This window comes from Pygocentrus nattereri, chromosome 1, assembly GCF_015220715.1.
Source record: "Pygocentrus nattereri isolate fPygNat1 chromosome 1, fPygNat1.pri, whole genome shotgun sequence".
NCBI lineage: Eukaryota > Metazoa > Chordata > Actinopteri > Characiformes > Serrasalmidae > Pygocentrus > Pygocentrus nattereri.
The window spans coordinates 12864213-12968460 of NC_051211.1; the positions used below are offsets into that span (position 1 = coordinate 12864213).

The 104248-nt window shown below is 38.9% G+C and overlaps 3 protein-coding genes and 1 long non-coding RNA gene across 10 annotated transcripts; 2 read left to right on the forward strand and 2 right to left on the reverse strand.

The window, feature by feature from the left end:
• Nucleotides 1–287: 287 nt before the first annotated feature.
• Nucleotides 288–4061, reverse strand: gh1 (growth hormone 1). Its single transcript, XM_017717373.1, has 5 exons — nucleotides 3956–4061; nucleotides 3069–3208; nucleotides 1660–1776; nucleotides 1225–1356; nucleotides 288–1111 (listed from the first exon to the last, which is right to left on the reverse strand). The coding sequence occupies exons 1-5, from the start codon at nucleotides 3963–3965 to the stop codon at nucleotides 908–910; spliced, it is 603 nt and encodes a 200-aa protein (XP_017572862.1). The 5' UTR covers nucleotides 3966–4061; the 3' UTR covers nucleotides 288–907.
• Nucleotides 4062–8700: 4639 nt separating this feature from the next.
• LOC108439143 (golgin subfamily A member 6-like protein 1) lies at nucleotides 8701–15401 on the forward strand. Of its 3 annotated transcripts, XM_017717383.2 has the most exons (7): nucleotides 8701–8798; nucleotides 9839–9846; nucleotides 9987–10137; nucleotides 11003–11154; nucleotides 12435–12483; nucleotides 12943–13206; nucleotides 14634–15401. In XM_017717383.2, the coding sequence occupies exons 4-7, from the start codon at nucleotides 11012–11014 to the stop codon at nucleotides 15036–15038; spliced, it is 861 nt and encodes a 286-aa protein (XP_017572872.1). In that variant the 5' UTR covers nucleotides 8701–8798; nucleotides 9839–9846; nucleotides 9987–10137; nucleotides 11003–11011; the 3' UTR covers nucleotides 15039–15401. The 3 variants fall into 3 exon arrangements, with proteins under 3 accessions (XP_017572872.1, XP_017572873.1, XP_017572874.1); XM_017717384.2 differs by lacking the exon at nucleotides 9839–9846; XM_017717385.1 differs by lacking the exons at nucleotides 9839–9846; nucleotides 9987–10137.
• Nucleotides 15402–26478: 11077 nt separating this feature from the next.
• On the reverse strand, nucleotides 26479–98597 carry scn4ab (sodium channel, voltage-gated, type IV, alpha, b). 5 transcript variants are annotated; one of them, XM_017717370.2, is made up of 28 exons: nucleotides 98289–98597; nucleotides 84385–84469; nucleotides 64412–64736; nucleotides 63268–63386; nucleotides 62021–62110; nucleotides 60651–60779; nucleotides 54561–54652; nucleotides 54061–54300; nucleotides 53377–53440; nucleotides 52254–52395; nucleotides 51728–51925; nucleotides 49713–49841; nucleotides 49338–49452; nucleotides 47534–47772; nucleotides 47233–47406; nucleotides 46786–46893; nucleotides 44732–45088; nucleotides 42758–43171; nucleotides 39934–40057; nucleotides 36747–36901; nucleotides 36384–36557; nucleotides 35296–35418; nucleotides 33946–34227; nucleotides 33767–33820; nucleotides 33326–33463; nucleotides 32503–32607; nucleotides 32017–32287; nucleotides 26479–31814 (listed from the first exon to the last, which is right to left on the reverse strand). In XM_017717370.2, exons 3-28 carry the CDS (start codon nucleotides 64679–64681, stop codon nucleotides 30568–30570), a joined length of 5553 nt encoding a protein of 1850 aa, XP_017572859.1. In that variant the 5' UTR covers nucleotides 64682–64736; nucleotides 84385–84469; nucleotides 98289–98597; the 3' UTR covers nucleotides 26479–30567. The 5 variants fall into 5 exon arrangements, with proteins under 5 accessions (XP_017572859.1, XP_017572858.1, XP_017572856.1 ...); XM_017717369.2 differs by lacking the exon at nucleotides 84385–84469; XM_017717367.2 differs by lacking the exons at nucleotides 84385–84469; nucleotides 98289–98597 and adding an exon at nucleotides 72785–72949.
• LOC108439135 lies at nucleotides 74562–95749 on the forward strand. The gene is made up of 4 exons (XR_001858744.2): nucleotides 74562–74592; nucleotides 90163–90295; nucleotides 94300–94383; nucleotides 95689–95749. It is a non-coding gene; the product is annotated as an uncharacterized LOC108439135 (long non-coding RNA).
• Nucleotides 98598–104248: the final 5651 nt, after the last annotated feature.

Genomic DNA, 104248 nt, shown 5'->3' on the forward strand with positions numbered 1-104248 from the left:
TCTTTTTGGGACCCCTTTAGTCTGAAATAAAGAGTTGTAAACCAGTCCAGGTGGAGAACCAACAAAATAGTCATATTAATCCACAAAAAGAGAATTGTGATAGGAACTGATTGATGAGGATTAAAATGGATTGAGGAAAAGCTACATTCCTTTCCTCACTAATATATGGTACCTATGGGTACCATGCAAAACTGTCAAACAGTTTGATGTTCTCTCTAGAATCTGAAACCCCACTAACCATGTATTTTGCTACAGACCCGAGTATAAAATTCACAAACAATCAAAGATCATACTGCAGAGAACAGCTTTATTTGAACAACAGCACAAAGCATTATACACAAGAATAGATGGAGATGACTAATAAGACAAATATAGGCTCTGATATGAAAATAAATTTGGAATATGTCTCACAATCATTTATCCAGGAGCTTATTCATCCATCCAGAAGTTAATATGATTGTTTCATTTTCATAACCGTCTTTTTGTCTTTACAATAATTAATAACTAATTTGACCAAAATGTACAAATTTAGGCCAGTAAAGATATCTCTTACTTCTACTTTTCGAAATAAAGCCATATTTATTGCATAGCACCACTTTGAAATATGTCCCACTTTCAGCTTCACAGCTGTGGAGACAAATACATGACATTCATCAATCTACTATACTTATGAATGGATGAATTCTCTTTGGCAAGCAGAATACAGATGTTTTGAGAAAGTGGCAAGTACATTTAGCCATGCCTGAACACAATGGTGGTTAACTGGCTTTTGCAGCTTGTCCAAGAGCCGATTTTGTGTTCCGTTTTGAAAGGATAAAGAGAGAATTTGACAACAGAAAACCTGTCCAAGATCAGCGCAAGAGGGCAAGCAGATCACAGGCTGTGGCTAATTGTGCTTTGCTGTCCCCTACAGGGTGCAGTTGGAATCAAGGGACCTCCTACAGTTGGCCACCCTCAGATAGGTCTCCACTTTGTGCATGTCTTTCTTGAAGCAGGCCAGCAGACGGAAGCTTTTTCTGAGGCTGCTATCACCCAAGGTCTGGTAGAAGTCTTCAAATGGTAGGGGCAGAGACTCATTGTCATCCATGTTGGGTTGGCCATCCAGACATCCCTATAGAGTTTATCATAGGGACAATCACAAAGAGTGGATATCTAAAGTTAACAGCAGGCTGTAGTCTTTTTTTCTGTGTGATCAGGGTTAGTAAGTTACAGCATTACACTGACCTTTATAAGCACACTAATGCCCACTTTCAGGTCAGCCAGCTTCTCTGTAATCTGGTTGGGGTTTCCGAGGATCCTGCTGGGGTACTCCCAAGACTCGATCAGGCGGTATGAGATGTGCAGCAATTTCAGCACCTTATAGAAAATGTGATATGTAAGGCTTGGATCAAAATCTGCATGTTTTTAACACAAATTAAGCCTAATCCTGGACTACAAATCATTACACTTGAAGATTATCCACTAAAAGGTAAATGTAGTACAAAACTAGCTGTAATCCCTGTCTGGGAAACCAACCCTATTTGTAATATTACACTATAAATATAAGGTTCCCACATGATCTGGAAATATCAGTAAAACTGCTAAATTTGCCCGTTAAGTCACTACCATTAATATCAGAAACTTTCTGTCCCAAAATAATAATGGCATATTGGAATTTACAGAGCTCTTCTGGGTCTCGTCCTTGCCAGTGGGGGCTTCAATGGAGTCAGAATTGCAGAAGGACAGGGGGAAAATCTTGCTCAGCTGTCTGCGTTCCTCAGGTAACAGACTTTCCTCCTTCAGAATGGCAACACAATAAGCAAAACAGTTGTCTTGTTAAGATGTACCTGATTAAAATGAACTTAACTGTGCTTCTTTGTGACAAGTGTGGGTTCTCTTATTGGTCCCATTTTTAAAGGAATTCTCTACCATTTTCAGTCTAATCTCTGTCTGTTGCATCCATTTTGTACCATGGATAATAATGTACTTGTACTTAAAAACAGAACAGAAAAAAGCATTTAAAAGGGAAAAAGGGGTACTCTGGGAAATGTAGTGTCTGTAGTGAGTTGGTGTGGCCCATTAAAATGCTATCATGCCCCACTTAAATCACAGTAAAAGGTCAACACGTAAACTTTAAGGTTTACTGTTTTAATCTAGATTGTTGGGCAAAACTACATGACACAAACAATTATTCACTACATTTCCCAGAAGGCCTCAGCATCGTTTCTTTGGGTGAGACTCTACCCCAGCTGTTCTCAAAGCAGAGATGCTGTAGGTGGACATACTGTACTTAGAGCACAGAGTTTCAAATTGTTGTATATACACAACAGTTTGGATGGGCCTGGTCAGGTTACAAGTTTTGTTGATTTTTTTAAGTGAAAATAAGTTAATACATCCTCTACAGAGAACACATATTTATTTTGTGATCTTACCATATTGGGGAAAACTATAAAGTGTGGTCTGTGCAGAAGCTATGCAACATTTAATACGTTTTAATTTACCCAATATTTAAACTTGGCAAATAAATAGAAATTGTGCTCTAAAATTAGCATAAAGATTTACATTTGTACCCCGTAGAGGATGCGATCACTTATTTTCACCTAGAAAATCAACAGAACATGTCATTTGACCTGGGGTATTCAGACTTTCACATATGACTTGTATGTTTAACAGCAGGTCAAATGCAGCGAGAGTAATGCTAATGCCAGCTTCATCACTTGTAGCCTACCAAAAATGCATATTAGAGCACTAAACCAAAGTCATTAGTTTAAGTAGCATCTTAGGAAGTCTAACTGAATTTAATACATCATTAATATTATATTGTATAACTTTTGATTTCTGGTTAGAATAGTCTTTTTGTTTTTAATGCAGACCATTCTATCATTATAGCTCACCAGCAAAGAGGATGGGCCATGCCGTAAAAAAACAAAAGGCAGTCTAGAAACTCCTGTAGTGGTAACAGATGTAGCGAACAGAGGTAAGGTTGAAAAATGATGAGTATTTCTTTAAACAAATAACTCAAATATAAGAGATCTACACTGCAGAGTTAAATAAGCGATTAATTAAATGATAGTTTAAAGGAATTTTACAAAATCGCTGATCATCTTCGCAGCCAGCTGATGAAGGTGTTGCACACGGATGACTGCGTTGTTGAAGAGCCGTTGATTCTCAGAGGTTGATCCCTGGCTAACGAACACACTTGCCACCACAACAGAGAGCAGCACCAATCCTTTAAAAATGAAAAAAGCATTTTTAACATACATACACTTTTAATGTAGGTTCCTGTCTTTAGACTGGAATCAGTAAAGATTCTTAGTTGGTCATTTACTCCAGTTTTACAACAATGAAAGTTAAATGCCTAAAAGTAAAAGTAAATAACGATAAAAGTAAAATGCTTATTTGAGTTGATTAGGATTAAACATGGGCAGGCTGTGTAAAGAAATATGCAGCGTAAAGAGTGACACTCTTGAAGATTTTATTTGACATTACTAATTTAATTATTTACATAGTGTTTGTTACAACAAAATCTAGCTCCAATTTTGATGGGTTCTTTCCAGTTGAAAATGCCAGCTGCTTTTCAAACTTAGTGAAAATGTTATGATAAATTAACCAATGGGACTGACCCAAAAAAACCTTTTACATTTGCTTACATTACAAGTTAAGAATGTTTTTTACTTATCCTGAAAAGTATAATTCTGGAGATACAAGTCATTTGACCAAAGATTTTCTAACTTTTATATTCAACTATATATCGGTCTTAAAGATGCAGTATAAATATTTGATGTATAAACCCACAAAAATGGACCTCTGGGAAAAAAAATGTAAGAAAAATGTTTAGTATGGCACTAAGTAGGTCTAACCTAAGTGGAATGAAGTCATTCACAAATCTTTATCATAGCAACAGTTCCCCTTATGATCAGCCTTTCTCACGTTGCTCTATTTGTAATGTAACACCTCCTAAAAGTAAAAGTCTTACCTTTAGCCATTTTGCCTTTAGCCAGATTTGCTCTCAGTCTCTCAGTTGAACGCTTGGGAGTGATTGTGTTTCATGCTCTGGTGTGCTGATATTTATATCTGAGCAGAGTTTGTTTAAATGCATCTGCATGAGAAACATAATACTCTCCACGCTACTGTCAGATTTAGTTATATGTATTCTTACATATATTTAATTGGTATATGCTAATGTGATTGGAGACATTTTGCGTACAACTGTTTCCAAAACCTGAGGAGAAATGACGCTGGCACTGGAAAAATGAACTTGACTATTTTTTCTCATACCAAACAGGCATGAACAAGACACAGTACAGCTGTACGTGCTCTGAAGAGTGCTCCAACATTGTATTGGCTGTGGTACATGTATATATACACTATATTGCCAAAAGTATTCGCTCGTCTGCCTACACACACGCACATATACCATAATCACATACTTTTGGCAATGAAGTGTAATATATAGTGTAATATATATATAAAACACTATGTTATCATAAGTATGTGTTTATGATTGATATATACCATATAATGGTGAATGGACCAAAATAAATGTCTGAAAGTGACTTAAAAAAATTCTGGTTCCATTGACTTACATACACACTTACATTGACTTACATACTTACATAGAAAGTCATGTTTTTTCCTTCAGACCAGCACAACACACACTAACACACCACCACCATGTCAGTGTTACTGCAGTGCTGAGAATGATCCACCACCCAAATAGTACTTGCTCTGTGAGGGACCATGGGGGTCTATGGCATTTTGGAAACAAGTGTTGTGCACTGATGAAGTAAAAATGAAACTCCCTGGCCGCAATCACCAAAAGGTATGTTTGGAGAAAAAATCGGAACGCAGTGTTAGCATGGGGGTGGATCTGTTTTATTTTTTGGGTCGTTGTGTTAACAGTAACTCAGAAATTAATACAGGTTTAGATGGAAGAAATGTCAGCAAATTCAACTTAATGTCAGCAAATTCTGGAAACAAATGTTACAAAGTCAGTCAAGAAACTGATGCTGAAAAGATCCAAATGATCTAAAACATGACCTCAAAATCCATGAACATCATTGAAAATATTAAACAAGAGGGCCCAATAATGTCTAGAAGAATAACTACAAGTGTTCTGCAAGTAAAAGAAGATGAAAATTCTTAAAGCAAGTCTAGAAAGACTTGTAGCTATTTCAGTTTTTTTAAATATATAAACTATAAACATTTAAAAATAAAAATATGGAAGAAAAGGTGTTACTATACTGGAAATGAAGGTTTGTAAAGATCCTTTTTTTTCCACATATTCAAACATCAACTCATGCTGTTCACTTAGAGACAACTCTATTCTGCTTGTCTAAATGTTTAGGTTTTACATAGTTTTCTACAGCATTTAAGGGTTTTAATGGCATTTGGTTAAGCCATTCCCCATTAGATAAAGCTTGAGTGTAACATCAAACACCTGAATTAAATCCTAAATGCCACATAAGTGTTTTCTTCAAAACTGCTATTTATTTCATCTTGCAGTCAAAGCTTTCATCAGTTTGCTCTCAAATAGAGGAACAGATCAACATTTAAAAAGTGTTTGTGTTTGAAATATTTGGATTTACAGTGAACATGTCTACACTTTCCAATGTGCACCTTGAACTGGTGTCACCACTTTATCAACGGTAATCTCAGTATATCAGATCATATGCATACGTGGCTCTGGTGGAACAAGAAGAGTTTCCTGTCTGGGTGTGATGGCAGTCCATGTGTAATATTCAGTATTGAGAGGCAGGTAAAATGTCAGCAAGGCATTATGGGATTAATGCCGCGCTGGGAAAAACAGAATTCGATCTGTTTACCTGATTCTATTACCGAACACTGTGTCCGTACTCTGAATGAGTCTCGTTTTAGAGGAAAATAAAAGCAGCAGGCATGTTTTATGGAACAATGATCTGAGGCCAGAAGGGAGTTTCATATGCATTATTGAACTGGGAACGGTCATTTCATTTCAAGCCATAAATGTCAAAACTCACTCAAAATATGACCAAAAAAAACACCTTTATGATAATGCTAACTTCTGCTAGTGTCCCTATTGGATTCAGATAATTTGTTAGCACTAGGCTAATCGCATTTGGCATTGACATTTTCTGTTGGGATATTTTTCTGACAATTTCAGCATGATATACACACACTGCTCAAAAAAATAAAGGGAACTCAAATAACACATCCTAGATCTGAATGAATGAAATATTCTCATTGAATACTTTGTTCTGTACAAAGTTGAATGTGCTGACAACAAAATCACACAAAAATCAATGGAAATCAAATTTATTAACCAATAGAGGCCTGGATTTGGAGTCACACACAAAATTAAAGTGGAAGAACACACTACAGACTGATCCAACTTTGATGTAATGTCCTTAAAACAAGTCAAAATGAGGCTCAGTATTGTGTGTGGCGTCCACATGCCTGTATGACCTGCCTACAACGCCTGGGCATGCTGCTGATGAGGTGGCGGATGGTCTCCTGAGGGATCTCCTCCCAGACCTGGACTAAAGCATCCGCCAACTCCTGGACAGTCTGTGGTGCAACGTGGCGTTGGTGGATGGAGCGAGACATGATGTCCCAGATGTGCTCAATCAGATTCAGGTCTGGGGAACGGGCGGGCCAGTCCATAGCTTCAATGCCTTCATCTTGCAGGGACTGCTGATACACTCCAGCCACATGAGGTCTAGGGTCTAGCATTGTCCTGCATTAGGAGGAACCCAGGGCCAACTGCACCAGCATATGGTCTCACAAGGGGTCTGAGGATGTCATCTCGGTGCCTAATGGCAGTCAGGCTACCTCTGGCGAGCACATGTAGGGCTGTGTGGCCCTCCAAAGAAATGCCACCCCACACCATTACTGACCCACTGCCAAACCGGTCATACTGAAGGATGTTGCAGGCAGCAGATCGCTCTACACGGCGTCTCCAGACTCTGTCACGTCTGTCACATGTGCTCAGTGTGAACCTGCTTTCATCTGTGAAGAGCACAGGGCGCCAGTGGCGAATTTGCCGATCCTGGTGTTCTCTGGAAAATGCCAAGCGTCCTACACGGTGTTGGGCTGTGAGCACAACCCCCATCTATGGACATCGGGCCCTCATACCATCCTCATGGAGTCGGTTTCTAACCGTTTGTGCAGACACATGCACATTTGTGGCCTGCTGGAGGTCATTTTGCTGTGCTCTGGCAGTGCTCCTCCTGTTCCTCCTTGCACAAAGGCAGAGGTAGCGGTCCTGCTGCTGGGTTGTTGCCATCCTATGGCCTCCTCCACGTCTCCTGGTGTACTGGCCTGTCTTCTGGTAGCGCCTCCAGCCTCTGGACACTACGCTGACAGACACAGCAAACCCTCTTGCCACAGCTCGCATTGATGTGCCATCCTGGATGAGCTGCACTACCTGAGCCACTTGTGTGAGTGTGAAAGCACCACCAACATTCAAAAGTGACCCAAACATCAGCCAGAAAGCATCGGTACTAAGAAGTGGTCTGTGGTCCCCACCTGCAGAACCACTCCTTTATTGAGTTTGTGTTGCTAATTGCCAATAATTTCCACCTGTTGTCTATTCCATTTGCACAAAAGCAGTGAAATTGATTGTCAATCAGTGTTGCTTCCTAAGTGGACAGTTTGATTTCACAGAAGATTGATTTACTTGGAGTTATATTGTGTTGTTTAAGTGTTCCCTTTATTTTTTTGAGCAGTATATATATATATATATATATATATATATATATATATATATATATATAAACTACAGCTCTATCAGGCCTTAATCCGAGACTATGAATTAGTACAGGTGATCTCTTCACCGTCAGACAGACTCTGACCAAGTACAGGCTCCGTGACCTCAGTCTGGCCATAGAAATGGGCAGATATTTTTAAAAAATCCGAGCTGCCCAGGCAGAGAAGACTGTGTGGTCACTGTCAGAGCGGTGAGGTCAAGCCAGAGCTGCACTTCTTCCTTCGATGCCAGAAATCCATATTAACACAAGAGGATTTTACTAAAGAATTAGAAAAAGATTGTCCCAGTTCTTGAATTTGTATTTTTAGCACACACTAAAAAATGACTAGTTTTCTTTGGTGAAAGACACACAACTTGCCTCGCTGCAAAAGCTGTGGCAGCATGTCACGGATTATTGTTATTTCACTGTGATTATTATAACTACAGTCAATAATTACATAATTGTTATTCATAAAACGTATGCTCATCTTGAAAGTTATCATGCTGTTAAGACAGGGTGGTTTGTCTGAGACAGAAGGAAACCCTGCTGCTCTCCCTCAGCCTGTCTGTCATGTTATGTACAGGACCCAAACAGAGAGTGTGACTCTCGACCAATGAGAAGCGCTGACAGCGTTGCTAGGATACGCCTGACAGCAGCGCGAGATTTGAAAATGGCGAACTCAAAGCGGAAACTCAGGCAAACTACAAACGTTACATCCAAAGGTGTAGTAATTTTGTGGTTGAACTAGCCCTACGTGGGGTTATACAGCCCCAGTTCACTGACTGTAACTTGTAAAGTGAAGAGATATTAGATGAAGCTGAAGTTATTATTATTCTTATTGCCCGATCCGTTAGATCAGAGCCGGTTTATGAGAAGCCTGGCCGCTTCCCGTTCCCACGTTATAACACGTTATAACTGAGCACCCAGGACGTGTCTTTAATTTTATAATCAGTACGCGGCGCGTCGATGACGTCTGTGAGAGCGAACAGCCAATGAGCTGCTCCGCTCACCAACCAATCAACACTCAGCAGCAGTAACGCGAGCGTCCTGCAGACCAAAGCCTGTTTGCTGTAGAAAAAAGGAAATATAACAGTAAGTTTTCTTTGCTTTTTAGTGAAATACATCCTTCTGCTTATTAAAATTACAAGAAAGTTCTGAGCAAGTGATTGAAAACTATTTTAATTACTCGCTGGTGGGCACCCTCTGGCATTTTTGCAGTCATGCTTTTGATATACTGGCGGAAATACGAAGGGCAAGGTTCCTCATAAACCTGCTCTGGTGTAAGACACGCATGTAACACATTTTCCTCTTCTAACTGGAGATAAGAAGCATCAAATACACACAACGGCAGTGTTGAAACAGTAAACTACTCTGTGTTGAGAAGAAAAAGCATAAACCTTTCACAAATTAGTTTTACACGAAAGCTCCATAGGAACCCGTTCATTTTGGACTGTCCCTTGAGCGCCCTCTACTGTCTGATCACGAGACCCCGCAGTGTGGGTCCCCAGTAGAACCTCTCTGGCCTGAACAGCACACTGAGCTCTTGGTGATGTTAATGTTCCATAATGAGAGCACCCCCTGGTGGTTAGGAGCTGTAAGTGACCGGCTTATAGATCTTACTGGAGGAAACAGCGGTGCTAATAGGGCTCATCTGTGGAAACAGACGCATCATTTTCACGGCGATGAGTACATTTACTCACATCTTCTGATTTAGGAAGGAATATTTCACCTCGCACACTTGCACTGCTGTAATGGTACAAATACAAGCTCCATACTTCACCACAAACTTTAAAAAGGTGTATTTTACTACATTTACAATACATTTTACAGTGTTTAATGACAACCACATCATGAAATACATTCACTTGGATATTAACCTTCTAAATGAACTGTATAAACCAAAAGAAATGTATAAACCACTTTAAATTACTTCAGCTTTAACTTAAAAATATAATTATGAAAAAATTAAGAAACATTCGATGGAATTGCCAATTACGAACTGAGCGGCTTAACCATGAAAAGGTGCTCAAATTAAAGCATTATTATTATTATTATTATTATTATAGTGATGAATACTGTTGTTTCCTGCGTTTTAATATTGATTTTTATTGTATTTTGTTATATTCCTGCAGGTGTTCATGTATGTTTTCATTTATTGTCTTCCTGTATTCGTATATATTTCCTTTAGTTTTATATTTGTAATAACAAATGTTACATTACAATATTGTAATATTACATTGAGTTATAGTATAATGCAATACATCCCATTAAATCATTCAGGCGCTAAAATGATGTAAGGTGGCAGTAGGCGCCTGCCCCCCCCCCCCCCCCACACACACACACACACACACACACACACACACACACACTGTGACGTCACATCTGAAGCCACGCTGCTTTAGCACGCCTACGCGGACGGACTGATCAGAAGGTGAGTTTATTAAGGATGATTTTATGGTCTAATAGTTCTTTTTGTGTTTCACTGAGAATTTAAGATCCTTTTATCGAAAAAATGCCCGAATTGAGCCTTTAGAGCAAAACGGTCACCGCGAGCTGATTGGCAGATTCGGGTTTCTCACGTGACCTGACAGGACAAATCAAAATCTCACAGAGGTTTCAATGAGAAACTAGTGCTGGGTTCTATAATCAGGCTCCAGTTTCTCAGTGAAACCTCTAGATGGCGCCAATCGCAACTGAATATTAATTAAGACCACATTTAAACGCTTCAGTAGTAATAATAATAATAATAATAATAATAATGAGGATAATGATGTAAATAATAATAATTGTATTTACACAGCGCCATTCATAGACCCAAGGATGCTGGAAAAAACTTTTGAAAAGGACCATTAAAAACCATTAGGATTGAAACCTAATGGTTTTGCTATCTGTTGGTTTAATAGTTTCCAGTCCATTTTTTCCCCATAGAATACCTTTAGATACCATTAGGAAGCCATTGAATGCATTTAGAATCAGCCCTTTGTCACCTATTAAGCCATTAGAACCCTTTACACTGTCATATGAACCCATTAAAAAGCCAGAGCACTCGATAAAACCACCAGGAACCAATAGAAACACTTTTAATGTGTTTTTTCAGTAGGGATAAAAATGTAAAAACAGATAAAACAGTAGTAAAATAACATACACAAAGAGTTGATGTGGTAATGTTGTAGGTCTGAATGTTAACAACTCGTGCTTTGTGAGTGATTTTTCTAAAGAAGTAGATCATTTCAAAAACTGCAGGTTTGGCTGGTCAACTGAGAGTCTCTCTCCTGTGAATTTGTGCCTTCTTGTAGACGACAGACATGGAGGCTGCGGTTGAAGTGAGTCTTATGTATCGCGACCTGATTCAGAATCAGATCCGATTCATAGAACACATGACTGGCAAGCTGCGTGCCATCAACTCCAAACAGGAGAAAATGGCTCAGGAGATCCAGGGGAGGTTTGTGTAAGTGTTTAACACACAAACTGCTCATAGTTTTACTTCCCATTCTGTTGGACTTGTCTAATTTGTTAAACAACGGTTTGATATTTCAGTCAAAAATGCTTGTTGTGCTCCTAAACTTAAAGGGCCCATATCCCACATTTCCACCTGTTACATTTGTGTGGGTTAATACATTAATACATGTTGCATGATTATTTACAAAGTCTAGGTTCTACAGGATGTTTCTGTTACTGTTTCTTTAAGACTGATATATGTAAATAAGTTCTGTTCTGATTGACTGTGATTGGCTGATCGTCTATGCTGTATTGTGCCTCACATTCCAGGCTGAATTACTACATATAACTAAAGTGTCAGGCTGAAAAAGCAGATATATGTAAATGTAGTGGTTCTGTGACATCACAAAAATAATGCATTCTAAATGGACCATTTTTGCTGCTTAGCTCCAGCGTTTACATTCTACACCAGGTTCTTTTATTTACAATAATGGAGTAAAATTTCCCACAATAAGCCACTGTAACTCTATGAGGATCAATGTCGTTTCAGTTCAGTCATGTCAGGATCTAATTCATTTGCTCAGATGTTTAAAGGGTTTATATCAGGGAAAATCGATCTTTCCTTACCTGTTAAAATGTAATCATGTAAAATTCACTTCACAGTCAAAACAGTCCAATTATGGAAATTAAGCTGCAATTATAGCCTGATTTGAATTTATTGATATCACAATAATCAGCACATTTACATATATCCACATATTCAGCCTAAAGCAGTTTAGCCCCACCCACTCACTCTGAAATTATAAGCAGTGTTTCAGCCTGGGCTGCTTTTAAATAAGACACAATTCTGCCAATCATCACAGAGCTCATTTACATACCTCAGTCTTAAATGCCTATATCAACAAATAAAAACGACCCGTTTAATGCTAAGAGATAAAGAGAGGTTGGAAGATGATCATGTTAAAATGAATTATGGCTGTTTTTGGTACATTAACCACTACAAAGCTTATAAGTGGACGTTAGAGCTGAAACAAAATGCAAGGAGTTTGTAGGATGTGGGTCCTTTAAGTGATGTGTTTTTTCATAATGGGCTGAACTGAAATACGCCTGAAGTAGTAACTCCAGACATTAATAACAGCACCATTTTCCACAAAGGTCTATTTATAACATTAAAGATAGAAAAATGACAGCCTCAGTTTGTGAAGAAATATCTTGGCATGACTGAACAGAAAGTAAAAGCAATCCTGTACAAATTCTGAAGAAAATGTTTGTGTCTGATTCATTTTACAGACTGAACCAAAATCTGACTGAGGAATCAGACGATGACGTCAAGATTAAGGTAAGTTTGATCGGTTTGTTAAAATCATAAAGTTTAACACCATTTTTACAGTGGAGGTAGTTATTATGATCGCAGTCTCAGTAGTGGGAGGCATAAAACTCATGGTTTTACTTAAACACATTAAATGAGTAAAGTTATTTGCTGGTACGTCCACAAATTCATCCATTTCAGCTGGTTACATGTGGTAAAATCCAGTCAAACTGTGGACAGTAAAGATGGGTGGATATTGAGTCTCTGCCCTGACAGAACCCTGAAATCTAGTAATCCTGTACGACTAAAAGACTACATGTAATATGATAATAACTCAGCTATACAGTTACAAGACATCTTCAAATTTTTGTTCGGTTAAGCTCAGAGATCATATCGACTTAATGAAATGTAATAGTTCATTTATAGACATTAACAGGTTTATGTTTGTTAATGCCGTTTAAACATGAAAGGTTCCTCTGTGTCTCCTAGAAAAGTGACTTTGAGAAAAGCAGTGAAGAAGAGAAGCTTCAGATGAAACAGATGGAGCAGAAAAACGAGGAAGTGAGAAGGACGGAGGAGATGGAAATCAGTAAGGCGGGCGGGATGGAGACAGTGAAGGAGCTGCGGTCATCATTGTCAGTACACGATGAGGAGAGAGCGAAGCTTCAGTATCTCCACCAGAAGTACAGAAGATTCCCCCAGAAGGCCTCCAATGCGGAGAAAGAGAGGGATGATGCTGACATGGAGAGAAAGGTAAGAGAGATCCACCAGTTTTACTAAAATTCAAGTGGTTAAGATGTAAACAGTCATTACTTGAGGACTTACTTGGGGCAGTCATGGGCTGGAGGTTAGGGAACCAGCCCTGTGACTGGAAGGTCGCTGGTTTGATCCTCTTGGCTGACAGTTCATGACTGAAGTGCCCTTGAGATAGGCACCTAACCCCCAACTATTTGCCGGGCGCCATGGATCGCTAGTGTGTATGTGTATGGGTGTTTCACTGCACGGAGGGGTTAAATGCGGAGGTGTAATTCCACAGTGTGCCGAACACAGTTGGCAAATGGTTCTAAATTCTAAGTCAGAACAGTTCAGCGTGGTGATGAATGGAACCAGATGTCTGTGTTTAGTGCCTCTAAAAGCTCCCTCACAGAAAGTTATTATATTAAATTGCAGCGTTATTTATATGCTGACTGATGTTTGAGAGATTGTGTCACAAACATTTTGAGAGGGACTTGTGAGGGCAGAGTGTTGTGAGGCAAAATTCTTTTTTCTTTTTTTTTTAGATTACCACTATTTTACCATCATCATGACGTATAAAACTCAGAAGAGTTGTGTGGTCATTTTGGATATAAAGTAAAATGGCTTATTTGGCAAACCCTGGTTCCTCTCACCACTGTAAAGAAATCTGATTTGGTTAGTTTCTCTCTGTTTGATGTGTCCGGTTTATCAGTTCTTCTGTACCCCATCCATCCTACTGACCACCAGATGACCACTGCTGACCAGGCACAATTTTGGTGGTGGACCATTTTAGGTTGAGTGGCCCAACACCCAAAAAATTTCCAAGTATGAGAAGCTCTGTGGTCATTGGTCATTGATGAAGGGCTACAGAACGTCTAATACAAACTGTGAATTGAAAAAGATTCCAAATATAAAGTGGTCAGTAACTATGTGTTACTTTATCTATATGCTGAAAGTTGTAATAGATGAAATCCACACCTCCTGACCACTAAAGTGACCTTGAATCATCTACTACCCTCCAACAAAGGGTCACACTTTCAAAAAAAATTCCCACTTTTCAAAAAACGTCCCATTTTGTCTGTATAAAGGGCTGCAATGTAATGATTGCCCTGTTGCCCTTGGCAACCATGTAGTGGCATGTGGTTTTTTTTTATACTAAAACCAAAATAATATTATACTATTACAGTTTGAATCCAGTATTTAGTTGAACAGAATGCTGTGTTTGGGTGATACATGTTTTATATATTGTTTTATGCTATATGAACATATTATAAATCTGTGTCATATAATTACATCATAGTAAACTTACTCCAAATAAGGACTTAAAAAAGGAGTTAAGAGTTGGAGTTAAGTCCTGAAACGTTGTAACTGGTCAGGCCACGCTGGTCAGGTGTGGAATTCAGCTTTTGCACAACTTGATTTGATTGAAACCATTTGAATTTCAGATGACAGCGCTGAGCTCCGGGAGAGAAGAAAAGCTTCTCCAAGAAATAGAGGAACTGAAGGAGAAGCTGAAGGTGGCCAACAAGGCACTGAAGGAGAGAGAGAAGAAGGAAAAGGAGAGAGAGAGTCACAGGCAGCGAGAAAGACAGAGAGAGGAGCAAAAGCTGAAGGAATTGGAAGAGGAGTTTCTGGAGAGAGAGATGAAGATGAAGATGGAATTTGCAGAGAGAGAGAAGGTGTGGGCGAAAGAGAGAGAAAGACTGCAAAAGAGAGAGCTGACAAACATTAAAAGGGAGAACTGGATGGAGGACAGAGTAAGAAGATTGCAGAAAGAGCTGGTGGAACTCAGAAGAAGATCTGGTCTGAGAAAGGATGAGGAGAAGCAGTTGAAGAAGAGGAGGAGCTGAGCAGCAGAGCTGTCCGTAGTTGGGTGTACAGATTTATGGACATGTTTAGAAGGTTTTGAAATGGAGCGGAGCTTCTGGACAAAGACAAACATTGTACACAAACTGTCTGAATGAAGAGCTATGCTGGAAGGATTAAAAGGATTGAGGGCCTCTTTCTCCAACTCCTATCGTTCTCCTACCTCCACTCCATCAGTCTCACCTTCAACTGACCTCATGTGAAGTGTCCGAGCTGCTTTCCAAGCTCCATCACATGAAGGTCTTCTTCAGAAGGATTAGCAAAGTTCTCCTATAATTACCACCTAAATGTTCGACACTGCTTCTCCCCCAAGTAACCACCAGGCCTCCTTCCAGCAAATAAAATCAGAAATAAATTTCAGAATAAATAAGCCTTCTTTGTATGGAAGCTCATTTCTACCAGACAGAAGAAAAAACACCTGCAGGTAGATTCACAACAATGAATTAGTTTCTTGTAATTTTGACATATTATCATTATATATTGAGAAAATAAGTTATTGTGTTGCAATATATGGGGGCAGTCATGGGCTGGAGGTTAGGGAACCAGCCCTGTGACTAGAAGGTTGCCGGTTTGATCCCCTTCGGCTGACAGTTCATGACTGAAGTGCCCTTGAGCAAGGCACCTGATCCCCAATTGCTCCCCGCGTGCCATGGATAGGGCTGCCCACTGCTCCAGGTAAGTGCGCTCACTGCCCCCTAGTGTGTGTGTTCACTAGTGTGTATGTATGTGGGTATTTCACTGCACAGTTGGGTTAAATGCAGAGGTCTAATTTCAGTGTGCAAATACACTGACAAATAGTTCTAAATTATATTAGATTTTATATATATATAATATGCCAAATTAATTTCTATAGGTTTATAATTCTGGTTGATTCCAGAAATGACATTTTCTAAAAAGCTACACCTACAAGCAGAAAAAATACTTACTTTCTCAAACTTTGGTAGCTCAGTACATCAATACTCCCCAGGTAATTTAATTATTCTGACATGCTAAATAGTTTCAGAGATGAAGTCAAAATCTACAATGAAAAAAATAATAAAATAAAAACAGACATTATTCCAATATAACTCAATTTTTTGACAATTACAAAATTTGAAAACATTTGAAAAACAGGCTTTTTTATTCTCTTTCCTGATGGGAACAGTCTTCTTTACTGTTGGTTTTGGCTGGAACCATTTTCACTTTCATCTAAAGTAGAATTTACACAGGAACAAAGCAGATTGAGGAGTTTATGATAATTTACAACTCCAAGACTGAAGATTTGCTGACATAAACATGTAAGCATGTAGAAATCGGGAATAAATCCACCTGGATCAGCATTAAGGTGGAGTATCTTTGTAAAAGTAATATATAGTGCAATAAATTAGCAGAATTCAAATTATTGGTTTGAAATATCAGTCAAACCTAAAGCATCTGTCTGATTTTATGTTGTCTAAAGCAATTTTCCGATGATAGTGATTTAATTCCAATGTGCATCCCTATTTTTAGGCCCATTATATCTCTGTTGATACTGTTTTCCCTACCGAAAGTATTACAATACTATGATATATTGATTATTTTCTTGTGCACCTAATGATAATGTCTCTGGTCCTGCACAGTTTAAATAGACAGATGCACAGAACTGTGCTAAAAACACCCTTTCATTCATTTAATATCCAATCAAAACTGCATTTAAGTACAAATTATTCAGGTTCCTGATGCTGAAAAGTAAATAACTTGTGCTTAAAGGCTGTACAGACTGGAAATTAAGTACATGAAGGTGGGGGTTTTGCTTTTGCTTTTTTTGTGCTGTGTACACCAAATGAATAGAAATTACTACATGCTACATAGTTTGTTGCTTTCCCTGCTCAAACATACATACTAAACCTGCTGAGTTGGAACAAGTGCTTCAGAGCAGGACAACCACCAAACTGCTGAACCAGAGACATTATCACTGCGGTGGGAGAAAAAATCAATATCAAAATATTAAACAAATTGTTTTTATACAATAGACACCAATTTTATTGTAAATTTTATTATTTTATTGATGATTTATTATAATTTTTAGGTCTGTTTACAATCTTACCTATAAGAACTTTGTGTAGGTCTGGCTTGGACCAAACTGCTGTATTATACAATAAAAAAAAGTTTACAGTCTGTGACTGTTTATATGGGTGAGTGTTTATATGGAACGCTAATGATGCTGAAATAGTTTTGAATCTAAAACAATATGTTTTCTTTGGGGACTATGTGCCTATTTTCCTCACAACACGTGTGTGTCCTTGGTGTCTGAAGTTGTATAAGTCTGTATATGTAGTAATTTAGGGGTTAAACTAGCGGCCCCCATCTGAAATTGCACAGCCCCGGTTTACTGACTAACTCGAGGAGGTGAAATATTAGAGGAAGCTGAATTTAGCTCCTTATTCTTTTTGTAAATATTCACTGATGCCTGCAATACATTCCAGAAATGTCAGGACGGGGCAGTTTAAGACCAGAAACGTTAAACGTTTAAACATTTTAACATTTGCTCATTGCGCAGTTGTTCACAAAGTGGTGAACCTCACCCCATCCTTGCTTGTGAACGACTGAGCCTTTCAGGGATGCTCCCTTTATACCCAATCATGACACTCACCTGTTTCCAGTTAACCTGTTCAGCTGTGGAATGTTCCAAACAGGAGTTTTTTGAGCATTCCTCAACTTTCCCAGTCTTTTGTTGCCCCTGTCCCAACTTCTTTGGAACGTGTTGCAGGCATCAAATTCAAAATGAGTGAATATTTGCAAAAAACAGTAAAGTTTATCTGTTTGAACATTAAATATTTTATCTTTGTAGAGTATTCAATTGAATACAGGTTGAAAAGGATTTGCAAATCATCATATTCTGTTTTTATTTATGTTTTACACAACGTCCAAACTTCATTGGAATTGGGGTTGTACATACAATATCATATATTGTATATCTTCTTTCTTCTTCTTCTTCTTCTTTCGGCTGCTCCCTTTAGGGGTCGCGACAGCGGATCATCTGCCTCCATCTTGCCCTATCCACTGCCTCCTCTACTTTTACACCAACCATCTCCATGTCCACCTTAACTACATCCATAAACCTTCTCTGAGGTCTACCTCTTCTCCTTCTACCCCGCAGCTCCATCTCCAACATTCTTTGACCAATATATCCACTATTCCTCCTCAACACATGTCCAAACCATCTCAACCTGGCCTCTCTGGCTTTATCTCCAAACTGGTCCACCTTCGCTGTCCCTCTGATCTGCTCATTTCTAATATTATATATTGTATATCAGAATGGAAAAAAATCTGCTTGCTTCTGAAATTAGATCAGATGGTGTCTTTAGTCCATAAACGTTTATTAAATGCTGTTAAATGGAAGGTAATGTAACACAGTGGTAAACATGCTTCGCTACCAGAGTTTTGGGACGTGTTACAGGCTTCAAACTTGGAATTAGTCTATATATACAAAAAAAACCCACAAAGTTTATAAGATGTTTTTGAATTGTTTTTTAATTTAATACAGTTCAAACAGAATTTACTTATCACTGCTTTCTGTTTTTGCTGGCATTCCACATTCTGTCCCAACAATTTTTGGATTGGGTTTGTAGGTTTTTTGAGTGCTTGTGAATTTTCATATACAGGTATATGAAATAATAAACAATAATGATTCAATAACAAATACCTGTACTTTTCTTAATGACAGCAGTCAGAGAGCAACAGGGATATAAGGAGAAGCTGTTTCAGGGAAAGGAGTGAGAGAACAGGTGCAGGGGAAAAAGTAAGAGGAGGGGTGGTACAGTGTGCAGGAATGAATGTAGAGGTGACATATGCAAGCAAAGTACATTGAAAGTATATTCATTCAATGTTAAGAATGTTGATTATTATACAGGGGGAGTCAAAAATCACAGGACATGGTTTTATTTTATTTTATTTTTTATTTTATTATCGACTTTTATCTCTGGGGTCATCTCAAACAAATTGTGTATGCTGAGAAAATCCGCAACAAACACCACCTTCAGCTTGTGACAGCACAAAAAATAAAATAAAACGGTGTCCTGTGACTTTTGACTCACCCTGTATGGGTGAAGCAGTAGATTTTAGAAATGTGCTTGATTTCATACTGATATCAGTGGACTGAATTACTGTCACTGCAACTATTTTAGTGTTTAAGTTTGAGAGAGGTCATTTCAGGTAGGTATTCAGAGAATGAAGAATGGCAAATAAATACTCATTCCAAAAGCTCACTGTAGATCAGACATAGAGGTCAAAGTTGGTATCAGAATGAGCAGTCTATCTAAAATACCTGGATGTTTGCACAAACCTGGAAGTTCTTAAGTTTTCTTGCATGTACTTAAAATCATCCACCACAAGAGGGCACCAAAAGCACTGCACTAAAAAAGATAATGCGCAGCCCTGATTTGTTCAGTGTTTTCTTCATCATAAATTCCAGAGCAAAGGATTGAAGTCCAAATAAAACATCGTATCTTGCTGTATGGGTAAGCATGTTTCTTTATATGTCTACACTTGAAATGGGTTGTTCAGTTTATTGCAGACACAGTAAAGTTGCTTGTGCACCCTCTGTAGATTTCATGCACACATATTAAGCTTCTTTTCCAAATTAGGCTTTGACTGACTCTTATAGACTTAATGTATACAGGATTTTATTTAATCAAAGTTCTGCCTGGACCTGTGTTCATTGTTTAGGAAACTTACAGTTTTGTAGTGTACGAGCTCTCACTTCTGATTTAGTTCAATTTGAGAAGTATTTTAGGACACGCTGCAATACTGTGGTGTAAGTATTCAGTGCCCATTAAATGTTATACAAATGTTGTAGATTGTTGTTGTTTCAGACGGCCTTAATTTGAACTTTTGTGCTCAGTACATCTCTGTTATACTTAGTGTTTGAATATATATATATATACTCACTTATTAGGTACCTATTCAATTGCTTGTTAACACAAATAGCTAATCAGCCAATCACATGGCCGCAACTCAATGCATTTAGGCATGTAGAGGTGGTCAAGACAACTTGCTGAAGTGCAAACCGAGCATCAGAATGGGGAAGAAAGGGGATTTTAGTGACTTTGAACGTGCCGTGGTTGTTGGTGCCAGATGGGCTGGTCTGAGTATTTCAGAAACTGCTGATCTACTGGGATTTTCACGCACAACCATCTCTAGAGTTTACAGAGAATGGCCTGAAAAAGAGAAAATATCCAGTGAGCGGTCAGTTGTGTGAACGAAAATGCCTTGTTGATGTGAGAGGTCAGAGGAGAATGGGCAGACTGGTTTGAGAAGATATAAAGGCAACAGTAACTCAAATAACCAACCAGAATCTCTTAGGAATGTTTCTAACACCTTGTTGAAAGTATGATACAAAGAATTAAGGCAGTTCTGAGGCAAAAGGGGGTCCAACCTTTTACTAGCAAGGTGTACCTAATAAAGTGGCTGCTGAGTGTATACATCTGTGGTGGACAGCAGAATAAATTATATGTATATGCATATGTAGGTTATGGTAGCAGCAGTGGAAGCAAGCAATGAGAGCAAAAATCTTGTTGAGATTTAATTTCATTTAAGTGAATTTTTCATTAAACATATTAACAGAAGAACTACATGAAGAAAACCTCTATCCAGCAACAGCAAGGAACAGTGTAATAAAAATCACAGCTGCAGAATTTTACCCGTGTGCCTTATAAATACAGTATGTATGTTAAATGTATTCTGTATATGTTAGTTTTGATGTCTTGTAACAGAATCTTTACTCAATACATTCAGGATAGTGTATTCCGTGGTCAGACTTTGGTGATCACTCATAATTACCTTGTACTAATTGGCATTGACCCTTCCATCATAGGGGACAAGTGGACCCAAACCATGCACGCAAAATGTCCCTTACAACATAACAGAACTACTGGACCCCCTCAACGTAGAAGTCAAGCATTCAGGCCTGTACGGTTATCTTGGTGCACGTCACACATGTACACATTTTTAGTCAGAGGAACAGCTGCTCCTCTGCTTTTCCTTGCACTAATGTATGAACATTACGGTCACTGAATGCATGCTTTTGACTACAACTGCCAGCCCTATTTACTGATGTTTTACCAATACATCTCAGTGCACTTGTTCCTACTGAAACATTAAGCAGTTGAGAAGTCTTTGTGACTGAGGCTTCTGCCATCCAAGCTCTAATAATGAATTTTCTTTGTCAATTTTATCAGCTCCACTCACCAAATAGGATGACTTTGTAGCGCTACCATTACAGGCTGTAGTCCATCTGTTTCTCTTTGTTAGCCCCCCTTTTATGTTGTTATGCAATGGTCAGATGACCACTACAGAGCAGGTATTATTCAGGGGGTGGCTCATTCTCAGCACTGCAGTGAGACTGACATGGTGGTGTGTTAATCTGTGTTGCGCTGGTACGGGTGGGTCAGACACAGCACTGCTGCTGACTAACATAGTATGCAGAGAAGCAGATGGTCTGCAGTCTATAATTGTAGAACTACAAAATGCACCTAGTTGGTAAGCAAAGCTGATAAAATGGACAATGAGTGTAGAAACAAGGTGCTGTACTTAATAATGTGACTGGTGTCTAATAACCCTAATAACGACATAATTACCTCTTATTTGGACCAAACCTAGTTACTTTAACCTGAAGGAAAGCTGGAGGAATGAAGGTGAAAGTAAATACTGTAGACTTTATTCTAAGAATGTTCAGAGTTTGTTTTGTAAGTGCAGTCATATCCAGACCTAACAGACCTGAGAGGAGAATCCAACAGAAATGTGGTTGGACTGTATTAGGGCCTCACAGATTTTGTGACCAATATTGATTTTAAGGTGCTTTACAAACAATGCTTTACTGACTAGTATGATAGCCAGTCGTCAGATATAATGTCAATTCTCAGTTGTCACATTTCTTAAACTCAACAGTGAAAACTTAGGCTAAGTAAATATTATAATGTAAGGTGAGGTCATTAATTGCAGTTTTGTTTCTGTTAACTACCACTTATTTTTCATTTTCTATTTGAATCATAGAGAAAGGTTTTTTGTATTGAAATATGCCTGTTAATATTATATCTATAAAACATAATTTCAAAACATTTAAAACACTTATTTCATAGTTAATACAGAAACAATGAAAACATGTCATCATGTCACTTGAAAGTTTTCCCCACAGTACCCTTTTTAGAACTTGCTTGCTTGTCATGATGTTACTTTTTGATTATAGTGGTTGGGTGTCTTAATTACTCATCAGCTCAGTGTCAGCGACTCTTGTTTCAGTTCTCTCATCGGCTCCCTCCATCATCTGGATCCCGAGCTTGACTGGAGCCAGAGTTCTGTGATCCTTCGTAGGGGGTAGGTGGGTGGGTTCAGCGGTGGGATTAAAATCTCAAACTCTATATTGAGATCATTTCAGGAGCAGCTTCCGATACACCATATCATCTCCCCATGACGTCTGTAAGAAAATGACATCTGCGGTGTCTTTCACATTCCCTCTGCCGCTCTCTGTCTGTTGCTGACGGCATATGTATTTCTCTTGTGAAGAGGCCCTGATTCATTTAGTTATTTTATGATTGAAAAGTAACTGTTTCTCTATGGACCATGTCTCAGTTTGAAAGGGCGGCAAGCTGTCTTGGGAGTGTCTCCATTATGTTGAATGCTGAGTGACCCATAGCCATGAGAGGCATGCAGGGTGTGTTTAAGCTAGGAAAGACTGGCATTCGCTGGCTCCTGTCCACTGTTTTAAACCTTCTTGGGGGTGGCATTGAGAGGTCCAGAAACATGTGATTGTACCCTTCAAGGAAGTCAAGAAGAATACCTGATCCATAACTTACTAGTGTATCACATCGCTGGGAGGAATCCTTCCACTCAAGGCAATCGCTTCACAATATCTCTAGCAAATAAGAGGACATCTAAGATGTGCGAGAATGTGATAGATATCAAAGAATTGAGGAATAGGCATCAAGAAAAGAGGACACTTTTACATCAGGAGAGACGCCGTAATATGTCCTGAATGGTCCAGCCTTGTGAACAGAGTCTACATTTATGCCCAGTCCTCTATGAAAAGGAAACTGTCTCTGTTTCCCTCTCTCTCTCTAAGGATCAGCGTAATGTATGGTATCCTTCTTGGATAAGACCACCATGGCTATTTTAAAGAGCTATCATGTAACTCTCTTTTTAACAGCTGAATCTGTTACTTCCGCTGGCACTGATGCCTTTGAAATAATAACGACATATTTTCATGCTGATGCCAAGATAAAGGTGGGGTAGGCACTCAAGGGGCTTGATTTATTTATTAATGATATTGCCATGTGTAAACTTTTTTTTAGTTGGTTCAAAGGCTACAGGAATGTAAAGGAAGGTAGTCCGCATTGTATGTGTAACGCACTTTTAATTCCTTCCGTATTCCCTTTACAGTCTAAAATTAGAAACCTGCTTGTTAAGTCAACTACTTGTAAACTCAGGACACTGTCAGCTGCAATGCTGGCTAAATTTTAATTTGTAACCTCTAGTATGTCCACCGTCATTTCCTTCAGGAGAGACACCTACATGTTGAAAGCATCCTCAGTATGTTTAGAATCTCCTCTTTGGACTCTCCAATGACCTTTAACCTACAGCAATCACAGGACCCTTGACCCTGCCTGGGTCAGATGGTGTCAGAGCAAGGCAGTTTTTGGTGTAACCGGAAGTGGCACTCTCCCTTTTCTGCTGACTTGAGATCAGTTCTGAAACAGCACTTGGAATAGGAAAGGCTGGTATTCAGGGAAGAGGAGTCAGGTTTTCATCAGCCTGAAAGGGTGCTCTGCAATGCTCTTCTCTTCTGGCCTCATTGAAACATCACCTTGTCCCTCATGCCTCTGTCCAACTCCAGTTTCAAAGTGAGCCGTGCTGCCTATCAAAAGCTGGAACGCACTGTCCCCTCTGCCCCATTGCACTTCCCTATCACGCCTCCACCACCTTTGCCGTCACAACACTTGTGTCCTCTCATGTTGCGGTTCCCAGGCAGCTGTGGTTTTGTTGGTTTGGATTATTTTCTTCTTGACAGGACAAGCTCTATCAGTGCTTCCTTAACTTATGTAAAGCCAAACACCCAATTAAGAGAATTACCTCTGAGGGGGTGGCGGGGGGGGTCCTGCCCACACACACAGAGTCATTTTTGCTCTCTTGGACTCCCAGCAACAGATGGCTGTGGCATCCCTGTGGATCAAACTCACAATTTCTTGAGAATAGTGCCAGTAAGAACAGTTATGTATTTTGAAGGATACTGTTCTCACAGATTCAGTATGGTGCAGAAGTTTGGATTTGCCATTTAAAAGTATGAAATCGAATGTTTTTAATATTATAAAACTAAATTGCAGATAATTTTATACAATTTAAAACACACTAGTCTTCAGGTTTTCTGGATGACTAAGAAGATATGAAACATATTTGATGTTTCTAGAATGATAAACAGTGCTATAGATGATTCTGAAATAACTAAGCTGCACAAAATCAAGAACATTATATTTCAAAAGTTACATTTCATCAGTAGTGGTCAGATCTTGAGGTAAAAACATACAGTATATACAGTATGTTTATGCCTAACATAACAAAATGTTTATATTGTACCTACAAATCAACTAAGCCCTTTTTTCTGGTTACACCTGGTGGAAAAACCTAAAACAAATCATGAAGACTAGCTATTGAAGTTTAAAAAGTAGGGTATCTGAGCTTATCATGCACCTGTTTGTAAACTTAGATCTTGTCCTGACTCAGCCATGGGACTATTTCAGTAGTTTCTGATTGGCAGTTTCAGCAGTCCCTTCAGTGCAGATCTTCAGTACCATTCCAGTCATGCAGATGTGTTGAATCATAGGACAGCTTTGTCAAAACCATAGAGTCTTTTTAACCTCAGTTGTGTATGTGGAACTAAAGCAGTAGTGTCCAGTTCCAATCCTGGAGGGTCCAGCACAGTTTAGTAATTTAGTAATTTAGTAATAGACACATCTGATTCACTTCATCTGTGAACTACCAGGTTTAATGGGTGTGTTTGACCAGAAGAATGCCAATACTTTGCTGGACACTGGCCTTCAAGGGCCAGAGTTGTGCACCCTGTTCTAGATTAATTACTGGTCTTCTGAAAACATTAAGAAATCCCCATGTCCTCGCGTAGGTCACATAAAATTCAACACAAAATCAGTAAACAACAGTTAAAGTATTCAGATACAAGAGATATTCCAATAGGAAGTTACAAATATTTATTTGGTGATCTAAAAGCTGAAGATGAAAGAGCAGTAATGGTTCTTAGTGTTTCTAACTAACTATCCTGTACCAAAGTATTGGAATGCAAATAAATAATTTTCTTTGGGCAAATACCTTAATAGTAAATAAATAACAGGTGTTTCTTCCTCCATGCATGTTGTGCAAATCCAAATCTGACCTGCCTGACTGACAGAGCACTGGAGTCTGTTTCACTCAGTTGTGGTCTTAAATAAATAACCACAGCAACATGAGAAGATAAGATTTACTACTCTGCCTACATCCTTCACCTACTCAGGCCTGCTCCACTCAGTTAAATTGTAGTCCAGGTGATATCAGCCAGCTTTGATTGCTTTCATGAGTTCATACTAAATTTGAACCCACATCGCACCATTAACAAGATAATAAAATGAAATGTTGGTAATTAAAACAGATGTGCAGGTGCAGTTGGCTACTACCTTTCATAGCATTGTGCAAAGGTGAGTAGAGTGGCTTAAATCCATACAAGTTAAAATAATGTTAATAGTGCTACAATGGAATAATGATTCTAGTGAAAGTACTTTTCCAAAAAACTAATTACACAGCAGTTAGTTGCCACAGTGCAGTCGCATTTTTTATCTAGTTGAGAAGCGTTCTATCTATCACAAGTGACTATCACAAGGACATTTTTGGAAATGTATTTGGTTGTAGTTTGTTCTCTGTCTTAGGAGTGAGAAAATGTAAGATTGACATTCATTTAATCTGAAAATGGGATTAGAAAGTTAAATATCAAGTGAAGGTAGAGCAAATTTTTTTTTCAGTAGTTTTTCAGTAAATGTGTTGCGATCAGGATTGGGCTCATCAGCAAAGGATATAAGAGGGTTACAACAATTTACCCTGACCCCAAGGGGAGCTTCCTGCCCCAAGTTATCCCACATTTCTGTATTTCATATGAGCATAAAATTTGCATCCTAATGCCAAGTGAAGAGACCAGAGATCATCTATTTTTATATTTGAGTCTCATCAATTGCAGTACAGCTGAAGAATGTCTAGATAAGAAGGTAAGTTCATTAAAAAAAGTGTAATCTGTTTGCAGAAAAGTGTTTCACAACTCAGTATGTTTTCCTAACTTTTGCCTAAAGGCAGATCAGCATAGTGTTGCTAAAAAGGCTCGCATCCACGTTTTGAATACCTGATGCTCATCACCTCACCAGAAGAAAAAACACTAAATTTAAAGAAATATTGCTAAATTTATTAGTTTGATCATCAAAAAATGATACATTTGTGTACAGAATGAAAATTATACAGCGATAGATACAGTTTTGTTGTTTTAGTCAGCAAGCAAGTTAAACATAAGTACCCCAACAAACCTGCCATTCTAATGAAAAAATCACTGTGCAATAAATTACATTAACAATCTCAGTTCATTTACACCACTGTTCAAGAATCACCTGTCATATTTGTTATGCAATAATAACATCTGTAATGTAGACTGAATATTTTCTATATTTTATATATTTTTTGAGGGGGGGGGGGTTAGCATAAAAAAGTATAAAATTTCATGAAATGACAAATGATATGTTGTAGCTTTCTTTTGTCAACATACAAGTCATTCTTGAACTGTAATTTTAGAATCATCCACTAGAGTTTCTTTTTTTTTATAGTTTCATAGTTTTCTACTAAATTTTTGGAACCAGTGAAGTTGTACATTAGAATCATTTTTCTGTAACAAAAAACTGTTATTTTACAGAAAAGTGATCCCATACTTTTGAACAGTGATTCTAAACTTTTGAACGGTAGTGTAAACACTCTCAATAAACATCTTAAGACTTTACACTCATCTCAAAACATCTCAACAAAATATGAACAGTTTAATTACTTGTTATTTTTTGGTGTTTGCGATTAGGCATCTGTTAGTATTTACAGCTGTTAACACCAATCTCATGAAAATAACATATATAAAGTTACATTTGTAGTGTTTGATTTCTGTGGTACTGTATATGAGACTAAGCAATAACTTACCTAAAAAAAATCAGTAAAAATATTTTACTAGATGGTTTCTGTACAATGTATGTAAGAGGTTAGATCACATCAGTATTGTAGTTAAAACCACACAGGTTTTATTGTCCACACCTGTTTAACATCTGAATATTTCAAGAATAATAAAGAGATAAATTGAATTGTTATTTGTTTGTTTTAAACCAGCATACTGATACAGAATCCCAAACCTCCCATATAGTCACATTCATTTGGAAGTGAAAGGCAAAAACTGATCCAAGATTACTACTCTGGGTTCACAACATTTTCTAAAGCCATTAGGACCCCTAAATACTGTCATTTATTAATTTAAATAACACTAATAAAAAAATTAGGAGCACTGCTAAAGTGACTCACTGTTTTTGGTTTGTCTTTTTTCATGCACACTCTTTACCACATCTCTCATTTAACAGTCTAAAGAAAGAAAAGCTGTTGGGTGCATTCAGTGTAAACATGGCACATATTCAAAAAAGTAAAAATAGTTTTTATCAAGACAATGTAAAAGTGGGATTTTGTCAATATACCCTTTATTTATTTTTGTGATCTAAATATAATCAAGATTTGTAAAATTGACAATGAAATCAAAAGAAATAATAAATATATTTAAACCTAAATGAAAGTAAAATAATATATCTTATTCTAAGTCTTTTAGCCAATTCACTATTTTGGATTTTTACATTTAGAAATGTAGCCCTTGTATAGATAAACAATAAAAAAATACACTAAAATTAATAATAAAGTCAACAATCCTTTGGTGTTTTTTTTGTTTGTTTGTTTTCTCACTGGTGGACAGTTTTATTTAAAATGGGTCCGTTCCCTGTTAACACTCAGTATACCCATAAAACCTCTTTTAAACTAAGGCTTTTATACCTTTACTGCCTGAAAAAATGTAACATTTTATAATTTAAGCAAAATTAGCAAGACATATGGACATTTTCTTCACAGTACTGTCATTTTTGTGTATGGAATAAGCTTGCTAGTATATTCTACTGAAACAGTTCTACTAGGTGGAAATGAAGTATAGATTTTGTATTTACATTAGGCTGACTGACAGCTGCAGGACAGCTGGTGAGAGTATATGCCTTTTTTCAGTGATAGGTGATATTTATTTGTATTACAGTATTGTATACAAGTATTACTTTATGTGTACTACTTCAAAGCGTTATTTTATATTTTTCCATTTTCACATTTGTTGTATGCATTAACATTATTGCTGCCTTTATTTCTGTTAGACTCATTAATATAGCTTTAGAACTGATCTTTTTCTCAGTTATACATTTCTACCCATATGAGTACACCCATATGTGTCAACTGTTAGGGCAAGCAGTGCCAAAGCTTAAAATTTAAATCAAAAACACAGTAAAAATTACATCTTGGCAAATAAAATGATCTAAAATATTTGACATTTCTCAATTTGAGATTGTTTTTGCAATATTATAAGATGATTCAATTTATTGCTATAAATTTTTACTTGTTTATAGTCATTTTGTCTCATGATGGATAATTTTGAGTGATATGGGGTTGCTAAGGGGCTTGTTTAAATGCAACTAATAATATAATTAATAAATATATTAATATGAGCATAGTAAGGACTTGTATGCACTTGTTTTACGATACAGTTTGCATTATGTTTATGTTTCATGTACATACATTTAAAGCCTGCAGTAGACATGCACTGTTTAAGTGATATTTTCAGTGGGAGAACTGGCCAGTCATCCAGGATCAGAGCAGTATTTTTCACACATAGGTTATTTTTGGTGGTGCAACTAGGTAGACGTAGACAGTGGGAGAAAAAGACTTGCATAAAGTTAGCCATCTATTGCTTACAACCAGCAAAGTTTTGATGGCTGAATGAATGCCTACTTTCAGTTATGCTAGTATTCTGCTAATATTTTTAATAAATGAGTATTGAGAAACAGTTTTACTAGAGGCCGTATGAAGACGGGGAGAGACTCATAGCTCAGGCATCCTGGCGTGTGTAAATTTAGGGAGGTGGTTTGCGGCCAATAACCCTGGCTATGGCTTGGAGAACTGCACTCTTTGTGTTTGATCAGTTAATCCCTTTCGGCGGCAATCAGTGCCAGCTGTGCTTGTTAAGCAACATAAGCAGCTGCTTAGGGCCCTGTGGCCACTAGGGGCCACTTATCAACTTCTGGATTATTACTGTATTATATCTTCTCTTGCTGGTGGTGGAGCATGTGCCCTTTTGCATCTTAATAATTATTCAATGTAAGAACGGCACTAAAAAGATGTGGATTGAATTTTGACAAATTCATTGTTAATAACTGTTTATGTTTAACTACTCTTGTCTTTGACAGACCGCTCTTAAGCCCTACCTTGTTGTTTTGGCCCTCCAGTCACTGCTCAGCAATCAGTTTCTATCTGTCATTCACTCAGTCAAGTCTTTAGTCTCCAGATTTGAATGTTAAACTGAAGATATGGTGATAAATGTGATTTTAAATGAAAAGACTGTTTGTGTTTAAAATAGCCTAGTGTAATCAATGTAAACAGTGTTGTTTGTATTATTTTTTTTATTATTATTATTAAGGATTTTGTTTTTTATTTTGTCAGTGATATCTCACATATCCACAATCTGATCATCGCCAAGCTCATTTGCTTAACATATGTCCAGAATGAGGAGAGAGAGGAAAGTTTCAATGGTTTGATGGGTCAGCAATTTGTGTACATTGCTGTCTTGTCACATTATATAAAAGTAAGTTTCAACAATCCCAAAATAAGAAATATTAAACTACATTTAAGCTGAATTCACTTGCCAAGATATATATTTTTGCAGTGTGCAAAAATGTCAGATCAGTGCTACAATTTATTTGATGAAAAATAAATTCATTATGAAAAGTTACAATGTTAGACTAGAATAAATTGTATTAATACCACATGATTTTATGTGTAAAAAACAGGTATTTTGCTGTTAGTCTTTTCTTCTCCTAAAACTTTATGATGCACTTTCTAAGCTAAAATGTCTTCGGCGTAGTACCAGAAGTATTCATAGAGAATCTAAAAGTACAACTTTTGTATTTAATTCTACTATTCAGAGTAGACAAGAAAAGAGGCAGTTGAGCCTACCAGACTTAACACTCTGTAACAGATTGACGTTTTAAAGAATCATGCTGATGTGCAGTGTACAATCAGATGTTTCTGTTTCCATCCCTGGCAACTCACAAATGAACACACTATCTCTCAGATTCCCTTTATATTAGCTGCAGTGCATTACCATGATGTAGTCTGTAATCCAAGAAAAGTGTCTAATGCATCCAGCATTTGTTACACAATGGACTCTCTCAAGTTGTCCACATAGGCTGAAGACTCAGGGACAGCGAATGGGGCAGAATGCAAGACCACCTCATTCTGCACCTCAACAGAAGGACGTTTACCCTCACCTCTTGCTACATTGTTCTTCTTTTCGGGGAAAGCGACGGTCACAGAAGGAAGCTGCTTTGAAGCTTGGTCCCCATAGAGTTGGCTCAATCGGCTTGCAATCATTCCCACCTTCTCTGGCGCCTCCTCATCCTTCCTCTTCAAGTCACTCTTTTCTCTGAACATGTATGATGCATGTTTGAGAGTACGCCTTAGCATGTGTTTGCGGTAGGCTCTTTGGATGACTACAGCAGCCACCTCCTCCTGCTTGCGTCGAAGAGTGGTGGTTATTGGCTCATATGACACTTTTGAGGGGTTATTTGCCATGAATTTCTCCTCCATGCTTGCTTTGAGTGTGTCCATTTCCTCTGACTCACCGAGCACTTCAGTCGTTAGAGCTAGCAGGATGTCAAGACAGTGGATTTTGTCCCCAGGTACCATGGGGAGGTCCATGGTGATCAGCTTGATCGTGTTTGGCTTTGGGATCCTCAGTGGGTCCTTCAGTGTGTCGCAGAATTCTGACAGCGAATTGTAATCAATGAACTGTGAAGCATCTGGATCAAACTTTTCCCAGGTCTCATAGAACATCTCAAAATCATCCTCACATAAGGGCTCACCACTCTCCTCTGTTGCTACATTAAAGTTCTCCAGAATGATGGCAATGTACATGTTGACCACCACAAGGAAGGACATCACGATATAGCTGCAGAAAAAGACTATCCCCACTGCAGGGTTCCCACAGTTGCCTCTCACGTCCGTGCCAGGATTCTCTATCTCTGGGTCGCAGTCGGGAGGTGAGCTATTGAGAATAGGGGACAAGAGACCATCCCATCCTGCAGATGTTGTGATCATGAACAAACATATTATGCTGTTTCCAAAGGTCTCGAAATTGAACATGTCATCAATGCCCATCTCTTTTTTCACATAGGCAAAGTTTGACATGCCAAATATGGAGAATATGAACATGATCAAAAAGAGGAGGAGGCCAATATTGAAGAGAGCAGGGAGGGACATCATCAATGCAAACAACAGCGTCCGGATGCCTTTAGCTCCTCTGATCAGACGCAGAACACGGCCTATTCTGGCAAGTCGGATGACACGAAAAAGGGTGGGAGACACGAAGTATTTCTCAATGAGATCTGCCAGCATGATGCCTATAGAGAAAACATTTGTTAAGGCACTTATACTTATGGAAAAATCACACATGCATACTTGTAATACTTGCATTTTAAGACATTGACTAACTTGCGTTTTAAGGCATATTGCTGCTTAAAAAATTGACATGAGACCATGTTTGTTTATTTGATTTTAGTTCATTTTAAATTGATGCTGATAACACCAAACCCCCAAACTTACCTAAAATTGAAAGAATGACAACAATAAAATCAAAAATATTCCATCCAACAGAAAAGTAGTACTGTCGAAGGGCGATGATTTTAAGCACACACTCTCCAGTGAACATCACAATGAAGACAAAATTGATATAGTAGAGAATTGTTTCCATATCTTCACTCTGTTCATCAGTCTCAACCATCATGGTGATCATGTTCAAACAGATCAAACCCATAATCAAGATGTCAAAGAACTGCTTTGTTACGATGTCAAAGATGAATCCTTGAAAACAGTTCTTTAAGTAGGTCACCAAATTGAAGGCATCAGGGCGGAGGAAAAGTGTGCAACATAGGAAACAAAAGAACGATTAGTGTTTTCATATCAAACACTGCTCAAATTCTGACACAAAGTGCTTATTAAACATGGGAACGTTATCTTATTCATTACATTTACAGTTTACTGCTTGTTACAAACATAAATGTAACATTTATGAATTGTGGCACTGCATACCTGAGGTCGCGGGATAGGCTTCTGTGGTTTCTTAGACCCGAGCTTTTTCATGGCATTGTAGTACTTTTTCTGTTCCTCTGTCATAAAGAGATCCTGCCCTCCTAGGTACAGAAACACCAAAAGAAATAATTATTTTAGATGTCTTTAATTCAGTTAAACTTCTGAGCTAATACTCAAGGCTCTGTTCCCTCACTTTTCCTCACTTTTCATCATTTACATGATGAAAATCAGCCAAATTGTTCACAGCCACAATTTTAGTTTCCACAGCTATGCAGACGATATTCAGATATATGTCAGCATAAACTCTAGTTGTCACTTTACACCCTAGGCTCTGGCAACCTGTATCCATGTATTATAACTCTTGATGAATGACAATATTCTAAAATTAAATACAGAAAAATACTGTGATGATTTGTCAATGAGGTCTTCACTAGATGCTAGCACTCTTGAAGTACTGTTTGATTCCTCAGTCACATTTGAGGCATATATTAAGTCACTGACCCATACTGTATTTTTTTATTTTCATAATACTGCCCGTCGCCCACCATTTCTCAACAGTAGTGATGCCAAAGCAATGATCCACGCCCTTGTATTTTCCCATATAGATTTTTGTAATTCTCATTTTTGCTGGTCTCTAGGCTAACATCATTAACAAACTTATTTTAATGTTGTGTTTATAGTCATGCAATTGTAATACATTGTGGTGAGTAATAACCAGTTACATTACATTGCAGTTACATAAAAATTTTTCAGCATTGGAACGGTGATTCCTTATTGCATGCTTTGTACTTAATGTTAAAAAGGTAATCTTATTTATACTTATCTTTGCTTTTTGCTGGTTGAAATTATCAATGATGACACCAATAAATAAATTGAGGGTAAAGAAGGATCCAAAGATGATGAAAATAACAAAGTAAAGGTACATGTAAAGGTTTGCCTCATAAGAGGGTTGATCTTCCACCTGATTAGCCAAAAGACAAAAGAAAACATTAAAAAAGCAAGTAATATCTCTCACATATTTACTGCTCCATAGTTTTGGGGTAAAGAAACCATTAGCAGAGATGACAATTTAAAATTAAAATTAAATTTAAAACTCCGGTTTTTGTGGTCAGTGCAAACAACTTCAGTTTCACGGTGAACCGGGTGATACATGTGTGATTAATCCCAGTGGTAGTGATTAATCATCAGCCTAAAGAAAAACTCAATGAGAAAACATATCAGGTTTTTCTTTTCCATGTAATTTCAAGATAATATTGGATCTTACATCACGGGAATCCACAGCAGCATACATGATATCCATCCATCCTTTAAATGTTGCCTGAGAGCAAACAGGAAATTAAGTCAGAAATCCAAAACATCATTATTGCATGAATCATTCAAGCATCAATCATTTAACCATCCTTCCACAAGTTTTGCATTCATAAGCCAAGTATGAACACTAACCACTTGGAGTAGGGAGAGGTAGCCCATGCCCACGTTGTCATAGTTGACCTTCAGGTTCATCCATCTTGCGTCTGCACCAGCAGCAATATGGCCAAAGCAGTCAGACTTGTTGTTCACATCTTCAAGAGGGAATAACTCCTCTGAGGTTGTGTTTAAGCAATAGTAGAACTTTCCTGCAAACAGGTTCACCCCCATTATGCTGAAGATCAGCCAGAAGATCAGGCACACCAGCATTACGTTGAATATGGAGGGGATGGCTCCAACCAGGGCATTCACCACCACCTACAGAAATTCAGAAAGCAAGTTTCAAATCTGCATTATGAGTAAATTCAAACACTGGAAACCATGAAAACCTAAATCAGTGCTTGGGCCAAAAATCTAATGTATTGGTTTTTTCTCTCAGTCCAAAAGTACTTCATCAACCAAGACATGCTTGGTGTCCAAGATTTGCTAATGGACCAGTGAAGTTGTGTCATCATACTGTAGTCAGCACCATGCTCTTATTTAGAAACTCTATGTCTAAGCTGGGTTTCTCAATTACAAAATAAATGGTATTTTTAAAGTTGCATATATGACAACGCATGGTTTTAACAAAATGTTTTCAAACCACACATTTTTCCTCTGTATGTTACTGGATCCTCTAATTTACAAGGTTGTTGAGGAGTCAAAATATAAATATTGCTGTATGCAGGCTTACACTGGTGTGCACTGAACTGACATCATAGGACAGGCAACTGCACAAAAACACCCCAAACAAACCAGTAAGCTTTGTCAAACGTAGCTAAGTTACTAGAAAATTCAGATGATCCAGTGACTTTCAATGGAAAATTGTACATAAGACAAAAAGTATTGGGTTTTGAACCTTGTTGTTTACCATAGGGTGCGACAGTGGCAATTTTCATTCTTGACCCAGAGTTGTTAATGTGGGTGCTAACTACAGACATGTCAATTTTAGAGGTCTATGTGTAATGACAAGCTCCCTTTACTGGGGCAATCATGGGGTGTAGGTTAGGGAACAAGCCCTGTGAACAGTATGTAGCTTAACTTGTTAGTTATATTAACCTCAAAGCTTCAGTGCAAGACTAAAAAAAGAAAAGTCAGATAATAATTCTGTTTTAACTTTCATTTGGGTAATGGTAAATCTTATTTTTGGCTAAGCCATCACTTTAACACTACAGGCTCATATTTATCAAGGTATGGTGTATGAATGCTCATCTGAAACCTTTTGTCCAGATGACTTTATTCATTGCAACATGACAGACTAAAAAAATCAGGTCTTATTCTAAGAGGAATTAAAAATACAGCCTACAGTCTGTTCAAGAGAACAAACTGATACTAGCAGATACTTACCCTCATTCCTTCAAATCTAGATAGAGCACGAAGTGGCCTCAGAGCTCTCAATGTCCGCAGGGATTTGATGGGTCCAAGCTCAGAGTAACCCAAAATGTTAGCGGTCAAACTGATCAGGGAGACCTGCAAGGCAGTTTCAATTATATTTATACACACACACAGACATTTACATTTACATTTACATATATATATATATATATATATATATATATATATATATATATATATATATATATATATTTTTATTCAGATTTAAATGTTTATGCTACATTAATAATAAAATTAAAAAACTGCTACTAGAGAGCATTTTACTATTGCAGTGTCATCTATCCTTGTGAATATGACTCAACCAGGCAACCAGGAAATTTTGATCAGGGCATTCAATCCTCTGAGCCAACAGTACATGACTGAAGTGCCCTTGAGCAATCACCTTATGTAACTGCTCCCTGGGTACCATGGATGGGGCTGCAAGTATGCTCGCTGCTCCCTAGTGTATGTGTGTGTGCATTCTCTTGTGTGTATGTGGTGTTTCACCACATGGATGCGTCAAAATGCGGTGGTGAAATTTCCCTGTTGTGAAACTAATAGTGGTCACTTAAATTAAAAGTTTTATTTCCATCCCATCCTATCATTTGAAGGAATTCTTTGATCATTTAGTCGTTTCCAATTACACCCACTACTTAGGACTCCCCCAGTCACACGATACTACCAATGCTAGGAGGGTGAAGGCTAGCAGAGGCTTCCTCCAAGACCTGTGAAACCAACCACTGCTTCTTTTCAGAATGCCGCTCACGCAACATCACAGGACAGCCAAACACGCTCGGAGGAAAGCGCCAACTGCCAGATCTGTTATGTCAGCTAACAGACACCTGCACTGACTAGTATCGCATTGAGTGATGGGGGTAGAAGGGGAGGTCATCCTACCCACCCAGAAAGAGCAAGGCCAATTGTGCTTTCTTGGACTCTCAGCTACGAATGGCTGTAGCATCACCAGGAATTGAACTCACGACCTCCTGATGATGAGCCAACGCTTTCAATACTGTATAAGATTTATTTTCCAAATTTGATATGATAAAGTAAACACTCACATCAACAATGAGGAAGTCTAGCCAGCACCAAGCATTTGTGAAGTAAGTCTTGAAACCATAGGCAACCCATTTTAGGAGCATCTCAACGACGAAAACATAGGTGAAGACTTGATCTGCATACTCAAGGATGATTTTAATCACTCTTCGTTGCTCAATGTAAATGTCCTCAAAAGCCTAACAGAAGTCAAGCAAACATGAGAAGTGACTTTCAGAATGAGCCGAAGAACTACACACATAGAAAAGTATTAAGGCAGTTTTCTAGGTCATTAATGCATAACCGTTTTAGAACGTCATTACTGTTCTAACCCAACTTTCAGTAAGCTTGTCCTAGATTTGCTCATGGCATATTTCATTAAAGCTCACCAAGGCACCGCTGCTGAGCAGAATCATGAAGATGATGAAAGTTTCAAAATAGTTGTGCTCCACAATAGTAAAGCAGGTCTTACGAAAGTTCCACCATGACTTTCCTCTGCCCTGGGTGATGTCCACTTCCAGGCACGGACACCGCCTGATGCATTCTATGATATAAAAAAACAATACAAAAATTATAAAAAATTCCCAAATGAAGGCTTACCCAATTTCTCCACATAACATGACAGGTACCCATCTGTGACTGTAAACCCTAGCATGTTTCCTTGATCTTAATCAGTGTAGCTTTTTGAGTTGAAACCCACATAACACCATAGAGAGTGCTGCTTAGTATTTTCTATGACCTTTTTTGTTAACTCTGCTCAGAATGGAGCTACACCATCCTTTACACCCAGTTACAGCAACTGTATTCTCTTTGGCTTCTGACTGTGGATGGTGGTGGTATAGCTAGAGATCAAGTCCTAGATGTGCACCCAGCTTTGCATTGCAAGACTATAGGAAACAATACAGCTGGCTGAGCTACAGCCCTAGTAGTGTTCGCTTAAACTTAGAGCGACTAGAAGTGTCATATTTCCCAAGACAGTCATTTAAGCTTAATTTTAGGAATTTTTCCTGATACATTTTTTATATGTGTAATGAGGAGCAATGAGACGGATGCATACGCTGAGATAAGTGAGATTTATTAAGGGCAAATCCAGGGTCATAGTCGAGACAGTCCAGGTTCATATAGCCAACACGTAGAGATTGGGGGACAGACATGACAAAAGGAACAAAGCCTCAAACAAGAGTCAAACACTTCAAACAACACAGCAATTCAAACAAAGACCAGCAAACACAAGGGGCAAACACAGGGCTTAAGTACACAGGGAAAACGAGAGACAGGTGAAAACAATCAGGGGCAGAGATACCAAGATACCAAAACAAACGCACATGGACTAAACCAAAACACTAACACATGGACAGGACTGGGAGGAGCCAATCATGACAATATGTCATATATTTTAGATGAATACACTTTATTTATTTACGCTTTATTTGGCATACTACCAATAACACACGACAGACAGATAAATAATTAATTAATCAGAAAAGAGATTGCAGAAATGTATATTTTAGAGAAATGATCACTCTAATCCGAGTCTGGTACTGTTAAAAGGGAATTCCACTTAGGTTTCAAGATTTCTGAATAATTATATTAAGATGTGAATCTTAATACAGACCAGAATGGTTTGTTACGACATGTGCCATTCTAGAGAATACCAAGGCAGAACTGCATAGCGGTGGAGCATGAAAGGCCATGAAAGGCACCAGACATCAGAAACATTTAATGCCTCTAAAAGTAACATCACAGATATCTTTTACATGAAATTCTTACAGATATGGTGCCTAATGTCTTGAACCTTGTATCTCTGATGAATGATGAATGCACTAAAAGAAATTACCTAAAATGACTTGGAAAAAATTCTGTTTCCATTGACTTACATTAAAAGTAAAGTAGGTTTTTTCCTTCTCCTGTAAAGTTACCATTTTGGAGATACAAGGTTTTGCTCTGACAACAGTGATTATATATATATATATATATATATATATATATATATATACATACATACATACACAACCCCAATTCCAATGAAGTTGGGACATTGTGTAAAACATAAATAAAAACAGAATACGATGATTTGCAAATCTTTTTCAACCTATATTCAATTGAATACATTACAAAGACAAGATATTTAATGTTCAAACAGATAAACTTTATTGTTTTTTGCAAATATTCACTCATTTTGAATTTGCTGCCTGCAACATGTTCCAAAGAAGTTGGGACAGGGGCGTGTTTACCACTGTGTTACATCACCTTTCCTTTTAACAACACACAATAAGCGTTTGGGAACTGAGGACACTAATTGTTGAAGCTTTGTAGCTCTAATTCTTTCTCATTCTTGCTTGATGTACAACTTCAGTTGCTCAACAGTCCGGGGTCTCCGTTGTCGTATTTTGTGCTTCATAATGCGCCACACATTTTCAATGGGAGACAGGTCTGGACTGCAGGCAGGCCAGTCTAGTACCCACACTCTTTTACTATGAAGCCACGCTGTTGTAACACGTGCAGAATGTGGCTTGGCATTGTCTTGCTGAAATAAGCAGGGATGTCCCTGAAAAAAACGTTGCTTGGATGGCAGCATATGCTGCTCCAAAACCTGTATGTACCTTTCGGCATTAATGGTGCCTTCACAGACGTGTAAGTTACTCATGCCATGGGCACTAACACACCCCCATACCATCAGAGATGCTGGCTTTTGAACTTTGTGCTGATAACAATCTGGACAGTCCTTTTCCTGTTTGGCCCAGAGGACACGACGTCCATGATTTCCAAAAACAGTTTGAAATGTGGACTCGTCAGACCACAGGACACTTTTCCACTTTGTGTCAGTCCATCTCAGATGAGCTCGGGCCCAGAGAAGCCGGCGGTGTTTCTGGGTGTTGTTGATATGTGGCTTTCGTTTTGCATGGCAGAGTTTTTACTTGCACTTATAGATGGAGCGACGAACTGTGTTCACTGACAATGGTTTTCTGAAGTGTTCCTGAGCCCATGTGGTAATATCCGTTACAGAATGATGTCGGTGTCAGTGTCGGTCCCAGTCTTTTGTTGCTCCGTCCCAACTTATTTGGAACGTGTTGCAGGCATCAAATTCAAAATGAGTGAATATTTGCCAAAAACAATAAAGTTTATCCATTTGAACATTAAATATCTTGTCCTTGTAGTGTGTTCAATTGAATACAGGTTGAACAGGACTTGCAAATCATCATATTCTGTTTTTATTTGTTTTACACAACGTCCCAACTTCACTGGAATTGGGGTTATGTATACATACATACATATATATATATATATATATATATATATATATATGTGTGTGTGTGTGTATATATATATATATATATATATATATATATGTATGTATGTATGTATGTATCTATGTATGTATGTATGTATCTATGTATCTATGTATCTATGTATGTATGTGTGTGTGTTTCTGCTTTTTTCCTGCTGAAAAATGAATAATTTCAGGGTCATTTAGTGGGAAATTAAACAAATGAAGGATAGTTTCTGATTTTTTGTACATTATATTCAGACAAAACTAAATATAATTAAAAGAATGGTTTATTTGGTCTCTCTCACTCTCAGTGTAGCAGTCCTCTGGGGTGGTTAGATCTTGTTCATCCTCTGACTCTGCCTCTTCTACCTCAGGTGGCTTATCCACGGTACTGCAGTTGGAGGAGTCATCTGCTTCTGTATTTTTCAGCTTTCCAATAGATACAAAGAGAGAGTTAGATAAAATACACTCAAAATAACTTGTCTAAAAATGAAAAACTTGCATTTCTTGTGATACTCGCTCTGTTGGGTACTTCTGTTGCATGCACAGTTCCATACTGGACATAATGTCCAATACTTTGGTGTAAAGGCCACCAAATTTCCTAACTCACATAGTGTACTTTGTAGGGAGCAGTGAGGCATTTGAGATTCAGTCTTAGGATTTTCTGATGTATGGTCTTATAGATAGATGTATGTTTAATATTGTTTAATATATGTTATTGTTGCAGTTTTCAGTAACAAACCCTGAAAGGACCGGCCGTTTTTGGTCCGTTCATGAAGAGGAACCAGAGAGTGGATCACCTGTCCTGTGAAAAGTCTCAGTTGCAGCAAGAGCGCTCGGTGCAGGAAGACAGAACGACTCTCTTAATCAATCAAAGAGTTTATTAAGTCTTCTGCACAAAGAAAGAAGGGCACTCCTTCACATACATGTCCTGCCCTGTTGCGTACAAGCAAACAGGGTGGACCCAAATAAGTTGTCTAACAGTCATGAAATGCTAGGCTGACACTCACGGACCACCGGAACTGCCCAAAGGAGGGGGGCTTCTGCTCTGTGTACGATAATCTTACCTACGAAAGAGAACAAATGGTTCTGGACAGAATGTTGTCCCGATAAGAGGAGCAAGTTGTTTGTGCAAAACTGCCAAGGACAGTAGCTATGCTTGCTGCAAAGTCTGCTTAGAGCAGAGTTAGAGCAGAGTTAACCCTTTCAAACCCTCTTTTACATGATCAGTTTTTGATGAAAGGTCTAAGACAGATAACCAAGATTGAATGATCACTGTGGTTTCTCATGTTCTTTTTTTTGGTACTGCTTCTGTCTCAATGCATTAACTAGAACACTTGGGACATCTTGTACAAGAATATATCTGGTTTTACAGGCACAGTTCAAAAGGAGTTATATTTAGCAGCATGAAGAAGACACTGTGAATGATAACTGGGGTGCTTAAATCCGTCCCTCAGATTCAAATGGTATTCCTCTTCCACTGACGTAGCTGCATGTAACTAAAGCTTTAGCAGCAGACTCTTCTGACAAAGTGATTAGATACACAACCATAAGGTATATACAGTAACATTTTTATTGCCATCTTTATAGCCAATCACATTAAATGATCTGCTATCGTTTTCTACTGATCAATATTCAATTCAGTAGGTGTAACACATCACTTTTACTGCATAATACTTTGCTGTTATTTTTGTTTTGTTTCAGTTTCCTCCCTTTCAAATTCCAGTGAAATACAGCAGATTGCTTAGCACCACTGGATCTCCTTCAGCTATGTATCCCCTTCCCTGTGGAGAAACATGGCTGAGTGTGGTATGCCAGGCGTTGGGACACGAGAGAGTATGTCATATGAGCTGTGTAATTCAACCCAGTTTACAGACATACCAACAAACAGTTGCCTAATGAGTCAGGGCTTATGCACCTCAATGAAACAAATGTTTCACAAAATGTCTGACCCAAACCAGCAGTCCTGTGTTTCCTATTCTTAAACCACTAAAATGCATGGACAGATATGTTTTAGGTATGTCTGTAATTCTGCCGTTACACCCTACAGAAAGATGACTGCAGGAACCAAAGAGGTCAGGTAGTTGTCCATCAGGTTAACTAATCATGCTGCGCTGTGCCCGTTCCCACGCTCTGTCACTGTGACACATGACCTCTCCTATGCCCCTAAAACACTCACAGTCTCTCTTTCTCTCTCCAGTCCTATACTGGAGACAGATGCTCTCAGGGGTCCTAAAAGAGGTTTGCAGGTGTCACAGCTTTTGGAATAACCTTGTTCCTGTAGATACTACTAAATTAATCATTAAGTTGTGAATAGTCATTCAGAGTGGTTTGATATGAAATGGTGAATGTAGCCATTTTATTTATTAGCCAGTTAACCTACATGCGTCTTCTGAGTTTTCTATGTAATGCTGATAATAATAAAATAATCTGTAAACAGTGTCTTAGCGAATTTCGCTTTTAGAGATATTCAACTCTTCAGACATCTGGTTCCTTTCACCACCACTTTCCACAGATTTTCAAAAGGACAAAAGAACTTTGAAATACAGTGTGAGTCAAAAGTCACAGGACACCATTTTATTTTATTTTATTTTTTAAGCTGTCACAAGCCTCCACGATGCAGTGCTGAAGGTGGTGTTCGTTGCGGATTTTCTTAGCATACACAATTTGTTTAAGATGACCTCAGAGATAAAAGTCGATAATAAAATAAAAAATAAAATAAAACGGTGTCCTGTGACTTTTGACTCACGCTGTATATATGTTTAATATAACATAAATACGTCTTTTAAGGAGAGATTAGGTTCAAATGCAGTCATTTGGCTTAATTGATTTGATCAGGAAAGATTTTCTGTGGTCTGGACAGCAAAAATCCCCATAAAGACTTAACCAGACCCATAAATCTCCTACTAAGTCTGCAAACTGATCATAAGACCACCTATCAACAAGCTTGAAACAAAGAAAGAAAATTAAAATATAAAAAATTATCTGCACTGGAAAGCTTTGTACATGAGGCCCTCTGTCTGAAAATCCCTTAAGAAAGAAATCTGTTTACCCCGATGTGTGAAACAAAGCCTACTGTGCTGAACCAAGATATTAGTTTACTGTAATTTACTGAGGAAAAAAACTCACTTTGTATTTCTCATCAGCTTTCTTGTCTTCATCCTCAGAAGTCTCATCATCATTAGGGCTTTCAAAATCAGATTCTCCCTTTGCGATTGGAACTTTGACTGCAGGCACAAGAGCTGTTTCAAAGGTGCCACCCAGCTTTTTCATCTGTGCTGCATCCTCAGAGTCCATGTGGTTCAAGACTAAATCATTGCCAGTTTTGAGGTCATCTTCATCATTCTCTTTTTTCTGCTCTTCGATGGGCTTGAGGCCCAGCAGACGCCTGACCTGTCTAATAACGGTGGCCTTGACCCAGTCAATGCCTCTGGTGATTCTTCCAATGGCAATCTGCAGGTTGTTCATTTCACCGTCGTCATCTGATGCCAGATTATCTCCACTGAATGAACTAAGCAGCAATGCCAGGAAGAGATTCAGGACCTGTAAGTATAGAGTAAACAAAATAGCAGTTCATCCAAAATGCTAGTGTGGTTCACAAAACCTGAATGTGGCTGTACATTTCTCCTTTCCATTCTACCAATCCAATTGTCTCAGTACTCAGCAAAACAGTGTCTTAACTAAGTCTTAATGTCTTAACTAAACAAAACAAGAATTAATACCACATTCTGACAGAAAGAGAACAAACTGCATCAAGTAATGTGAGTTCATTACTGTTGTGCAGTTTATTATTAACTGATGTCAAGGCGCCTTATCTTGAGATTGGCTTTGCTCTGTACCTCAATCCATGGTGCTAGAACTTGGGACTACTCCAAAATAACACTAAGGTCAGGACCACTATTTTTCTGGCTACTCGTGTTGCTGAAAATAGAACCTACAGTATGACTTTCTCCATTTGAACTGTATGCCTCTGCATTCAGTATTGATGTTGACTTGCAGTGCCCCACCTCCTCCTCAGAGGGCTTCCAGACAAAACCCTTTTGTTTGTGTTGGTACTTTATCTGTTCCCCAGTTTTTTATTACCTCATCAGATGAGCTATTTCCTCTTTGCTCTATGTATAACTGAAACGGAAATCCAGTCGGAAGCATTTATAGTAAATGGCTGGTTGATACTTGAGGTAAATTAGGAGTATTTATAATTAACTTTCAGTGAGAGGATCACATGGGCTTGTCCTACTCTGCAGGATGCAAGGTCTATGACAGATGTGTCTTCTCAAGCATGCCGGGCATCATCAGCTCCGGCAGCTTTAGGGATATCAGACTTGCGAAAGTGTTCCAAGCACGTGCAATGTGTCACAATTTAATTATCTAGTAGTGACATCTCCAATGCCTTGAATTTAGAGGGATTTCATGATTTTAATGCAGAATAATGTTGTATGCAGTGGGGAAACATCAGGGCCTTAAATTTTGGTTGGAATTTAAGATCTTGATGTTGTTATTTAGGTAGATACAGCCAAGCAAGCTGTTCTAGGCCTTTAGCTGGATTGAAGGCTTGCATGTTCGATTAACTACCAGTATAATTTGGCAAGTGACAATGGAATCCAGTCACCTGTTGATTTCCAATGGGAGGGACCAATCTTGTGAGGGAAAATGGCCTCCCTAGATACATCACTGATTATGTATATGAGCTGTAGTTTAGCCAGATTTCACTGAGTTGTTAGAAATGGAAAACAATGGCACCTCTGTGCCAGGCTCTCTACTGAATCACTGTAAACCTATTAAATACAGTAAATATATGTTAATATCTGTTACAAACATCAAACAAAACATGGAATATCTCTTACAAGCTTCAGATGTTTATGTGTAATCTCACATGGCCAAAAAATGTTTGCATGCACCAGGAATGGAAGTCTGGACCTGCTGACGAGTCTGCAGGATTTAGGAGGATTAATATATAATTCAACCAAACAATGCAAAGTTGCCTGTCAGCACAATTTTGCAATAATATTGCAAACATAATATTTTAAAAATATGTAAACCAATTTGAATTGTACAACATCCAGTCATACTCTGGTCAAACAATGTGATGGAAGTGATACTCACCACCAGGTTTCCGATCACCATGACCATCATGAAGACTACAATGCACAAGCCCTGACCCGCCACCTCCATGCAGTCCCACATGGTCTCAATCCATTCTCCACATAGGATCCGGAACACAATGAGGAAGGAATGGAAAAAGTCTGTCATGTGCCAGCGTGGAAGCTCGCAGTCTGCTGAAATCTTGCACACACAATCCTTGTAGCTTTTCCCAAACAGCTGCATCCCCACCACAGCAAAGATGAAGACAATGATGGCCAAGACGAGGGTCAGGTTGCCGAGAGCGCCCACAGAGTTACCAATGATTTTAATCAGCATGTTCAGCGTGGGCCAAGACTTTGCCAACTTGAAGACACGCATCTGTAGTCAACATGTTCATGTTATGATTATAGTAGTATTAGTTTCAGTAAATATTGATTTGTAGTTGGATGGCACACCAGTCTGTGTGCCAACAAAACAATAATTATCATTAAATCTAATGGATTAGACAAAGGTACAGAAATATGAAATAACATTTAAGTACATCAGAGCTCCTTCTGGTTACCATAAAGCCTGGACTGGTAAAGCTTGTAATGTATAGTCTTGGGTCAGAGATTGGATAAGAGAGTATTAAGAGAATATATCAGAATTACTGTGTGTTTACTTAAAGCAAAATATAAATATTTTAAAATAAGTCCTCTTTTTTGTCATGTTTTATGTACTTGCTGTATTTGGTAAGGTAGTTCTTATAGATAAAATCCATAGCTTCCCTGGAAAGCCTCTCAAAAAAGCCAGGACTCTCCCATGTAACATCTAAAGAGAAATACCACTGTGGATTCTTCGTCTGCACAAAGAATATTTTCAGTGGCTCTCATTGCCCTGCATATTTTAGTTTCCTCTGCTCCTAATACATCTGAACATCTGTTTCATCTAATTAACAAGCCATTTTTTCACACACACATATATATCACTGCTGTCGGAAAAAAACCTTGTATCTCATATCTATTTTTCAGTTTTGACCTAATTTGAATATCGCTGTTGATCTTTACATTGTATTTATGTAAATTTCATAATGAATGGACCCAAAGAAACAGCCCTAAATGACTTGGAAAAATCTCTGGTTCCATTGACTCACATTAAAAGTAAAGTAGGTTTTTTCCTTTTCCTGTAAAATTAACATTTTGAAGAAATTAGGTTTTTTTCTGAGAACAGCGATATATATATATATATATATATATATATATATATATATATATATATATATATACACACACACATATATATATATATATATATATATATATATATATATATATATATATATATATATATATACATATACATATATATATATATATATATGTATAGGTAGTGATGGTTGGCAGGAGTGCCCCCTACAAGTTAGTGATCTCACTTGGGTAAATTTGTGGATCTCATCATCGCTGTATCTAACATGCATAGAGGTCTGGTCACCCCTACAAAAAATGAAATTTATTGCTGTATACTGTTGTAAATGTATGGGAATATGCCATAGTGTACTTCTTTATACACTAGTTACATATTTTAATATTTGATTATTTCTAACATGCAAGGACATAATTTTTAAAGTTAATCATGCATTTTTGTGACCCTTGTCATACTAATATGCATCTTAAATAAATTGCTATACAGTTCAGTACAGTATGTGCTCATTCAACTGAAGATATTTAAATGCACTTGATGCATGCAAAAAACACACTGCTTGGAAACAGCGATGAGTTGAGCATGTCAAGCTATGGCAAATTAGGCTACTTCCACAAATAAAGTAGCCTGGGCCTATTGCTTCACGCATAAACTTAATAAAAGAACAAAGTGCAACAAATCTCTTTTTCTGACCACAAATGCCAACATCACACTATATGATTCTTCCCTGTTTCCTGCTGCTCTTAAAGCTTATATATTCATCTGTCCATTGACTAAAGTTTCTTGTGCCCCTAAATGAAAGGTATACATACAATATAGATGAGCATTTTTTGCACTTTTTTTTTTTTTTTTTTAGGCACTGAGAAGCATCAGACAGCGTGACGTCAGCTATTTACCAAAACAAAGGTGTGAAGTCCTCCAATAGGCTTGCTCTCCCCAAATTCCTCGTGTCCAATTAAAACGTCCGCTGACTGTAGCTCAAATTCTTCATTCTCTCCACTGTGCTTTTTTACATGGAATAGAGGGACTAGTGCAATGAATCTATTGAATAATGATTTTTAAATGTTCGGGTACGAGAAGCAATAAGTCTTCCACCAGCACTACGCTAATTTTCAGTACGCTATCATGGCTAGCACACTCTTCATCTCAAAAAACAGAAAGCATGGTATCACATGGGCAGCACTTCAGAGTCAGACTGCTGCAGTTCAATAATAAAACCTAGGTGCTACCTCCTGAATTTTAAGCTGAATCCTAAAAGCTGAATTTATTTTCTTACAGCCTACATGGGTGTACGTACAGTGGTATGCAGCTATTTTATGTTATGTGGATAAAGATGTACTCACAAGACGGAAGGACCTGAGCACAGAGAGTCCTTGCACATTGGCCAAGCCCAGCTCCACCAGGCTCATTGTCACTATGATACTGTCGAATATGTTCCAGCCAACCTGGAAATAGTAGTATGGGTCCATCGCGATGAGCTTCAGGACCATCTCAGCTGTGAAGATACCTGTGAATACCTACAAAAGAACATCCCTCATCTTTCCTGAACGCCACTTTAGAAGACAAAGTGTTGCTGTTCTCTGAGTAGCAGTATGTTTAATCTGTTTAGTAGCAGGATTTTACTGCATATATTTAAGGCCTTACCAAGTTTCCAACAGACAGGACTGATTCAAATTCAGGTGTCATTGGGTAGTGTTCCATGGCCATGAACACTGTATTCAGTATGATGCAGATAGTGATGCCCAGGTCCACAAAAGGGTCCATCACAATAAAGTACACCCACTTTTTGAATCGGATCCAAGGTGTGCAGCAGTCCCACTTTAGGAAAATGTCAGCAAACTTGTACCAGAAGGGTGGGCACGGTCTTTCTAAGTCTTCAAGTTCTAAAAGCATAAGAAGACATAGATTGTGTTTTATGTATGTTAACCTCTTAACTGTTTAAGACCTGTGGGTACAAATTCAGTAACACTTACAGGAGTAACATTGTAGAATGTTTTATTGTCCATCAAGCCAGTAGATGGTAATTAACTGATACTCATTGCTGCTTTATTAAGTAACAACTGGGGTGTGTCTGTCTGTCTGCCCTGCGATGGACTGGCGACCTGTCCAGGGTGTGTCCTGCCTTCCGCCCGAAGACTGCTGGGATAGGCACCCCCCCCCACGACCCTGACGGAGACGCGGCTTAGAAAATGGATGGATGGATGGGGTGAATTAAGAAATTTCCACAGTACTTTTTATTATCATTTATTATGTGTCATAATTGTGCATATTTTGTACATTTGTCACAATGTCACAAGTAAGTAGAAATTAGGCATCTGAATTTACAGAAATATGCCACACTTATGTTCATTCCCTGTGGAGGATGTGTTGACTTATTTGAAATTAGAAAATCAACAAAACATAAAATTTGGCCATGGGTGCCCAAACTGCTGCTAATTAACTGGCTGCTTATTACTTTATTAAATAATAACATCAAGTAAAAGCATTTTCCAGAGCATGCTCCTTCATATTTTAGGCACATCATTTACTGAAATGAAGACATCCATCCACCATCCAATGCTTTATTAAGGCAGTTTTATGAGGCTAGGCATTGTCTGGAACAGGCCTGCCCAAAGAGTGGTAATGGGCCAAAGTTGTCCCATGAGGATGTTTGATTTGGCCCGCCAGAAAGTACTGTAAACCCAACCTGCCAATTAGAGCATAACCATATTTTTATTCTATATATAACTTATTAAACTCTTATTTTGCTCATTTTTTTACATCTTACATTTAAACAAAACTGTGTAATGTTCTAAAACACATTTTAAAACTCAATATGACCTACCTTCTGTTTTTATTTGTGTATTATTTTGTCATTTTGGCCATTGGTCCTGCCAAGACAAAAAAATTCAGTACCCCTGGACTAGAGGGTTTGTTAATGAGCAGTTCATGCAGATGCTTAAATTTGTGCTATATAGCAGAATTAACTGCTTCTGTTAACTAGTTAACTAACTAACTGTTAATATGTTAACTAGGAATCTTCACTTTACAATGGAGGCTCAGTTTGTCTTTATTTAAATCTGAATGCTGAATGAATGCTGAATTACTATTAAGGTATTGATAAGAATCAATAGAAAAAAGCACACCATAGACCCAATGCTTGTGTAAGGGCTGTGCAAAGTATGTATATGATAATACACAATTAAAAGTGCTATAAAAATGCTACCCTAGTTATTGTTTATGCTATCATAATATTTGCAATCAAACTGACGACTTTGGATATAATTAATGAATATGTATAATCATCGCTTCTCCTTCCGAATAGCATCATTTTGCATTTTCCATGATCTAACACAGCTGATTCAACTCATGGTAGACGTAGACAGCCCTTCATGACTTCAACAAGAAGCAAGACATTTCTGTGCTGTGAATACATGATATTATATATAAGATAAACTAAGGAACTCACCATCCACTGCATTGCTTTCATCGCTTAATGCACTGGGTTTCCTTTGGTGTGCGCTGGTCACTTCTAGGTGATCCATGCTTCCTTTGGATCCATTTGACTTTAATATCTCGAGAGACTTTAAATCGAGCACATACAATAGAATTAAAATCATTGCTGAATGTGATGGTTAAATGTAAGCAAGCAGTCCTGCCATAATTCATTTAACTTTAAGGTCATAAACCTCCATTTAACTTCAAATCTTCAATTACTGTCTTAGGTGAAGCTATCAATCAGATTACAGTTAGATGAATGTACTTTAATCAACTTTTTCTGAAAGAATATGCACAAACGCAAGTGCTTAAAGTTAGTGCAGTGTGAGTGCAGGTATCAACATACCCCTTTGTCTGAGAGGGGTTTTAGGGCAATGCTGTCGTGTTCTGTCTTCAGTCTGTCATCAGCTAAATCATCACCTTTCTTTCGGCTCGAGAGTGAGGTCCTGCTGCCTTTAACCATCGCTTTTTTTTGCTGGTTGGATAAATTAAAAACTTGGTTATGACTTTTATAAACTGCTATTTTATCTGTTCTTTTATTTAGGCCCAATCGCATTTCTTATTTTCCCCCCTACTCCTTGTTTTCGAGTGTAACCCTCCCCCTTGAAACTGAGTTATAAGGGATAGTGGTTGAAATCTTCCCCATATTAAATGGGGAACCCCTTCAAGAACCGCAAACGTCATCAGTTGTCGTCAGCGATTTTTACGTAAACAGACGAGACGAGGTTTTCCTGCCGTTCCAATGTGCGGCCTCCAATTGTGGTGAGCTCACTTGTGTGTCACATGACAGGGCAGGTGAATCATATTTAAATTAGCCTGGAAAAATATCAGGACATGTTTTCCTGCTGTGTCTCCATATCATAGCAATAATGGTATATCACACTTACATTTGCCTTTTATCCGAAGGAGACTGAAAAGCACGGGCGCTCGCGATTCACAACTTCAGGTTTACACATCAAACAATCAAACGACTCACCGAATAAAAAGAGCACAAACAAAAACCTTCATCACTTCATTAACAGCTACTATCGCTGCTCTGTAGGCGACCCTGCAGTGACAGCAGAGGAGGGGAAAGTTCAGCTCCTCACTGCTTAAATACATTTAGGGCATCATACGCCTTCAAAGAGGGGGGCAATTATTTATTAACGCCACCAAGAATTCTTTGGTGATATAAAGCTGAAGTTAGCTTTTTAATCGCCAGCTTCATGATCGGATTTTGCCGTTCCACCTTAAATGGTGAGGCAATCTCATGTACCAGAATGTAACTGCTGCACCATTTAAGGTGGAACAGGAAATTTCACCAGGTAGCGACCGAGACAGCAGCATTTTCTTGTGTTTTTATGCCTGTTGTGAAGGAAATGACCATAAAATGCTATTAGAATAGTTACCTTACAATGCAAGGGCTTTTTACCAGAGAAAACACTGACATGAATGTATCTCTTTGGTCGCTTGTGCAGCCATCTGGGCAATGATTCGCAGGGCATTCCAGGAATTTTCTCATAAGACTCCGTTCATAGTGTGCCACTGAAGGGCCATGTAGCCCCAACACTTCACCCTACCCCTCCATCACAACAACAATCGGGACAACCCTATCCCTAGATGTGAACACGCAAAATGGAGGGGTAGGGCTAAGTCTTAGGGGCAAGGGGTGAAATGGGATTGGGCCTTAATATTCTTATATCTTCAAAGGACTAGCTGAGCTAGTAGATATGGAGGCAAAAGTTGGAATACCCCAGTCAAGTTACTTGTATTGGTAATTTTCTAAATTAGTTAAGTAAGTTAAAATGTCCTTTACACAGTGCAAAATAAAATATGACAGTTTTCTCAATATTTCAGTGCACTACTTCTATTTTATGGATAACTGGAACATTTAAAATGTGCCATAACTTTTACACAGGCCACATTTTAGGATTTATTTTTCCAGTATGCTAAATTCAGCAAAAGGCACCTAACGCCCAATTGCTCCCCGGGTGCTGTGAATAGGGATTTTGTATTGTGTGTGTAATATTGTGTGTGTTCACTAGTGTGCATGTATGTGGGTGTTTCACTGCACGGATGGGTTAAAAGCAGAGGTCTAATTCCACAGTGTGTGAAACACAGTTGGCTAATGGTTCTAAATTCTAATTCTAAAATCAACAACACATGTCATCTGACCAGGGGCACACAAACCTTTGCATACGACTGTTTAGATCTGCTGTAGCATTCAATTATTCTGATCAACAGGTTCTTCACTAAACCGGGCGGTTCTAAAGAACAATGATCTCTCATTGTGTTCTCTAGCGCAAAGCTGGATTCAGCCATGCTAATTTGGCTAATACTGGCTAAAGTCAGTGGAAGTTGGTGCAATTATAGTGCACTTGCCTCAGCTTGCTTCTTTAGCTGTTCCATGATTCTTGCATACTCCTCTTCCTTCTCCTTAGCTTCGGCTATGGTGGCTTCATTCTGCTCCGCGTATGCCATGGCCACCACAGCCAAAATGAGGTTGATCAGGTAGAAAGAGCCCAAGAAGATGATGACTACAAAGAAGATCATGTAGGTCTTCCCTGCTGCCCGGAGAGTCTGAAACATGCATTGCACTGTCAGCAGGCCATGAAGGAAAGTCTAGATCTCAAGTAATTATTGTTGTCTCAGGACAAAGCCATAAACAGATCTTAATGTAAGGACATTAATAAGATTCCAGTAGAATCATAGCCTAGGCTAATGTGCAGCAATTTCCATCATTGTATTTACAGCTTTGTCTCTCAAATGGAAAAATGAGTACTTACATTGTTTAACAATTATACAGTTCCATTATCGAAGCATATAGAAGTGAGAATAGAAGATAGTGAGAAGAATAAAATGTATAATTAGATATATACCACAGACTCAAAAGTGTGAATGTACAAACCAGCTGGAACAAGTTTTCCCAGAAGTCTTGCGTCATGAGGCGAAAGAGGGCTAGGAAGGCCCAGCCAAAGTTGTCATAGCTGGTGTAGCCATAATTTGGATTTCTTCCAGCCTTCATGCACACGTATCCATCAGGACACCGCCTGTCGATATTGCAGTGAACAGTTCAGTTATCCAAGAAGGCTCACAGAAGTTGGAGAATGGTAAACAAATAAACTCTCTGGAATGTAGGCGTGTAAGAATTTTTCAAATACATGGTTCAATTTATTTTGGTCTGTTTTGTATTTTTGATGGTAAGGATTTTTGGTAAGTAAATAAGAAAAATGGAGATAAAATTTCTAGGTTTTATTAAAACACCAACATTTTGGAACACTAAAGAGAAGAACACTAAAGAACATGGTACATTAACTTCAGGTTTCAAAATTGTTACACCCCTACTGAAATGTAATCACATTCTTTGAGTAGCTGATATCTGAGTAAATTCTGTGCTTTGATGACAAATTCGTTATTTTATAGCAACTGTTGCAAAGTTGGAGTTTGACAAGCTTCAGAGAACGTTAGACAAAAAACTAAGTAAATAAGTAAATGAATAATGTCAAATCGTGGTGATCCTTGTTTGGAGTCTCTACACAATGTTGAGTTTCCAGTTTAAAATGCTGTCTAAACTAGCTGTACTTTGTTGTCGTAACTAATTGAAACTTGGCAGGTTGTAGTACCAAAGTGACTTTTCACAGACATTCAGAATATTTAAAATTAATAACACAAATTTGAGAGGTTTGACAAAGAAATTATATATAATCAGAATTTCTCACGTTTTAAAATTCCAAGCATATAATAAGAAGGCTCACATTCATTCCAGGGCTAGATCAGAGGACTAAAGTTTGACCCCTCCTACATTACCAGTTTTCTGAGTAGAGTTTGCTTTCAGTTGCCTCTGATCTGAAGGTTTGCTTCCAATTGCTTCCAAGTGAGCATTTTTCTTAAGGGCCAAATCAAGAGGAAAGTTTTGCTATAAATCATTTAGTGCATGGCTGGCCTTTAGTCTTGTAATGCTTGTCCAAACTTGCAAGAACTTGAATAGTGCAAATTATCAAACTATCAAATGAAAATAAAGATAAACATACCCAGAATCAGAGCTGTTTCCACAGAGAAGTGCATCCAGACTATCAGGGAGAAAGTAGTAGTGCTCTGCACAACAAAGAGAATCAGATGGCAATTTTCCTTTTTGTATATATTTTTCAGTGACTAAGCGTAAAAAGTATTGCCAGAGGAAATTCACAAGTGATCGTGTAATTTAGTTTGAGACTTGCCTTGATCTAAAGCTGACTCCTATCTAGGGTCAATAGACCAAAACTAAGTATTACCACCTTTTGTTATAGTGCAAAATACATTGTAGACAAATCCTTTTATGTCAAGAATGGTAACTTTACAGGAAAAGGAAACATTTATTTGCTTTAAATAGAAGTAATTTTTGAGCTTTTCAATTGAACCATTCATCATGCAATTTTAACAAATTGTAAAAAGTACCTGGCATTTTCAAATTCTGTTAAAAAAAGCTTTGTTCCAACAGACATTAAAAATGCATTGGTAAAATACTGCCCTGCATTTTTTTTGGATTGCATCAATATGTAGATTCATCAAAACACCTACAGACATAGTGAAAATCTGATTGATCATGTACTAAAAACCTGCCTATTTTAGGTTTCTGAGATTTCATGATAATAATTGCAAATGATACATCGCACAGCCTTAACATTTGATCTGTGCACTTGACCTACAAATGATTTGCCTACTAGTTCACTAGTTACCTTGATTATTGATGTATTCCTCCCAGTCAAAAGTGCTATTTGTATGTGTTGTGTTGTCCGTTGTGTTGAAGCTTGTTTCAAGGCCTCGAAAAGGATTCAGGACACATTTGTGTCGCAGATTTCCCATGAACAGCTGCAGGCCAATGAGGGCAAAGACACTGAGACAGAAGACAGTCAGGATCATGACATCTCCCAGCTTCTTCACAGACTGGATAAGTGCACCCACAATGGTTTTCAGACCTGAAGGACAGGGGATTTCTCATGATACTACACTTGGTAGTTTGACTCATGCCAATACTGACATGAGTTTGAGACCACAAACAATCAATATAAATGTCTTACACAGTTGGCAGTTTATTAGGTACTTTGTGCAGTTATTGGCCATTTTATAAATTATATATCTGCACTTCAGTTTTTAAACCTCCTCAGCAAGTCATCAAAGGAGTTAGTTTGTTTGGTGGTGTATCATCAAAAGGTGTTTTCTCCAGTCTAATACCCACCAGGAATCACAGTAATTGTTTTCAGGGCTCGGAGAACACGGAAGGTCCTCAGAGCTGACACGTTTCCCAGGTCAACAAACTCTGTAACATACCTGTGGACACCAAACAGACTGGGTAAGGCAAAACTACTGTTTCTAAGTGCGATGGATAAGTTTTATTTTTAGGTTATAATTTGGTCATTCACCACTGGCACTGCAGTTTAGTTCAAGACAAGGCTTAATCCATGTGTCTTGGAAACTGGCTCACAGAGTCTGTGCTTGATTGGGCACAATTTGTCTTCCTGACCATGACCTCTGAAGGCATATAGAATTTTATGTCAAGTACAGCACAAAGAGGTTTAAAAGGTTTTTGCTATATTAACCACACTATTGTCAATATTTCAAGGGGTAATCCCCATTACCACTGAAATTTTGTCCAAGACTAGGTTTAATGCATGCTGCTATTAGTAATCTACATCCACATTACTCATTGCGTAACTTTAAAATAAGACTGAGCCTTATTTGTTCACTGCAGATATCTGGGCATTCATTTATATTTGAAATTTATATGAAAGAGGCCCTCTCCTTGGATCACCACCTTATCGTGGTGGAGGGGTTTGCGTGCTTGAATGATCTTAGGAGCTATGTTGTCTGGAGCAAAAGCTCCTGGTAGGGTCTCCCATGGCAAACTGGTCCTAGGTGACAGGTCAGACAAAGTGTGATCCATAATAACCCCTATGAAGACACAAAAACAGGACTTGTGTACCCTGCCCGGAACAGGGTTACCGGGGCCCCACCCTGGAGCCAGGCCTGGGGGAGGGGCTCGCCAGCGAGCGTCTGGTGGCCGGGCATTTACTCATGGTGCCCGGCCGGGCCCAGCCCGAAGGAGTCACATGAGTCCCCCCTCCCATCGACCCACCACCAATGGGAGGGGCAGTAGTAGGGGTTTGGTGCGTTGTGGATTGGGCAGTGTCCGAAGGCGTGGGCCTTGGCGTTCTGATCCTCGGTTGCTGAAACTGGCTTTTGGAACTTGGAACGTTACCTCACTGGCGGGGAAGGAGCCTGAGTTGGTGCGCGAGGTTGAGAGATACCGGCTAGATATAGTCGGGCTCACCTCAACACACAGCTTGGGCTCTGGGTCCAATCTCCTTGAGAGGGGCTGGACTTTATTCTTTTCTGGAGTTGCCCATGGTGAGAGGCGGCGGGCATGTGTGGGCTTTCTCATAGCCCCTCGACTCGGTGCCTGTATGTTGGGGTTTTCTCCGGTGGACGAGAGGGTAGCTTCCCTACGCCTTCGGGTTGGGGAACGGGTCCTGACTGTTGTCTGTGCTTATGCACCGAACAGCAGTTCAGAGTACCCAGCCTTCTTAGAGTCCTTGGGAAGGGTGCTTGAAAGTGCTCCTCCTGGAGACTCTATTGTCCTACTGGGGGATTCAACGCTCACGTGGGCAATGACAGTGAGACCTGGAGGGGTGTGATTGGGAGGAATGGCCTCTCTGATCTGAACCCGAGTGGTGTTCAGTTTTTGGACTTCTGCGCAAACCACAGTTTGTCCATCACGAACACCATGTTTGAACACAAGGATGTCCATAAGTGCACATGGCACCAGGACACCCTAGGCCGCAGTTCAATGATTGACTTTGTAGTCGTGTCATCGGACTTGCGGCCATGTGTTTTGGACACTCGGGTAAAGAGAGGAGCTGAGCTGTCAACTGATCACCACCTGGTGGCGAGTTGGATCAGGTGGTGGGGGAAGATGCCGGTCAGACCAGGCAAGCCCAAACACATAGTGAGGGTTTGCTGGGAACGTCTAGCAGAAGAACCTGTCAGATTGATCTTCAACTCACACCTCCGTCAGAACTTTGACCAGATATCGGGGGAGGTGGGGGACATTGACTCAGAATGGGCCATGTTCCGTTCCTCCATTGCTGAAGCGGCTGACTGTAGCTGTGGCCGTAAGGTAGTTGGTGCCTGTCGGGGCGGTAATCCTCGAACCCGGTGGTGGACACCCCAGGTGAGAGATGCCGTCAAGCTGAAGAAGGAGTCCTACCGGGCATGGTTGGCCTGTGGGACACCAGAGGCAGCTGGCAGGTATCGACAGGCCAAGCGATCTGCGGCTTCAGTTGTTGCCAAGGCAAAAACCCGTGTATGGGAGGAGTTTGGTGAGGCCTTGGAAACTGACTTTAAGTCGGCTCCGAAAAGATTCTGGCAAACCGTCAGGCGACTCAGAAGGGGAAAGCAGTGTGCCACTAGCACTGTATATAGTGGAGATGGTGTGCTGCTGACTTCGACTGAAGACGTCATTGGGCGGTGGAAGGAATACTTTGAGGACCTTCTCAATCCCACCGACACGTTCTCCAGTGAGGAGGCTGAGTCTGGGGACATGGGAATAGGCTTGTCCATTACTGAGGCCGAAGTCGCTAAGGTAGTTAAGAAGCTCCTTGGTGGCAAGGCTCCAGGGGTGGATGAGATCCGCCCTGAGTTCCTCAAGGCTCTGGATGTTGTGGGGCTGTCTTGGCTGACACGCCTTTTCAACATTGCGTGGACATCGGGGGCGGTGCCACTGGATTGGCAGACTGGGGTGGTGGTGCCTCTTTTTAAAAAAGGGGACCGGAGGGTGTGTTCCAACTACAGGGGAATCACACTCCTCAGCCTCCCTGGCAAGGTCTATGCAGGGGTACTGGAGAAGAGAGTCCGGCTTATAGTCGAACCTCGGATCCAGGAGGAACAGTGCGGGTTCCGCCCTGGTCGTGGAACACTGGACCAACTCTTCACCCTCTCCAGGATTCTGGAGGGTTCATGGGAGTTTGCCCAACCAGTCCACATGTGCTTTGTGGATCTGGAGAAGGCATTCGACTGTGTTCCCCGGGGTATTCTGTGGGAGGTGCTTCGGGAGTACGGGGTACATGGCTCTTTGCTACGAGCCATTCAGGCCCTGTACAAACAAAGCTGGAGTTTGGTTCGCATAGCCGGCAGTAAGTCAGACTCGTTCCCAGTGAGAGTTGGACTCCGTCAGGGCTGCCCTTTGTCACCGATTCTATTCATAATTTTTATGGATAGAATTTCTAGGCGCAGTCAAGGGATGGAGGGTGTCCGGTTTGGTGACCTCAGGGTCACATCACTGCTGTTTGCAGATGATGTGGTCCTATTGGGAACATCAGGCCGCGAACTTCAGCTTTCGCTGGATCGGTTTGCAGCCGAGTGTGAAGCGGCTGGGATGAGAATCAGTACCTCTAAATCCGAGACCATGGTTCTCAGGCGGAAAAGGGTGGAGAGCCCTCTCTGGGTCGGGGATAGGCTCTTGCCTCAAGTGGAGGAGTTCAAGTATCTCGGGGTCTTGTTCACGAGTGATGGTACAAGGGAGCGGGAGATTGACAGGCGGATTGGTGCTGGGTCAGCAGTGATGCGGGCTCTTTACCGGTCTGTTGTGGTAAAGAAAGAGCTGAGCCATAAGGCAAGGCTCTCGATTTACCGGTCGATCTACGTTCCCACCCTCACCTATGGTCATGAGCTTTGGGTAATGACCGAAAGAATAAGATCGCGAATACAAGCGGCCGAAATGAGTTTCCTCCGCAGGGTGTCTGGACTCTCCCTTAGAGATAGGGTGAGAAGTTCAGTCATCCGGGAGGGACTCGGAGTAGAGCCGCTGCTTCTTCACGTCGAGAGGAGCCAGCTGAGGTGGTTCGGGCATCTGGCTAGGATGCCTCCTGGACGCCTCCCTCGGGAGGTGTCACAGGCGAGTCCACCTGGGAGGAGACCCCGGGGAGACCCCGAATATATCGCCCAGCTGGCCTGGGAGCACCTCGGAATCCCCCTTGGAGAGCTGGTGGAAGTGGCTGGGGAAAGGGAGGTCTGGGCTTCATTGCTTAGGATGCTGCCCCCGCGACCCGAACCCCGGACAAGCGGAAGATAATGGATGGATGGATGGATGGATGGATGAAAGAGGCTTTGTATAATTTCCACAGCACACAGCTGATGGTGAATTAATGTGGGATTCCAATATAGGAGAAGTTTAATGCTTTGTGCATGTTCATTTATCTGTGGTTTCTACCCACACGCCATCAAGCTTGTGAATGATTCTTTCACACAATGCCCCTTTTCATCACTCTGGTTGAACTCTGGCTGACACACACACACACACACACACACACACACACACACACACACACACACACACTATTCATCAAACCCTACACACATACATATATTTATTGCTTCTGAAATCCCATTGTTATTTGCACTAATGCATGGTGCACTTTATAACCACTGCCTTATGTCACTTTATGACCATTGCTCTCTGCTCTTTGTACATTACTGCACAAGTAAGTGTGCACAGTACCACATACGTAATTTTAAATACTTTAAATCTATCTATCTATCTATCTATCTATCTATCTATCTATCTATCTATCTATCTATCTATCTATTACTCCCTCTATCTCTCTCTCTCTCTCTCTCTTTCTTTCTCTCTCTTTCTCTCTCTCTCTCTCTCTCTCTCTCTTTCTTTCTCTCTCTTTCTCTCTCTCTCTCTCTCTCTCTCTCTCTCTCTCTCTCTCTCTCTTTCTTTCTCTCTTTCTTTCTCTCTCTTTCTCTCTCTCTCTCTCTCTCTCTCTCTCTCTCTCTCTCTCAGGTTGAGATCAGGACTCTGTCCAGTCTAGGTTTCCACACCAAACTCACTCCTCCATGTTGTTATGGACCTTGCTTTGTGCACTGGTGCGCAGTCATGTTGGAACAGGAAGGAGCCGTCCCCAAACTGTTCTCACCAAATTGGGAGCATGAAAATGTCCAAAATCTCTTGGTCTGTTGAAGCATTAAGAGTTCCTTTCACTGGAGCTAAAGGGCCAAGCCCAACTTCTGAAAAACAACCTCACACCATAATCCCCCCTCCACCAAACTTTACACTTGGCACAATGCAGCCTGGCAACCGCCAAACCGAGACTCCTCTATCGGGATTGTCAGTCGGAGAAGTGAGATTTCTCACTCCAGAGAACACGTCCCCACTGCTCTAGAGTCCAGTGCCAGCGCTTTACACCACTACATTCAATGCTTTGCATTGCGCTTGGTGATGTAAGGCTTGGATGCAGCTGCTCAGCCATGGAAACCCAGTCCATGAAGCTCTATATGCTGTTCTTGAGCTGATCCGAAGGCCACATGAAGTTTGGAGGTCTATATTGACTCTGCAGAAAGTTGGCGACCTCTGTGCACTATGCGCCTCAGCATCCGCTGACCCCACGCTGTCATTTTACGTGGCCTATCACTTCATGGCTGAGTTGCTGTCGTTCCTAATCGCTTCCACTTTCTTATAATACCACTGACAGTTGACTGTGGAATATTTAGAAGTAAGGAAATTTCATGCCTGGACTTCTTGCACAGGTGGCATCCTATCACGGTACCACGCTGGAATTCACTGAGCTCCTGAGAGCAACTCATTCTTTCACAAATGTTTGTAAAAGCAGTCTGCAGGCCTAGGTGCCTGGTTTTATACACCTGTGGCCATGGAAGTGAAGGGAACACATGAGTTCAGTGATTTGGATGTGTGAGTGAATACTTTAGGAAATATAGTGTATATACACACATATATCTATATATAGACTTATATGCATGGATGCATGTTTTTATGGAGACTGAAGTACTACTAAAAACACAAATTTAACTGCACAGTATAACCACCTGTTTTACTCTGCATATGACAATAAAACTCTTAACTCTTGAGTCTTTATGGCTTTACCTTTGCTACTACAGTAGCTCCTCTGACAAGGAGGGCCAGAGTGTGAGGTTGAGATGTACAGCTAAAAATAGAGCTGGTAATTGACCCCTCTTTAGAAGTGGACAAACGTTTTAATACTGTATCTCTAGACTCTATTATTAAATGCAAGCTAGGGGGAAACCTCAAATAGGGGGCTAATGGAGTGATTTTGAACACAGTGGCCAGTTTGGTTGATTAGAATATCCAGCTTATAATGAATTAACCAAATTTTAAACACTTACTGACACGCCGATTTTTGCCAACAGAGGCACTGTTGTTCCTGACTGTGGAATTATGTAATGAAGATCAAATGGCTGATGTGTTCTGTGTGCTGAACTTTACCCATCCATCAAGTCTCACACTTACGCCATGCTGATCACCATGAAATCCAGCCAGTTCCATGGATCTCGAAGGAATGTGAAATCTCCCATACAGAACCCTCTGGACAAGATTTTAACTAGAGCCTCAAATGTGTAGATACCTGTAAAAACATACCTGTGGCACAAGAGAGTGTACAGACTATAAGAGGATACGCAGTAGTGGTTAGTAATGCAATAAAGGTCAGTTATGTGCTGTGCTGCCCTCTCTTCATTTTTCCATTATCTATCTCGGATAAACACTGTTACATGATGCAATAGATCCTTGAGCCAAAGTAAATTTAGAGCCTTTGTCTGTGATCAGGCTTTTACAACAGCAATAAAATACACATACAATGCTGTGCAAAAGTAAGAGACCACTCAATTTACAGTCAAAACTAGATATAAAGAAGGGGGAAGGTGGAAGGAAAACAAATTAACAGGAGTTTCCAAAACTAGAGAAACAGAAATAAGACTTTGGAGGTTGGAGAAATACAGATTTCCTTGAAGAACTACATATTTCTTTGAAAAACTGAAAGTTAGTCTCCCAAAAAGAATAAAGGCTGTAATGAAACCAAAAGGTTGACACAAAAATAATAATAAGACTTAAAATAATATCATATTTATTTGTTGAGGCTCATGTATAATTGTATTTTGACTGAAAAGTAGATGAAAGGTAGTCTCTGATTTTTGCACAGGATTGTAATAGCAAATACAGTAAGAATAATTAATCAAATTGACAACAATCCTGCATTTAGATGCATTCTACCATTTAAAAGTTTGAAATCACTGTTTTCAATAAAGTGACTGAATATTGATAATATAGAACAAATTAGTAGGAAGCACATCCAGAATGATTCATATTTGAAATGTGATCAAACCTCTAGATAATTACAATGTATTATTTATCATTTATTAACTTTTAGTGCTCCCCAACAAATGAGAATATTAAACAAAACATTGTGAAATACCTTCTGGTGTCTATCTTATACTATTTCAGTCCACACTGTGTAAGTTATTATTTAATAACAGCAATTATTAATATTCCAAACTTTTAAAAAGTAGTGTATGTATCTTAAATAAATCTTGAATAAATGTAAATCTCTGTGTATGTAAGCATATGAATATAGGTTAATACGCATAAACCTACAGACAGATATAGCAAATTTTTTGTTTAAGTCCGTTTTTTTTAAACCCTGTAATACAAATTCTGGTGATGAAGCAGCAGTTTTGTCTTGCATATAAAGCTATTCTTCTCTCCATCTTTAACATGTTTCTGTGTGAATTCCTTTTGAGAGTAATGTGATTCTTAAAGTATGACAACAGTTATGGAGTAAAATTTATTCATATTACAGTGTTATTGTTACTGCTGGTACTTACTCCATAATTTTGCTCCATTCTGGAGGGTTACTCATCGTCATAAACACACAGTTGGACAGGATTGTTACCATGATGAACATGCTGAACAATTTACTGAACAGTTAAGGAGATGTCTGCATGATTTCTCAGCTGCCAAGAGCCACAGTGATGACAGTGCTGTGATGGATGATCTGGATACTGGCAAACTATACTGAGGAATTTTATGGCAACTTTCACGGTACAAATTAAGTTATTCCTGCTGCTGCCATCACTATGCACTATGTCTAGATGCAGTGTCATGATCTACAGTACATAATGTCCCAGACTTACACTATATATCCAAATGTCTATAGACACTCATCCAGTGTTTCTTCTGAAATCAAGGCTATTAATAAGGAGTTTGTCCCTCTTTGCTGCAGTAGCAGCCTCCTCTCTTCTGGCAAGCTTTACACTAGATGTTGAAACAGTGCATCACAGCCCAAAACTGGGGGCTTGATGTGTGGCTTTGGACATGGGGACCTTATGTGTGGTTGCTCCGGAGCCTCCATTCTATTAGCAGTGCTTTTATATAAAGAATATACAAGCTACATGTGCACCCTTGTACGCCTTTGTCAGCAGTGGGTGCACTTTAAAGTTCCCAGAGGTCTCTGGATAATTTTGGACATATAATGTATGTCTATATAATTAGCTGACCATCGTGTAAACAAAGGAACAAAAGTGTCTATAACAAATAGAATAAATGTCTTTATTTTAGAAAAAAAAAATAATTCCATTAAATTCAGTAACTCTTCACGTTTTATTGTCTGGCAAAATGGGATTTGGTTACAGCCATCTTTGGTAAATGTGAAGAACCAGCCAACAGGTTTCATTTAAAATGATTAAATTGGGTTTTCAGTAAATTAAGTGGGGCTTAGGGGCTTCAGTTTCGTATGCTATATGTTTGAAATGTAGCACAAAATATCTACTGAATGACTACCTTTATAGACATTGTAGAGTTTTACTTGACATTGTACAGTACAGTATCACTGTCATATCAAAACTTTACAATCCCATTTTTTTAACTATTTGAAAACAACTCCCCTTTATAGTATATAACCATTTCATGATGAATAAACCAGTAGAAGCTGTCCACAAGCACTTGGAAAAAAGTTGGGTACATTAAAATTAAGAACATTTTTCCTTCTCCTCTGAAGCTACCATATCAGGCATACAATGTTTTGTTAGGACACTGACAACATGTACTTTTCCTCCACATATTCAAAGGATATGAATGTATGAGTATTCTGATGGCTCCTCTGCGAATAGGACTAAATGGACTTAGAATGTAACAGGCAGGCTCAGCATTGAACCTATTGATTGTATTCCCTTTGCTGATCACGATGAAAGTCTGCAAAACACATCAACCAAGGCTGAACAAAAGATATAATGATTAATCCACATAAAGCAATATCTCTCATAGTGCAATAAGCACATCATATGTAGTTGCTTAACTTAAAGATAATGGCTTGGCCCAAAGTCAATTTTCCCTTTAACCCAAAAACAGTTGATCAGCCAAGATATGCTTGATTCTTTTGTTTTGCACTGAGGCTACAAGGCTAACATAGCTAATTAATACTGGATGTACTGTTATAGTTACCAGGTTAGCATTGTATCAGCTAAATCATCATATATGGTGTCAGTTGGTGCCCATATTAGAAACTCTAGCAGACTTCCCTACTACAAAAATGTATGGCATTTTTCGTTGTTGTCATGTCCTATGGTAAAAGTAAATGTTCCAAAGCTGACATGTTTTGCTATATGTACATTTTTTCCTATGAATATCACTCAGTCCTCTGAATTATAAGTTCATTAAGATGTTGAAATATGGATATTGCTGTACACAAGAGATCTGCAACACTGCTGCACATTGAATTAACATCATACAACTGACAACCAACTACTAAATGATCACATAATTCAGAGAATCCAGTGGCATTTGAGTGGGAAAATGCTTGTAGGACAAAATGTATTGAGTTTGGTTAGCACTGAGCATGACAGTGGTGATTTCTGAAAATGTCATTAATTTTTCTCATAGGCAAAACCAGCTTAAAGCCAGAGTTCCATGTGCATGATGCAGGCTACAAAATGACGCACAACTCCAGAGGTCTATAGGAGACTGATTATGGTGGGGCTTTAGTCAGTCATATCAAATTGGAGGAAGTACTAATCAATGCTGTCAACTCACATTCAGAGCTATTCAGGGCTGATCAACTACATTTGTTCTAAGGGAAAAACTGGGTAAAGTAGATTTTGGGTTTAGTCATTGCTTTAGAATTTCAAAAGTCAAAAGGAAATGTTTCCTGGCTGATAATTATCAACTTTCCGAAACATGGTTTGTAAGAATGTAGTGTATGAAGAGGTCACATGACTGACTTTCTTGGCTTTGTAAAATGGATCCAACTCCTCCAGAGGTATGTTGAGGAGCTCTGGTGGGGGGTCTCCATAGATGAATGGCAGAGCCTTGCCAGCCTCCAGGTCTTTGGAGGGTTTTGGCAGGTCCTCCTCCGGGATCTCGATATTCAAGGCTTTCCTATGCTCCTGCTCGGCAGCTTCCTCCGCCATGCGCCGCTCGATTTCCACCAGTGTCTCCGGCGTGAAGCGGCGGAACGCATCGGTGTCTGTGTGGGGGAGCAGTCTGGCCATCTTGGCATTCTGCTGGGCGAGGGATGCCACCACCTCGGGGTCTCTCAGTTGTGCCCTGCAGGGAGAGGAGAATAGAAGTGAGTAAAAGTGAGAAAACAGAGGAAGAGAAGAAGGGATGAGGAGGTGAGAAGAAAGAAAAGGGGGAAGAAGAGTGAAGGTGATGAGCCAGCACATAAGATGTTACATGTTCAAACTTACATACCATTGACCATCATGAATCCCACCCTTCCAGCAGACATGCAAAAGCAATTTTTTTAGATAGCATAACAACTGAAAGCTTATAGTTTTCGACTTCATCCCAGGGCACTATTTTAGTGCAGAAGTCAGCTGAGCAGTGTTTTTCTATGTTCTATGTTTTCTTTGTTCAAGGCAGTTACTTAGGGTCCCAGAACCTCTGGTCCCTCAAATATGTATGTCATTTATGTCAATCATGATGTTAGCATAGAATTACTTTTTGAAGACATCCCTGATGATTTTCAAGAAAATAAAAAAATGCACTCACCACTTAGATGCACATGATAATGTACTTGTATGCATTTATAAATGTTGGAATCATGTTGGAACAGGAAGGAGCCATCCCCAAAATGTTCCCACAAAGTTGGAAGCATGAAATTGTCCAAAATCTCTTGGTCTGCTGAAGCATTAAGTGTTCCTTTTACTGGAACTAAGGGGCCGAGCCCAACTCCTGAAAAACAACCCCACACCATAATTCCCCCTCTACCAAACTTTACATTTGTTACAATGCAGTCAGACAAGTACTATTCTCCTGGCAACCGGCAAACCCAGACTTCGTTGTTTGGATTGCCAGATGGAGAAGTTTAATTTGTCACTCTAAAAAACACATCTCCACTGCTCTAGAGTCCAGTGGCGGCACTTTACACAACTGCATTCTGAGATTTGCATAGTGCTTGGTGATGTAAGGCTTGAATGGAGCTGCTCGGCCATGGAAACCCATTTCATGAAGCTCTCTACGCTGTTCTTGAGCTAATCTAAAGGCCTGGTGGTCTGTAGCGATGGACTCTGCAGAAAGTTGGCGACCTCTGTGCACTATGCACCTCAGCATCTGCTGACCCCACTCTGTCATTTTATGTGGCCTATCACTTCGTGGCTGAGTGGCTGTCATTCCCAATCGCTTCCACTTTGTTATAATACCATTGATAGTTGACTGCGGAATATTTAGTAGCAAGGCAATTTCATGACTGAACTTGGCATCCTGTCACGGTACCACGCTGGAATTCACTGAGCTCCTGAGAGCGACCCATTCTTTCACCAATGTCTGTAGAAGCAGTCTGCAGGCCTAGGTGCTTGGTTTTACACACCTGTGGCCATGAAAGTGATTGGAACACCTGAAATTCAATGATTTGGATGGGTGAGTGAATACTTTTGGGAATATGTGGATGCCTTGACATTTATAAAATTAGTTATTTGAGTTCACTAGATTGCTTACTTTGTAACATGCAAACATTTCAAGTTCATATTTTCACATTTTCAATATTCAAAAGAAAGATCTGCATGATTCTATACAGGAGTCTACATAGATGTGAGTATTTGAGCCAATATTAATATAAATTAGATTAATTAGGCTGGCAAGCTAGTCAGGGCCAAAGTGCTGTCCACTCGGCGGCATATAACCAAGGACTCCATAACAGCGTCCAAAACTGTGCCCTCTTTTCTGTATAGTGCACTATTTTGGGGTTCCGGTGTTTTGTAGTGGTGTCATGGTGCAAAAGATCCAGTGCACTCAAACAATTCCACAATGCACTGCAATAAGTAGTGTACAACCAATAAGTAGTGTAGCTGTGCATGCAACACATGCAACGCCCACCTCCCCCCCGCCCCCCCCCTTTATTTGAGTAGGATTACGGAGCCCAGAGCCTCCACAGTCCTCTCATTAGACCTGTGGCAGATGTAAGCACTTCTGAGGCGTACAGTCAGACTCAGCGTTTAAAGTTGAGTGGTGGCATATTTATAGTGTTTATGTGAAGGAATCTGCTGTAGCACAGTAATGAGCAGACCCGTGTTGCGTAGCGTCTGAAATAATTTACTACCAATTCTGTTCCTATAAAATTGTACTATATAGTGATCCAGATTCTCGGATGCACTGATTAGGGGACCATTTCGGACACAGCATGTCTTTGAATGGAGGGAGGCCTATAAACATGTAACTGAAAGCCATACTTACGTTTCAGAAAGAGATTTGAAATCATTTGTAAAATCTGAAAAAAAAATAGTTTGTAGCGTTTAGCTCAAATAATTTCTAAAATAACGCACAAAACGCGTTACAGCTTTATTTTCTGGCGACTGGGCATGCGCATATCGGCACGACAAGTTTTCCCGGGCTTTTTTCCGCGCGGGACTTTTGCAACACGCTGATTGGCTCTTTTTACTGAAGGGCGGGACTTTCCTCATAAACCGACGCCATGTCCAGCGGTTATAAATTTTCCCATTCGTTTTGCAATTAGTAACCGAGTTGTCGTTGTTATTACGCCGAGGAAAGCTTATAAACCGAGGGAGCAGACCTCTCCTTTATGCAGTTTTGAGGTGAGCGTCGTCATGGACGTGTGCTTTTAATGAACAGTTTACGAGTGAATGTGAAGTGCTCATTTAATCTGTAATGTAGGAGAGGGACAACGACTGACGACGGTAGACAGGCAGGTGGAGATGATTACAAAGTCAGGCAGGCCTCCAGTGTTTGCTTAGGTGAGTCAGAAGAGGGTATACAAATAACAGAAAGGTTCGATAAGGGACGGTAATACACTGCTTTTCTTCACCCCATATACTTTTTAATGACAGTGGGCGAAAATCACAACGCTTGAAGGTATTTTCATGGTACGCAGCGGTTGTTAGGTTCGGCTGTTACGTCACTCAAGGCTGTCCCGGTTTGTGGCTTCCTTCACGTATGAGAAATGCACCCGTTAGACAGAGGATAGCAGTCCAGTGTTGGCCCGCTAACGGCAAAGCTGATGGCCCACTGGCTTTTTAAGAGGTTAACTCCATGATTAGGACCACCGGCGTCACCGACGTTTTATTGCACACTTTATCACACACTATTACAGGTTGCATTGGAATCCCTGTAGTTACTGAACAGTAAGCGTTAATATGTATTACAGTGCATCCGGAAAGTATTCACAGCGCTTCACTTTTTCCACATTTTGTTTTGTTACAGCCTTATTCCAAATTTAATTATATTAATCTTTTTCCTCAAAATTCTACACAAAATACCCCATTGTGACCATGTGAAAAAAGTTTTCTCGAGAGTTTTGAAAATGTATTAAAATTAAAAAACAAAGAAATCATATTTACATAAGTATTCACAGCCTTTGCCATGAAGCTCAAAATTGAGCTCAGGTGCATCCTGTTTCCACTGATCATCCTTGAGATGTTTCTACAGCTTAAATGGAGTCCACCTGTGGTTGATTGGACATGATTTGGAAAGGCACACACCTGTCTATATAAGGTCCCACAGTTGACTGCATGTCAGAGCGCAAACACCAAGCATGAAGTCAAAGGAATTGTCTGTAGACCTCCGAGACAAAATTGTCTCGAGGCACAAATCTGGGGAAGGATACAGAAAAATTACTGCTGCGTTGAAGGTCCCAATGAGCACAGTGGCCTCCATCATTCGTAAATGGAAGAAGTTCGGAACCACCAGGACTCTTCCTAGAGCTGGCCGGCCGTCTAAATTGAGCGATCGGGGGAGAAGGGCCTTGGTCAGGGAGGTGACCAAGAACCCAATGATCACTCTGTCAGAGCTCCAGCGTTCCTCCGTGGAGAGAGGAGAACCTTGCAGAAGGACAACCATCTCTGCAGCAATCCACCAATCAGGCCTGTATGGCAGAGTGGCCAGGCGAAAGCCACTCCTTAGTAAAAGGCACAAGGCAGCCCGTCTGGAATTTGCAAAAAGGCACCTGAAGGACTCTCAGACCATGAGAAACAAAATTCTCTGGTCTGATGAGACAAAGATTGAACTCTTTGGTGTGAATGCCAGGCGTCATGTTTGGAGGAAACCAGGCACTGCTCATCACGAGGCCAATACCATCCCTACAGTCAAGCATGGTGGTGGCAGCATCATGCTATGGGGATGTTTCTCAGCAGCAGGAACTGGCAGACTAGTCAGGATAGAGGGAAAGATGAATGCCGCAATGTACAGAGACATCCTGGATAAAAACCTGCTCCAGAGCGCTCTTGACCTCAGACTGGGGCGACGGTTCATTTTTCAGCAGGACAACGATCCGAAGCACACAGCCAAGATCTCAAAGCAGTGGCTTCAGGACCACTCTGTGAATGTCCTGGAGTGGCCCAGCCAGAGCCCAGACTTGAATCCGATTGAACATCTCTGGAGAGATCTGAAAATGGCTGTGCACAGACGTCTCCCATCCAACCTGATGGAGCTTCAGAGGTACTGCAAAGAAGAATGGGCAAAACTGCCTAAAGATAGGTGTGCCAAGCTTGTGGCATCATATTCAAAAAGACTTGAGGCTGTAGTTGCTGCCAAAGGTGGTTCTACAAAGTATTAAGCAAAGGCTGTGAATACTTATGTAAATATGATTTCTTTGTTTTTTAATTTTAATAAATTTTCAAAACTCTCGAGAAAACGTTTTTCACATGGTCACAATGGGGTATTTTGTGTAGAATTTAGAGGAAAAAGATTAATTTAATTCAATTTGGAATAAGGCTGTAACAAAACAAAATGTGGAAAAAGTGAAGCGCTGTGAATACTTTCCGGATGCACTGTAAGTCTAGAATTTTAAGGGTTTATGCAGAGTTTTGAAGAAATGGCACTTTATCGCTCAGAGTCTAATTGACTTATTTTCTTTCTTTTTTGCTATCCTTTGCAAATTAGTTTAGTAAGTAATTGTAATAGCAGTGTAATTAATACAGCCGAACATACAGCTGTACCAAATCAAATATGAGTTTTAATGTAACTGGAATGTGAGCATTGAAAATGAGCCCTACTATACTAGGCTAGCAAGGCCTCGGCCACAGCCTTGAATTGATACTATCGATGTGTATTTGGGCTGGACTGTGTTTACCATGATATTGTGACATTGACATGCTGTGATACTGCATTTCAGTTTACATAAAGTAAAAATTATATCCATGATAAATGCATAAAATTGCCATGTTCCTGTTGTCAAATGGTTTGTTTTTAGCTTTTTTTAAAAAAAAATTTCTTTATGCATGGTATACAGGACCTGACAGTTAAATACAGAATGTGTCCTTTAGTGGCTACTTCAGATCGTTTTCTTAACCCCTTAAAATTACAGGCTTATTATTCAGTACCTACAGGGACTTCAATGCAAACTTGCTTGATTATTCTTTTGTAATACATTTCTTATTAAGACAATTTTGTAATAAGAATAATTTTGTAATAACACATTGGGCTTGCTGGGGGCCCTGGGCATTTAAGGTGTTAAAAAACATGCATTAAGCACTGAGTTTGCAGTATGTTTAAGGTTTCCTTTGGTGTCAAACCAAATTAGTTTTTTTCAGGTTTGTAAGATATTTATTTAGCATAGACTGGCAACATTCAGGAATCATGGGCTCATTAACTTCATTAATGATAACTAAAATATCATTTGATACTGTGACACATTAAGAAAAGATCATGATACTGAATTTTTTCTATCAGTGTTGTTTAGCCCGCATGGGTGGCATTTCATTTTACTGATGCTTGTAAAGCATTAGGAATGGACAAAACACACGAGCAGTAGGCTTTGAAACACACTGAGCTCCCAAGTTGTTGTTTAAAACCTCTGTAGAATTTGCATATGTGCTCTTATGGTGTAACTGCTAGGTGGTTGGATAAGCTTTACAGAACACTGGCAAAAATCCCGTTCAAAAAATACATTTAGATTGGAGTTTAGAGTCACTGCACTACATGCTGAGTTTAAAATTCTACACTAATGAGCTGGACTAAGCTATTGAACCTAATTGAAACAAGACAGCTTGGACACTATATTGGTACACTACAAAAACTACATTAAGTCTGTCCAAACAGTAATAGTCATACAAAAATTAACATTAAATATTTGGACAAGTTTGTTTGCTACAGTGTCAGTAAATTGAATGGATTTTTGCCAACATTTTGTAAAGTGTGTTTATTATTTGCTGTGACAGGTGCATTTGTGGGCAGAGCATTGATTGGTCAGTTGATCTGTCTATCTTTCATTTGATGCTCAAAGGTTGTCAAAGTTCTGAAGGAACTGTTGATACAGTATACTCATAAAAAATATTGGGACGTTGTCTACTCTGATGTCTTTGCTTTTTGTGCTCTTATAGCTAGACGTCTTATTCTGATGCAGTGGAAAAGCTCCACTCCACCTTCATTTGACCGTTGGCTTAACGATGTTGCTTTATTTCTCTATTTGGAAAAAATTAGACACACTCTTAAAGGTAAAACACGTAAATTCACTCATATCTGGGCCCCCTTTTTTCTTTTTTCTCAGAGTTCAGGCAATCTGATGTCCCAGGTGGATCACAGTAATCCCCCCCCTTTATTTATTTATTTATTTATTTCAGTTATTATTATTATTATTATTTTATTTATTTATGTGTTTATTTATTTTACTAATTTTTAATTTATTTTGTGTTTATTTATTTATTTTATTTGTTTATTTTTTCCCCCCTTCTTCTATAGTAACGTCTTGTTATGAATGTGGGCGATAAGTGACAGGGTGGGTGAGGGTTGGTGTGGGTGGGTGAGGGATAGTAAGTGGGTTAGGTGGTTAATGGGGGAAAAAGAAAAAAGGTAATGTAATCAATCTCTGCCCTGTATTGTTTTTCTATCCTGTTAACCCAATAGAGAGAATGATAAAAAAAAATATATATATATATTGGGACGTAATTTATCATGATAATGGTAAAAAATACTGTGATATAGCTCACCCCTGCTGGTCAATTTATCGTTCTTTAGGGAAACGCATCAAATTGGCATGTCAGATTTTATAGTGTTAAAAAAAAAGATTTAAAAAGGTGTTAAAGCTTGCAATTCTGTGTAAATTGAACTGTATTTAAAAATGTTTGGGGATGTTTTTTTATTACAACACATTCCCAGCATTTTATGTCTTGCATTTACATGATACATAAAATATTTCATTATAACCGGATGACGTAATCTTTGAAAAATGTAATAATCATTGAAAAATATATACAAATAATTATATTGCATTATTTAGTCTGTGTTTTAATACACTAATATATATATTAATATTTAAGACATTGTGAAAAAGTGGAATGTAATTTAGGTGTAAAGACTGAAGAACAGACAGATAAATAGATTATATTAGATATTATATTATTATATATAGTCATATTCAAAAGCTTTAACATCCCTGGTCAGTTTACATGTTTGGTTGATTTTCTAAACAAAAATAAGTCACCGCATCATTAACTGAGAGCAAACTTGAACAATCATTTTTATGCAAGTATTATTGCACAGTTTCTATGTATTTTTGAGTTTAGTATATTGGGGAAAATAACTAAAACAGAAAATTAGCATTATGTTTTCCCCAATATGTTAAATTTATCAAATAAACAGTAATTGTGCATTAAAATGTGCAGAGGTATGTTTTCTGTGGAGGATGTGTTTAACTTATTTCCACATAGAAAATCAACAAAACATGTAGTTTGCATAGATAGATAGAGAGACAGACAGACCAGCATATGTGGTTTAAAAAGAATGTTTCACTGCCTTTGTATTAAGACATCTGAAAACATTCAAACCAAGTCACTACAGTTCATTTAGATAAACCCACTCTGAAATATGTGTTGAGTTTTCTTTAGCCTCTTAGAGAAACTGAATCGAATCGCTCCAAGTTCTTGTGTAATTAACCTCAAACTCAAGAAAATTACTGTGCAAGTACTGACTCAACACTTATTCTGAAATAAATAAAAGAAAATAACTAAAAACACATTTGTTTTTCTATTGATGTTTTCAACAGTAGTATCCCAAAAAATTATCTACCAGAAAATATTGATGTTACTGGGGTTTCATTACTTTTTTTGTATTTGTGTAGTATTTTTTTAAATATTCTGTTTATGTGTAGAATGATTAGTGGTATATAATTTGCCAGTCAATTGTTCCAAGTAGAATACACTTACAGTTGATGTGGCCATAGTTTCAGGTCTTTGGATTTCTTCAAGCGTGCTGCACGATTCCTGCGCCACACCTCCAGTAGGGTGATCTTTCCCCTGGGCATACCTGCTGACTTCCTAATTTACTGCCTGTTTACGCACAAATACGCTGGACTAACGAGAAAAGTACACTAGCTTCCTGCTCCGGTTGAATCACAGTTTTAGTATCCCAATTCTTTTGGACTTAGATCAGACACCCACCCCCTCAAGAAGTCCCAAAACTGTTCCAAAACAAAGGCTCTATTGGTTCTCTGAATTGCTTTTGGAAACAGCACCAGTGAACAGCAGGAGACAGTAGGTATTAGACATTCCCACTGATTCTGTGAATGGAATTGAATAGTAACAGTGGAATTGTATACTGCTTGGTATTTTTATGTAATATTTTTCATCTAGGTATAATAATCAGTTCATAATCATTTTATAATAATCTTGTTTTCCAAGATAATAAGCTTGTTTTTCAAGCCTATTATGTTGGCATGGTTCTTTATACCAGCTGCATGTTTTTGCTGTTTGCGGCTTTTGGTATGTGCTAATTTGTGCTGTTGATATTTTGTATTACATGATGTGTAGCATATGGTAGCCTAGCTAAAGTTTAACTTGAACCTTAAAGCAGCCTAATGCAAAGTTATAGGCCTATTTGTTTATTAAAAAAAAAAAAATCAAAATTACTTAAAAATTAAGGCTTGCTACCTTTTTTAAGCTTGCATGCATGTAAGTAAACCCAATTTTTTTAATGCTGCTGTTGTCAGTGTACAGAAATGGAGGGTAAATTCACAGCAATGGCTTTTACTTCTTATTATTAAGGTAAAATACTGCATGTCAGAATAACTAGCTACTGAAACTGAAATACAGTAAAAGGCAAGAAATGAAATGACTAATTTTACAGGTTTTTTCCATCATTGAGAAAACATACATTTACTGCTAATTAACAGGTTTTGTCTAGCACCCTGGGTACTGGACTTGTTACCTTTTTTTCTGCAGATTTTTAATAATTTTTTTTTTTTGCATTATCTGACTGTTACAAATATACAAAATTTTGAAGGTACTGTTGAACTGTTATAAGCCATTTACTACAGACATTTTGAAGGAAAAAAAGCTAATACTTTTTCTTATTGAAAATTGCATAATTAATAAAATTAAATAAAAAACAAAATGATAAACATTAAGGGTATGTTTGGAGTATGGGTACGTTGCTTCTTTTTGTTTTTTTTGTTGTTTTTTTTTACATGGCAGTAACATTTGACAAAAGATTCTGCAGTGCACACAGTACACTCACATAGCACATATCACCAGGTTGTCCAGGCATGAAAGACAGGCATTTGCGTACCAGACTTATATACATGAATGTTTTAAGAATACAAGTATGAAACTCATACTAATGATAGAAAATCAGCAGATTTTAGTACAGTTGTCTCATGCTGTTTGCATACAGCAACATCACAAACCACAGCATCTGCACTGATTTCATTTATATTAAAGAAGTTCTAACATCCTACAGATTGCATTTTATTGAAGATTTTTCTGAACTGTGTGCACACACTTTAAGAGCCTGTCAGAAGCCATTCCTCATCCAACAATGCAAGTATGCAGCAAGAAGATATATGATCTGAACAACAGTTACTGTTTTACAAGAAAAAAGAACTTTCATATTGTAGTAAGCCAAGGAAGTAAAGGAAAATACTTGCTGCTATATGGCAACAGCATGTAGTAAAGGGTTATGTTTTTTACAGGCTGGGGAGCTATGGCAACTGTGCTAATAAAGCAGGCAGGCTGTGGTAAGTGTCTCACTGCCATACTCACAAAGTTGTCATCCAAATCCTGTTATAGTGTGTTGAAAAAGTATGAGGTTACAGAGAGTCTTTTAATGTTTGGTGTTACTGTCCCTTTTAAATCATTGCCACTGGCTTGTGAAAATATTCTGCTTTGGGCAGAAGTAAAAAAAAAAAACCCAAATAAACATTCTGCATTGTACTTTATCTTTTACAAAATAGACCATGAAAATATGGACGATGATGATGGCATGCAGTATTCTGTTCCCTACAGCTGCGTTGTGTGAATTGTTTTTCCAGTCCACTCTTGTTTGCTCCTGGGAAATTAATTAGACTGTATCAATAGGGCCCTTTCTTCTTTTATGTTGCTTAAGTGGGATTCTGAGAAGACCTTTGGGTTCACTCTATACTCCAAAGCTTTCTTTTTATCAAGGTTATGGTTCAGTCTGAATACACATGAGAAGAGCAGCTAATCCAAAAAGTGGAGGGGGTACAACTTCCCAGAAGTCACTCCTTGTGACATGCCGGTTTCTGCCAGCAACAAACTTAGAATGGTGCACACTTCTTTAGGGTTCATTGGTGATGTAAAACTTTCCTGTGCAGTTAAATGCAGCATGGGATTTTTTTTAATTGCCTGTAATATTTTCATACATTTATTCCTCACAAAATGTGGTGTAATGATTATAATAAAAGAATATTGTAATATAACGTAAGGGCCAATCAAGGAACAGATTTTTCGCTCTTTTGAAATAAGAGTTTGTTGTACTATATAAACATACAGTTTTAAAAAGTACTATTTATTTCTTAGTCCATGTTGGAAATTAAACTACAAAAACCACCCATTTCTTATGTTTTCTTTTGTGACATTACTAAAGCCAAAGCATTTATGCAAAAGTTTGAAGAACATATATATGTCTGTGTGTGTATGTGTATGTGTGTGTGTGTATGTATGTATATATATATATATATATATATATATATATATATATATATATATATATATACACACACACACCTGTATACACATACACACACTCACTGGCCACTTTATGATCAATTGCTTGTTAACACAAATAGCTAATCAGCCAATCACATGGCCGCAACTCATTTAGGCATGTAGAGGTGGCCAAGACAACTGAAGTGCAAACCAAGCATCAGAATGGGGAAGAAAGGTGATTTAAGTGACTTTGAATGTGGCATGGTTGTTGGTGCCAGACAGGCTGGTCTGAGTATTTCAGAAAAACTCCTGATCTACTGGGATTTTCACACACAACCATTTCTAGGGTTTACAGAGAATGGTCCGAAAAAGGGAAAAATATCAAGTGAGCGGCTGTTGTGTGGACGAAAATGTCTTGTTGATGTGAGAGATCAGAGGAGAATGGGCAGACTGGTTCGAGATGATAGAAAGTCAAAAGTAACTCAAATAACCACTTGTTACAACCAAGGAATGCAGAATACCATCTCTGAACGTACAACACATCAAACCTTGAAGAAGATGGGCTACAGCAGCAAAAGACCACATCGGTAGCCACTCCTGTCAGCTAGGAACAGGAAACTGAGACTACAATTTGCACAGGCTCACCGAAATTAGACAGTAGAAGATTGGAATAATGTTGCCTGGTCTGACGAGTCTCGATTTCAGCTGTGACATTCAGATGGTAGGGTCAGAATTTGGCATAAACAACATGAAAGCATGGATCCATCCTGCGTTGTATCAACGGTTCAGACTGGTGGTGGTGTAATGGTTTGGGGGATATTTTCTTGGCACACCTTGGGCCCCTTGGTACCAATTGAGCATTGTTTAAAAGCCGCAGCCTACCTGAGTATTGTTGCTGACCATGTCCATCCCTTTATGACCACAGTGTACCCATCTTCTGATGGCTACTTCCAGCAGGATGATGCACCATGTCACAAAGTTCATATCGTCTAAAACTGGTTTCTTGAAAATGACAATGAGTTCACTGTACTCCAATGGCCTCCACAGTCACCAGATCTCAGTCCAATAGAGCACCTTTGGGATGTGGTGGAACGGGAGATTTGCATCACAGATGTGCAGCAGACAAATCTGCAGCAACTGCATGTCAATATGGACCAAAATCTCTGAGGAATGTTTCCAACACCTTGTTGAAAGTATGCCATGAAGAATTAAGGCAATTCTGAAAGCAAGAGGGGGTCCAAAATTTTACTAGCATTTTATTTTATTAGTTATTAGTTATATATTAATTTTATTAGTACCTAATAAAGTGGCCCATGAGTGTGTATGTGTATATATATTTGTGAGGTCAGACACAACACAGGTGTTGGACAAGAAGGCCTGGCTCACAGTCTCCGCTCTAATTCATCCCAAAGGTGTTCTATTGGGTTGAGGTCAGGACTCTGTGCAGGCCAGTCAAGTTCTTCCACACCAAACACTCATTCATGTCTTTATGGACTTTGCTTTGTGCACTAGTGCGCAGTCATGTTGGAACAGGAAGGAGCCATCCCCAAACTGTTTCCACAAAGTTGGGAGCTTGAAATTGTCCAAAGTCTCTCAGTCTGCTAAAGCATTAAGAGTTTCCTCTGCAGAAAGTTGGCAACCTCTGCGCACTTTGCGCCTCAGCATCCGCTGACCCCTCTCTGTCATTTTACGTGGCCTGCCACTTCATAGCTGTGTTGCTGCCGTTTCCAATCACTTCCACTTTGTTATGATACCACTGACTGTTGACTGTGGTATATATATATATATATATATATATATATATATATATATATATATAAAATGAAGTGATGATACATATATATAGGTATAGATATACATACACACACATATACATGTAAATATATATATATATATATATATATATGTATATGTATATGTATAATTATTTAAATTTGTATTTGTATTTAAAGTACAGAAGCAGAAAACATGTTTAACAGGAAAATACCAGATGCCTCAACAACTGTATAACATCACATTTTTCATTATATTTGCTTGTTATTAGGAAAAATACACTGTAAATACATTTAACGGTAAAATACACAGAAGCCTCAATGTCTAAGTTTATTATCATGTATTTCAGTATTTGTGTTCAATCTTTGCCTTTATTCCAGCTTCTATTCTTTTTTAGAATACTTGCTTTTAGCTGCTTTTAGCCTTTTAAAGAAATCTGTAGGAATATTTTTCCATACCTCCAAAGTTCAGTCTTAGAAGTTGGTTACATCTTCTACTTCTCATGATCCAGGTAATACCAAGCGCAATTATTGATTTTGAGGTCTGGAGTGTGGGTTGACTTGTCCATTGTTCTCGTAATACAAGCTGCTTCTTTGGAGCTTAATTTAGTTGATTAATTTTTGTGGTCTACCAGGTCCTAACAGTTGTTAGGAGTGACATTTTCTCTAAATCTGTTTAAATAGTTTTTGAACTTCTGTTTCAGCACGTTTTGCGATTTCCTTTGTGTTTTTCCTTTTTAATGCAAGTGATATTTCATATCTAATCTCCAGAATTGTCTCCTGACAAATGAATAACGTGTACTTGATGGCCTTAAAAGTCTGAGTGAGCTTATTGACCTTACTTGACATAAATGTGTACTGAAATAATTGTGCTGCTATGATGCATTTTATTAATGTGAAAATTATATAACTACACATTTGAGTGGATTGGATTGCATCAATTAACTTTAGGAATTATCATTTTCTGTCATTCAGTGTTTATTATGCTCTTTTCTTGCAGTTTCTTTCATTTCATTTGTCTTTCTGTTTTTTAACCAATTAACACAAAGTATGTCTTTGTACTAGCAGTTTTTTGTAAGTTTGTTTACTGAACAGTCATATCTTACTGTAACGTCTTGATAGTTTCACATTTATTTAAAAAAAAACAGCTGTTAGTGATACTGAATGAAGAGCTGTTTTGGAGCTGAAAGAGTTCTTATTGGTGAGCAGAGCTGAATGATCTGACTGAAAAGAGATGGAATGCCCATCACTAGTGTGTGAGTGTGCAGGCTGCTTTCCACAGTATTGGTTCCACAGTGTTGGATGTTTTGCTCAGCATCAGTTTTGCTAGCCTGTTGAAGTGCCAATGTGTGAAATCAACATATTTGACTTTCATTTGATTGGGCTGTGTTGGTAAGCAATGATGAACAGTGCACCACAATGATGCTGAGCCAGTTTTGGCTGCTGCTCTGATGCACCTAAAATAAACTTTTTAATGCCTGAGATTTACATTCACTACCATGAATCCACAGGAAAGGCAAAATAAATGAGAAACCAGCAGTTCTTAACTAAACCATGAGATGACAGTTATGCAGGTTAAGTATTTAGCAGGTTAGTTAGGCTTCATGTGAAATGCATGGTGAGCCAATTAGCTAATTTTCTTTTCATGTAAATATAGTAGCATTCAACTGGGCGCATATGATTGAAAACAAATCCACATGTTTGCATTCGCACATATTCAAGTGGTAGGCTATTGAGGTCAAAATCTGTTCTCACACTGTTGCTCCTAAGTCAAAATTCTGGTGAGATTTTTTTAAGTCAGAACTGTAGAATCCTGCTCAGCTGCAGTGCTATTCTCTGTCTCTCTAGTGGCTGTTAATATGATGCAATGCACAAGACTAGGAGAGTATAGTCAGAGTTTATTAAAGTGGATTTAGTGATTCGTGCAGGATTTAGAGCATCCGTCACGGGAGGAGCAGGATTGGTAGGCCAGTGTCGGCCAAGTCAGAAGCAGCTGCTGTAGGCCATCACACTGTGGCTGGCATCGGGTTACACCACTGCCGATGACTCGGCTCATTCCAGCCTCGCACTTGCTCCCTCACATTGTGCCGATGCTCGCGCCCCGCCTCCAACATTCAATATTCCAACTCCGCCCACTACGACCACTCAACCTGAACTGCTGCACACTGATCAGACTATGTACATAATTGAAATAAGAACAGAAAAATATTTATTGATAAGTAGTTGTCTGCACTCTACTAGTCAGCAAGACAGCAAAGGTAGATTTCTTATCCTGTTGTTGTGACAGTCATGTGACCAGAAGGGAGTTGGAAATATGCAAAACAGAAATATTACTTTATTGTAACTTTAACCCCCTAAACTTCACTGACCAGCCAAGCAGACTTTAACTCTTCTTTTAGCTTAGTAACAAGACATTGCATTGTTTTCCATGAGGTAATTGAATGTGGTCCTTTCATTGTGTACTTGAAGATACTGTTTTTAATCCAAGGTACACAGAGTTTTTCATTAGTGCTCTTAGTAATACAGATTTTACCAATAACTTTTCATGTATAGATGTTTAAGCTGGTTCACAACATGTGCACACATGGCAGTTAAAACAAAAAACAATAAATATACAGAGATAAAAAAAAGTAAATCTTTCACAACACTTGAAACATTGCAGGACTTTTGAAAGCGCCCATAGAATCAGCAGAAGCAACAGGGTTAAATATTCTTTAGTGACTTCCATTTGTACAGAAGCCCTTATTTATACCTCATGGATTTACACGTTTTATTTACTCAATTTTCCCATGATGAGGTAATTATTTATTTTCTCAAAATCTGAAGTTGCTTAAGTCATTTTCACTACATAACAATATAATATTGCTTGGATAGGGTATTATTCTTGAGAAATGAGGTTTTTTTTTGAGATAGCGACAATTCATTTGACATTTTCAAAAACAAAAGAGATAATGAATTGACTGTGCAAGATATGTACTCCATGATTAATATGCTGGGAACCTACTGCTAGAAGGATGCCCTGAACACTCACGTTAGCTGTTGAGTCTCATGACTTACCCTCTGAGACACTAAAAACAATATCTGTTATGTTGTGATACTGACTTAAATACCTCAAGATCTTTAGAAAAGAGAAAAACAAGTAACCAAAATTTAAGACACACTTGGTCACAAACTGAAAGGTTTTTGATTTGTGTATTCTTTTGAAAAAGCAAACTAAACATAAAACTGCAAGGTAATAAAGAAAACATTGTTTAGAGACAATATATTTTTGTTTTTGATAATCTGAATTTCTGCATTGAACAGGAATAAGCTGAGCTTACAAATAATACAGTTTACATAAAATCAGTTTAAATAAAAAAAATAATACATTTTATTATATAGGGTACAGAATATGCCTCAAAAGCCAACATCCTCAACAACAGAGAATGGCTGGTCATTCCCTTATCTTTTTTAGTTAGTCAGGCACCTTGGCGGTGATTTTTTTTTTTTATAATTAGAAAAACTGTGTTGGATGCCATTAGTGAGCTAGCAGCGAAATATCAAACCTGTAGTGCCCAAGTTTTTGAGCCTTGTAGTCTCTCGTCATTTTAGTGCCATGTGGCATGAGTTTTTTTCTCCCATTGTTTATCTGCTACAGTTTGAATGCATCTGCATGAACTGGTGCAAGAGAGTGAAGGGAAAAATTATATTTCATCTTCTGTTTAGGCCAAAATTTTCTGTCTTCTTTGATTTTGATGGCTGACATTTTAGTACATCCCTAAAATAAATAAAAAAACAACAACAAAAAAAAGTAAAATATGTGAATCAGAAGCTTTTTTGAGTTTCCATGCATTTGCAGCACATTTATGATGGTTTTCTTTTGCAGTGGTTTTTAAACATACAGTATAAAAAAAATTATATGAGTAAATCACAGAGCCGCGGGTATTTCGTCTACACCAGGTGTGTCAGACTGGATCTTCAGGGCCAAAGTTCTGCAGAGATTAATGTTTACTCTCATCTAACGCTCTGAATTCAGTTCATGTAGGCATTGCTAAATAGTTGTAGAGCTGAATTAGGTGTGTTTACTGAGACAGTGTAATAAAGTTTGCAGTGGTTTGGCCCGAGAGTGCTGGAGCCCGACACACATGACCTACACCGTTTACTACGCCATTCATTGTAATGCAATTAGGATCAAGCTAACTGATCTCCAAGAGCTTATCATTCAGTTAGCCATGTTAAAATCAAAAAGTGCTTACTGTGATCTGCTTTACAAGACCTGACATCTTAAAAATGATGATGTGAAATCACTATACAGCCAGGGAGTTTTAATATGAGGAGACTCTGAGTAAGTGAGATAGAGTTACATGTTGAGTCCACCAACCCCCCAAAACATGTCCCTGTTAGCTGATCTTTCATCCTCTCTGCCAGAGATGGATGACGGCCGATGTTTTCCCACAACTATAGGGCTTCAGTGCGCCATTCTGGTCCCTCTTGGAGCACACTCTCCTTAACACCATCTGTCCCACAGCCTTTCTCTCTCTGTCTCTCCTACTTTTTCTCTTTATCTCTTCTCCGCCTGCTGTCACACAGTGTCTCTGTGTCATGTTCTTGAGTGCAGCTATTTAGCTCTTCACTAAATGCTAACCTTCCTAATCTCCAGGTCATCTCTATGGATCTGTTAAATCAACTGACAAAGCCAAAGAGACTGTTGCACATGCTGGATAGTAAAGTATCCTTGATAATTAAAATTAAGCGCCTAATAGCGTCAAGGCGTTTTAGCACGAACAACAGTTTAGCAGGCCATCAGAGAGCAACCAAGTTATCATATCAGAGATGCACTTTCTCTTTCTGCTTAGTCGTATACCATGAGTTGTATAGAAACTCCTCTACTTAGGAAGCCTGGGCCCCAAAGTGTGACCTGAGAGCCAGTCGCTTCCTGACACACACGTAATCCAAAACAGGCCATTAAAACCTGCAAAAATCTGATACATCCAACCTGACAATAAACAGAGATGATCAAGCTGCCAGATGGCAACATGCTAACCACGTGTTTTCACCCTATGGAACGAGGCACCAGTCACTCGGGGGGGTTGGGTGCAATGTATCAGTGGTGTTAGAGAAACCCCATTGTGATGACAATGTCACCAGCCAGAGAAGGTGTGAGGTCAAGAGGTCAGTATTTGCCAGTGGTGAGCCATTTAGCATGGTCTCGCAGTTACCATTTATAAATGTTCATGCAGAGGAAGGGGGGGCAATTGATGGAGCAATCAATCAGGCATATATATGGGGAAACAAATGTGCTGTGAAACAGCAGTCTTTAAAAGGTGAGGAGTTGATAATCCTGAGGAACATTCATTTATTATGCTACTGAAAGGTTTAGTGTAGAGGTTTAATCGGTGGATTATCAAAGACAGGAGAGCATTGGAGAAAGTAAGGGACAAAACGTCTTTACTCTAGACAAGTTGTCCTACTTTTTTCCTCAAAGGACTCACACAGTCAAGAGACTTTTAACATGGCTGCTAATTTGCTTATCACAGTATAGAGTGTACCTCGTAATGTAGTGATGTAGTGTGTATTGATGGGCATTTTGAGTAACTTTGTGGTCAAATAGTCAGAAGTCAGTTACGCTGTTTAAAAATTACCAATCTGAAATTTATATCAGAAACGTTTCCACACGTTTTTTCTTTTTACATTAGTCACAAGTCAGAAACATTGCAAAAGAGTTTTGTACATGCTTGTGGTGCTTCTGGTGTCTTACTTTATTAAACGAATGAAAACCAGATGAATGATCCAGGAGTGAAGGTCTATTTCATTTGTAGGTTTATGGATAGACATGAGGATATTTGATTGGTGAGATTTCAAAAGGTGTTACTAGTGATTATTCTGTGAACTGTTGTGTAAGAGGTCTTTAACATTCTCCTTCATGGACCTCAGAGAGCTGAGTTTTCTGTTTTTTTAGATAACCTGGTTCACAAAAAATCTGGGCTCAGTGCAAGTCATTGAGAACTTTGATTTTCTCTCATTTACAACCTGTTTGTTGTGGAGTGCTGTATTGGCACAGTAGCGCTACAGCTACATGTTCCTACATCATAAATCTCATCATTCCCTGAATTAGACTGCCTGACAGGTGCAATTTAACAAAGTTAAATAAAAAAAGAAATGTGTACTCAATGAGGTCTCATTGTCATCACTTGTGTAAGGGAGTACGTTCAATATAAACCAATTTGGAGTAATTTGTGGCATTTGAAGCAAAGAAAAACACCTATCAGTGCCTAGAAGTAACAACTTTCATTTATTTATGTTCTAGTCAAAATGACCATTAAACTGGAGAGATTCATTTTTCAGGAGATATTTCTGAAGAGATTAATCATAACACAAATAAAGGTTCCCACCCTAGTTTTGTGTTTTTCTGCTGTAACACACCCACCCTCCCTTAGGAAGGGCTTGTTAGCTAATTGTTTGGATTAGGTGCATTTAGAGCAAGAATAATTCAAACTAAAATGTCCAAAGCAGGTGGTATTCTAGGACCAGGGTTAAGGGAGTTCAAGGAGTTTAAAAGAAAATATTTGAAAAATATAGAGAAAATGGGACTCCCAACAACTGTGCAAGACCGGGTAGACCACCACAACCGTCCCCATCAGATAAACAGTACTTAAAGCTTTTATCCTTTAGAGAGAGGAAAAGCCTTAATTTGTAATTTGGATTACTTGGGTCATGAGAAGCAGAATAAATGTCTGAGGCTGAATGTCCCTGCTGATTTTTTTGAAAAACTGAAAACAAGTGTCCTGAAAAAAACGGAAGCTCTAAAGGTAAAGGCAGGGACACTCTAAATACTGAAAATTTGGTGTTATATTTAGCTGGTGTGGCTTCCTTGTAATTTTCCTTGAAATTTTTGCTTTTGGAGAATTTTTAATTGTTTGTTTTGTTAATGATACACATTTCAAGTAGATATTAAAGTAAATTATAGTGGTTTTCAAACAGGCCCTTATAGACCTATATGCTGCACATGGCTGTGCTGAGACAGGACATACCTCATAGGTAGGGGGAAGAAGAGAAAGTGAAGGCAGTAAAAAAAAGTAAGTGAAAGTGTCTCAGCATGTGTTACTGTACCCGTGCAGGGAATGTCAGAGAGGGTATTCTGATCCAGAAGCTAGATTACACGGCTGCGGGCCTGTGGCTCCAACGTGGACATAATCTACAGGACAGAGGGAAAGCTGTGGTTATGTAGAGCTCAGGGCGGAGGGCACATGTGGGGGGGGATGTTTTACGGCAGTGACAAAGTGGTGCTGGTGTGTTGAAAAGGTCACGTGGATGGCAAGGCATCAACAAACGAATGCTGAATGGACTGCGAATTATCCACATTTCTAAGGCATGCGCTTCAAAGATGCACACGTGGATGAACGGTGCAAATCGAGGAACCGTGAGGCCATTTTACATGCTAGAAATTAGCTTCTTATGAATTCTGTGTTAATCTATGACTTTGCTTAACTTTTACTCAGATTTCATTATGTGACTTTGATCATGTACAATCCAGCACAACCCTGTCAGTATAACAGGTGTGTTAAATTAGGGCTGAAATTGGACCCTGCTAGAGCGGCTGAATTCGACATATCTGCTGTAAAGGAGTGTGGGCCTGATTGGAAAATGTATCAAAATTTAAATGAATCATAAATCAGTTAATGCAGTTCTTCTCTTTTCTAACATTTACTGTTTCTATCACCAGAAATATTAACACCTAGAAGTAGTAGTCATTCTAAACTTTCATTCTTTATCACATTTGTCTTTGTAAGTAGAAGCCAAATATTTGAATTTAATTTGATGCATGGTTTGCAGAAGTGTTATTACATTTACAAGTTTGGCAGATGATTTACAGTTTAGAGTTACTACAACCTAAGCTGAAATGCACTGCTCTGTAGTTAAAAAATATACCAGCCTTGCTTAAAATGTAAACACATTGTTCCAAACAGAAAATTATCATATTTTTTCATGGTTTTGAACATTTTTCAAAGTTGAGCCAGGGGTGGAGAATAGCTGAAAATAGTGAGGTGTAGTTACTCTTTAAAAATCTTATAAAAGTAAGAAACTTACTTAGTTTTGCCTTTATTGGTGTAGTGTGGTTTGTATGCCCAGGTGAGGAAACAAACCGTTGTTTGCTGCATGGAGTGCTGCATTAATGTCTTTTTTGCTGTAGAGATGTGCAAGGGTGCGTGTGTGCTTGGTTAACTCTTCGTGGTGCCAGTATTAGAATACTGAAATCACTATTCAGGTATTTGTCATATTTCATCATGAGAAAAAAATACAGACCAACAGTTCAGTACACCACAACAGTCTTGCTCATATTTCTTATAGTAAGTGTGTTATAACATTATTTTATTAAAACATGAGTGCCTTCATGTGAGCATGTTGCTAAGGATGCATTGTGAAGTACACGACTGGGAATGCAGAGACAGCATGACTGTACTGCTAACTACCCTAAATACTCCAGGTGATGTTAGCTAGGTCCAGAAATAGTGGAAATATATTTCTCTGGTAAATGACATGTTGGCACATCATCCACTGAGGAAAGAATACTACCTGTAATAAGACAAGTCTCATTGTTGAGCACTGTGACACTGGCTGGTTTGCTATGTTTGCTCATTAGCTTATCTTAAGAGGCAGGCTCTGTTACTCTGTTACTACCATGAAGACTTACCAATTTTTGTGCAACACCAGTGCTTTAATCTGTGTTTTTTCCTTCCCTGCACTGAACTGGGTGTTGTTTATGAGCTGAGGTATTAACATTAGTCAGAATGGGCATCTCTACTACACTACACCAGTGACATTATAAAGGGGGAGACTGTTCACTGGTGCTGTGTAAACTGGTCTTTGGTTAATATATGAATGGAAAACCTCATAACATTTAACAAAGCGTCCATTTGCGGAGAAAGCCTTCAATAAAAAGAGCAGATTAGGTTGCTGGTTTTGCCACTAGCAGGGACAGCCCCCCTCGTTGTGGAGATCTGCACAGTAGCCAGAACAGAAATCAGTGTTGTTGTTTTTTTTTTTGTTATTTGAGCCAGGTGCTAGAAAATATTTATTTGTTTTATCTGTGGTTTTAGATAATACATTTGTTTGAAACAACAATGTGACCTGTTTTGAGGGTTTTGGTCTCTCCCCTTTCTGAGAGAGAGGAGTCTGGTCTTGAATGGCTGGATATAACTGCCCGATGGTGTTGTAAAGATGGCTGTCGAGTAAACAGACTTTTTAATACTGACTTTGGTTAAAAGCTGCTTTACTGCTTTTACTGTGTTCGCACATGAGAGACTGAGCACAGTCTGAGAAAACCAAATGAAATCAAAGTCCAACTCTATTTGGATTTCTTAATTGGATTTTTAGACCTTAATCCGATGTAAAAAGCAGAGTGTGATGTTTACATGACTACTTGAATAATCACATAACTGCAGAAACTACTAAACGACTAAAGTTCTAAAGTTCTCTGTGTTTACCAGCCAGAGATGCTTTTGTATAACCTGTGTGTCCTGGTTTAAATACTGCATGTCCCACAAGTTCTACAATAAGTAAGCCCCTTAGCAGACAGCAACCACGACACGTGGGCCAGCATGTCCTCAGAGATATGAAAAACAGTCTCATCTATCAGCAGTCTGTCAGAAAGCACTCAGTGCCCTGATAGAGGGACGCCACAAAAAGAGCATCACATGAAGCATCATGAAGGGCCTTAGGATAGAAAAGGGTATTGCACTCTAAGTCTCTCTTTACATAATTCACTGTCTTGTCTTTGTCTCTCTCATACTTTCCAACTGTCTCTCTGTTTCTTTCTCATTGATTCACACTTACTCTCCCTCTCTTCTCTTGCTCTTTTGTTGTTCTCTTTCTCCACCAGCACCCTCTCATGAGTGGGCTTATCTCACAGTTCTACTACCACTGTTCAGCACTCTGACGCTTACTGGTCATCCCTTGTTTCAGCACCCTCACCCTGCTAGATGTGTTCAGGCTTGTATTAACAGCTCCTAACAGACATGCACTATGAGTTCTTCCAAAGACCCCTCTGTAAGCATTACAAAAAAGCTTTAGGGACAGGCATATCCGGGTGTAACAGAATTCTCTCATTCAGATAACTATATGGAGAGATTCCCTTTGCTTTATGTTTTAATGGACAATTATTAAGCTTCAGCTTGCACTGTATTTGCTCATACTTCTGCTCCTGAGTTAGGGCCTGTCTTAACATTACTGGTTATTATCTGCTATCTGTTGCTATTATTTTGAAATTTACTGTAATAAATGTATATTTATATAAGTGTTTTTAATTGCTTTTTTTGTTATTATTATCTCTGGAAATGCATTTGATGATGCTTCCAAGAACACCAGTGATGATGTGTCCAGAAGCTTTAGTAGATATCCTTATGTAAATAATGCCTATGATACTATAGTATAATAGCAACATTTTTTTGTCACTGAAGCAGACGTAGGGTGATGGCGTGCATGCTGAAACCTTTCTTAGACATGGAGTTAAGGTTAATGTAATGACTAACAAAACTAAAGGGTTTCAGAGCTCACATACCAATGGCTGATCATAACAAAGAAAAAAAAAACCAGAAAACATTTAACAAATTAATTTTTAATTTGGCAAAAATTTTGCCAAAAGCGATTTATCTGTATTTATCTGATGAGGGTCCAGAGCCTGAGCATTGGTTTTGGGCAATCATTCCTCTCGCTTGTTGTTATGACTGCTGGGTTGGGGCACTATCTCTACTGTTTCAGAGGTAGCAGCCAAACGAGCAGAAGGTACAGGCTAAGCCAAGTGCAGTCAGGCCACAGAGACCGGCAGCCACAAGCACAGATCACTTTACACCCACAGAGCAGGACCAGCTTCGTATCAGGACTTTATTTTCCAATGACGATAAGGTTAAACACCTTGGTCATATGATTGCATGTATATGGACATAGACAAAAATCCACATCTTCATAGATGGAACCCACAAACACTTTGAGTTGCAGAAATGCTGAGGTGTTCACGCTTTCTGATACCCGTTACCTCATTCTTTTACACATCTCTGTTACACATATGTGACTGAGATCTGTGGACAGTCTGAAATGTATCATTAATATGTCTTTATGAAGTAATCCTGAGCTGTGTTTGCCTTGCCGAAGGATACTGTAGGATGTGATGATCGGCCTTGTGCTAGACGTGTGGTTAAGTTGGACTGACGAGCAAATTAATTCCCGAGGTGACAAACTTCAACACCCTCTGTGTCCCACCATTGCCCACGGTATTGCAGTGACACCCAAGTGCCCCTCGCTATGAATTTGCCCTTCCAGCGACCTCATCCAACCAAGCAAGTGCACAAAAGTGACAACGCATGTGAGTGCTGATTACAGAAAAAAGAAAGAGAATCTGATCAGAGAAAATCTAATCAGAAAAGCTGGAACACAAAGGTGGTTTGGTCCCTCCACAGCACTTCTCTGAGAGTATCCAGAAACAGAGCCTGTGGAAACTGAGTCCCATTCATCTCCTAAATGTCACAAACAGCCTACGGGTGGCGGACACCAGAGGAAAAACACCCGCTCAACACAGAGGTCATTGTCATACACTCTGCACTGATCAGCCGCCACACTGAGCTACAAAACAAGGCCAGCTCTCACTGAAGTCTCTGAGACGGGTCAGGGCCCGAGACACTGCCTCACAGAACATCAGTTCTGTTTTCCACTGTCGAGGGACATTTCTTGACAGGCGACCAAAACTGAAAATTGAACTCAAACAACTGAACAAACATGCACTTAGATTCCTTGTTCTCATTCCGATTTTTTTCCTGTCCACGTAGCACCACGTTGTTCTTTCTTGCTGCCAGTGGCCATGCTGGTGTCAGGGAGCTCAGAGCAAAGAGCCAGCCTAAGGACATAAAAGGAGTCCACACTGCTGACGGTTACTAATATGAGCAAGAAGCTCCAACCTGATCTCAGAGTCTAATGAGGACCCAGGGGAGAAGTACTTGGCCCCTAAGATGAAACAGCTTGCTCCCCCTCGCACACCTCATTCCTCAGGTCAGGCTGGGGCATCAGGAGTGCCTGTGGTAGAGGAGGGCAAACAGAACCCAAAAACAGACACATTGAGACTAAAGAGAATACACCTACAGCAGTTGACACAATATTTTCCATAGGCACAACCTTGTCCTCATCTGGCTGGCAAAGCTGTATTTTTTTTCAATAACTGATGTCTTTTATAGCTTTAAACATCAGTTAATTATTTTATCACATAGAATTTTAAATGTTCATAGTTGCCAGCACTTACTTTTTGCTAGCTGTTTTCCTCACAAAATAAAGCTTTTCTATTGTGGATGGCCTTATTGCATGTTGCTTTTAGGCCTGATCAACTATCAGTTAAGGTATAGGAAAGTCTGCCCATCTTGACAACAGCCCCAGACAGTTCTTTTCAGGCATATTTGACTAGGTTCCTGAAAACCACGTCTCTAAAACAGATTTGAAATTTCTGGTAAAATCTGATAAAAAAAAATGCATAAATAGTGTGTAGCATTTGTATAGTAAGTTTTTTTTCAGGCTGCTTTGGCTTTTACTCATGCACACATTTCCACAATGAGGAAGGGCTTTTCCCACTTCTGGTTGCCCTATTTCCAACCTATCACATTTTTTTTCAACGAGTGAACTGTCTCCTCCTTCTTTACAACGTCTCTGCTATGATTAACTAGACTAACTTTACTGTTTTCTAACTAACGAAGATTCAGCCTTACGTAAAGAGTTATTGTGTCATGGCTAGCCAAATTAAATTTTGGATTCCGTAGTGCATTTTTATTTATACATTTTTACTGAATATTTTTTGCTTTTTATGAAAACATTTGTAAATTAATTAATTAATTATTTATTTATTTATTATAGCCACGTTCTGCAGGCATGATGAGTAAGAGCATACCTGCGGACCACTGATTTGCCCAAAATGCCCAGAGCAGTGCTTGAAATCATCTGTGATGTGATGCATTTGTTCCACCTCATCCACCTCGAGGCATCACAGGTAAGATGATGGAAAATGGCTGTTAGGAACCCCTGGTTTGGCTATCTCACCAGAGTGCCTCACTGTCCTGTGTGTGAAACTCATGTAAGATGCATTGTTTGGCTTAATATCCCACCCTCAAAATTCTTTATAAAGCCAGTTCTGCTCAAGTTAGCACAAGTTAATGTTATTCCAACACCCAATTGAACTCACCAGCTAAGTATAAGCACAGAGTGCTTTAGCCTGTTCTCGCACCTTACAAGCCAGCTTGTGCTAATTCAGATACAACTTCAGCACCCCAGACTGCCACTAACAATAACTACATTTACATGCACACAATAACCTGTATAAGAAACTTGACCGGGCCCAGATGTTTACGAGCTGTATAAAGGATTTACACGTCTAGACACAGATAAAACTCTCATACCAATAGCAATAAAATGATCAAAGGACAAGTACGTTTCTAGTTGGCTGTATATTTTGTGATCACAGATGTATGTACACATGATCATGTGATGGTGGTCATTATTTCTAGAAAACAAGTTGATATTGTTAATGTGTGAATACAAATGAATGCTTTATGACTGTAGTTGCTATTATAATAATAATTGTAGTAGGCGCTTTAATCCGCCTGCATGATCCTGCTTTTCTTATTGACTATATTCTGCCTCTTGCTGCTAATGCTCTCCCAAAGTAGAGAGGCCAGAAATTAAGTTCTGCTGCCCAAACCAAGGAAATGAAAGACTCTTCCAAAGCATCAATCATTTTGCTATTCAGAGAGTGTATAATATGGATACATGCTCAAGGAGACAAAATAAAGTGAGTAGCAACTGTCAGAAACCTTTGGAATGAGACTAAACTTATCAGAGCACCACTGAGTTTGGTGAAAAGCAGTAGGAAATAAAATGTACACTAAAATTATCGATTCAAGCTTTATATGTTACCACTTCAACTAAATATGAGTAACATAATGCAAAGCAAAATTTTTGTTTACATGAATAAAAGCAATATTTTACATTTCAAACCTCAAAAAACACTTAATGAACTGCTTCTCTATTCCACTTTTTACAATGTAGCACCTGTTAAAGAGTAAATTTCCACAGGACCACATTTAAATATCGTTTGTTTCTGACAAATATATTTCACGAGAAGGATAGCCTTTTCTCCTCCAAAACTGTAAATCCTTTTACCTTCTGGCATTCGTGTTTTGTCTGTCAGGAAGCTTTACAAAAGTTCTGCATGATGGTCAGTGAAGCAGTGTAAGCATTTTTGTCCAAATCTGTTTCAAATTGTCCCACCAATATCCGGGGTCCCATGGATCCTTAAAAACTGTTGTAAAGTCTTAAAATGTATTTGAAAGATTTAAGGTCTTAATATCTTAATTTTTACTGTTACTGTTTACTGTTTACTGTAAATTCAGAGAAATCAGCCATATGTTAATGGATAAGGTATTGGCTGTAACAAGCCTGATCTTATTCTGAAATTATTTTGTCCTATTTACGTTCTGTTTACAGAACTATCATACAGTTTCCATAAACCGACATTATCCACAACCTGTAGCTGTGTGAGGCATTTTCAGAAGACAGCATAATGATTTAAATGCCTACAGTCAGGAATTGCTTTAAGGTGGGAAATTTTAAATTTGTAATATCTGCAGTGCCAGCATTTCTACAGTCTTTGAACTGGTATGTGTGTGCATGACTATTGTAGTTTTTTGTCCAAAAAATATACAAAATACACTCCTGCCATATTTTACGCTTGAAAGATGCAGCTGGCTGAAAACAAAACTATCACAGCCACACCACACTGCTGATGGTTTTAAACCAAACAATACTACAATGAAATCATAGCTAATTCACAACAAATAAAATAGTGATATAGATATGACATTTCAGAGTGTGCCATTATGCACATAGATTTCATTACATATTAAACTAATTCATAGCAGTCAGCCAAAAATCATCCAGCTAACAGTGATCCTGTGGTCAGAAATTGACCACTGATGAAGGGTGACACACTTAAAAAAGAAAGAAAAGAAAAGAAATGCAAGGATCATGCAGTCTCAAAGCTTTATAATCAGTCGGTTTGAATAAAACAAATACATGTCATATTTGAGTGTGTGTGCTGTTATGAATAATTTTTTAATATTTATAATATTAAAAAGCATTGAATTGATTTTAAAAGTTGCCTAAGGCTGTAGTCGGACTTTGACAGTCGAACCATGCTGTTTATTCGATCATGTCTTAATTAGACAAGCAGCCTTAGTGATACTAATGTATGGTACCTGTATGACATTTAATGTATAGCTTTTAGTGTAGCTTGGTAGAAGTGGACGTAATGATCACCAAGCTTTCATTTTAATTTAGTGTTTAATTTAGTGTTTTTTTCTGCACTGACGTTCTAATTGATGTGATCAATCACGTGGCTCTATAGCACGTAGTGGTTGAACTGTTAGCATGTCTAGCAGTGTGCTGGGTACATTCATACTGTGCTGAAATACAAAAACCTGCATTTGTATGGTTTCCAGTTCCCAACTGATCCTGGAGTAGTTTTGTCCTGCACAGTTTGGTGTTTACCTGCTCTTCAGCGGAGGACTTGCGAGCTAGTTGGATCAGGTGGATCAGATGGACAGGAGCCACCAAGTTAGAAAACTAAATAGGAAGTAATACTAACACGGCCTAAGCGTTCTACACACTGCAATAAACAGTTTGGATGTTTATAAATTGTAACCATTCCATCTAAACATGTGCCTCCATACCCACACATCTGTCTTTCTCTCACATGCATGCACTGCATTGACATGCAGACTAGCTGAGTTCTGAATGCCTGTAAAGGTAGCCTTTATGAGCCGTAGCTCCCCTGGGCTAAGAAGTGAAGAGGGAGGATGCCTATTCTAGTGGCCACATCAAAGGGAATTCCCATGGCTGTGCATGTGTGTGGTAACACATACAGATGACCTGAAGGGAGATGAACTAATGCTGGCCTTTACAACTCACTGAATCTACATATCGTCGCTTGTATCTCTGAAGCATAGACATTATAGAAGATGGCAAAAACAATCATTAATTTCAATGCAAATTCATTTATTTATGCGAAGAGATGTCATTGACAAAGTCTGCTGGTTGATTCATCAAAAATATTTAACACAACGTGACAGGCAGCTGGCATTTACAAATCATATATATATATATAAAGAGATTGGAAAATGGAATTGTTTTCTCCCCACATGAAGTTTAGCTGGAGTGAATTCCGGCTTTGTTGGCTAAGCTGTCTTCATCTGCAACTTTTACATGAGCTCAACTAAATATTAATGACAGCATGTAATGATAAATTGGATTGGCCACTTGACACAAAGTGTAATGATTTCAATATGAACACCAGTAAAATCAGAAAATACCCCAATAACGGAGGCCCAATATAGATATAGAAGGGCAGGGTCAATACATAGGGTGAAAATTGTGGCCTTGATTTTGATAAATGCGTATTGGATATCCATTTAATTGGAGCAAACTATTTATAGCACACACTGAGGAAGAGTGAAGGATATACCATCTCACACCTCTGAAAACCCCTTACCCAAATCATCCTTTCAAGCGCTTTTAGAGTTACTGCTTTTAAGACTAAAATGTGTGAATGACCTCTGTTCTGATTGGATGTCCTGTATTGTCCTGTATTATCAAAAATCAGCCCAAACTGAAACACACTTTTATTACTTCAGGACTAAACTGCTATGGGCTAAAAATGAATACAATGAATACAATGAATTTCCCCGCTGTGGGACTATTGAAGGATTATCTTATCTTATCGTATCTTACAGACGACTGAGCCAGAACCACAGTCTAACTTAAACCTTTTCACCTTGAAACATTGCTGGCAAGAACTAAATATAAATGATTTTAAATGTGTGTTAAAAGGTATTGGACACTTACATATAACTCTAACACTCTCTCTCTCTCTCTCTCTCTCTCTCTCTCTCTCTCTCTCTCTCTCTCTCTCTCTCTCTCTCTTCCCTGATACTATCTCAGGATGAGGTCTTCAGGGATGAACTGATTTACACAACCTTACTCAACTCACATTACACCTCTCTGGCTCTCTTCCACATCTCCAAGGTCAGTATATGGACCAGAACAGTTGGAATTGCTGATACGCTCATATTCCAACTAAAATGCTACAGCAGCTTGACACATATATAATGTAATATAAAGAGGGTAATGAAAATGTATTTGATAGCATGGCTGTCTGAGTATAGTTCATATTATTTGTCTCAGTTAATTAACTGACTAATGTACTCTCTACTGATCCTATTCACTCATGCAAGTCATTTACTAAACCCATTTTTATTCCGTTACAGTCGGTTCATGAAAAATATAAATGCAAACATTGTGGCCACTTGAAAAACTTTCTGCAATCATTAAATGTTCCACATGGAAAACTGAATTTTTGTCACTGTTTTAAAGAAAATAGTTTGATGTAGTATATAAACATTGTAAAAGTTTTAAAACATATTAGTCTTGTTCCAGTCCATACAGTCTATAACTAAGCTGCAAAAACAGCCTGTTTGAAATCATTGTTTGTCATGTCACAAAAAACAAGCATTAACATATCCTTTAAGCCTACATAAATTTAGCTCTGCCCATTCACTTTGAAGTTATAAGGAGTGTCAGAGCCCAGACTGCCTTTTAGAAAGAAGCGTAATATAAGGCAGCCAATCAGGACAGTGCTCATTTACATTTGTCATTCTTAAAGGCACAGTAACAAAAACAGACAGTTTAGTTCAAAGAAATGAACAGAGATTGGAAAATGTTCATGGGTGTTCAGTGGAATAATTTACGCACAGGAAAAATGTAGGATGCTGGCCCTTGAAAATGATCCCAGTAGTAAAGGTATTCTGGACTTTGTATCATTGAATCTGCTTTTCCTAAAATTATTGTTCTTTTCTGTAATAAAGTGAAGATACACAATAAGGTGCATTTCTGTCATTTAGAATTAAATGTTAAAATCTTATCCATGAAATTTATTCAAAGACCTGTCAATAAATGTTGGCTGTTTTGAAATGTCTGCATAATTCAGTCATTGCAACGGAAACAAATTCTTTTACAGTAGTTTGATGTGAAGTGTAGAGAAATGTATGTCTATGATGCAAGTATAGTCATTTCATTTACTGCTCAAAATGACCAGCAAAACTACACTTCTCTTATAAGTGTTGTTGATAATGATGAAACTGTGGGAAAATGTTTCTGGGTACTGTTTTCTCTTATAACCCACTGCATTTACATCTTCAACAGAAATAGATTGAAAAAAAGGTGTAGGCCAATTGTTCATCTCAGAAAGCATTTTGTAAAACAAAGTCTCAGGCACCAGGAAGCTTATTTACAACCATTTCATGTAATAACTTTCTTTGATGTTGCTTTTAGAGGCGTTAGAGGCTTTTGGACATTTGGTTCCCTTCACCGCAGCTATGAACAATTCACTAGGTAAGTTTCATAATTAAACTTTAATTTCACATCAGACCACTCTGAATGACTTTGTCTACATCTTTAATATTGAATTATGTAGAACATTTGAAAAATCAGAAGGACTCCCCTTTAACGTAAAACAGAAATTATTTTTTTATTTCTATTTTTTGTGATAAACACAGTTTGCGATCCTTGTTGTCTCCAGGGCAGTTATTTTCTTTTTTCTCTTCTCTATGTTGTGCTGTTCTCGCTTATGTGTAGATGCAAAAAACAGGAAAAATAATCTGATTAATGCTATATACACACACTGAAAAACCTGATTATTGGGCAATTCTGTTTTTATCTGATTTCTTGACAACAGGCCACCAAACTGCTCTTGAGAGAGTGTGGATTACAGTCACATCACAATTCCCATGAATTCCCCATCTCCATTTCCCAAGTAATAGCTATTGAACCCAAATAGCATCCTTTTTTTTCAGCAATGCTGATTTTGCATCAGGTGAATCCTTTTCCATGTGTGAATTTCTCTCCAGTCTTATCTCTTGGCCCTAATGACGATGAATTCTACAACACGCTGGCACACCAGCTCTGCTATACCTTCATTTGTGCTAACATCGCAGCTGGGACATGTATTATGTTCTCATTCAATCCAAGTTAAGATGCACCCCTGTACCATCTCCATTCTTGCTATCTTCAAGAGTGTGTACTGCCTGCCCAGTAAGTCCTGCCATTAATTTTCCAACTGAATGGGCTGCACGGTACCTGACACTTTAAATCAACAGTTGACATAATATTTCAGGCCATCTGTCACTGAACTTTAACATACTAAAAGCGTTAACACCTGAAAAGCTATGGGGCTGGGTGGAAAAGATGGTGGAAATACATAAGATGTATTCAACTTCAGACCTTAAAAAAGAGGTCAACAACACAGTTCGTTTACTTCATAAATTGATTTCAGTCATCATTTACTCCTTTAACATACTAACTTACTGCTGTGCCTCACACAACATTTTACTGTTTAAGTTAGATTTAAAAATATATATCTGAGTAATTCTGTCATTGCTATGTAAACAAGTAATTCAGAGCAGTTTGTTGTGAAATGGTTCCGTGTAGCGAACCTTGACTACTCGGATTTCTTTACTGTGGTGGTAAAAGGAACCAGGGGTCGCAATGTCCTCTTAGCTGTTTTATTTACTATTCAAAATGACCAGTGAACCTACACATATATAAAGCTGGCAATGGTAAAATACCACTAAATATAATAAAAGAATAGTGACCTGCCTCCCTGCACTGTGAATGAAGTGTAGGCCAAAAATGTACTTCAAACCTCTTGTGTTCCAGGCATCAGGCAACTTTTTCATAACCATTTTGTAGAAAAACATTCAACAAATCAGCTTTTGTAGACATTAGATGATTCTATCACCACCTCTCTGAACAGTCCTGACTCTTCTCTGTACTCTTTTCTCTGTTATGGACACACTTCCTATCAAACCGCACTGAATCTTTACATTGTAACTATTTAATATAGCAGAAATTCCTTTTAAGTGAGGGTAACATGATCAAAATAATAATAACCGTCCTCTCTTATAATGTTTAAAATAAGATCATACTTAATATAGCCTAAAACAGCATGAGCTGAATGCATCATGAAAAAACATTGAATAGCGTTGCTGGTAAAATGAAAACATAAATATCAATGTAATTGATTATGTTAACTAAATGATAATTAATATTATGCAACTAAATTTACCCATGTTAAAATTTTGAACAGGATTATAGCTTTTCTTAAGTCAGCTACAAATTATTGATTTATTCACAAGTTAAAATGTTTACATATTGTTGTAGCTGTAACTAACTTCATTTTATTTGTTGTTCCCTTAACTGTTTTAGTTAAAATGAAGAGAAATAAAAAGCAAATACATTGTGAACATATGTTCTATGTACAAAAATAACACATATAAAATAAAACAACCTAATACATCCATGACTTTGGTGATATAGTGCAGCTGATTAAATCATTATGTTATCACTTTCCAACAACTGATCATTTCAAATAGCTCTGAAGTTGTCCAAAAATATACTTAGTTACATTAGTCAGCAGGACAGTATAATAACAAACATTTATCCTCACAGTCCTTTAAAATAAGCAATGAAAGGAAGAAAGAGGAAGAAAAACAAAAATACACAAAATGCTATCCACTGAAGAACTAAGCCATCAATCTTTTTCAAACATATCGCCAAAGCAGGTGTAAAATTAGCCACTGGAGATGTAAGAAGGCATCATGACATTATCAAAGCCATGACAAATACTAATGTGGGAGAGAGGGTAAGATCATGCACTGATTTGTCATGTTGTCTTTTTAAGCACACTGTAAACGCTGCAACCAGATTATGGCAAGTTCCGAGATCAGGACCAAGTGCTTTCTCAAGTTCAAGCACACTTTACCTCCTATGCCCCGGGCAGCATGCCCAGCCCCAAAGCCCAAAACCCAAAGCCCAAAGCCCACTGCTGCTGTAGCTAAAGGAAAACACACACATTCGCTGATTGTTTTCTTTACCTTGTCCACTCAACCAGAAATTTCCTCTGAGCTGTAGTTTAAACCCAAGGCTTAGTCTTCGTCGAGAACGTCTTCCCCAGTCTCGGAGGCAGCTGTTGCCTGAGCATGGGAGTCTCAGATGAAACCTGAGAGCCTCCTCAGGTACGGCCATGACTCCAGCCAAACTGGAGACGCGCTGCCAGCCGGGCTTGGCGTTTCTCGCACTCACGGGGGGGATTAAAGTGCTGTTATGAAAACTTAATCCGCGACAGATTTCAGACACGGTAGCAGCGCCACACCAGATAACCTTCAGCAACACACACCTTATACGCAAGACATTATCCCAGGCTCTTAATGGACATTCACAAGTGAAGCATGTGTTTAAAAGGGCTACAGATGGCAAGCGACCTGTCCTTCAGGGTTGTTAGGCTTGTTTTTTTTCTCTAGACAGTGCTAATGAATCAATGGTCAATTTGGTTTATTATTTCAGGAAAAGCCATTCATATGCTACTATTATTATATATTTTTTTGTTAATGCCTCTACTGCCTCTTGTCCAAAACAAACAAAAATCTTTGATATTTGATTTGCAAGGTGCATGCATACACTTAATTTCCTTACCAAACAGGGTACAATGTGCAACGAAGATGGAAGAGCTGGGTTCAGTTGTGACACATACTGAAAGGTAATCATTGCGTTTTTGACATAGTGTGTGCTAATTTATGTGCCTGAGCTGAAGGGTCAGACAGCCAAGCATTCACACAATGATCTCAGTGGTGCTTAGGTGCTGTTTACCACACGTTTCAAGAAATCCTGAGAACATGGAGGTAATGGAGTTAACATGTGGCACTAGACTAAAATGCTGCCCGTGTTCTTTTACCTTTCTGAACTACAGTACGTATTAAGTAAGACTTGCTTTCTTTCTTTAAATCTGAAGGGATAGTTTTCCAGATCTCTTTTCTGCTTATTATGATCCAACTTAGCAATTATACATTTTGACTTTTCTTAGTAAGCACTACTCGACAGCTACACACTTCAGTTTAGCTTTTCATACTCTTAGTGTTGAGTTGTCTCCTCACAGTGGAAGGATGGACAGTTTTTTTTTTTTTCAAATCTGAAGCAAGAGTGGAGATTTTTTTCTGTTTTTGTCTTTTTGTCTGTTTATCTGATGGGAACAGTTTGGTTGGTCTACCGGGGCTTTCCTTGGTTGTTTGGAGTCCTTTTTTTGTTGGGAGTTGTAACTGGTTAGTTTTAAGGTTAGAAGGATGGAAATGTTACAGTGACAGGAATTTGTCTATTCTTAACAAAAGTTAAGTATAGACAAATTAAATACGGTTAGATGTAATATTAGTGCTTAGTACTAGTTTTCTGCTTTTTCTGACACTGAAAAAATGATTAACTTGTGCTTAATGACTGTTTTGATTGTAAATTAAACAAACACAAGGTAAAGGAGGGTCTCTGACTGTATGCCATCTACTTGTGGTTTTTTACATAGCCTGTAGTTCATTTTAATCAAATAATTTCAGTTAGATAAAACCCAACTGGTAAGGCAAGCCAAACACATAAGGGTAATAAAGCCTTTTGACTTTTTTATTATGACTTTTATAAATAGACAAAAAATGTGAAGATAAGTAAGCCACTTGGCCATTATAAGTATTTTAAGTCATACTGAATAGTGTGCAAAGAAATTAACAGTATGCTAGCAAATATAGTCTGTTATAGACGAATACAACAATTTATTTTAAACAAGGCTTTCAACAGTACTATTTGTTATGACTTGTTATGTGAAAACATTTCTCATTGGTGCAGGCAGAACATTTCTTCAGCCATTATGTCCTAATGCCTCTTAGAAACAGATGGCTATGTATGGCTACTTCAGTTAAAAAATCTTTATCATTGCCAGTGTTGACTGTATGGGGTGCTTTTAGTAGTGTCAGTTCTCAGAGGTCTATTTGTAGTGTCTTCCTAACTGATTCTCAAGGAAGTTGCTTGTAATAGCCTGTTCTGTTTTGCTCACTAACACATTTACTTTGTAGATCCATCTGACCCATTAGTGCCTCGTTCTGATTTGACTTTGTGTCCTAGCACTGATCCAAGATCACTTTCTCTGAACCTCTGGTCAGTGTGAATGTGCCATTTTTACTTTGACAAAAAGTGATGAATTTACTTGATAATGTATTTATTGTTTCCACATGACTTACAGAGAAACTGTACTTAAGCGAAAGTATGGGTACTCTGACAAAACTGTCGAAATATGGAGCTAAAATATACTTGTGTGAGGCAAAAACTTGAATGCTAAGATAAACCTTGCATGTGTACAAAGTGTGATATTCTCATAACCATTAATCATACATAATTCAGTCTCTGTCCTTAAACACACTACAGTACAGACCACAAATTTGTTGTAGCAACTAATATTCTGTAAGTTTCTTGCACAAATATGCATTAGCAAAGATTGAATTTTACACTTGTGTGAATTTGATTGAATGTTAAAAAAATGAAATGTGTGAAGCTTTGATTATCAAGAGAAATCAAATAATCTTTGAGATTTATATCACGTTTGATGGTCTAAATGAAGGACTGATAAGGATGAGAAGGACTGAGGGATGGATAACTGACCAGGCCAGTGGGGCCATTGTCTCTGACCATCAAGCCCAAGGGTCCTCAAATACATGAGCAGTTCATTGTAGATATAGATACATCTAATAGCAATTGAATATGTACAAATGACTAAATAAGTTTAAGTTTTAAAATAACTTTTTAAATAAGTGTCATCTATTCTCAGGCCTCTTAGGTTTTATTTTAATTTCACTTTTCATGTATTTATTTAATTATTTATTCAGTCTTCATACCCTGATTGAGTACCTGTGTCCATTTCCCATCGTACAGCAGAACCATGAAAGTAGGCAGAGTTGTTATTAGCTTGTGTGGTCATAACTTGTTGTAATTATAAATATAAATATCACAGTTATAGCCTTCAGAAGTCCTTCCTTAGCTGATTGTGTGTTTGGTGTTCCATACAGTTGGCTCTGGTTAGGGCTGTTTTGGCCAACACAGCAAGTTGAAGGCCATATACAGCCTCAGGTTTTATCCCCTGGAATAGGCATTTTTTAACTATTTATGCTATTAGAATGTTAAAGTTTTCAACTGAATAGTATTTGATTGTTACATTGCAAATGAATTTTTATCCTGTTATAAATAAAATGGACACATAAGAGCTCTCAAGGTGCTACACTAAAATAAAGCATAGGATAGAATTTAAAGCTTTTTGTCATATAACTTTGAATATGTGCCAGTTGCACCTTTTTTGGAGGATTTTTTTCACTTAGTTTTGTCTTCAGTTTACTGCCAGTTCTACCTGTAAATCATGTCTTCCCATCACATGATGTTACCAGGCTGGGAGGGTGAATCCTCTGAGACATGCAAAGCACCACCATATCATTTTGAACTGGCTTGACGAGCTCAGAGGAGAACACTGATAAGTCTGTTACATTAGCTAACAGAAGATGCCTATGTTGACTGGCATTGTGCTGTTAATATTTACTAATTTTACTACTATCCATCCATCCATCATCGTTGACCGCTAGTCCAGACAGGGTCTCGGTAGCATTTGGGAGAGCAGAGAATCCCAGATGACCCTGTCCCCCGCAACTTCCTCCAGCTCATTCCCAGGGACCCCAAGCTGCTCCCGGGCCAACTTGGAGACATAATCCCTCCAGCGGGTCCTAGGACGACCCCGGGGCCACTTGTATTTGCGATCTCGTTCTTTCGGTCATTACCCACAGCTCATGACCATAGGTGAGGGTTGGGATGTAGATCGACCGGTAAACAGAGAGCTTCACCTTTTGGCTCAACTCCCTCTTCACCACTACAGTCCGCTACAGTGACCGCATTCCTGCTGCCGCCTGTCCCAGCCTACGGCCGATCTCACAATCCCTCTTGGCATCACTTGTGAACAAGACCCCAAGATACTTAAACTCCTCCACCTGGGGCAGGTCCTTTCCCCTTACCTGGAGTGGGCATGCCATCCTTTTCCGGGCCAAGACCATGGACTCAGACTTGGAGGTGCTGATCCGCATACCAACCACTTCACACTCAGCTGCAAACCACACCAGTGAGCGCTGGAGGCAACATCATCTGCAAATAGCAGAGACGGCACCCTCCGGCCTCCACACATAATGCCCTCCTGACCCCGGCTTCGCCCTGACATTCTGTCCATGAATATCATGAACAAGAGTGGAGAGCACAACCCAGGCGGAGTCCCTTCCTGGATCGGGGCTTGTGTGGTCTAGGGATCTTCAGCGCTAAGTCGTCTGGAGCAATATGCTCCTGGTAGGGTCTCCCAGTGCGAACAGGTCTGGAGTGAAGACCCAGACTAACACGATCCAAAGTTCCCCATGCATGTCGTGCACAAAAAATTGTGTACCCTGCCTGGGAAAGGGTCACCGGGACCTACCCCCGGAGCTAGGCTTGGGGGTAGTGTTCCATGGCGAGCGCCTGGTGGCCAGGCAGCCCATGTAACCCGGCCGGGCTCAGCCCGAAAAGGCAACGTGGGGAGGCCTTGTGGGCCCACCACCCGCAAGGTCCAGCATGGGGGAGCGGTGCAGTAGGAGATTTTACAACTAATTACAACTACTAATACAAATTTGTTGCAGCTAACATGGTTCACAGATACTAACTTAGACGGGCTAGCTCTGTTGACAATTAAACAATGGAAAAATAGATGTATATTTTTAATTAAATTAAAGAATTAGAAGGCCATTTGCTGCTTTACAGTAAAGCTGGTGATTCTGTATGCTTTGTTGATGCACACTATATTGCCAAAAGTATTCACTCACCCATTCAAATCATTGAATTCAGGTGCTCCAATCACTTCAGTGGTCACAGGTGTGCTTAAACCCAAGTACCTAGGCCTGAAGACTGCTTCTACAAACATTTGTGAAAGTGCTGTCATGAAATTTCCTCACTACTAAACATTCCACAGTCAACTGACAGTGGTATTATAACAAAGTGGAAGTGATTGAGACGACAGCAAGGCCACAACAAATGACAGAGCGGGGTCAGCGGATAATGAGACACAGTGCATAGAGGTCTCCAACTTTCTGCAAAGTCAATTGCTACAGACCTCCAAACTCCATGTGGCCTTCAGATTAGCTCAAGAACAGCGTAGAGAGCTTCATGGAATGGGTTTCCATGGCCAAGCAGCTGCATCCAAGCCTTACATCACTAAGGGCAATGCAAAGCATCGAATGCAGTGGTGTAAAGCGCTGCTACTGCACTCTATAGTAGTGGAGACGTGTTCTCTGGAGTGACGAATCACTCTTATCTATTTGGCAATCAGATGGATGAGTCTGGGTTTGGTGGTCGCCAGGAGAATGGTACTTGTCTAACTGCATTATACCAAGTGTAAAGTTTGGAGGAGGGGGGATTATAGTGTGGGTTTTTTTTTCCCCAGGAGTTGGGCTTGGCCGTTTAGTTCCAGTGAAAGGAACTCTTAATGCTTCAGCAGACCCAGACCATTTTGGACAATTTCATGCTCCCGACTTTGTGGGAACCGATTGGGGACAGCCCCTTTGCTGTTCCAACATGACGGTGCACCAGTGCACAAAGCAAGGTCCATAAAGACATGGATGCGTGAGTTTGTTGTGGAAGAACTTCACTGGCCTGCACAGAGTCCTAACCTCAAACCGATAGAACACCTTTGGGATGAATTAGAGCGGAGACTGTGAGTCAGGCCTTCTCGTCCTACATCAGTGTCTGACCTCAGAAATGCGCTTCTGGAAGAATGGTCAAAAATTCCCATAAACACACTCCTAAACCTTGTGACAAGCCTTGCCAGAAGAGTTGAAGCTGCTATAGATGCAAAGGGTGGGCCGACATCATATTAAACCCATTGGATTAAGAATGGGATGTCACGCAAGTTCATATGCGTGTGAAGGCAGACGAGCGAATACTTTTGGAAATATAGTGTATGTAAGTCTGC

Coding starts and splice junctions, on each gene's coding strand:
- gh1 (XM_017717373.1), bottom strand. Junction 1,777..3,068: donor CGAAGATGATCAGCGATTTT/GTAAAATTCCTT, acceptor GCCATTCTGAAG/GAGGAAAGTCTGTTACCTGA. Junction 1,357..1,659: donor ACGAGACCCAGAAGAGCTCT/GTAAATTCCAAT, acceptor ATTTTCTATAAG/GTGCTGAAATTGCTGCACAT.
- scn4ab (XM_017717367.2), bottom strand. CDS start 72,882: ATGCCCAGGGGAAAGATCACCCTACTGGAGGTGTGGCGCAGGAATCGT. Junction 53,441..54,060: donor GGAATACATCAATAATCAAG/GTAACTAGTGAA, acceptor TTTGTTGTGCAG/AGCACTACTACTTTCTCCCT. Junction 47,773..49,337: donor TGAAAGCAATGCAGTGGATG/GTGAGTTCCTTA, acceptor TTATGCTTTTAG/AACTTGAAGACTTAGAAAGA.
- LOC108439143 (XM_017717383.2), top strand. CDS start 11,012: ATGGAGGCTGCGGTTGAAGTGAGTCTTATGTATCGCGACCTGATTCAG. Junction 11,155..12,434: donor GAGATCCAGGGGAGGTTTGT/GTAAGTGTTTAA, acceptor TTCATTTTACAG/ACTGAACCAAAATCTGACTG. Junction 12,484..12,942: donor ACGATGACGTCAAGATTAAG/GTAAGTTTGATC, acceptor TGTGTCTCCTAG/AAAAGTGACTTTGAGAAAAG.